Source organism: Moschus berezovskii, chromosome 13 (assembly GCF_049115385.1).
Source record: "Moschus berezovskii isolate FMDL1 chromosome 13, NW_MosBer_1.0, whole genome shotgun sequence".
Classification (NCBI taxonomy): Eukaryota; Metazoa; Chordata; class Mammalia; order Artiodactyla; family Moschidae; genus Moschus; species Moschus berezovskii.
Genome location: NC_142472.1, coordinates 23,698,277 through 23,842,455, shown reverse-complemented (window position 1 = coordinate 23,842,455; position 144,179 = coordinate 23,698,277).

Genomic DNA, 144,179 nt, shown 5'->3' with positions numbered 1-144,179 from the left:
TTCTAGCAGCATGGTTTATGATTTCCAGGAAGAAGGTTATAGCACATTATACTGGGGAAACTGATTGGTTGAGAGAATAAAAAAGACCTAAAGATTCTGCTGGAAAGTGGATGAACCTTACTGATGAACCTGACACTCCCAGAAGGAAATTATAATCTTTCAGTAGGAAAAGCATTAACTGCGATCTCAGATAATGCACATATTTTGTTTTCCAACAATATGATTACACAAATATGTACACACAAACGTGGACACAACCCTAATATGTGTAATTCAACTAGAAACATTAGCTCTTTAGTGCCCTACTCTTAAATAGGGACAGGCAAGCAAAGGCAAAAATGGCTTACAAAAATTTTCTTTAATAGAAACACAGATTCAGAAAAAAAAAATCTCTTAGAAAGGAATTTGGTAGAAATGTAGACTAATTTTCATACAAAAATTTAAAAACTCATTATCTTCAGGAAAAAAAAAATAGAGGATCCATGAATATGTAATACTACAAACAGGGAATATGCAAATAATAAGATGGAGCTCTTGAAAATTATGATAGAAATTTTTAAAAATAAATAAAGTTACTAGATAGAGTTGGTGAAATAAAGAGAAGCAAAAATTAGAAGAGCTGGTTTAAATAAATTAGAAAATCATTCCAGACATCCAACATCTCAACAGCAGGAGTTTCTGAAAGAAAACACAGTAAAACAAAAAGAAAAAAAGTGTCACAGAAGTAGCATAAAACTAAGAATTGTAAGAATTAAGGGATTTCAGCTTCCAAATAGAAATGGCTGATAGAGTAGACAGCACAAACATTCTACAAAGTGAATCCAAAAAAGAAATCTATAATTGGATTTTCCACGAACTAGACATACTGAGGGGCTTCCCTGGTGACATACTGAAGGATTCTTGCTATAAAGCACCAAAAGTGCTACAGAAGGCAAAATATTAAAATGATTAAAAAAGACTGAAAGAAAATAACGACAATAATTTCTGAAGTAAATATAAACTGTGATCTTGAATATCAGGAAGTGAGAACTGAAGACACTGCTAGTCTCTAGTGTCTACAAACATTATTTTATCTTAGAGTTTTGGTTCATGAATAGATAATGAAAGAATATTCTTGAACACACAAACAGTAAGAAGCTTCATTGTAGATCATACTGTATAAAGTTAGGACTTAGGAAAAGTTACATGGGGAAGGTGAAACAGCAAAAAAAAAAAAAAAAATTTAGAAGTGATACTTCTTGATGGTTCAGTGGGTAAAGAATCTGCCCTCAATGCAGGAGACACAGGATGCTCAGGTTCAATGCATGGGTTGTGAAGATACCTCAGTGAAGAAAATGGCAATTCACTCCAGTATTCTTGCCTGAAAAATTCCATGGACAGTGACATCTGATGGGCTACAGTCCAATGGGTCCCAAAGAGTTGCATACAACTGAGTGACTAAGCATAAATGCACTCAACTGAAAATACTGTCTCAAGTTTGGTTGCAGGCTGTGTCTGAGAACCAGTGTTGATAGAAGTTAAGACCCTACAACATGGTTTAGCAGATAAACACAGTTGGACACAACTGAGCAGAGGTCCTACACAGATCAGAAAAAAAGGAATCTTATTCTTTTAAATGATTACATTTCAAAGGAATGGCTCCCAAGTCCTTGAAAGAGTCCCTGTGTATGCTTTGCTATGCAGAGTTGCTTCAGTCCTGTCTAACTCTTTGCAACCCTATGGAATGTAGCCTGCCAGGTTCCTCTGTCCATGCGAATTCTTCAGGCAAGAATACTGGATTGGGTTGCCATTTCCTTTTCCAGGGGATCTTCCTGACCCAGGGATCCAACCCCCGTCTCTCATGTCTCTTGCATTGGCAGGAGGGTTCTTTACCTACTGCCACCTGGAAAGCAGTTGAGAAACAGTCCCAGGTTGTGCCAGAACAGGTTCGATGCATGATACAGGATGCTCGGGGCTGGTACATTGGGATGAACCAGAGGGATGGGGTGGGGAGGAAGGTGGGAGGGGGCTTCAAGATGGGGAACACATGTACACCCAGGGGGGATTCATGTCAATGTATGGCAAAACCAATACAATATTGTAATTAGCCTCCAATTGAAATAAATAAATTTAAAAAAAAGACATATACACATCTCAAAGGCATCAGGAATGGATTTACAATTGCAAGTTTCTAAAGTAAATACTCTAAGAAAAAGGAAGGGGTCCATCAGGTTCTGTCTAAAATAAACATTAAATAGTTTCAGCAGTCTTGAACTTTGCTAGGTGGAACTAAAGGAAAGTTTTGTTGCCCTATGGACATTTCTATAGGCTGGTAGAGGCCATGCTAGAGTTGGGTCAAGTCTCTTAGTGGAGATGATTGATACCATCATTGGTGTTCAGAGATCTGAACTTCCCCTATGATTTCTATTTTCTCAGCTTTAATTTCCCAGGTCAAGATAAAGGTTAAGAACCAAATAGTAACACCCTAGTTCCCAGTCGGGGCTAGTGGTAAAGAACCCGCCTGCCAATGCTAGATATTTAAGAGATGCAGGTTCAAATCCCTGGGTCAGGGAAGATTCCCTAGAGGAGTGCATGGAAACCTACCCCAATATTCTTGCCTGCAGAATCCCATGGACAGAAGCGGCTGGCAGGTTACAGTCCATGGGATCACACAGAGTCGGACCCAAGTGAAGCGACTTAGTATGCACAGTTCTAGCTTTAAGGAATTCTTCTTATCTTATAGTTGCGAGACCAGTTTTCTAAATGACAAACTCAGTTTTAAACTTTTTGGGTGGCTGGTAAAAATAAAAATTGAGTTCATAATGTTTACAGGTCTCATATCAAATATACAGATGGGATGGTTTAGGAAAGAAAAGAAGCCAATGAACTGAAAAGGAGGTGTCTATTTCAGTATTTGTAAGTATGTGAAACCAAGTCCTCCTAAGTTCTTTTGCTTCATTGATGATTAATCTCTCTATTCAAAACTTTATTCCCATTCTTTTCTTTTTCTTGTTCCCTCAGAACTGATGTCTATCAAAGAAAATGGGGGGTTAAAACCAAGTAGGACCCTGAGGGGGCTTTCTGGGTACAAAAATTCCTCTGTGTCTTCTGGTTCTTGATAGAAAAAAGCCTTTAATCTCCTAGGCCTTGGCTCCAAGTTCCAAACAGCAGACTCAAGCAGTTATTGATTAGACTCAACCATTAGTTTTTCCTGAAGTGATACAGATAACAATCTGATGTATATCTCTGAGTTGTGCTGCAGAAATTAAGAGCTCCCATCCAGTGGAGGATGGTGACTACAGACTGACCATAAGCACTGGACCCAGACTGGTTGGAACCAGAAGGTTGATGATTGAGATTCCTGAAACATCACCCTGTTATTTCACAACCAACCAATCAGAAGAAGGCCCACAAGCTGATCAGGCAGCCTATAAACCTTCTCAAACAATGCCTTTAAAAGCCCTTGCCAAGACAGATTTTGGGTCTTCTGAGCATGAGCTCTTTCCTCCTTGTTTGGCACCTACAAATAAACTTCAACTTTGTTGCAAATACCTTCACTCAAAGTTTGGCTTTCTGCTCTGTAAGCACACAGTCTCTTGCTCTGGAACAAATGTCAAACCCTCAAGTTGTATTAAGATTCCTTTTTCAGTGGAGCAGCTTTCCCTCCACATTCTGAGGAAGTGTGATAGAGTTCATGGATGGGTCATTTAATACATCTGCAGCCATACACTTATTTCTTATAAACTTGCAGTCCACTCCCCAACTCCCATTGTGGCTCTGGTACTGACCATATGACTTGGTTTGGGAAACAAGATATTAGAAAGACACAAGCAGAAGGATGAAAAAGCCCTTGCTCACTTTTACTTCTTCTGCATGTTCTTTTGCATTTATCATGAAAATATGCCTAGACTAGTTTCTTAAAGAAGAGGGACCAAGTGAGGCAGAAATGAAGAGTTTAATCAAGGCCCAATGTGAAACTGTGATTTATAATAAGAAATATATATTTGCTCTTTGTCCCATTTTTGACACAGAGCTCCTAAAACCCTTGTGATTTCCTAAGTGGTGAGAACCATACAAGCGTCTTTTGTTATAAATAAGATGACTTCTGGAAAGCACCTAAGAATGGGGGTTGGCTGCCTGGAGAGCCAACCATGTGATTATAGTGTCAGAGCTTTCAGTCCTACCCACTGACCTCTGGGGAGGGGAAAGGGTCGGAGGTTGAATCAACTGCCAGTGGTCAATGATTTGATCAATCACACCTGCATAATGAAACCTCCATTAAAAACAAAAACAAACCAAAGGACTAGGTTCAGAGAGTTTTCAGGTTGGTGAATATAGAGAAATTTCAGGAGAGTGGAGCACTTGGAAAGGGCATGGGTGCTCTGCACCCTTTCCCCATGCCTTACTCTGTGCATCTCTTCCAACTGAATGAGGCTGAGTTACATTCTTTTATGATAAACTGGCACTCTAGTATGCAAAATTAACTGAACCCAAGATGGGGGGTTTTGGAACCTCTGTTCTACAACTGATCGGTCAGAAGCATGGGAGATAACTGGAATTACTAGAGGAGTCTGAAATGGTAGGAGTTGAAGGCAGCAGTCTTAAAGGATTGGGCCCTTAACCTGTGGGATCAGATGCTATTTCCAGATGGATAGAGTCAGAACTCCAGTACTCTTGCCTGGAAAATCCCAGGTCTGAGTGGCTCAAGTTTAGGTTTAGGTTCTCGGGTACTCCACAAAGGTGTAGACTTGGTTGGGCCTGCGTTTTGTGCCTTCCCCGGTCCGAGCAGCTCAGGTGACCAGGTGTTTGGTGAGTGCGGTCACTGCGGTCACTGCGACTTATCGCCTCCCCGGTCCCTGCCACTCGGTTTTCTGGGTGTACAACCGGCGCACCTTCTCAGGTGGATATAGATTGTCCCAAACCCAAGAAGTCTTGATTGGCAACGAATCCTGCCTGCAGTTTGGTATCAGATGACTTTCTGGGGCCACGGTTGCCTCCTCCGGCTCTGGCTGCCCTCCCTGCCTGTCTTGGTGGGGGATGGGGGGTGGGCTGACTGCAGCCAGCTCGCTCTCCTCAGTCGTTTGTTCTGTGAGCGGGGCTGGCGGAGTCTTAGGTTAGGGCTTTCTTTCTGCCTTTTCGCGGGGAAGCTATCCCAGTCTGTTTTGCTATCTCCAGTTAGTTCTCTCAGATTGTTCTCACGGCATTCAGGCCCAGTCCTCTCTCTAAGCAGTTCAGCCGGCTCCTCCCTGCCCAGCTCCCACTTGCTAATGATGGATGCAGGTGTCTGCGCTGCTTCTCTACTGGGAGTTACTGTTTGGCAGGTAATCTGTGGGTTTTAATTATTTCTTTCTTTTTCCTCCTGGTTATGTGGCCCTCTGAGGTTCCAAGGCTCGCCACAGACTCACCAGTGAGAGTGTTTCCTGATGACATGATCCTCTACACAGAAAACCCTAAAGACTCTACCAGAAAACTACTAGAGCTAATCAATGAATACAGTAAAGTGGCAGGATATAAAATCAACATCCAGAAATCCCTTGCATTCCTATACACTAATAATGAGAAAATAGAAAGAGAAATTAAGGAAACTATTCCATTCACTGTTGCAATGAAAAGAATAAAATACTTAGGAATATATCTACCTAAAGAAACAAAAGACCTGTACATAGAGAACTATAAAACACTGGTGAAAGAAATCAGAGAGGACACTAATAGATGGAGAAATATACCGTGTTTGTGGATTGGAAGAATAAATATTGTGAAAATGAGTATACTACCCAAAATAATTTATACATTCAATGCAATGCCTATCAAGCTACCAACGATATTTTTCAAGAGCTAGAACAAATAATCTCACAATTTGTATGGAAGTACAAAACACCTAGAATAGCCAAAGCAATCTTGAGGAAGAAGAATGGAACTGGGGGAATCAACCTGCCGGACTTCAGGCTCTATTACAAAGCCACAGTCATCAAGACAGTGTGGTACTGGCATAAAGACAGAAATATAGATCAATGGAACAAAATAGAAAGCCCAGAGATAAATCCACGCACTTATGGACAACTTATCTTTGACAAAGGAGACAAGAATATAAAATGGAGAAAAGACAGTCTCCTTAACAAGTGGTGCTGGGAAAACTGGTCAGCCACTTGTAAAAGAATGAAACTAGAACACTTCCTAACACCATACACCAAAATAAACTCAAAATGGATTAAAGATCTAAATGTAAGACCAGAAACTATAAAACTCCTAAAGGAGAACATAGACAAAACACTCTCCGACATAAGTCACAGAAGGATCCTCCATATCCCACCTCCCAGAATATTGGAAATAAAAGCAAAAATAAACAAATGGGACCTAATTAAAATCAAAAGCTTCTGCATAGCAAAGGAAATTATAAGCAAGGTGAAAAGACAGCCTTCAGAATGGGAGAAAATAATAGCAAATGAAACAACTGATAAAAGATTAATCTCCAAAATATACAAACAGCTCCTGCAGCTCAATTCCAGACAAATTAACGACCCAATAAAAAAATGGGCCAAAGAACTAAACAGACATTTCTCCAAAGAAGACATACAAATGGCTAACAAATACATGAAAAAATGTTCAACATCCCTCATAATCAGAGAAATGCAAATCAAAACCACAATGAGATACCATTTCACGCCAGTCAGAATGGCTGCTATCCATAAGTCTACATGCAATAAATACTGGAGAGGGTGTGGAGAGAAGGGAACCCTCTTACACTGTTGGTGGGAATGCAAAGTAGTACAGCTACTATGGAGAACATTGTGGAGATTCCTTAAAAAACTGGAAATAGAACTGCCATATGATCCAGCAATCGCACTCCTGGGCATTCACACCGAGGAAACCAGAATTGAAAGAGACACATGTAGTCCAGTGTTCATTGCAGCACTGTTTATAATAGCCAGGACATGGAAGCAACCTAGATGTCCATCTGCAGACGAATGGATAAGAAAGCTTTGGTACATATACACAATGGAGTATTACTCAGCCATTAAAAAGAATACATTTGAATCAGTTCTAATGAGGTGGATGAAACTGGAGCCTATTATACAGAGTGAAGTAAGCCAGAAAGAAAAACACCAATACAGTATACTAACGCATATATATGGAATTTAGAAAGATGGTAACGATAACCCTGTATAAGAGACAGCAAAAGAGACACAGGTGTATAGAACAGACTTTGGGACCCTGTGGGAGAGGGTGAGGGTGGGATGGTTTAGGAGAATGGCATTGAAACATGTACATTATTATATGTGAAACGAATTGCCAGTTCAGGGTCGATGCATGTTACAGGATGCTCGGGGCTGGTGTGCGGGAATGACCCAGAGAGAGGTTAAGGGGAGGAGGGAGGTGGGAGTGGGGTTCAGGAAGGGGAACTCATGTACACCCAGGGTGGATTCATATCAATGTATGGCAAAACCAACCAATATAATATTGTAAAATAATTAGCCTCCAATAAAAAAAGAAAGAAAAAAAAAAAGAATATAAGAAAGACTTTATTTAGGTCTTCCCATTTTGTTTTGCATTTTGAGGAACTGAGCCTACTTGGTATACCATAAAGAGGTGATTATCTATTTTTTCTTATAAAATATTTATTTTATTTCTTCCTACATTCAAAGATTATATTTAATGAATAAAAGGCAGAAATAACTGTAGAGCTTTTTTCTTGTATTAGTTTAAAAATCAAGATTATTTAAATCCGTAAATACTAGTTATTTTCTAGGATTTACAGAGGATTTGTAAAGGTTAGTTTACATATACACAGACATATACTACAGAATATACATATGTAATATACTACTACATGGGAAAGAGTGTGCTATTAAACATCACATTCAGCTCTAAATTAATAAAGTATTCTTGTAATGAAAATTTTGTATCCTAAAATTTATTTTATAAATACCACTACCATAAAAAATCCTTTTGCGATAAACAATCACTCCTTTCTCAATCAGCCCCTCCTCTCCAGGTGCCTTACACATGCTATACAGATTAAGTTTTAAATGATTGTGATTACTTGTTTCTAATTTACACTTAAATCAAAAAATTTGAGTTAAGATATGCTCTATAGCAATGCATAAACCGCTATTTCTTAAGATTTTTCTCTGAATGTACAAAATCTGGATATAGACCTCCCATGAAATTTTGTTCTGAAAAGCAATTTGGTAACTACACCCCACTAGCCTAAGAACATATGAGGCTTCCTAAAGCACTTTTACTTCTGCTGGTTGAAAGGGAAATATATAATAAACTGTAATACAACAGGAACTGTGCTGGGCCCTGGAAGTGTAGAGATGAAATACACAAAACATTCTCCCTGTAGGATGTCACAGCCTTGGGAGGAAAGCAGACAGGCACTCACAATTATAATGGACAAAAAGGCATATTATATTTGAAAAACTCAACACGCTGTATAGGAACTCTTACCACAAAGAGAGATCTTAGTAAAGCAATTAGTCACTTGGAATTGAGAGAGAGAGAAGGCAAGGCAACGTAGAAGCTGGCTTCATTCACCAAGATGTGAACTAAATGCAGGTCCAGACTTTAAATGTGAATTTTGAGAAGGAAAATGACCTAGAACTTTGTCAAAGGATTGTTACTTCACATTATTTTTTATGTGATTAGGTTTACTCATCCACAGAGAGCACAAAGAACTATAAAGAGTGGAAAAGTAGAATTCTGTTTTCAGTATCTTAAAGTAGCTATCCCGTGTAAGTGAAATAGAGATATAACGCAAATAGTGATAAAACAATTTATAAAATTTATGTAGAAATAATACCATGTGGTGGCTTAGTGATATTATGCACACTGTTTCATGGACTCATCCAGCTAGAAGAGGGAGTACAATCATTGAATTTAACCACTTCATACATTACAGATTATTTGAGAAGCTAATAATTTGCCCACGGTCAACAAATGTGTCTTCTTGGTTTTTAGTTCTATTTGTCCACTTTCTGACTCTAATGGGAGCTCAGAGGTAAAAGAGAAGTAATCCTATCTCATCTGGAGGAAAAAAAAAAAAGGAAGCAAATATTTTTCAGAAGTCTTATTTGGCCTGTAATTTTACTGCCTTCTTCATTATGCTTCAGAGAATCTGACATAGAAGCTTTGAAAGCAGTGAGTTCTGAACACAAAAATAGAATGTCTATGGTTTTATTCATATTTAGGAGCAGCAGTTTGAAGGAAGTGAAGCTGCAGCTGTACTTTTCCACGTTACTTAGCAACTGGTATGAGTCAAGAAAAATCACTGAAACTCACAGGCACTGGTGGGAGCACGACAAATGCCATTAAAAAAAAAATCCTACGGGGTGGATCTACCTGTCGACTTTCAACATGCTATTAAGCAATAAAATAAGGGTCATTCCTACATTAATGATGTAAATTCAATTTTAAAGGCTGGCAGTGACTACATAGGGAGGCTCCCACAGGCACAGTGCCTGTCAGATAGATCCTCTGGTCAGATTTATTGAACTGAATTATGAGGCAAATATTTCTGATCTGAAAGACCGATTCACTTTACAGAAGATAAGTTTGAACGTTTGCATTGACGTATTTTGGGGAAAACTTATTAATAGTGTGTTTTATGGTTTGCCAAAGGAAAAATAGGAAATGTTTTTAGATAGCTAAAGTGTCTTAAAAATCACAGTATCTGAATATGCACAACTAAACTACAAAAGACTTTTAGGTAAGAAGAAATAAAGGCTAAAAATGATATATGATATAAAAATTCAAGAAGGTAAAAGGGGAATCATAATGTATTACTTAGTTGATATTTAGAAAAGTATTTTGCTTTCAAAAGTAAGAAATGCTTTCTGAAAATGAAGAGGAAGAAATTATTTCCAAATAGAACACTATAATATTTAAAATTTGAAAGCATCACAGATTACATGAAAAAATACATACTATGAAATAATTTTTTAAATCCTAGAAAGAATATGTTTCAGCAAATTTTGTAGGGACCCAAAATATACTGAATTTGTTTATACTGTCACACAGAGAGAGTTTACCTGAAAACATAACTTATAAAAAGTTAAAAGGTGTTATTTCAGTGATTGTGATCTACAAACATTTTATATCAATACAACTTGTCAACAACTTAAAGTAAGCTTTTTTTTCCTCCAAATGCAAAGCAGATGGGCAATTCCAAAATCAGTCTCTGAGCTATCCACACCCCTCCTTCATCACTGCCTTCACTTCACCAGATAACAAGTGTTGGCCCCATCTTTTGTTATCTGAGCTACAAAAATAGCCTTCTAGTGATAGCACTACTGCTTCTCCTAACGCCCTTCAGAAATCTCCAGAAAGAGTCAGAGTGATGTTTAGAAGACATATCATATACATATTGGGGCAGATCCACTGGAGAAGAAAATGGCAACCCACTCCAGTATTCTTGCCTGGAAAATCCCATGGACAGAGGAGCCTTGCAGGCTACAGACCACGGAGTGGCAAAGAGTTGGACATGACTGATCGACTTAGCACACACACATATACATATCATTAGATCAATCACTTCCTTTTGATTGTTTCAAATGTCCTGATAGCTCTCTAACTTCATCTCATAAACCACTTACTAAGCTTAGCTATTCAGCCTTTTTCTCAGTTTTCATTCTAGAATCCCTCAGGATCTGGCTGTAGGTTTAAAAATGCCTTTCACTATTATTTTTAATTCCTTCCAACACATGCATTCCAATTTTCCCTACAAACAGCCTCACTTTACCTCAGGGACTATATTATTTGCTGTTCTCTCTGGTATATTTCTACCCTATATCCCTGAAGATAGGGTCTCAACTCAAATATTTACTCTTTAGAGATTTCTCTATCCCTCCAAATGCTAAATAGATTCTTCTCCTAAATAGCTACTGTAAAATATGTTGTTTAGTCACTCAGTCCTGTCTGACTCTTTGCAACCCCATGGACTTTAGCCCACCAAGCTGCTCTGTTTATGGAATTCTCCAGGCAAGAACACTGGGGTAAATTGCCATTTCCTTTTCCAGGGGATCTTCCTGACCCAAGGATAGAACCCATGTCTCCTACACTGGCAGGTGGATTCTTTATCACTGAGCCACCAGGGAAGCCCACTGTATTACATATAGCACCTTTTAACTTATTTTTGAATATACTAATGTCATACTAAATTATTTATTTTTACTCATTTATTGTCCCTATGCCCCTATCAATTTGCAAGGCTCCTGAGAATAGAGTTTTCTTAGGAATGGTTCACTGTTATCAAGAATCTATGAGTTGCACATTTTCATCAATAAATATTATATGAATACATGACTAGTGATTAATACACTCATTGGTAGAGTGGAAACAGACAATAAAGCATAGGACATGATGTGAAATGAAAGAAGTAGACAAAAAAGAATATAAGAACATTTAAATGCTGGCTTTCAAACTGTAGGCACGGAATAGCTGTTCTCATGTGCAAAGGAAGCTTTAGGCCTAGGTCCTGATGACCCAGGCTCTTTTATCCATTGGGGAAAATGCAGAAACCTTGTGTTGAGATGACAGCATCCTAACATGTTGGTAACTTTTATCAGCTTATATTCATTAAGTGGCCACAGGAGAAAGAAATGAGTTTTGCTTTGTTAAGTTAAATATGTCTCCTGAATTCATAAATTTGTGGACAGACTTTGTGGAGTCAACCATCCATCTAAATTATACACAAAATGTTAAGCGTACAAGTATTTCTCTGAGAAGAGTGCTCATGGGTTTGTCAGAACTTCAAAGGGATCCTTCATCTCTTTGTTATCATCATAACCTCTTGCAAACTCACAAAATAAGCAAACTAAACAAAGGTCAGAACAAAGACAAGACACCTTTGTTTATATATGTAGAAGAATTTCACACCAAGTTAGAATGAATGACATGAAACTAAATTAAAATCCAAGTTGCATTACTAATCTTCAAAATCCTCCTAGGGTATATATTTGGTATATTTTATCTTCAGATATGCAGTTGCTACACTCTAAAGGCACAGAGTGAAGAGGAACTAAAGAACCTTTTGATGAAGGTGAAAAAGGAGAACTAAAAAGCTGGCTTAAAACTCAACATTAAAAAAAATTAAGATCATGGTATCTGGTCTCATCACTTCATGACAAATAGATGGGGGAAAAGTGGAAATAGTGACAGATTTAATTTTCTTGGGTTCCAAAATTACTGGGGATGGTGACGGCAGCCATGAAATTAAAAGACACTTCCTCCTTGGAGCAAAGTTTTTCCAGCAGTCATGTACAGATAACAGAGTTGGATCATAAAGAAGGCTGAGCACCAGAGAATTGATGCTTTTGAACTGTGTTGCTGGAGAAGACCTTTGAGAGTCCTTGGACTGCAAGGAGATAAAATGAATCAATCCTAAAGGAAATTAACCCTGAGTATTCATTGGAAGGATTGATGCTGAAGCTGAAACCAATACTCTGGTCACCTGATGTGGAGAGCAGCCTCACTGGAAAAGACCCTGATTCAAGGAAAGATGAAGACAAAAGAAGGGTGTGGAGGAGGATGAGATGGTTAGATAGCATCACCAACTCAATGGATATGAATTTGAGCAAACTCTGAGAGATTATGGAGGACAGAGAGCCTGGCATGTTGCAGGTCACGGGGTTGCGAAGATTTGGACATGGCTTAGCTACTGAAAAACAACATATTTTATCTGTTTTAGAGAGCATCTTCTGCATTTAGTCATTTTCATTTAACATTATGAAGTACTGAGGTTCTGAAACTAATTCATCTCTTTACAAAGAATTCAATAATACTACTCTAATGAAAAAAATCACAGAGGACAGGAAACCTCATGTGCCCAGTATATTCATTTATTTAGAATACTAGAGATAATAGGGGTTATGACTAAGAGCACAGTTTCCAAAACAGATCATGGATTTGAATCCTGCTTAACATACAATTAGGACCTTGAAAGAATTACTTTACAGACTTGTGCTGAAGTTTCCTCATCTGTCGAATTAGCAACGCAACATTGCTTGTTTATAATTATTGTGAGAATTTAGTATAGAGAAGCTGGAGGTGTGGCATATATCAAGTATGAGAGTTCTCATTTTGCATGGTTCTGTTATGCAAATAACATCAAAACCCCAAAACATAGTTATATTTCAGTTTCTGTGCTGTATTAAATATTTACTTAAGTACAATAATACTTAAGTATTAAGTATTTGGATTATTAATGTATATGCATTAAGTATTAATGCATTTGCATTAAGTACAATCTTTGCCACTTACTCTTCAGTACACAAATCAGTATAGAAACAACAGACGAACATCATGATCAGTGACCATCCACACGGCTTCTTTCAAAGCCTGTGGTGATTGGTCCCTGCACATCTGTTATTCAGTTCACCCACATGAAGCAAAACATTTAGTTAGGTCTCTTCTCTGGCTGAGAGAAAGCATGTGCCATTATAAAAATGAGTAATTGAAAGAGGAAATTGGACAACAAAGAGAAAACCAGCAAATAAATGAAAAGGAAAAAACACACTGAAATTAGAATCGTAATGTAAATGAAGTTTCAGGAAATAGTTATTAATATATAAGAGTAAAATGGTTGTTAAAAAAAAAAAAGGATGAAGATATCCCAGAGGAATTAGGGCTGGCAAAAACCACCATGTTAAAGAGATTCTCAGAGGCATTTCAGAACATTGAAGGCAAAAAGGATGAAATGTTGGAAACTGATCCCAACTTAGAAAGGAAAATAACAATTTGCCAAGGCAAAAAAAAAGATACTTACTCTGGGTCATATATTAAATAATGTGAAGTAAAGCTGCTCCTGATAAGTTTTTCATAAAGAACTAAAATATTGATTCTCAACTTTTCAATGTTTTAAATCACAATCAACTAAATAAATGCTAATTTTACTAATTCTACTTTCCTAAAAATATGCAACTTATAGTAAGAGAGTTTTAAGTGTTTTGACAAAAAAAATAATTTTAAAGGTCATAGAACAACTGTAATATTTCCCATGGAAGATGATTTCTTCGTATGATTTCAGCTTATATGGTAATTTTTACAGTGTGGCACTACCATCCAAAGAGCTATATTATTAAATAAAAACTAGCTACAGATAATCAATATAATTTTATATATTATATCATTATTATCTGCCTTGGCCATTTTTAAGCTTTTTTTTTTCTATTGTTGGATTTCATCTTGCTTGTGCAGATTTGCAAAAGTACTTTGTTAATTAAAGTACCTAATCTTTTTCAGTTAAAATAATTAAAAACATATTTCCTTTTCAGATGTTAGCTCATTCTTGAGCTTGAGTATGGCTTTTTTATATAGAAATTTTAATTAATGAAATTGTTTAGCCTTTCCTTTATGGCTTCTGTACTAAGTATACTAGTTAGGTAGTGATTGAAAAATTAACCTCTAAATTTCTTATTTTATTATGTATAGAGATTAATAGTTACCTCCCACAGTTATGATGAGAATTAAATGTGTATAAATGTGCTAGCCTTATAACATGCTGTCTCAAAGGAAGAATTATATATCAAAGTTATTTCTATTATTAGTAAGTATAAATGAATCTATTAGACATTGAATTAGAGCTAAAAATTCCTTAAAAGGTTCACAGACTCCTGGGAGACAGAAGAGTGACGGAGCTTTAAGAGTGGTAAGGCTTAGGGCTGAGATAAAAAGCACATGGGACTAACGGAACATCCGTGATCGTGAGCCAATCCATATGGCTGGCACCAGAAAAGTGATTCCGGAGAAGGTGGTAATCACACTTAAATGAAGTTAAAAAAAAAGACTTTTAAAAATTGTGACAATAGGATGTGCAAAGAGAAAATGTGTAAACAAAGAATGCCAAAATTTGGAACGTACATGTGGTTGAGGATGACAAAGTAAAGTATCTGAGTGTTGGAATTAATGCTCCAAATGCTCCAGTAAAGAAGTAAAATACTGCATTATACAGTGTCAGGTAAATCATTATAGGGACAACTGAAAGATATTGAACAGAGGATGATCATAAACATATTATCAATTTAGAGAAATCTACCTGGACATGAAAAGAAGACTGACTTAAGTAAAAACAAGAAACAGCAAAACTAGGATGTCAGAAGCAGTTGTAGGAATGATCAACATTAAAGATGATGGGAATCTGAATGAAGGCAGTAGTAATGGCTGTGTGGACTGGGGAGGAATTGGGGAGATAATAAGAAAGTAAACGTACAGACTTGACTGAACTCAAAGGTGAATTCCTAAGAGGAAAAATCTGATTATGGAATTTAGTAGCATCCAAATTAGATATACCAAGGGAACATTTCATGCAAAGATGGGCTTGATAAAGGACAGAAATGGTATGGACATAACAGAAGCAGAAGATATTAAGAAAATGTGGCAAGCAGACAGGAGAACTGTACAAAAAAAGAGATTCATGACCCAGATAATCACGATGGTGTAATCACTCACCTAGAGCCAGACATCCTGGAATGTGAAATGACCTTAGAAAGCATCACGATGAACAAAGCTAGTGGAGGTGATGGAATTCCAGTTGAGCTATTTCAAATCCTGAAAGACGATGTTGTGAAAGTGCTGCACTCAATATGCCAGCAGATTTGGAAAACTCAGCAGTGGCCAGAGGACTGGAAAAGGTCAGTCTTCATTCCAATCCCAAAGAAAAGCAATGCCAAAGAATGCTCAAACTACCGCACAATTGCACTCATCTCACAAGCTAGTAAACTAATGCTCAAAATTCTCCAAGCAAGGCTTCATCAATATGTGAACCATGAGCTTCCATATGTTCAAGCTGGTTTTAGAAAAGGCAGAGGAACCAGAGATCAAATTGCCAACATCCACTGGATATCGAAAAAGCAAGAGAGTTCCAGAAAAACATCTATTTCTGCTTTTCTGACTATGTCAAAGCCTTTGACCGTGTGGATCAGAATAAACTGTGGAAAATTCTGAAAGAGATGGGAATACCAGACCACCTGACCTGCCTCTTGAGAAACCCATATGCTGGTCAGGAAGCAACAGTGAGAACTGGACATGGAACAACAGACTGGTTCCAAGTAGGAAAAAGAGTACGTCAAGGCTGCATATTGTCACTATGATTATTTAACTTCTATGCAGAGTATATCATAAGGAACTCTGGGCTAAAGGAGAACAAGCTGGAATCAAGATTGCTGGGAGAAATATCAATAACCTCCGATATGCAGATGACACCACCCTTCTGATAGAAAGTGAAGAGGAACTAAAAATCCTCTTGATGAAAGTGAAAGAGGAGATTGAAAAAGTTGGCTTAAAGCTCAACAGTCAGAAAACAAAGATCATGGCATCCGGTCCCATCACTTCATGGCAAAATAGATGGGGAAACTGTGAAAACAGTGTAAGACTTTACTTTTGGGGCTCCAAAATCACTGTAGATGGTGATTGCAGCCATAAAATTAAAAGACGCTTACTCCTTGGAAGGAAAGTTATGACCAACCTAGACAGTATATTAAAAAGCAGAGATATTACTTTGCCAACAAAGGTCTGTCTAGTCAAGGTTATGGTTTTTCCAGTGGTCATGTATGGATATGAGAGTTGGACTGTGAAGAAAGCTGAGTGCCAAAGAATGGATGCTTTTGAACTGTGGTGTTGGAGAAGACTCTTGAGAGTCCCTTGGACTGCAAGGAGGTCCAACCAGTCCATCCTAAAGGAGATCAGTCCTGGGTGTTCATTGGAAGGACTGATACTAAAGCTGAAACTCCAATACTTTGGCCACCTCATGCGAAGGGTTGACTCATTGGAAAAAACTCTGATGCTGGGAGGGATTGGGGGCAGGAGGAGAAAGGGACGACAGAGGATGAGATGGCTGGATGACATCACTGACTCGATGGACTAGAGTTTGAGTGAACTCCGGGAGTTGGTGATGGACAGGGAGGCCTGGCTGCTGCGATTCATGGGGTCGCAAAGAGTCGGACACGACTGAGCTACTGAACTGAACTGAATGTTATTAAAATATATGATCCTTTTATTTTAAAAAAATATGACTTTTAAAAGTAGGTTTAGCAGTATCTCTTTTATTTCAACTATATGCCACATATTTAACTACAGATAAAGACATTTTCCTATGAAGATAACCCGGAGGAATTTTTTTTAGAAAAAGCGATGAATTGCATAACAGCTCTTTATCTCAAAAAGTTTAAGTTTCTATAACAAAGAAATTCTCAGCTCTTGAGAGCACAGTGTGACATTCTGGGGACATCTGATTCATTTGCATCTCAACGCCCTTTTAATGAGGACCCCCAGGAGAAAGTAGTGTCTGACTTTAGTACGGGGTATAGTGTAGATCTCCTTAGCAATTGTTTTGTTTCTGTCATGTATGTTGTAAATTTTACAATAGAAGTTTTTTAATTTGTAAGTCAGATCTACTTTTGTGGTTTTTCTTCAGTAACCTTTGGGTTATTATGACATTTCTCCCCTTTGTTTCAATTCTACTCTGTTCCTACATCCTTTTTTTCTTTTTCTGAAACGGCACTCCTACATTTTCATTTTATGCATCCTTTTAAGATAGCTAAAATCATTTTGGGAACAATATGTGACATGCAGAACAGATAAAAATCCTTCCCATGGCTTCATTCTTTCTGCACTGAGAAAGGTGTGTTCTATTCATCAAAGGTTGAAGAGTCCTTTCTATCCCTTCTGTACATTCTGTCAAATCCTCCCATGCAGGATTACCTTCCAATGAGTTGATGCTTTGGACATAAACTTTACAGAAAAGTACCTGAGTTACACAGTTACTACCTCGATGACTCTGAAAGCTTTATCCAGTTCCTTCCAAGAAGTATGTTTGAAAAAACGACGGATGCTTTTTGATACATGTAAAGAACAGCCACTGGAGGTTCTCACCTACTATAGAGACGTACGCCCTTCCTTCTCTATTAATCAGACTCTGGACTGCCCCCTCTCGGTTAATAAGGCTGAGGTATAAGTATGTATTAGAGCAAAAGTCTCACTGATACCACTGTTTTACATCCCCTGGGTATTGCTAAATGCTCCTCACAAAACTACTAAGAATTTCAAATTCACCATGGTATGGAATAGTCATTTAATTAAAAAAAGCATTTCTGCTTTAATAAGTTAGCTGTCTTTAAAAATCACATTCTTATTTCTGTTTTTTGGCTGCATAGGAGATAAAAGAGAGCATATTTGAAAATGTTTGAAATATAATTGATGGTGACAGAGAAAATCATATAGCTTTGAACTAGAGCGGAAAAATGACAAATCTATTACTTGGGATTTTTTTCTCCCTCTCCATCTGTAGGTATTTGGTCCTAATATGGATATAATTCACATAAAGACAGCATTGTGATACAACTATAAGGCTTAAAAGTCTGCTACTAGAAAGTGAAACATATGTTGTACATGACAAGAGAATGCAAGATACTGTCATAAAAAAATTGTGACATTTTCTTCCAATGTACTGTCTTTAGGGTAGAAGATGCTCCATTCATATTTTACCTTCTCAGGGTTTAAAAAAAAAAAAAGGTTGGAAATAAATTCTATTCTGTTCTTAGTACTAGAGCTTGCTAAACTTATTCTTTTAATAATTAAGATCAGTGAAATAAATTATTTCCACCTTTTGGCATATTACCCTCTTTACATCAAAGTGTAATTTCTCACATTTTTCTTATAAAAGATGAAATTAATGATACATGATGATATATTAATTGGTGTGACATTTAAATGAGCCCCTCTACCACAGGAAAAAAAAAAAAAAAGAAAGTAAAAAAAAACCTCTAAAAATGGGTTCTGGTAGGTCATATGGGAAACTAAACGGTCTCTCTTCACCAGAAGCATAAGTTTTCAAGGTATTTGGGTTATTTTTCTTATTTATTAGTATCTAGAGAAAGTAATGGATCTTGTAGCCACAGCTTCTCTATGTTTGTTAAACTCTGATTTTTTTCTAAAATAATGTTGAGCAAAGTAAATTAAAATAATATGCTTAAAGGCTTTTGAGATGTATGTGAGACTTCTAGAACATGATGGCTGAACTTGGTTCCATTCTCTTCTGATTCCAACTCTATGGGACTTTCTTTTTATCACACAACAAACTCTAACAATCTTTGGGCAGTTTGGTGAAGCTGAGGTATAGATACTACTGGTGAAGAATAACTTCATAAAGGCATTAGATGGGTTGGAAAAGAAATCGGACCCCGGGCTGAAGTCAAGGAATATGTGTGAATATTTCCTTAGGGTATCTGCTCATCAAAAAAAAAAAAAAAGTACAAATGGCTGTTGAGTTTATGAGTTTAGTCTTTCCTGCTTTGACACTGAGAGGATACAGGGATTTTGGAGAGCAGTGAAATTTTCTCTGGGGCCTGTGCAGACAGCTGACAGCCTACCCTTAAATGCAAGGAGCTAGAGCCAAACTCCATTGTCTTTGTAGTTGCAGGTTTTCTACAGTGAGGGGTACTGTCTTCAACAGACCCAAGTTTCCAGGAGCGCCCCCAGCCTGAATAACAGCCCACCAAAGGCCAGTACCAAAGGGAGGGTAATCAGGCAGAGAAATCAGAACATACATTCCGTGAAACTAAAATATTTAATGAGAGAAGGACTGAATAAAACAAGGCGGGTGGGAAACAGGAAAAGAAGATGAGGAGATGAGTGAGCAGAACAAAAATCCAAAACTCAAAACAGAAAACAAAAAAACACACCACCACAACTAGCAATCAGTTCAGTCCAGTTGCTCAGTTCTGTCTGACTCTTTGCGACTCCATGAACCGTAGCACGCCAGGACTCCCTGTCCATCACCAACTCCCGGAGTCCACCCAAACCCATGTCCACTGAGTCGGTGATGCCATCCAACCATCTCATCCTTTGTTGTCCCCTTCTCCTCCTGCCCTCAATCTTTCCCAGCATCAGGCTCTTTACAAGTGAGTCAGCTCTTCGCATCAAGTGGCCAAAGTATTGGAGTTTCATCTTCAGCATCAGTCCTTCCAATGAATATTCAGGACTGATTTCCTTTAGGATGGACTGGTTGGATCTCCTGGCAGTCCAAAGGACTCTCAAGAGTCTTCTCCAGCACCACAGTTCAAAAGTATCAATTCTTTGGCACCCAGCTTTCTTTATAGTCCAACTCTCACATGCATACATGACCACTGGAAAAACCATAGCCTTGACTAGATGAACCTTTGTTGACAAAGTGATATCTCTGCTTTTTAATATGCTGTCTAGGTTGGTCATAACTTTCCTTCCCAGGAGTAAGTATCTTTTAATTTCATGGCTTCAGTCACAATCAGCAGTGATTTTGGAGCCCAGAAAAACAGTCACCCACTGTTTCCCAATACTAAATAATAACAAGAGTGCTGCCCCCAATAAAAACTACTCTGGAGCTTAAAAACCTAATTTTATATCAAATTTAACTTTGAGAATTAAAGGAGACTTGGTCTCTATTGAGATCCAATTATGAGATCTAGAAGAAGCAACACAGTTTTTTTGTCAAGGACCAGTTAATAAATATTTTGGCTCTGTGATAGCTTGAAAATAGGATAAGGTTTCAGGGCTTGATAGCAAGCACAAACCTAGAGACAATTTTTCAAAGATATTTAATGTGAGAACATTCAGAGTAGCAGAAAATGAGTAAAGATGAAATAAGTAAATTTAAAAAAATGAGTAAATTGACAACAAGTAAGTAAATTGCTGACTAGATACATCCATAATATGCTCAGATAGTGTATGTTGTAATGTACACTTTACCCAAAGTAAAAGGGGGGTAGCGTTTTTAGTACAGGGGAAAGGCTCAGGAAAGAAGGAGAGGCCAGACATGAAAAAAAGAATTAAAAAAAAGATATATCAAAACTCATGTATAAGAAGAAAACCTCACCTAAACATGAATTTGTAGTTATAACATTACTGCATAATTTGTATCCAGTGTGTTAGGTTTACCTTTCAGTTCAGTTCAGTCGCTATGTCGTGTCTGACTCTCCGTGACCCCAGAAATCACAGCACGCCAGGCCTCCCTGTCCATCACCAACTCCCGGAGTTCACTCAAACTCATGTCCACAGAGTCGGTGATGCCATCCAGCCATCTCATTCTCCGTCGTCCCCTTCTCCTCCCGCCCCAACCTTTCCCAGCATCAGAGTCTTTGCCAGAGAGTCAACTCATCGCATGAGGTGGCCAAAGTATTGGAGTTTCAGCTTTAGCATCAGTCCTTCCAATGAACACCCAGGATTGATCTCTTTTAGAATGGACTGGTTGGATCTCCTTGCAGTCCAAGGGACTCTCAGGAGTCTTCTCCAGCACCACAGTTTAAAAGCATCAATTCTTCAGCAATCAGCTTTCTTCCTTGCTCTGCCCAAAATATCATTATTTACACAAATGAGTTACATGAGGAATGATGCTCTTGAATTCTAAGATTGGAAGATGGATGTTGGAGCAAGAAAGGCCTCAGGAATCACATGAGTCAGTCACCTCATGATACACTTGAGGAGATTATCATGCAATAGACTATATGGAATGTGAGGACATAGGCAATATATTAACAGGTAGTGAAAATAATTTTACTTAGGATTTCTAAAAACATTTAAAAGAAACCAGTCCCAGCAGCATTATGCCAGTTCTATTTGTACTGACATGCCAGGTTACTCAGGTTTGTCTTTTCCCTGGATCAGTGGTTAGAAATTCACAATCAAAATCAAAATGACAGGAAACAGCTCTCAAGGACACACACTTCGAAGACCTTGAAATCTTCTCTAGTTCCGAGGTAATACATTAGCTGTTGTATCTGCTGACGGTTTCTAAGGGTTCTCTTTGGGGTCCAAGTCTAGTATTTGACTTATTTTTTCTATTCTAGCAATTGTGGTTCAGTTTATCTTCTACATGAAAAAAACAAACAGAAAATACTACTCAGCATTCAGTAGGATGAGTTTGTTAATGTTTTTAATTTTAAAAATATTTAGAAAGGATTTTCACTGTTGTAGGAATAGCATGCATGTCAATTGGAACAGATTCCAGTTTCTGACGATTTTTCTAGAATTCTGGTGCCTTACATTGTCGTCTCTCTTCAAACACAATGTTAGTGGTCATGAATTTAATACAAGTACAGAAAATAAAGTAACTTAGGATGTGATTTTGAAGAATGAGGGCGTGTGTGTTTGCGTGTGTGTGTATGTGTACACTTTCACCATCTCATTTGGTTTGATTTTATTGTTTATTTTTTAAATCAGAAATATAAGACTGTTATTCAAAATGATCTCTGACCACACATTTAATAGAAATCAGGCTGTGCTACTACGATTGTTATTCCAACCTCTAGAAAGAAAAAAAAATAATAGCCTGGTGAAATCAGTTTTGCTAGAATTTTGATATCTGGGGAAGCTGTATCGATTGACATTACAGGTGTGATGGGGAAGAAGGTGGTTTAGATTAAAGTAATAACTACAGAAAAAAAGGGGTCTGGGGGAAATACAAACATATCAATGCTCTCGATATTTTTCAGAAATATTTTCTCAGTATTCCTTTGGTTTAAGATCTTTGACGTTTCTCCCAGTTTTCAAAGCTTATTTCATCCCAGGCATTCAGAATGGCAAATATTAAACTTTTTTCTTTCATAAATATGCATTTGTATTCTGAAATTTCACTCTTTTGAAGACACACTATTAAATATTCTGACGTGTTTAGGGAAAGTTCTTTTCATTGCTTCTCTGTTAATCTAGTTAATGTGATTAGCACTTTAAAACAGAATAATAGTATAAATATGTCTTCCTTGATAAGCAGGAAAAAAGGCACAAACAGCGAATGATGATTTAACCAATCTGCCTGAATTTTAATTAGAACCCTACCTCTAGTTAGCCCTTAACATTTGAGAAATTTTTAAAATATCTCGGCTACACAACTTTTTCATCACGAAATGAGGATAATAATATAACTGAAAAAACAGTGCTCCTGTAAATATAGGCTAAGACATGCAAAGATCTTGAAAATGTCCTTTCATAAAGTAAGCGTTCAATAAATGCCGTTATTGTTATTACATGGTAAAAATGTCTCTTTCTTAGAACTTTCAGGGCAAGCAGTAAAATATGAAAGACACTCTTGCTGTCACTTAATTTCACTATTTCAAATATTTATAACTCACATTCCGTTCCTATGGATCTTTATTCCAGTTGGCCAGAAACAGGCTTTAATATTTCCAGAATAAAGCCAGAGATATAAACAAGGAGAGTCAGATGAAGAGGTGAGGGCCAAGAGAGGGTTAAGGTGTGCAGTTAAAATTCACAGAGTGTACCCAGTACTTCCTTAAGTTATTAAGCTGGATGAGACTTCTCACAATCACCCACCTTATGTGTTTCAAGCAGTTTAAAATCTCTGCTGCCATCACTCTTAGGTAAAGTTTGAGGTGACCAGAGAATTAGTCTTATCCTACCACTGCAACAGAAGTATTTCCTAGAGATAAGAATTCACTCCATGTTACACAGGTGGTTGATAGCATTGTGTCCTTGACCAGCACAAAGACAGGTTAAGCATATCAAGCTGACATATTCTTTAGATACTGTAATGAACAGAACATTGTCACCCCAGAATTTGTATATTGAAGCCCTAATATATTTGGAGATAGAACCTTTAGAAAGAAAATTAAGGTTAAATGAGCTCATAATGGTGGGGCCCTGATCCGTTCTCTTAATAAGAAAAGGAGAGACCGGGGCAGGCACACACAGAGGAGAGGAGAGACATGTGAGGACAGAATGAGAAAGTGGTTATCTGCAAGCCAGGGAGACAGAGCTCAGGGGAAACCAAACCTGCCTCCAGAACTGAGAGAGAATAAATAACCGAGTTTATGTTATTACTGATGACAGTCTTATAAAACCAATACAGGTATTAAACACAATGGGAAAAGACTCTAGCGCACGGGTGTGTTACCATTGTGTAATAGTTCCTAGTGTGTTACTGTGGTAACAATAACACAAATTCACAATAACACAATTGTATCTGATAGGAAGGTATATGGGCAAATCTACAATTACCAGGACTCTTTTACATTCTATGTAATATCTCTCCAATTAATAGAGAAGAACTATCCTATGGACTTTGCCTTAACAACTAATTCACATTCTGAGTCTCTAGGAAAGAGTACAGTAAAAATACCCTCATCTCCCAGGACTAAGCTATATATCCATGAGCTTGGGGCTGTAGGCAAGTGAGACTCAAGGACTGCTTTTTCTGCTCCAGGCTTCACTATAAGTGTGGTAAAACCTGCACTGAGCTGAGACCAAATGTTGCTATCTAGTTCTAGACAAAACTAGGTTAATACCACAAAAGGGCTTGTATTTCAGCTATCTTGGTCAGACCTGAAGATTCTAGGAGAACAAAGTGATACTTACTATTACTTCCACAAAATTCTCTAGGAAGTGTAGGCTCTTCTCATACTTCCTGTGTGTGTGTAGCTGTTTTTTGAAAAATCTTGAGACCGAATGCCATCAGGTCTTTTAGTGGCTGATATGTCAGTTCCTGTTCATATTAAACCTAATAATGAAAGCCTTCTGAACTTCATACGGTATGGATCCCCTTCTGTGAATTTTCTTCTTGGTATATCTTCTTTTCAACCCTGGTTGAAGGGCCTACAAGAGTGAACGTCGACATTCTAGAAATCAGTGAACTAAGATGGACTGGAATGGGGGAATTTAACTCAGATGACTATTATATCTACTACTGTGGGCAGGAATCCCTTAGAAGAAATGGAGTAGCCATCATAGTCAACAAAAGAATCTAAAATGCAGTACTTGGATGCAATTTCAAAAAGAACAGAATGAACTCTATTCATTTCCAAGGAAAACCATTCAATACTACAGTAATCCAGGCCTATGCCCCAACCAGTAATGCTGAAGAAGCCGAAGTTAATCGGTTCTATGAAGACCTACAAGACCTTTTAGAACTAACACCCAAAAAAGATGTCCTTTTCATTATAGGGGACTGGAATGCAAAAGTAGGAAATCAAGAAACACCTGGAGTAACAGGCAAATTTGGCCTTGGAGTACAGGAAGAAGCAGGGCAAAGGTTAATACAGTTTTGCCAAGAGAATGCACTGGTCATAGAAAACACTCTCTTCCAACAACACAAGAGAGGATTCTACACATGGACATCACCAGATGGCCAACACCGAAATCAGATTGATTATATACTTTGCAGCCAAAGATGGAGAACCTCTATACAGTCAACAAAAACAAGACTGGGAGCTGACTGTGGCTCAGATCATGAACTCCTTATTACCAAATTCAGACTTAAACTGAAGAGAGTGGGGAAAACAACTAGACCATTCAGGTATGACCTAAATGAAAACCCTTATGATTATACAGTGGAAATGAGAAATCGATTTCAGTTCAGTCACTCAGTAGTGTCCGACTCTTTGAGACCCCATGAATCACAGCACTCCAGGCCTCCCTGTCCATCACCAGATCCAACCAGTCCATTCTAAAGGAGAAATCGATTTAAGGGACTATAATTTATAGACAGAGTGCCTGATAAACTATGGATGGAGGTTCATGACATTGCACAGGAGACAGGGATCAAGACCATCCCCAAGAAAAAGAAATGCAAAAAAGCAAAATGGCTGTCTGAGGAGGCCTCACAAATAGCTGTGAAAAGGAGAGAAGTGAAAAGCAAAGGAGAAAAGAAAAGATATAACCATTTGAATGTAGAGTTCCAAAGAATAGCAAGGAGGGATAAGAAAGCATTCCTTAGTGATCAATGCAAAGAAATAGAGGAAAACAACAGAATGGGAAAGACTAGAGCTCTCTTCAAGGAAATTAGAGATACCAAGGGAACTTTTCATGCAAAGATGCGCTTGATAAAGGACAGAAATGTTATGGACCTAATAGAAGCAGAAGATATTAAGAAGAGGTGGCAAGAATACACAGAAGAGGTGTACAAAATACATCTTCATGACCCAGATAGTTACAATGGTATAATCACTCAACTAGAGCCACACATCCTGGACTGTGAAGTCAAGTGGGCCTTAGGAAGAATCACAATGAACAAAGCTGGTGGAGATGATGGAATTCCATTTGAGCTGTTTCAAATCCTGAAAGATGATGCTGTGAAAGTGCTGCACTCAATATGTCAGCAAATTTGGAAAACTCAGCTGTGGCCACAGGACTGGAAAAGGTCAGTTTTCATTTCAATCCCAAAGAAAGGCAATGCCAAAGAAAGCTCAAACTTCTGCACAATTGCACTCATCTCACACGCTAGCAAACTAATGTTCAAAATTCTCCAAGCCAGGCTCCAGCAATACATGAACTGCGAACTTCCAGATGTTCAAGCTGGTTTTAGAAAAGGCAGAGGAACAAGAGATCAAATTGACAACATCCTCATGATCATTGCAAAAGCAAGAGAGTTCCAGAAAAACATCTATTTCTGCTTCATTGACTATGCCAAAGTCTTTGACTCTGTGGATCACGATAAACTGGAAAATTCTGAAAGAGATGAGAATATGAGACCACCTGACCTGCCTCTTGAGAAACCTGTATGCAGGTCAGGAAGCAACAGTCAGAACTGGACATGGAACAACAGACTGGTTCCAAATAGGAAAAGGAGTATGTCAAGGCTGTATATTGTCACCCTGCTTATTTAACTCATATGCAGAGCACATCATGAGAAATGCTGGGCTGGAAGAAGCACAAGCTGGAATCAAGATTGCCAGGAGAAATATCAATAACCTCAGATATGCAGATGACAACACCCTTATGGCAGAAAGTGAAGAAGAACTAAAGAGCCTCTTGATGAAAATAAAAGAGGAGAGTGAAAATGTTGGCTTGAAACTCAACATTTAGAAAACTAAGATCATGGCATCTGGTCCCATCACTTCATGGGAAATAGGGAAACAGTGGAAACAGTGGCTGACTTTGTTTTTTTGGGCTCCAAAATCACTACAGATGGTAATTGCAGCCATGAAATTAAAAGACGCTTACTCCTTAGAAGGGAAGTTGTGACCAACCTGGACAGCATATTAAAAAGCAGAGACATTACTTTGCCAACAAAGGTCCATCTAGTCAAGGCTATGGTTTTTCCAGTAGTCATGTATGGATGTGAGAGCTGGACTATAAAGAAAGCTGAGTGCAGAAGAACTGATGCTTTTGATCTGTGGTGAGAAGACTCCTGAGAGTCCCTTGGACTACAAGGAGATCCAACCAGTCCATCCTAAAGGAAATCAGTCCTGAATATTCACTGGAAGGATTGATGTTGAAGCTGAAACTCCAATACTTTGGCCACCTGATGAGCAGATCTGACTCATTTGAAAAGAGTCTGATGCTCAGAAAGATTGAGGGTAGGAGGAGAAGGGGTCGACAGAGGATGAGATGGTTGTATTGAATCACTGACTCAATGGACATGAGTTTGGGTAGGCTCCGGGAGTTGGTGATGGACAGCGAAGCCTGGCGTGCTGCAGTTCATGGAACGCAAAGAGTCAGACACGACTGACCAACTGAACTGAACTGAAGGTCCTGGAGATTTTGAACAATAGATCTGTGGGAATGGGACACAAAGTACCCAGATTGGTTGGAATTATAGTTCTTGGATTCCAGAAACTCAGAACATCTGTATTACCTCAAGTTCTACTAAGTCATTACTTAGCCGGACATTGATTACATCATGAATAGCAAATGTTGCAACCATCTTCTCTCAAGGAAGAATCTTGCAGTATCTCGTTCACTCTTGCCTTTAGTATGGTTATTAAATCCATTTACCTCTGCATCACTTGCTATGGAACAGGCTTCTAGAGCTTACCCCAAATCAGCTTCCTGTTCTTCCTGGGCAGGAAAAGACTGAGAATTCTAGGTAGTCCTCAATTCTCAAAACAGCATTAAGAAGCTATCAGTTTTATCTCCATTTTACACATGAAAAGACTGACATATCAACATAAGAACTTATTGACTAGTTTCTGGTCACCAGTTGGTTGGTGGAGCTGACATTTAAACATAAGCAGTATAGTTTCCAAGCCCACATCCTTAAGAACCCATCTACTGTCTACTGTCTATTTACTTTCTGTAAAAATTAATTATCAGATTTTTTCAGTCTCCTGTTGTATTCCACAAACTTGTTGATGATTTTAATGCGAAGATTATGTTGGTTAAAAACACTGTAGAGGAATGGTACAGGGTAGGCAGGTTGTGAATGGTAACAGGAGGGGAATTTATCTTTTAATGTAGGATATCATTGGAAACTCCACCTCCTTAAATATTGCTATTGGACCTATCAAACACTCAAGTAAGAAACTAATCAGACATCTGATTTAAAGGGAAATAATAACTTTAAGTATATATCTGACAAAATGACCATTTAATTGATGATCATCTTTCTTAACTCACCTTGGATAATTTCTTTACACTTAAGCACCTTATAAAATGCACTAAGGAAGGGAGTACAAGTTCAGTTAAGCAATAAGCTATTAGAGATGATCTGAGCCTGGCGTCTCCTGCTTAATATTATACTACCACTGCCTGTCAGATTTTACCTTTGGATTCCTGAATTTATGAACAGATCTTTTTCTGCACCATTTCTATTTTCAGCTCAGATGCCATGCTTTTTGAATCATGAGGAATGTTTAAAAGAGATATTTATGTCTAGCTAATCTGACACCTGACTCTTCCAGGAATTCTTACTTGTTTCAAAACCTCCTAACCAGTTTCCCTGATTCTATTCTTGATTTCCTCTGTCCATTCTCCTAACAGCATCCACAGTGATTCAAAAAATGACACAAAAGCACATAAGTAAATAAATTAGATCATGTCATTTTCCACTTAAATCCCCTTTATGGCTCTCCTTCACATTTAAAATAAAATTCTAACTCCTCACTATAGTTTCCAAAGCTCTGCATTTTCTGGTTAAAGCTACCTCACAGGAATTCAAGACACACTATAAAGCTACGTTAATCAAGATACTCTCGTATTGGGAAAAGAATGGACAAACAGATAGATGGAACAGAAAATGGAGCCTATAAATAGACCTGCGGAAATATTTCCAACTGATCTTTGACCAGAAAGCAAATGCAATTCAATGGAGAAAGGACAGTTTTTTCAATAGATGATGCTGAGTATATGTATACATGTAAAACCATAAATGTAAGCACAGGCATTACACCTTATGCTAAAAAAAAGTAGATTATAGACCTAAATGCAAAACACAAAAAACAAACAAACAAATTTCTAGAAGCTACAGGAAAAAACAAAAATGCCCTTAGATTTAGACCAGAAGTACTATGAAAAAACAAAAGAAAACTTGAACCTCATTGAAATAAAAAACTTTTGCTCTGTGAAAGACACTTTTAAGAGAATGAAAAGATAAGTCACACACTGGGAGAAAATACCTGAAAAAACACATCTGATAAAAGGACTGATGAACTATATGAAGGACTCAAAACCTAGCAGGAAGAATATAAACAACTCAATAAATTAAGCAAAATACCAAAGCAAGCATCTTGTCAAAGAAGATATATGGATAACAAAGAAGCAAATGAAAATATATTGAACATTTAAAGTCATTAAAGAACAGCAAATTAAAACAGTAATGAGATACCACTACATACCTCTTATTAATAGAATATCTAAAATACAAAACTGATAAAATGCTGGTGAAGACATGGAAGAGTGGGAACTCTCATTTTTGCTGGTGAAAATGCAAGATAGTATTCATTTTTCAGGACAGTATTGTAGTTTCTTAGAAAGTTAAACAGAACCTTAGCATACAGTCCAACAATTGTATTTTTACCTAAAGGAGCTGAAAATTTACATGCATACAAAAAGCTTTACCAAATGTGTATGGCAGCAGTTTTCATAACTGTCATAACTTCAAAGCAGCCAAGATATCTTTCAGTAGGTAAACAGATAAACTGTGACTCATCTATGCAATGGAATGCTATTCAGTATTGAAAAGACAGGGAGAAATCTCAAATGCATATTATTAAGCAAAAGAAGTCAATCTGAAAATCCTACATACTATTAATCTAACTATATGACATTCTGTTTAAGTCAATGATTCCCAGGGCTTGGATGGAGAGAGGAAGGGATGAATACTGGGTATCTGAGGGATTTTTAGGTTAGTGAAACTATTCTACATTGTAATGGTGGACGTAGGACTTAATGCATTTGCCAAGACTCATGTATCTATGCAACAGTAAGTGTGAATACTTAATACAACTATGGGCTTTAGTTAATAATAATGTATCAATATTAGTACATCAACTATAACAAATATAATACATAAATGTAAGATATTAATAATGGGGGAATTGCTCTGAAAATTGTCTATTAATTACAAATATGTATATGACTGATACATTTTTCTGTAAAGCAGAAACTAATTCAACATTCTAAAGCAACTACAGTCAAATAAAATTAATTTTAAAAAAAGGTAAAATATAATCTATATGCTGCTGCTGCTGCTGCTAAGTCGCTTCAGTCATGTCTGATGCTGTACAACACCATAGACGGCAGCCCACCAGGCTCCCCTGTCCCCGGGATTCTCCAAGCAAGAACACTGGAGTGGGTTGCCATTTCCCTCTCCAATGCATGAAAGTGGAAAGTGAAAGTGAAGTCTCTCAGTCATGTCCAACTCTTAGCAACCCCATGGACTGCAGCCTACGAGGCTCCTCTGTCCATGGGATTTTCCAGGCAAGAGTACTATATGATATATAGCTAAATAATAATATACCTGATAACTGTCATTGGAGGTCAGAGAAAGAGCCATAAAGTAACAGAGGTTATGTTACTTTAACTGAATATATGAAATATCTGTCCAGTGATAAAGGTGGGAACTGAGATTTGGATAACATCTTCAAGTTGTTTAGAATGGAGAGTGGTAAAAGAGAGAAAATAGAACATTCCATATGAGGAGGGCAAATACAGCAGAAGTTAGTGGAAAATTCTTTGAACTGTTATATAAGCTAGCAAAATGACCACTGAGGTCACTGACCCTGGTCTGAAGGTTTGTGTTCCCCCAAATTTGTATGTTGAAATCTGGTCTGATGTGATGGCGTTAGGAAGTGGGCCTTTGGGCTCTGTACTCATGAATGGAACTAGTGCTCTCATACGAGGCCTGCCACATAGCTTTCTAGCCCTTTTCACCATGTGAAGTTATAGGCAGAAGTCTGCAACCTGGAAAAGGGCCTTCACCTAACCAGGCATCTCAGACTTCCAGCCTCCAGGAATATCAGAAATAAATTTGTCCTTTATAAGCCACTCAGTCTGTGGTGTTTTGCTATAGCAGCCTAAATGGAATAAAACACCTGCCTTTTCAAAACACAACATTAGTGTTTGTCAAGATTTGCTTTCAGAAAGGAGATAAGCTTTTTGTCTCCAAAGTACTTGAAGATGGGCTGATGTATTCATTCAATTAAACACCAAAGGACAGACTACAGCCAACTGGTCCAATGGATGACTGAATCTGGTCCTGAGTTGTATCCTATCTCTGGAAACTACAGTCAACCATGTCACCATAAAGGAACCATTTGACTACCACCAGAAGGAATGAGTACCGTTAAAATAAAAGACTGACAAATTTTTCATCATGACTGCAGATATTTTTATTCCCTCTCCCACAATGTCCCAGTCACTAAAACATGACTCCCAAGGGCACAGTCTCTTAATTTGTATTCTCTGAAACAACCACACCTAGGAACTCTTTCCAATTAGTCTCCACGGTAACTTATAACCAAGTCACATAAACCTTCTCCTTATTAATAAAAGAGATGATAATACATAGGTAAAAAATATGACCACAAAATTCTCAAGCGTAAAAGTCAGAAAGTTTCTGGCAACTGGATTATTGGTCTTTTTGAACTAATTCTTGGTCTCCTTGCCCTGCAGTGGATCTAGCCTGGATTCCCTGCCTTCAATTTCCCCGCCCTGGAAATCCACACCTCTGCCCCAACTTCTCTTAGGAGACCACACAGATTTCCTTAGCAGCCCGCCCTCAGACTTCTAACATTGTTCTCCTGGGCCAGACACTGATTTGTTCATTCTTTACAGGGAGGAATATGTGAAAAACAAAACAGTTCAGTTCAGTTCAGTCGCCATGTCCTGTCAGACTCTCCGCGACGCCATGAATCACAGCACGCCAGGCCTCCCTGTCCATCACCAACTCCCGGAGTTCACTCAAACACATGTCCACAGAGTCGGTGATGCCATCCAGCCATCTCATTCTCTGTCGGCCCCTTCTCCTCCTGCCCCCAACCTTTCCCAGCATCAGAGTCTTGTCCAGTGAGTCAACTCGTCGCATGAGGTGGCCAAAGTATTGGAGTTTCAGCTTTAGCATCAGTCCTTCCAATGAACACCCAGGATTGATCTCCTTTAGAATGGACTGGTTGGATCTCCTTGCAGTCCAAGGGACTCTCAAGAGTCTTCTCCAACACCACAGTTCAAAAGCATCAATTCTTCGGCACTCAGCTTTCTTCACAGACCAACTCTCACATCCATACATGACCACGGGAAAAACCATAGCCTTGAATACACGGACCTTTGTTGGCAAAGTAATGTCTCTGCTTTTTAATATACTATCAAGGTTGGTCTTAACTTTCCTTCCAAGGAGTAAGCGTCTTTTAATTTTATGGCTGCAATCAGCATCTGCAGTGATTTTGGAGCCCCAAAAAATAAAGTTTGACAGTGTTTCCACTGTTTCCCCATCTATTTCCCATGAAGTGATGGGACCAGATGCCATGATCTTTGTTTTCTGAATGTTGAGCTTCAAGCCAACCTTTTCACTCTCCTCTTTCACTTTCATCAAGAGGCTTTTGAGTTCCTCTTTACTTTCTTCCATAAGGGTGGTGTCATCTGCATATCTGAGCTTATTGATATTTCTCCCGGCAATCTTGATTCCAGCTAGTGCTTCTTCCAGCCCAGAGTTCCTCATGATGTACTCTGCATATAAGTTAAATAAGCAAGGTGACAATATACAGCCTTGACGTACTCCTTTTCCTATTTGGAACCAGTCTGTTGTTCCATGTCCAGTTCTGACTGTTGCTTCCTGACCTGCATACAGGTTTCTCAAGAGACAGGTCAGGTGGTCTGGTATTCCCATCTCTTTCAGAATGTTCCACAGTTTATTGTGATCCACACAGGCAAAGGCTTTGGCATAGTCAATGAAGCAGAAATAGATGTTTTTCTGGAACTCTCTTGCTTTCTCCATGATCCAGTGGATGTTGGCAATTTGATTTCTAGTGCCTCTGCCTTTTCTAAAACCTGCTTGAACATCTGGGAGTTCACGGTTCACATATTGCTGAAGCCTCGCTTGGAGAATTTTGAGCATTAGTTTACTAGCTTGTGAGATGAGTGCAATTGTGCGGTAGTTTGAGCATTCTTCTGCATTGCCTTTCTTTGGGTTTGGAATGAAGACTGACTTTTTCCAGTCCTGTGGCCACTGCTGAGTTTTCCAAATTTGCTGGCATATTGAGTGTAGCAATTTCACAGCTTCATCTTTTAAGATTTGAAATAGCTCAACTGGAAAAACAAAACAGAACAATACAAAAATTAAGTGCATTTATTACCATGACATCATTTAAGCACTCATGCGCCAGACCCTGTGACTAAATGGTGATTAGTTTTTGTAATTCTCATTAAAAAAAAAAAAAACAGAAACAAAAACAAAAAAACTTCTTGAAGTGGGTATTAATATTACCTTCGCATCTCAGAGATCGAAAGAAGTACAGAAGGGTTAAATCATTTAACCAGGCCTAATTCCAGTGGTCATGTATAGATGAGAGAGTTGGACTGTGAAGAAAGCTGAGTGCCGAAGAATTGATGCTTTTAAATGATTGGGGAGAATGGAATTGTAGCATGTATATTATCATAAGTGACCAGTCCAGGTTCGACGCATAATTTTTCCTCTGTTCATTTCTTTGCATTTGTGCTTTTTTAATAAAAATACTTTTAACTGTAAAGAAAAAAAAATTATAAAAATAAATAAATAAATTTTGAGAAAGTCACAAAAAAATAAATAAAATAAAATAAAATAATTAAAAAAAAAAAAACAAAACTGTGGTGTTGGAGAAGACTCTTGAGAGTCCCTTGGACTGCAAGGAGATCCAACCAGTCCATCCTAAGGAGATCAGTCATGCCTGACTGCGTGCCACACAATGACCCCGCGTGTCCCACCTGTGCTTGCTGGGGCCTCCATGTGCCGCCAGCCCCTCGTGCGCCCTAGCTCCACGTGCGCCTCTGCGGGCCCACGTGCCACCCAGCTCTGGCTCCACCTGTGCCTGTCCTGGCCTCCACCTTTGAACTGCTGGCGGGGGCGGGGCCTTGTCTGAGCACCACCTGGGGATCCGGTTAATTGGCGGCGTAGAAGGAGGGCTAACCTCGCAGTGTTCAGAAGCTGGCGTTGGGCAGTCGCAGCCTTGATTGCTCTGCAGGAGCTGGGGCCCCTCTGAACCTCTTGGTTCTTCTCAGGACCCGGTAACCCAGTGCAGAGGCCTGCGGGTAGGTGCCACCAACCCCTCGGAGACTTGGTGGGGATGGGTAAGCGGGAAGGGGCTCCTGCTCCGGACAGGCGGGCAGTGGAGTGCGGGGCATTCCCGCAGTGAGTGCGCATTGATCTCAGACTTCTGGAATCCAGCAAAGCCGAGGCCACTTGGTTGGTGTTCACACATCATAGGCGGATGGAGTTCCTTTCTGCCTGGTGGGTTGCTCTCAGCACAGCTTATGTTACTTTAACTGATCTTCATGGTGCCTTTGTGTGCAGTGTGCCGGGCATTCGAATAAGTTTGCGCATCATTTTTGTGCCAAGTATGCGGATTTCTGAAATTTGTAGAGCTCTTTCCCCCGTCTCAGCCTTTAAACTTGGCTTCCTCCCCAACGCGACTAGAGACTCATCGTCGTTCTTGCCCAACTTGTTCTCCTTTCTGCGGGCTGGTAGGACTCTGATGGCAGGTTTTTCTCCCCAGACTTTTCCCGGGAGAGACCTAAGTTCTCTTCACAGTAACTTGACATTAAATGTTACTTGCACTTCCTCTGGATAAGCGATATTTCAATGTACTGTAGAAGTTTTTGACTTTTAATACGAACAGGATATTTGGAGAGAAGTTGGTAGATTTCATCAACCAACTAAATATTATATTTGGGGACATTTTACCTGGGAGTTTGGTTTCTTCAAATGTGCAAATTAGTGAATTGAGTCAGATGAACTGTTCTAAAAATCTTAGTTCTGGCATATCGATAACTCAGTTAAATGGGTGTGATTCATGTGACTGTTAGGGTGTCCAGATAACAGCTGACTCTTTCTTTCTTTTAGGTAAATTATGACTCTTTCTCTTTCTGAAGCTACAGTTTGGGGTTATCTAGGAACTGGGTTCGCCATCTGACAAAAGGCTTTAATTTGCAAAATACCTATCAGTAAAACTGTCTCTTTCAAGGCAAAGATGGTAGTGGCTTAGGTCAGGTAGTTGCATCCAGTCTTGCATTTGAGTTTCTAATTCTCCTTTAAATCTTCAAACTGCTAATAATAAATGGAAAGAAAACCACTTTTCATTTATGCTGATAGCAAACACCCTCTTTCAACAACACAAGAGAAGACTCTACACATGGACATCACCAGATGGTCAACACCAAAATCAGATTGATTATATTCTTTGCAGCCAAAGATGGAGAAGCTCTATACAGATAGCAAAAACAAGACCAGGAGCTGACTGTGGCTCAGAGCATGACCTCCTGATTGCCAAATTCAGACTTAAATTGGATGGAGGAGTCTGGTAGGCTGTAGTCCATGGGGTCGCTAAGGGTCGGACACGACTGAGCGACTTCACTTTCATTTTTACTTTCACACATTGGAGAAGGAAATGGCAACCCACTCCAGTGTTCTTGCCTGGAGAATCCCAGGGAAGGGGGAGCCTGGTGGGCTTCCGCCTATGGGGTCACACAGAGTCGGACACAACTGAAGTGACTTAGCAGCAGCAGCAGCGGCGAAAACCACTAGACCATTCAGATATGACCTCAATGAAATCCCTTATGATTATACAGTAGAAGTGAGAAATAGATATAAGGGACTAGATCTGATAGATAGAGTGCCTGATGAACTCTGGACGGAGGTTCGTGACATTGTACAGGAGACAGGGACCAAGACCATCCCCATGGAAAAGAAATGCAAAAAAGCAAAATGGCTGTCTGAGGAGGCCTTACAAATAGCTGTGAAAAGAAGAGAAGTGAAAAGCAAAGGAGAAAAGGAAAGGTATAAGCATCTGAATGCAGAGTTCCAAAGAACAGCCAGGAGATATAAGAAAGCCTTCCTCAGTGATCAATGCAAAGATATAGAGGTAAACAACAGAATAGGAAACACAAGAGATCTCTTCAAGAAAATTAAGATACCAAGGGAACATTTCATGCAAAGATGTGTTTGATAAAGGACAGAAATGGTATGGACCTAACAGAGGCAGAAGATATTAAGAAGAGGTGGCAAGAATACACAGAAGAACTGTACAAAAAGATCTTCATGACCAAGATAATCACAATGGTGTGATCACTCACCTAGAGCCAGACATCTTGGAATGTGAAGTCAACTGGGCCTTAGAAAGCATCACTATGAACAAACCTAGTTGAGGTGATGAAATTCCAGTTGAGCTATTTCAAATCCTGAAAGATGATGCTGTGTAAGTGCTGCACTAAATATGTCAGCAAATTTGGAAAACTCAGCAGTGGCCACAGGACTGGAAAAGGTCAGTCTTCATTCCAAACCCAAAGAAAGGCATTGCCAAAGAATGCTCAAACTACCACACAATTGCAGTCATCTCACACACTAGTAAACTGATACTCAAAATTCTCCAAGCCAAGCTTCAGCAATACATGAACCGTGAAATTCCAGATGTTCAAACTGATTTTAGAAATGGCAGCGGAACCAGAGATCAAACTGCCAACATCTGATGGATCATGCAAAAAGCAAGAGAGTTTGAGAAAAACATCTATTTCTGCTTCATTTACTATGCCAAAGCCTTTGCCTGTGTGGATCACAATAAACTGTGGAAAATTCTGAAAGAGATGGGAATACTTGACCACCTGACCTGCCTCTTGAGAAGCCTATATGCAGGTCAGGAAGCAAGAGTTAGAACTGGACATGGAACAACAGACTGGTTCCAAATAAGAAAAGGAGTATGTCAAGGTTGTATATTGTCACCCTGCTTATTTAACTTATATACAGAGTCCATCATGAGGCACGCTGGGCTGGAAGAAGCACAAGCTGGAATCAAGATTGCTGGGAGAAATATCAATAACCTCAGATATGCAGATGACACCACCCTTACGGCTGAAAGTGAAGAGAAACTAAAAAGCCTCTTGATGAAAGTGAAAGAGGTTAGTGAAAAAGTTGGCTTGAAGCTCAACATTCAGAAAATGAAGATCATGGCATCTGGTCCCATCACTTCTTGGGAAATAGATGGGGAAACAGTGTGGGACTTTATTCTTTTGGGCTCCAAAATCACTGCGGATGCTGATTGCTGCCATGAAATTAAAAAAGATGCTTACTCCTTAGAAGGAAAGTTATGACCAACCTAGATAGCATATTAAAAAGCAGAGACATTACTTTGCCAACCAAGGTCTGTCTAGTCAAGGCTATGGTTTTTCCAGTGGTCATGTATGGATGTGAGAGTTGGACTGTGAAGAAAGCTGATCGCCGAAGAATTGATGCTTTTGAACTGTGGTATTGGAGAAGACTCTTGAGAGTCCCTTGGACTGCAAGGAGATCCAACCAGTCCATTCTAAAGGAGATCAATCCTGGGTGTTCATTGGAAGGACTGATGCTAAAGCTGAAACTCCAATATTTTGGCCACCTCTTGTGAAGAGTTGACTCACTGGAAAAGACTCTAATGCTCGGAGGGATTTGGGGCGGGAGGAGAAGGGGACGACAGAGAATGAGATGGCTGGTTGGCATCACCGACTTGATGGACATGAGTTTGACTGATCTCCGGGAGTTGGTGATGGACAGGGAGGCCTGGCGTACTGTGATTCATGGGGTCGCAAAGAGTCGGACAGGACTGAGTGAGTGAACTGAACTCAAGAAAAATCTTGATACTGGCATTATTCTTCTCATGTTTGTAAACTTCCTATTAGTACTTGATGGCAGAATTCTGAATTTTACCTTGTTTTACATTGTGGAATAAGTGTAATTCGATATTTAAGAATTTTCAACTTCTTCAAAGTATAATTGCAAATAGTTGAGAAATCTTCAGGTTTTCTGAGTGAAGAAAATTGCCAGACTTCACTTAATGGAGAACATGGCACCTGTTTTCTCTTTAACTGCAGAAGTACTAAATCTGGGTTTTGGGCATTTGTGAATAGGATCCTAGATGTTGTTCCTAAGGGATTATTTTTCAGAAGTCAAATTCATGGCTCTACAAGGGAGGGGTAGAAGTGGGAATTAGTGGATTTGAACCCAAAGAAAAGACTACTCTCCCCTTCACACCAGGTAGAGTGGGCAGGGAGGGCTAACTGTAATTTCTCACTTGTTCTGCTTGCTACAGTTGGACTCGCTACCTGCTGGCACTTGTTTAGCCCTCTTCTATATTTGGCTGCTTGTCACAGTCCTAGTGACACAGTAATGAAAGCCAATGTTTCTGAGTTCCTTACTGTGTTAGTTTCCTAGGGCTGCTATAATAAGGTGCCATAAACTTGGTGTCTTAAAACAACAGATTTGTTGTCTCACAGTGTTAGCAGCAAGGAATCCATAATGGTGGAGTCAGCAGGCCGCAGCTCCCCTGAAGGCTCTAGGGGAAAATCTTTCCTTGCTTCTTCTCTCCTTCTGGTTGTTTTCAGCAGTCCTTGGTATTCCTTCCCTTGAAGATGTCATGGCAATCTTTGCCTCTGTCATTTTGTTGCCTTTTCCCTGTCTGTCTGTTCCCTTATGAGGACATCAGTACCCTTGGGTTAGGGATGAGTGTAATGACTTAACTGATTACTTCTTCAAAGATCCTATTTACAGATAACATCATATTCACAGTCACCTAGGTTAGGACTTCACCTTATTTTAGGCAGACATGCTGCTGCTGCTGCTAAGTCACTTCAGTTGTATCCAACTCTGTGTGACCCCATAAACGGAAGCCCACCAGGCTCCCCCGTCCTTGGGATTCTCCAGGCAAGAACACTGGAGTGGGTTGCCATTTCCTTCTCCAATGTGTGAAAGTGAAAAGTGAAAGTGAAGTCGCTCAGTCGTGTCCGACCCTTAGCGACCCCATGGACTGCAGCCTACCGGGCTCCTCCATCCATGGGATTTTCTAGGCAATAGTACTGGAGTGGCTTGCCATTGCCTTCTCCGAGGCAGACATGATTCAAGTCAAAACTCTTACTGCTGCTTTTCTGTGTGCTGTGTCAAGTGGCTTTGCACTTTTAATTCTTTTGCTTGTAACTCTTCTGTACCCCTGAAGGGGCCGTAAAAAACAGGGACATGGTTTATGTAAAAAAACAAAACAAAAAATCCGTGTACAGCGCAGGGAACTCAACTCAGTGTTGTGTGGTGACCTAGGGGGTGGGATGGGGGTGGGGTAGGAGGGACAGCCAAAAGGGAGTGGATATATGTTGGCTGCTGCTGCTGCTGCTAAGTCGCTTCAGTCGTGTCCAACTCTGTGCGACCCCATAGACGGCAGCCCACCAGGCTCCCCGTCCCTGGGATTCTCCAGGCAAGAACACTGGAGTGGGTTGCCATTTTCTTCTCCAATGCATGAAAGTGAAAAGTGAAAGTGAAGTCTCTCAATCATGTCCTACTCTTAGTGATCCCATGGACTGTAGCCTACCAGGCTCCTCCGTCCATGGGATTCTCCAGGCAAGAATACTGGAGTGGGGTGCCATTGCCTTCTCCGGGATATATGTATGCATATAGTTAATTCGCTTTGTTGTACAATGTTGTAAAACAATTATACCTCAATTTTTTTAAAAAGTTTAAAAAAAAAAGGTCTTCATTAACCTTCAGCCAGTGTTTCAAAGATGCTTGATGCTTTTTTTTAAAAATGTTGACAGATACAACCAAAAAATGTTATTTTGTTATTCCTTTGCACTATAACTGAATTCTTACCTGGAATCACTGTTTTAGAGAGCTCAAAGTAATCCCATATGCTCTCATTAAGCTGTTTTATTTAAACAGGGGCCAGTACTTTTGTTTATTAGCACTTAATTTTTTTTGTTAGTAGAGATTTACTCTACTTATTTTAACCATCTGCAGCCTTTACCTGTTTTCAGAGGCAATCTCAGTCTTCAGCATGAAATCTAATACTACCTAAAAGGAAAAATAAACTTTGATTTAGCAGAAACAATATTCAATAAATGTGCTGTAATCTTAATCACAGATAAGAAGGTTTTTCTACCCAGGGCACCCAGTTTTAACACCCATATCACTTTTTACTTTTGATTTCATTAGTTTCTGCTTACTATCCAATCAATGCAGTTCTTTTGTCTTGACAGTTCTGTAATGTTAAGAGAGTGAAGTCACTCAGTCATGTCTGACTCTTTGCAACCCCATGGACTGTATCCCACCAGGCTCCTCTGTCCATGGGATTTTCCAGGCATGAATACTGGAGTGGGTTGCCATTTCCTTCTCTAGGGGATCTTCCCAACCTAGGGATCGAACCCAGGTCTCCTGCATTGTAGTCAGATGCTTTACCGTCTGAGCTACCAGGGAAGCCTGGTGTAATGTTAAAATTCTTTTGGAAAAATTCTTAGAACTCTTATATCCTAATGTTTTAGGACTAAACATATGTTCTGACAGAGTTAAACCCTATGCTATGCCACATCTAGCCTCCAGTGTCCTGATAGTCTTTAGCAGACTGAATACTGTTTGGAGGTGGACAGCACCATCCTCCAGGAGGTAAAAGTAAGTAAAAGGAAAATTCATTTAGTGAGGACCATGCAGATGTGTTCTGAGAAAGGAAGAAGCATAGAAATACTTCTCTTAATAAATTAATGTTAGAATAGATTTAAACTTATAAAAGTCATGAAGTTAGTACATTATGTTTCTTTATATCTCACACCAGATTTTTACTAATGTTTTACATCAGTATGATGTGTGTGGTAAGTAATGAACACTATTGAAATATGATTATTAAAGCCCATAACTTATTTCATTTCCTTAGATTTTACCTAATGTCCGTTTTCTGTTCCAGGATCCCGTCCATTATACGGCATTACATTTAGTTGTCATGTTTCTTTAGGTTTCTCTCTGCTGGCATATTCCCATGTGTTTAATTCTACCTCCATTGATTTCTGGTCACTTTTCTGGCCACTTTGCATGTACCATCTCATTTGCTTCTCAGAATAACTGAGAAAAGTAGAATTAGTTCTGTTTTGAAACAGAGCAAGTAGGCAGTTTGTCCAAGGTTGCATTATTAGAAAATGATGAGTCTGCCGTTTGAACCCAGGCTCCTGGAACTCCAAAATCCATGCCCTTCTTCTTTATGTTTTAGCAGTTACTACTGTGTCTGCTGTATTAGCACAGATTTCCATATCTGAACGTAATTTGGTAATTTAAGTCAACCTAAGTTTTCTTAGCTTTAGCATTCTTGGCATTTTCTTTGTGGAGGGGACTAGTCTCTGCATTGTAAAATGTTTAAAAGCATCCCTTCTCTTCTCTCTTTGCACGAGATGCAGGTAACATACCTGACTTCTCACGCTCCTCCAGACACATAGTATGACAACCAAAAATGTCTCCACAAGTTCCTCTTTTTCCTATGGGGGTGTTGAGTTATGTACTGAGAATCAGTGGGATAACACTTCCCATAAAAATGCTCTAAGTCGATGGCGATGATCTGTAACACGTATTGAATAAACTAGGGCACTCTGAGGCAATTTGAGCTTCTAAAAACTGTTAAGTACATTTTAAAGAAATAATGCATGGCTCACACTTAGTGTTGTGGGAAAACGTGGGTTGTATGATTTTGTTGTAGTTTAGTCTGAAGTCTGAAGACGAAAATCAAATGATTACATTTTCATCTAGAGTTTGTTTAGTTACTCTGTATGTTTGCCTTACATTGGGGTCCATTTTTATAATGCGTGTATTGTTCTACATTTAAGGATTTTAATATAATCTCACAATTTGATATGATATGGAATTTTTTTTTTTTGCCCTTAAGTAGTTTTCACAGCAGGACCATAATCAGTGCTGACTGTGTGGATCATGGCTGATGCTAGTTATCCCCTTGTAACTTTTGAGTAAATGTAATTTATTATAGCTTGATATGTCTGCTTTATGACTGGATTTTTTAAAGGAATTATTTAGTGTGCATTCTTAGCAAAGATGATTCTCAGTAGTATCACAAATGTTATCACTTTTTAATAAAAGGATTAAACTCCTGAAACAATGTTCAACTTTTTTTGTGAGAAAGTGAAGGTGTTATGAACGTGTTAGTTGCTCAGTGGTGTCTGACTCTTTGCAACCCGACTGTAGCCCTCCAGGCTTCTCTGTCCACAGAATTCTCCAGGCAGGAATACCAGAGTGGGTAGCCCCATTCCTTTCTCCAGGGGATCTTCCTGACCCAGGGATGGAACCTGGGTCTCCTGCATTGCAGACAGATTCTTTACAATCTGAGCCACAAGGGAAGCCCTAAACTTTTTTGGTTGATCTCAAATGCATAAGAAGAACAAATCCCTTCCTGACAGCTATTTTTTCAAGCAAATAAGAGATTGCTTGAAAATGTTAACTACCTTGGATTTGTTTAGTGCCTAAGAGCACGTGAGCATGCTAGTTTAAAACAACTTCTGAGTCTTCTTGTTCAACCTTCTAAAAGCTTATATCTGACACGGTCAGATTTGTTCCTGTGTTTTGTTTCATAGTTATAGGTCTGTCCTGGTCTGTTTGGCATTCAGTGTTCATATATAAATGGAGGGTGGTAAATTTTTGATCTCTAAACTCCTTAGATTACATATATCCAAAACTGACCTTAAATAGTATTCAACCCTTGAATCGGTAATTGAAGAATCCAACCTACAAAGATTAAATCTCTTATTCAGCATTATTTAATGGGTCACTAGACTCCTTGACCAGAGGAGTGACCAAAGCACTCCATCATGGTGCTTTTAGAAAATCCTTGACCAGATGTGAATAAGGAAGCATCAAAATGTATGATGATGGTGAACTTTAAAGATTTGTCCAAGTCATATTCAGGGCTTCCTGTATCTGCCTGCAATGTGGGAGACATAGGTTCAATCCCTGGATTGGGAAGATCCCTTGGAGGAGGACATGGCAACCCACTCTAGTATTTTTGCCTGGAAAGGAGGTTGGTGGGCTACCCTATGTGGTTGCAAAGATTGAGCGACTAAGCACACATATTGTATGCAAATGAGACTTGAGGACAAGCTGAAGCTTAAATTCTGGTTGTTAGACTTCACAAAATGTTCACCATATCCTTCTCTAGTCTCTTGAATCCTGTTTAACAATAAAAATAGCCCATCCTACTGGGCTGATGGTCTGCTATACCAATATTCATTTCAACTATTATTTTAACTTAGATGAAAAATATGTAGTTTTTATTCAGCATACAGTGAATATCATTTGGCAAAGTCAGCTTAAAAAACAGGTCCACCGGATGTAGGTTTCGGGATGTTTACTTGTCAAGACCAGTGCCTATAGTGTGTTAAATAACTTGGCTGAACCTGATCTAGTTTGTATCTGAGGGTGATTAATGCTTGAGGGGAAGGTGATCATGCTGGAGATGCTGTGCTGTATCATGCCTGGAGGAATCAGGAAACAGTGTGTGGTTCACAGGTGCATATTATTCTCTTCTAACCTGTTCAGTCTTTTATATGGTCTTATTCAATCTGTGAAAAATCTTCGATTTCCCACGTTCAAGCAGCAGGCTAATATGGGCGAACTCACTCTTTACCTCTGAATTAACCTAGGAAGATTATCCTTTTCGATGTCATTGAGGCTTATATTTCCTGTCTCTTCACAACTTTTATTCTCTTCAGTTATCTTTTGATCTCAAATTAGTAAATGACTCAGCCCTACGTTTTAGAATTTGTAGGCTAACCTACTTACAGCCCAACTATTTGGATTTATGTTTTATCTTGAATCCCTGGTTCAGAAGTCTGTTTGGGATTTAAAATACAGTCTGATTTGTGCAAGTTTAACCCATGACTGAATTACTTTCCTGTATTACTTCTTACATTTCTGTACTATGTGTAGCATTTATCATAGAAATTTATTATACCCTACTTTATTTTAGGAAAAGTGACTGATAAATGTATTATGGTAATTGGCTAAAGATCTCCAAGTCTTCTTGTTTTTCCCCTGTCTAATGTCTGTGGCTCTCTTAAAGCTATCTCACTTAATCTCAGTTTCTAATGAGATATTAACACTAAAATTATTTGGTAACTGATTTTTAATGTTTAAGTGTTTTGAAAAGGTATAAATTTGCTGGCAGTGTAACTGAGGTGTTATGGACTGAATGATGGTGACCCTACAAAATTCATGTGTTGATGTCCTAGTCCCCATGTGGTTGTATTCAGAGATGGGATCTCCAAAAATGTAACTACGGTTTAATAAGGTCATAGGGTAGAACCTTGATTCACCGAATTAGTGTTCTTAGGGAAAGAGACACTGGAGAGCTCTCTCTGCTCACCAACATAAGCACGCTGTCCCCCAACCCCCGGAAATAGAAAGGCCACGTGAAGGCATATTGAGAAGGCAGACTTCTTTAAGCCAAGAAGAGAGTTTTCACCAAGAACCAAACTGGTCAGAACCTGGATCCAGCACTTGTAGCCTCCAGAACTAGAACACATTTGTATTATGTCAGCCACACAATCTTTAGTTGTTTTTGTTGTTAAGAGAGACTGACCAGAACAATGCATGAAGGCAAGTTGGCTGAACTTGGCTTTGATTTCCTCAAGGTAAGATTTAGTTACTATTTCACAGGAGTTAATTAGGATGAAAAGAGAAAGAAGAGACATCACATTGACTTAGTACTCAAATAATAATAAAAAAATGAAGATTTTGAAAAAAAAAAAAGAGTAGATATGGCATTCATTGGGCTTCCCTCATAGCTCAGTTGGTAAAGAATCTGCCTGCAATGTGGGAGATCTGGGTTTGATCCCTGGGTTGGGAAGATTCCCTGGAGAATAAAAAGGCTACCCACTATAGTATTCTGGCCTAGAGAATTCCATGGACTGTATAGACCATGGGGTCACAAGGAGTCAGACATGACTGAGCGGATTTCTCTTTCATGGCATTCATTTAAATGTCCTTTATAATCTCTAGTATTTTAGAAAGTTAAGTGTTGTTAGCACTCATTTTATTTGGACATTGTGGATGAAGGTAGTACTGCTGCTCCTGGGTTCTAGACAATGGGCATGACTTGGGCTTATTTTGAGATTCCATCAAAAGCCTGCTTCTGGTTCTTTCCAGTAGAGATTAAATCTTATTACCAGTGGTAAATCTAGTTCCAGCTTGATTTATCTAGTTAATTCTCCATAATTCAATTCTTGAAACTGCTTGCACGCTATCTTGAAGACTGGCAACATTTACTTTCCTTGTTAATACTTGTTTTTGAAATCTCTAAGTGTTTTGAAAATTAAAAACAATCTTGCTAATTGTTTTAAACTAAGAACATATTAATGAGTAAGCTGTAAATCACCCTTTTTTGCTATTGGGCATATACAAATATAATAATGGCTTTGTATGTATGTATATTAGAAATTTTTCATAATAAGTTTTAAAAATTGCTAGCAACTATGTAACAGTTATGCTATGAGTGAACAAGGTGTAGTGGTTCACTGCACTCCTTATATTTATTACAGCACAAAAGATGAATTTCCAATGATCCACTTTAAACTTATGACTAATACATTAAATGGATTTTTAATATCCTTCAGGAACTTATCGGAGAAGGCAATGGCAAGCCACTCTAGTACTCTTACCTAGAAAATCCCATGGATGGAGGAGCCTGGTAGGCTTCAGTCTGTGGGGTCGCTAAGGGTCGGACACGACTGAGCGACTTCACTTTCACTTTTCACTTTCCACTTTCACACATTGGAGAAGGAAATGGCAACCCACTCCAGTGTTCTTGCCTGGAGAATCCCAGGGACGTGGGAGCCTGGTGGGCTTCTGTCTATGGGGTCACACAGAGTCGGACACGACTGAAGTGACTTAGCAGCAGCAGCAGCAGGAACTTATGCTTTCATTTTTTACTTTTATTTTATCTGAAAAAGTAGGCAATTTTTAGCAGTTTCTCTAGTAGTTTTCAGTTCAGTTCAGTTCAGTTCAGTCGCTCAGTTGTGTTCGACTCTCCACGACCCCATGAATCACAGCACGCCAGGCCTCCCTGTCCATCACCAACTCCCGGAGTTCACTCAAACTCATGTCCACAGAGTCGGTGATTCCATCCAGCCATCTCTTTCTCTGTCGTCCCCTTCTCCTCCCGCCCCCAACCTTTCCTAGCATCAGAGTCTTTTCCAGTGATTCAACTCGTCACATGAGGTGGCCAAAGTATTGCAGTTTCAGCTTTAGCATCAGTCCTTCCAATGAACACCCAGGATCGATCTCCTTTAGAATGGACTGGTTGGATCTCCTTGCAGTCCAAGGGACTCTCAAGAGTCTTCTCCAACACCACAGTTCAAAAGCATCAATTCTTCGGCGATCAGCTTTCTTCACAGTCCAACTCTTAATTCCCCTTAATTCCTTTCTATTTTATTGTTGCATATTGTTTTCCTTTTAAGAATATTTAAGGTCAATAGTAGTTTCTCAAATTTTATGCCAAAATATGCCCCCTCCCAAAAAAATAAGGGATATGCTCAACACAAATGGCAGCCCCAAAATTAGCACCACTGACTTCAGAGGCTTGCTAAAAAGTGTAACATAAAGAGCAAGATTGGTCATGACTGACTCAGTTCCATGACTGACTCAGTTCCATTGACTTAGTAAAAACCATGAAGTTCATCTTGGTTCTCCTTTATGGTTTTTTGTTGTTGTTCAGTTTCCCAAGTTGTGTCTGACTTTTCATGACCCCGTGGACTGCAGCCCCCCGGCTTCTCTGTCCCTCACCATCTCATGGAGTTTGCCCAAGTTCATGTCCAGTGAATCAGCATTGTCATTCAACCATCTCATCCTCTGTCACTCTCTTCTCCTTCTGCCTTCAATCTTTCCCAGCATCAGGGTCTTTTCCAGTGAGTCACCTCTTCGCATCAGGTGGCCAAAGTATTGAAGCTTCAGCATCAGTCTTTCCAAAGAGTATTCAGGGTTGATTTCCTTCAACATTGACTGGTTTAATCTCCTTGCTTTCCAAGGGACTCTCGAGAGTTTTCTCAAAAAAAAAAAAAAAAAGAGTTTTCTCCAGCACCACAGTTCGAAAGCATGAATTCCTCAGTGCTATGCCTTCTTCATTGCCCAGATCTCTTAGAGTTTTACTAAATATCAATTAATACAGTGGAGAATGTGATAGGAAAACATTGGAACCTTGTTTTCTTTTTTATTTGACTAAAATCTTCATTTCTGAGCCCACTTTATCTTTGCAGTAGGTCTTAAGTTCCTATTAAGAAACAAAATGACTTATTTTCAGTTTAAAAAGTACTTAAAAGCCAGTATAATTTGTTGTTTTACTTGTTAAGTCATATCCGACTCTTTTGTGACCCCATGGATTGTAGCTCGCCAGGCTCCTCTGTCCATGGGATTATCCAGGCAAGAATACTGTAGTGGGTTGCCATTTCCTTCTCCAGGGGATCTTCTCAACCCAGGGATTGAACCTGGATCTCCTACATTGGCGGGCGGATTCTTTACCACTCTTCCACCAGGAAAGCCCCGAAGCCTACATAATAGGATGCTTAAAATATTAATATTAGTCCATTCCTGAAAATATTTTTAAATACGTATCTGAAATACATAGATATAGCTGGTTATATAGACCAGTGGTCCCCAACCTTTTTGGCACCAGAAACTGGTTTCCTGGAAGACAGTTTTTCCACAGACCAGGGCAGATGTGTGTGATACGAGCAGCAGTAAATACAGATGAAGCTTTGCTTGCTTAACTGGGTCCTAACTGGGGGTTGGGGAACCCTGATGCATATCTCGAGGACCAATCTCACTTCTACCTCTTTTGAAATTTGTAACTTTTGTTTAACCTGAGTCTGTTTTCTTTTTCTCAAATAGAGATGATACTTACCTCCTAGGGTTGCTGTGAATATGAGAATTTTTGAAAGGTCTGAATATAACTGATAACTGCTCTAAGTCCTACCTGAACTCTCCCAACACTTACCACAAACCCCAGCTCCACTCCCTGTGATTTCACTCCTCTTCTCTCACTTGCTTGTGCCACTCAGGCCTAGCTGACTCCTGTTCTAGTGGAGCACACGCCCATTCAGCCTCTGCTCTCTCTGCTGTTTCCCTAGACTTGTTCACTGCTGTATCCTGGTGCATAGAACATCATTTGCTTTATAGTAGGTAGTATATTTTTGAAATAAATTTATATTAAATCTTTTGAAAAGGCAAACTATCTTCATTTGAAGATAGTAGATTCACAAGAATATCATAGCAAGACAATTAGACTAAGAGAACAAATATATTCTCCTTCCAGGTTAGTATCTAAGATTATTTTGGAAGATATTGGCAAGACTCTTTCCTACCTTTTATGAAACACTGACTGACTTTGTTATTTTCTGAACAGTAAATTAGGCCAGGCTGTATATTGTTACCCTGCTTATTTAACTTATATACAGAGTACATCATGTGAAATGCTGGGCTTGATGAAGCACAAGCTGGAATCAAGATTGCCGGCAGAAATATCAATAACCTTAGATATGCAGATGACACCACCCTTATGGCAGAAAGTGAAGAAGAACTAAAGAGCCTCTTGATCAAAGTTAAAAAGGAGAGTGAAAAAGCTGGATTAAAACTCAACATTCAGAAAACTAAGATCCAGTCATCTGACCCCATCACTTCATGGCAAATCGATGAGGAAACAATGGAAACAGTGACAGACTTTACTTTGGGGGCTCCAAAATCACTGCAGATGGTGACTGTAGCCATGAAATTAAAAGATTCTTGCTCCTTGGAAGAAAACCTATGATCAACCTAGACAGCAAGTTACAAAGCAGAGATATTACTTTACCAACAAAGGTCTATGCAGTCAAAACTATGTTTTTCCCAGTAGTCATGTATGGATGTGAGAATTGGACTATAATGAAAAGTGAGTGCCAAAGAATTGTTGCTTTGAAGTGTGGTGTAGAAACTCTCGAGAGTCCCTTGGGCTGCAAGGAGATCAAACCAGTCAGTCCTAAAGGAAATCAGTCCTGAATATTCATTGGAAGGACTGATGCTGAAGCTGAACCTCCAATACTTTGGCCACCTAATGTGAAGAACTGACTCATTGGTAAAGACTGTGATGCTTGGAAAGATTGAAGGTGGGAGGAGAAGGGGATGACAGAGGATGAGATTGTTTAATGGCAACACCGATGTGATGGACATGAGTTTGAGTAGGCTCCCGGAGTTGGTGATGGATAGGGAAGCCTGATGTGCTGCAGTCCATGGGGTCAAAGAAATTTGGACATGACTGAGTGACTGAACTGAACGGAAACAGTAAATTAGGCCAAAATCTGAGTTCATGGGAAATATTTTATAAATACTGTTAACTTCTGTTAACTTTACTAGTTATATCCTGTGGCTCTTTTTTATTCATATATTTAACAAAGAATTAACAATCCTTGCTTCAAGTTACATTTACATTTTACCAATAGTTGATATTAAATGCCATTCTAAAGGAGATCAATCCTGGATGTTCATTGGAGGGACTGATGCTAAAGCTGAAACTCCAATACTTTGGCCACCTCATGCGACGAGTTGGCTCACTGGAAAAGACTCTGATGCTGGGAAAGGTTGGGGGCGGGAGGAGAAGGGGACGACCGAGAATTAGATGGCTGGATGGCATCACCGACTCTGTGGACATGATTTTGAGTGTACTCTGGGAGTTGGTGATGGACAGGGAGGCCTGGCGTTCTGTGATTCATGGGGTCGCGGAGAGTCGGATACGACTGAGCGACTGAACTGAACTGAACTGAACTGAACTGAACTATATAAAAGGAGCAATGTAGAGAGAGACGGTAATGTCAGTAAAGATGGGAGCCAGAATGCAATGTACTTCATGCACTGTACTAAGGGGGTTTGGACTTGATCCTACAAGTGTTGAGGCCACAGAAAGATTTTAAGCATGAAATTTTCTTCAAAAGGTCATCCCAGCAACTTCATGGAAAGACTATTGGGGAAAGTCAGAGTCTGCTGCATTATTGCAGTCTGTAGAAGATGAGGGTTGAACTAATCAACCCAATCAGACTATAAATTGGAAGATTATTCCATAATAACTTAAATCATGTTTTTATAATGAAATGTAACAAATTTTATAATTGCATAAATATTACTATAGAGAATCAAAATTTGTACTGTAAGTTACCTTAAAAATCGTCTAACCACATCTCATGCACTTGATAAAGCTGATGGTCAGAGACATGCAGTGACCTCATCAAGATAACACCTCTGGGTCATGTCAGACTTACTGTTCTATGACAGTGGATTTGTATTCACCAGATAAAGTAACAGTTTAGAAAGTTAACCATTTATTTCTTGAAACCTAGCATTTCCTTCTGAAGTGACCCAGATGGCATTTTACTAGAAATTATTTTTAATATATAATTATCTGGGAACTTGTTTCCTTCTATTCTTTTGTAACCAAAATGAGATGACAGATCTTACAGACAGCTTTGAAATAAGCAACATTTTGTTGAAAAAATGATTATCTACGACTTGAATCTGGACTGTAGCTCTGGTTGTGACCTGAGCAAGTAAATTAGTTTGATTCTCCATTCTGAATTTTAAAGAGGAGATTTTGATTTTGATGTCTTTTTCAGAAATTGAATAGCTTAAAACATTAAACCGAATTTATCATTGATACTTAACTCAGTTATACATTAAAAAGCTTTACACAGATAAGTGTGTAGATATTTTAGTTGCTTGCAGACATGAAAAGCTAGTAAATTAGATACTGTGTTTTATTTTTTTCTTTGCTTTTGTTTTTAAAATAACTTCAGTAGGGAAGATGAGTACGTTTCTGTAGCAGTTGACTTCTTGGAACACCTCTTCTACCAGATGGTATTGGACAGGAGCAGACATTTACAGAAGCAACCAGATAGAACTAACTTAGTGAGAAAACTCCTGTTTGATGCCTTAGCAAATATTAAAGTATTAGGCAATCTCTGTCAGATCACTTGACTGAAGTTCATATTGCAATTTGAGAGCTCTTAAGTAAGCTCTTACTGGATAATAGAGCTTGTCTTTTGGGGAAACAGGAAAATGTTGTTTCAACATTAATCAAAAAAATTGGATTACTCTTTTATATCATCAAATATGCAGTGTTCAAATTCTAATCTCAAATGGTCAACAGTTTTTTTTTTTTTTTTTATGAGAATTCAAATATAATCCATAAATTGCAATTGGTAAATTTGCTCTTTGAGTCCTTCTCAGGATCTATAGATCTTTACTCTCCTCTTCATTTTATTGTTGTTTGTGAAACCCATTGGTTGTGCTTGAGTTTACTACGGTGTAGATTTTACTGATTGAAAGCCCCTTTATCAAATGTTCCTCTGTGTCCTGTATCTATCGTAGATTGGTCATTAAAGGCCAAAGTCTTTTTTTTTTTTTTTAGATTGGCAATGCTTAAAATTTTATTTTATACTTCTTTGGTAAAAGTGTAAAGAAACAAGTGTTTTTACACATTATGAGGTGAGTAGAAGCATACACTTCTTTATGGAGAGCAATTTGGCAATACATTTTCACTTAGTATCTCTTCCCTTCAGTTCAGTTCAGTTGAGTTCAGTCGCTCAGTCGTGTCCGACTCTTTGCGACCCCATGAATCACAGCACACCAGGCCTCCCTGTCCATCACCAAATCCCAGAGTTCACTCAAACTCAATTTATCATAAAAAAGACTTTATCAAATGTTCCTCTGTGTCCTGTATCTCTTGTAGATTTGTCATTAAAGGCCAAAGTCTTTAATAACCTTTTAACCACATCAACAGTTATTTTGGAACTACTGCATTGTCAAAATGCATTTAGTAAATGCACTTGTACAATATACCAAATATTACAATTGCAGTAGAATTTTGCTTCTTTATTATTGTAAAGATGAACTGTTTGAAATCAAATGGTTAAAAAGAGACTATGCTTGATCTTTTTTAAACTTTGACTTTAATGAGGTGTGAAAACTTAAGTGATGCATCAGTATGCTAGTATGTCATAATCTTTCTCTATGATCTGATAACTTACACTGGCTGGTCTTTAAATGGAATGTTGAGGATTTGCATTTACAATATAATCTACACTCCTAATGAAGCAAGAAATAACTTGTTATAAAAAGTTAGAAGGACTTGTGCAACTTCTTGCATACTATAGAAAAGAGAATACAATTCTTAACAACAAGGTGAAGCATTGTTCATAATTTGACAAAGAGAAAGTCTTTCAGAAATTAACTGCTGTAACTCTTGTGAAAGAGCTGGCAGAGCAATTGTGTACTATTGACTTGAAACCTCTGTTTTGCACATAATTAAATATCATGAGTACTTCACAAAAAACCTGTGCCTTTCATGGGAAGGCAGAACTAACTGTTTAGTTATATTCATGATCCTGTAAGCAACATTCTCATAAATGTGATGAGTTCATGGAACACATTCTGGTAAAGCTAGTTTTACTAGATAAAATTGGTCATGTTTACTCTAAGAATTGCTAAAGTTTAGAACTGGACATCCAGTGATACCCTAAATGCCTTGTACTACCTCCCCTGTTTTTACTAGATCTGCCAGTCATGTTGTTGTCTGCATCCTTCTGGATTGCCTTCTAGGGGAACGTCCCCTGCTTATCCAGGTGAAGACTAGGTGACTTGTGAGCACTTCCACTGCCCTAGCTGAGTAGCTGGTGCTGAGAACCTGAGCCAAGAGTAGCCTACCTGTAGGCTAGTGAGACTGATCTAGCACAGAATTGACTTGGCCAATCAAAATATATATGGCAATAGCAACTGAATCTCTAGAGAAAGCAGTATGTAGTATAGAGAGGAGTGGAGGAGGCTTCAGCAAGAAGCAGCTATGATGAGGGAGATCCTGTGTGGTCTGGGGTGGTGACAGTAGAGGCCGAGATTTAAGGAAGTTGCCAGCTCTTCCTTCCAAGACCTATGCAGTAATTTTTGCTGTTCACTTTTTTTTCTTGAGGCAACTTGAATCTACAATCCTGGTGGCCATAGATCAAACTGTAGTGTGTCAGTGTTTTAAGATCCACCAAATGCAGATAAACCGTTCCAAATCAAGAGTATTGTCACAATGATCTCTAGACAGATGAAAGCTTTACAATGATCCCTCAGGGAAGGTAGGGGACTTTCACAGGAGGTAGAAAGTAGGGGTTAAAACTCAAATGTAGGTCTAGCCTAGATCACATTAGAATCACGTTACTTGGCATCAGATCCAGAGATCTCACATGGTAGTGTTAGAACTAGTCCCCCATTTCAGTAACTCAGTCACATCCATCTCCTTGTGACCCCATTGACTGCAGCACACTAAGCTTCCCTGTCCATCGTCAACTCCCGGAGTTTGCTTGAACTCATGTCCGTTGAGTCGGTGATGCGATCCAACCATTTCATCCTCTGTCGTCCCCTTTTCCTCCTGTCTTCAATCTTTCCCAGCATCAGGGTCTTTTCAAATGAGTCATCTCTTCTCATCAGATGGCCAAGGTATCTATCGGAGCTTCAGCTTCAGCATCAGTCCTTCCAATGAATATTCAAGACTGCTTTTCTTTAGGATTGACTGGTTTGATTTCCTTGCAGCCCAAGGGACTCTCAAGAGTCTTCCCCAACACCACAGTTCAAAAGCATCAATTCTTCGGCACTCAGATTTCCTTATGGTCCAACTCTCACATCCATACATGACTACTGTAAAAACCATAGGTTTGACTAGATGGACCTTTGTTGGCAAAGTAATGTCTCTGCTTTTAAATATGCTGTCTAGGTTTCTCATAGCTTTTCTTCCAAGGAGCAAGGGTCTTTTAATTTCATGACTGCAGTCACAATCTGCAGTGATTTTGAAACTCATGAAAATAAAATCTGTCACTGTTTTTATCGTTTTGCCATCTATTTGTCATGAACTGATGGGGCCCATGAGAGGCTCCAAAATGTTGGGTTGAGGACTGCTGATCTAGAGATATTATGGTACTTAAGTTGGACACAAAGTGACAACTTGTGAGTCTTAATTCTAGTTAGTTAATATCTTAAGGATTCTTTCTCTCCTAAAATGGATCAGCATCTGGTAACTTATTTTTTATTTTTTTAAACATATAAATACTTGATTTAATGTGCTAATTAGCAAATGGTTTGAAGGTACTTAATTGCACTCAGCCTTCAGAGTTTTAAGGATCGGTGTCTAGATGTGATCTATGTAGAAGTAATGTTTGACACTATCTTATATTCTAGTTAATTTTTAGCAAATTTTCTAGACTGGGTGTTAGGGACATTATGTCATGTAAACTTTATGTTATTAAAGCATTTTATAAGTAAACAGTTTAGAATTTTAATGCTTCAAGCACAGCAATAACCACCACATAATTTTACTATAAAATTGTTTTTATGTATGTATCAGTGTTTGTATGTGTTCTTGGGAAATGGTTGAATGGGAGGGAGAAAGAAGCAGATGACCCATGTTGCTTGATGACATGTGTATATCCATGTGTACCTGGCTTTTGTTCCCTAGTAGGTACTGAACATCAAATATCTTAAAATGTTTATAACTGTCTAGTATTTAAATAGAATATATGCTTGTATTTTTATTAGTATTGAAATTATTGCCAATTTTCTTTATCATAATCTTTTAGATACTTATAAATTGTGAACCTCTACTTCCCATAAATTTCTGGAACTAGTACTTAAACTATGGATATTTAAGACTCTTGATGTATGTTTTCTCTTGTGTTTATTAATAGTTATTTTAGAGAGTCTAATAGAATATATATTTGAATATATAAAAGGATAGTACATATAGCTCAGAGTAGACTATTCATTGTGTCTATTTATTAAATAGCCAGAAAAAAATTCTCACTTAAGAATCAATACACTCAAACTAGAGACTTTATAGAAGTACTCGTTGATAGACAATGCTCTGATTTCCCAGTTTATTTTTAAATCTAACCAAAGGATTCTAGAACTCTCTAGTAGTTTGTCATTCTTGTATATTTCTCCTTCAAAATATTTTCTTCAGTTCTTTAAATAGATTCTGAATATTTTTCAGTAAAATTTTTGTTACCTTCATTGGAGGGACTGATGCTAAAGCTGAAACTGCAATATTTTGGCCACCTCATGCGACGAGTTGACTCACTGGAAAAGACTCTGATGCTGGGAAAGGTTGGGGGCGGGAGGAGAAGGGGACGACGGAGAATGAGATGGCTGGATGGCATCACGGACTCTGTGGACATGAGTTTGAGTGAACTCCGGGTGTTGGTGATGGACAGGGAGGCCTGGCGTGCTGTGATTCATGGGGTCGCGGAGAGTCGGACACGACTGAGCGACTGAACTGAACTGAACTGAACTGAATTTCTACTGACATTAAATTGACTATTTATTGACTATTACAGTCCTTTTGCATTAGAAAATATATTGCTGCTTGTAATTTTACAAATACACTATTGCCTATCTTAATCCACTGATTCCTTTATGTTTTATGTATGTAAAATATTATCTGCAGATAATTTGCCTTTTCACCGTAGTATCCTTTTGCATAATTATTTTTAATGCTTTGATATTCTTTCTCTGTATCACTGTGTTAAATTAGAATAATAACGGAACACATTCTATTATCCTTGAAGCTAAGAGTTATGCTTCTGGTCTTTAACCTGTTTTTTAAAGGTGAATATTTGTGAATATGGATACACTTTCAACTCTCTGTGTGAATATATAATTTTCATATTGAACATGAAAACATAGTGCTTTGAAGTGATGCCAACCAGGTTTGAGACATGAAATGGTTCTAAAACTCAATTTTTCACAAAATTATCTTGGTCTCACTTTTAAATCATAGTTTCAGTTGATCATTTGGTCATACTGATAAGACAAATATATGCCAAAATAGCTCTTTTCCTTTGAGATTTAAAATCTGCACTCTGGAAGCTCTCCCTATGAATATTTGCCAAATTGCTATTTTAGTCCTTGACATTGACCACCTGTATATACCAGAATTAAAAACTTCTCAAAGTACATAAACACTGATTTTTCATCAGTAGAAGCACCAAGTCAGGCAATAATTCTTAGCTTATGCTAGTTTATGCAGCATGTAGATAAAGCTAAGTAGTTGTCTTGTGTTGAATTTATTGGTTTGAATTACAGATATATATTAACATATTGGTTTGTAGAAATCGGCATACATAGGAGACTTGCCATTATACCAGTGTTGTAGTCTATTCAGCTTCTCAATTCTGGGAGTCATTTTTGTCCTTAATGTGTATCACGGAAAAACCAGTGTTACTGCACACATGATTTTTACTGTTCAGTTCAGTTCAGTTCAGTTCAGTCGCTCAGTCGTGTCCGACTCTCCGCGACCCCATGAATCACAGCACGCCAGGCCTCCCTGTCCATCACCAACTCCCGGAGTACACTCAAACTCATGTCCACAGAGTCGGTGATGCCATCCAGCCATCTCATTCTCCGTCGTCCCCTTCTCCTCCGCCCCCAACCTTTCCCAGCATCAGAGTCTTTTCCAGTGAGTCAACTCGTCGCATGAGGTGGCCAAAGTATTGGATTTTTACTGTTAGGTGGCTTAAATAATGTGGCGGGGGGGGGGGGCTAGATTCTTCTAAAATTAGCTACAACCTAATGAACTCAGTGGGTTTCCCTGGTGGCTCAGAGGTTAAAGTGTCTGCCTCCAAGATGGGAGACCCGGGTTGGATCCCTGGGTCAGGAGGATCCCCTGCAGAAGGAAATGGTAACACACTCCAGTATTCTTGCCTGGAGAATCCCATGGATGGAGAAGCCTGGTAGGCTACAGTCTCAGTTCAGTTCAGTTCAGTTCAGTCGCTCAGTCGTGTCCGACTCTCTGCCACCCCATGAATCACAGCACGCCAGGCCTCCCTGTCCATCACCAACTCCCGGAGTACACTCAAACTCATGTCCACAGAGTCGGTGATGCCATCCAGCCATCTCATTCTCTGTCGTCCCCTTCTCCTCCTGCCCCCAACCTTTCCCAGCATCAGAGTCTTTTCCAGTGAGTCAACTCGTCGCATGAGGTGGCCAAAGTATTGCAGTTTCAGCTTTAGCATCAGTCCCTCCAATGAACATCCAGGATTGATCTCCTTTAGAATGGACTGGTTGGATCTCCTTGCAGTATAAGGGACTCTCAAGAGTCTTCTCCAACACCACAGTTCAAAAGCATCGATTCTTCGGCGATCAGCTTTCTTCACAGTCCAACTCTCACATCCATACATGACCACGGGAAAAACCATAGCCTTGACTAGATGGACCTTTGTTGGCAAAGTAATGTCTCTGCTTTTTAATAGGCTATCTAGGTTGGTCATAACTTTCCTTCCAAGGAGCAGTTCAGTTCAGTTCAGTTCATTTCAGTTGCTCAGTCGTGTCCGACTCTCCGCGACCCCATGAATCACAGCACGCCAGGCCTCCCTGTCCATCACCAATTCCCGGAGTACACTCAAACTCATGTCCACAGAGTCGGTGATGCCATCCAGCCATTTCATTCTCGGTCGTCCCCTTCTCCTCCCGCCCCCAACCTTTCCCAGCATCAGAGTCTTTTCCAGTGAGTCAACTCGTCGCATGAGGTGGCCAAAGTATTGCAGTTTCAGCTTTAGCATCAATCCCTCCAATGAACATCCAGGACTGATCTCCTTTAGAATGGACTGGTTGGATCTCCTTGCAGTATAAGGGACTCTCAAGAGTCTTCTCCAACACCACAGTTCAAAAGCATCGATTCTTTGGCGATCAGCTTTCTTCACAGTCCAACTCTCACATCCATACATGACCACGGGAAAAACCATAGCCTTGACTAGATGGACCTTTGTTGGCAAAGTAATGTCTCTGTTTTTTAATAGGCTATCTAGGTTGGTCATAACTTTCCTTCCAAGGAGCAGTTCAGTTCAGTTCAGTTCATTTCAGTTGCTCAGTCGTGTCCGACTCTCCGCGACCCCATGAATCACAGCATGCCAGGCCTCCCTGTCCATCACCAATTCCCGGAGTACACTCAAACTCATGTCCACAGAGTCGGTGATGCCATCCAGCCATTTCATTCTCGGTCGTCCCCTTCTCCTCCCGCCCCCAACCTTTCCCAGCATCAGAGTCTTTTCCAGTGAGTCAACTCGTCGCATGAGGTGGCCAAAGTATTGCAGTTTCAGCTTTAGCATCAATCCCTCCAATGAACATCCAGGACTGATCTCCTTTAGAATGGACTGGTTGGATCTCCTTGCAGTATAAGGGACTCTCAAGAGTCTTCTCCAACACCACAGTTCAAAAGCATCGATTCTTCGGCGATCAGCTTTCTTCACAGTCCAACTCTCACATCCATACATGACCACAGGAAAAACCATTGCCTTGACTAGACTGACCTTGGTTGGCAAAGTAATGTCTCGGTTTTTAATATACTATCAAGGTTGGTCATAACTTTCCTTCCAAGGAGCAAGCGTCTTTTAATTTCATGGCTGCAGTCAGCATCTGCAGTGATTTTGGAGCGCCAAAAAATAAACTCTGACGCTGTTTCCACTGTTTTTCCATCTATTTCCCATGAAGTGATGGGACCAGATGCCATGATCTTTGTTTTCTGAATGTTGAGCTTCAAGCCAACCTTTTCACTCTCCTCTTTCACTTTCATCAAGAGGCTTTTGAGTTCCTCTTCACTTTCTGCCATAAGGGTAGTGTCATCTGCATATCTGAGGTTATTGACATTTCTCCCAGCAATCTTGATTCCAGCTTGTGCTTCTTCCAGCCCAGCGTTCCTCATGATGTACTCTGCATATAAGTTAAATAAGCAAGGTGACAATATACAACCTTGACGTACACCTTTCCCTATTTGGAACCAGTCTGTTGTTCCATGTCCAGTTCTAACTGTTGCTTCCTGACCTGCATACAAGTTTCTCAAGAGGCAGGTCAAGTTGTCTGGGATTCCCATCTCTTTCAGAATGTTCCACAGTTTATTGTGATCGACACAGTCAAAGGCTTTGGCATAGTCAATGAAGCAGAAATAGATGTTAGTCTACTGGGTCGCAAAGAGTCTGATACAACTGAGCAACTTCACTCACTCACTCAATGAAATCAGTAATTGTAAAAGTGTACATAACTTTATGTATCTAGTAAGAAGAACCTGTATAATTATGTATAGAATATAACTTTTTAAACTTAATTCAAATGAAACATTACTTTTGTGGTTACTTGATACTCTTTGGTAGAAATATCAATAACATATAACTCCTTTCCACTGCTGCTGCTGCTGCTAAGTCGCTTCAGTCATGTCCGACTCTTTGGGACCCCATAGACAGCAACCCACCAGGCTCCCCCGTCCCTGGGATTCTCCAGGCAAGAGCACTGGAGGGGTTGCCATTTCCTTCTCCAATGCATGAAAGTGAAAAGGGAAAGTGAAGTCGCTCAGTTGTGTCCGACTCTTAGCGACCCCATGGACTGCAGCCTTCTAGGCTCCTCCATCATCATCTTTTCCAGGCAAGAGTACTGGAGTGGCTTGCCATTGCCTTCTCCGCTTTTCTACTAGTAACTCAATATTCTCTTGTGGTTTTTGGTGTATACTATTATAAATACTTTCCTGTAGGGTTCCTGCAACTGAGTTAGAGATAAAACATTTGCATTTGAAGCTCTGTAATAATTCAGTTTAATTGAGCTGTTTGACTTACGGAGAAAATCTAAACTTGTCTACCAAAATTTCTTCATTCAAAATCTTTATTTTAGCCTTGCTGTATATTCCACTTAGGCTGCTCCTCTTGTATCAAAACCATGGTACTTTGTCTCCAATTTATCAGAGAAATTAGAGTTATTTCTGTAAATTAGTCTCAGCAATGTTCTGGCCATAGTGTTATCATTTATCCCTTTTTACAAGTCTACCTGACATTTTATATAAACAATCTTATATATGCTTTAAAATATATGGATGTGTATATCCAGCATTTAATGTTTGCCTTTACTGTTATATATTATATAGAAATACTTTTGTTAGTATTATATATCTGTGTATACAGTTTCTTAAGAGTCATTGAATAGCATCCCACCTTTGGAGAAGGCTTTTAAATCAGTTATTTCATTTGATTAAATATTTAATAGTATTAACATGGCTTCTAAATTCCAGTAGTTGAATTTGTCACTGTCTTAACCCATCACTTCCAATATTTCAGAGCATAACTGAATTCCACTCTAAGTTAATTCCTTTGTTTCTGTTCCTTTTGTAAAAATGTCTTTAATATGAAACATTACATTTTCCTTATTCTTGTCAGCACTTTTTCAGATGCTGATACAATGAGAGCATTTATGCTTTGACTTTTCTGAGAGAATGAATTTTAAGGGAAAAAAGAAATTAGCAAAAGTGATTCTTAACACTTTTGGGAAACTGGTGATGTCATATGGTCAAAGTGACTGAAGAGAGTCTTGCAAAGACTACAAAATTTTCCTTTGCATTCATTATAACTTGCTGTATTCCCAGAAAGATAATGTATCTAATACAGGATTTTATTAGTAAGATAATGAAAAACATATTTAAAAGTGATATTTATAATATGTATATTCATAACTGTCCTGGAAATGTAAGTATTCAGGCATGAATTCAGAAATTCAAATATTAAATTAAACTATAGACACCAGGCTCCTCTGTCCATGGAATTCTCCAGGCAAGAATACTCAAGTGGATTGCCATTCCCTTCTCCAGGGGATCTTCCTGACCCAGGGATTGAACCTATGTTTCCTACTTTACAGGTGGATTCTTTACCATCTGAGCCACCAGGAAAGCCCAGTTAAATTGAAGGGAGATTATTTTCCAAAATAATTATCTCATTTCAAAGGCAGGAATTTGGATTGAAATGGCAGTAAACTGAAAACTGCTTAATATACCTGCTGCTGCTGCTGCTAAGTCGCTTTAGTCGTGTCCGACTCTGTGCAACCCAATAGACGGCAGCCGACCAGGCTCCACCGTCCCTGGGATTCTCCAGGCAAGAACACTGGAGTGGGTTGCCATTTCCTTCTCCAATGTGTGAAAGTGACACTAGATATAGTATAATTTGTATAAAAATGTTGTTTCTCATTTTTTTCTTTGAATTTCTCTCTAAAAGGTTGAGTGATTTAGGGTGTGTTTGATTTAGAACGATTTTATTAAATTCTATAATATTTGTCTACCATTCTGTGTATGTTAAATTTAAAATCAATCTAAAATCTCTTAATATACCTTCTGTTCATAACACCTGTAACAGGTTATCAAGTGGAGGCACTGTTTGTTCTTAAAAGAAAAGAACACTGGATATCAACAGGTTAATTGATGATTTCAGAATACTAAGAACAAGAATATGTATGGTTAAAGGTATTACTGTATTTCTAAACTAAATGTCTCTCAAAGCATAATTCAATCAAGAGAGATTAACACACTTCTCTTTTAGGGAAGCTTATAGGACAGCATATAATGAAATAACATATTTGAATATATATAGTAAATTATCCACTGCTGGAAATGGATTCTTCTGAACTTCCTTAATGTTTAAGGAAACTAGTCTTTTCATTCATTAATAATGTAAATCAGTGTGGACTTACAATTTCAAGTCATCTCATTTGCACTCAGATAGGTGTATCTAATTTTTTGCATCATCTAACAGATTAACACCACTCACCTGAATGTTCACTCAGTGAGAATGTTAAACAGTCTTCTACAAATTGGAGTACTTCAGAAGTGCTTTACAGATTTTCTCTGTGCTAACTGGGCACTTGAGAAGCATTTTTAGTGTTTCTCAAATTCCCTTGACTATGTGTCAATCAGACTTGAAAAATCGTTTTCTAACTCACTTTTTTTCTATTTAATGTTCCTTTTAAAAACGCTATCTTAATCCATAAATATAATAATCAATGTATATGGAAGACTGTTCTTAAAATTTTGGTTTTTGCCTTCTAAATCTTCTTGAAAACCAAGACTTAAAACATAATCTTATAAAATTCTTATTTTTTCCTTTGTCTCTTACTATATTAGTTACATTTCCTGTTACATATTTTTAAATGCTTCATTAAAGTGAAGCACAATAGTGTTCACTAGCTTTATTAAATAACTAGAATATCTAAAATTCTGCTGAATACTCTATATTCAGTAGTTTAAACTCTTAATTGTGGTTAACTTCAAAATAGTGTTTTTATTTATCCTCCATTCCAGTCTCTAAAACATAGATGGAAAACATGACTTAGAAATTAAATGACTGATCCAAATTCTTTCGCTAAAATTTGAACCAGATCTCTGGTTTACCAGTTTGTGAATACTTTATTGGTTCATGGCTTGCACGCATAACCTCTCTGAGAATCCATAGCAATAATTAATTTAAAAGTTAAACTATAGAAGAACATACCTACACACTCAAACATTTGTACCCATACTTTTTTTGTTTTCCTATTATTTAAAGTGAAAAGCATCCTTTTAAAAAGTTCATGATGAAGCATAGATAACTGGTGAATTTTTAAAAAAAAAGATGTTTAATAGTGGCACAGAGGAATATGGTCTTATGAGCTCAGGTTGCAGAAGGGAAATTACTTATTATCTAAGCACAATCAACTACATATGCAAAGAAAAGCCAAGTTCACTGTGGGGCATTTCTGGGTGTCTTGAATGTGGGTGTCCAGTTTTTATGGACTGTAGCTGTAAAGGAAGAATAAATCCTCATCTATAACTTAGTATGGATGCAGTGATTTCAGTGGTCTTTATATGGGCTTCCCAAAGGTCCGTCTAGTCAAGGCTATGATTTTTCCCTTGGTCATGTATGGATGTGAGAGTTGGACTGTGAAGAAAGCTGATTGCCGAAGAATGGCTTCTTTTGAACTGTGGTGTTGGAGAAGACTCTTGAGAGTCCCTTGGACTGCAAGGAGATCCAACCAGTCCATTCTAAAGGAGATCAGTCCTGGGTGTTCATTGGAAGGACTGATGCTAAAGCTGAAACTGCAATACTTTGGCCAGCTCATGCGACGAGTTGACTTGTTGGAAAAGACTCTGATGCTGGGAGGGATTTGGGGCGGGAGGAGAAGGGGACAACAGAGAATGAGATGGCTGGATGGTATCACCAACTTGATGGACATGAGTTTGAGTGAACTCCGGGAGTTGGTGATGGACAGGGAGGCCTGGCGTGCTGTGATTGATGGGGTCACAAAGAGTCGGACACGACTGAGCGACTGAACTGAACCGAACTGAACTGAGTGACTCAGTTGGTAAAAAATCAGCCTTCAATACAGAAGATGCAGGTTCAATCCCTGGGTTGGGAAAATCTCCTGGAGGAAATGCCAACCCACTCCAGTACTTTTGCCTAGAGAATCCTATGGACAAAGAAGCCTGGCAGGCTACAGTCACTGGGGTCTCAAGAGTAAGACACAACTTAGCAACTAAACCACCAAGAAAATATTAACTGAAAGTTCTTAGTCTAAGCCTTCACAAAAGTATTTGGAACATAACCCAGAATAGATCAAGATTATCATGATCACAGAAGATTAGTAAGGCTATGAGAAGAAATATTAGCCTTAATTAAGAAAGATTAGCTCCTTAGCTAAGGTTTGATTTTTTTCACCAGTTCCTTAGTGAGGACATCCAGCTGCCTTACTACCTAGGATTCTTTGTTCCAAAACCAGAAGATTACTCTGGCTAACTTGGGCAAAAAATTATTATTATTATTATTTTTGGTAATATATTAGCTACCCTTAGATTTTATAGGAAGTCTCAGAAACCAAACATGGGAAAAGAAAGACAAGGCAGCAAGAAATAGGTCAAGTCATGTCAGTATACCTCTCATGATTAAAGCTGCTGCTGGGTCTTCCCATCACAGGAAACTTAATCTGCGTGTAGGGAATTCAGGGAAATCAATGAATGATCAACTTAGAAGGAGGTGGTAAAATAATGCTCAAATGATGCATGAGCACATAGCAATGACATTTATACTCTAATGCTCAATAGGGACAACTCATTTCCTCTTTTCTGAGAACATTTTTATTTTTAAGAAACTAAAGATACAGTGAAGTTTCTATCTTCCTCGTCATCGTTCTAGTATAAGGGTGACTTTTATGCAAAGAAAAACCAAACTTTTCGCTATAGAGTGGAGTGAGTGAGTGAGGAGTGACTGTAGAGGTATGTGAAGGAATATGTAGTTCTATATTTTGAAAACAAAGCTTCAGTTCAGTCGCTCAGTCGTGTCTAACTCTTTGTGACCCCATGGACTGCAGCACATCAGGCTTCCCAATCACCAGCTCCCAGACTGTGCTCAAACTTATGTCCATCAAGTCGGTGATGCCATCCAACCATCTCATCCTCTGTTGTCCCCTTCTCCTCTTGCCTTCAATCTTTCCCAGCATCAGAGTCTTTTCCAGTGAGTCAGTTCTTCTTATCAGGTGACCAAAGTATTGGAGCTTCAACTTCAGCATCAGTCCATCCAATGAATATTCAGAACTGATTTCCTTCAGGATGGACTGGTTGGATCTCCTTGCATTCCAAGGGACTCTCAAGAGTCTTCCCCAACATCACAGTTCAAAAGCATCTATTTTTCAGCACTCAGCTTTCTTTATGCTTCAACTCTCACATCCATACATGACTACTGGAAAAACCGTAGCTCTGATGAGACGGACCTTTGTTGGCAAAGTAATGTCTCTGCTTTTTAATATGCTGTCTAGGTTGGTTATAGATTTTATTCCAAGGAGCAAGTGTCTTTTAATTTCATGGTTGTAGTCTTGAAAACAAAGGTACTAGTATGTAAATAAATGCAACGCTTAATTTAAAAGACATAGTCTAGTTTCAGTTCCACCTGTGCATATTCAAACCTAAGAATTTTTTAATATACTGTTATTCAAAAGATTTGGGATATTAATTGGGTTGTAAAATTTTCAAATTTTACTATAAACACATACTGCATTTACAATGAAACACCCCACAAGTCAGTGACCTAAACAGTAAGCAGTCATTACTATTCATGATTCTAAATCTCATTGTCTCTGCTAAGGTTCCTCATCTGTCTGTCATGTGTCTGCAGTCTTCTGTGTGTTGGGCAGACAGATCCCCAGCTTTGGCTGGATGCCTCTACATGTATGAGTTAGCTGACCAGTAGGCTGATCTAGGACAGCCTTGGCCTGGGACAGCTGAGCTTTCTGTCATATGGCTTCTTCACTCTTTGTGGGCTCCTCCAAGTTTGTTCATATGACAATAGCAGATTCCAAGAGTACTACTTGAGAATCTTGAAGCCACACTAGGCTCAAAACTGCCAAACTGCCTTCCCACTGAGAGGCTGAATGTAAACTTCAAACAGAGGCCAGATTATAAATAAAAATGGAATTATGACCAACAATCTGCAGCAACCAGTCCAGGAAGTCAATCCATTGTCTCTAGTAACCAGTCCAGCAAACAAAATGATTTCTCTATCAACCAAACCAGGAGGGCAAACAATAGCCCTGTAACAATCATCCCTGAGTGGCTAGGACTTGATTAGTATTGTAACTGACAACTTCCCTACTTATTGTCCCTACTTCCAACTTCAAACCAACTGGAGAAAGCTGAATTATGCACCTGTCACCAATCACATAGGATATCTCACTTTTAGTTAGCTTGCCTAAGGCTTCCTTCTCTCAACAGTCACCTATCAGGACATATCTGAAGCCACCCCCTTTTTTGCCCACTGTAAAGCTTTTCCTAAAGAGCATCTTGATGAAAGTGAAAGAGGAGAGTGAAAAAGTCTGCTTAAAGCTCAACATTCAGAAAACTAAGATCATGGCATCCAGTCCCATCACTTCATGGCAAATAGACGGGGAAACAGTGGCTATCTTTATTTTTGGGGGCTCCAAAATCACTGAAGATGGTGATTGCAACCATGAAGTTAAAAGACACTTACTCCTTGGAAAGAAAGTTATGACCAACCTAAACAGCATATTAAAAAGCAGAGACATTACTTTGTCAACAAAGGTCCGTCTAGTCAGCTATGGTTTTTCTGGTGGTCATGTATGGATGTGAGAGTTGTACTATAAAGAAAGCTGAGTGCAGAAGAATTGATACTTTTGAACTGTGGTGTTGGAGAAGACTCTTGAGAGTCCCTTGGACTGCAAGAAGATCCAACCAGTCCATTCTAAAGGAGATCAGTCCTGGGTGTTCATTGGAAGGACTGATGCTGAAGCTGAAACTCCAATACTTTGGCCACCTGATGTGAAGAGCTGACTCATTTGAAAAGACTCTGATGCTGGGAAAGATTGAGGGAAGGGGGAGAAGGGGATGACAGAGGATGAGATGGTTGGATGGCATCACTGACTCAATGGACATGAGTTTGGGTAAACTCCAGAAGTTAATGATGGACAGTGAGGCCTGGCGTGCTCTGATTCATGGGGTTGCAAAGAGTTGGACACGACTGAACTGAACTGAACTGAGAGCTTTTCCACTGTTGTTCATTGTAAGCATCAGTGGCTGACTCCCTTGCTATAGCAAACTCTGATTAAATATCTTTTGCTTGTTCTCATTTAGATGGTCTTCATTTGTTTTTCACAGCATCTTTTTTTTTTGTTTTTTTCCTCTTTGGCCAAAGTTGTAAGATCATCCAGATTCAAGTAGTGGAGAAAGAGGTTCTACCTCTTGATGGAAGGAGCTATATTTCAGAAAAAAAAAAAAATGGGTATATGGAGGGTGTATTTTTGCAGTGAATCTACCATGCCTACCTCTGTGGATAATATATCTTTCTAATAATACTGAACTTCTGATGTTCTGTTTAAATCTACCAATGAAAGGAAGACAAAGTAAATAGCTGCTTGTAATTTTAATATCTTAAGAATTTCACTTTAAAGACTCAGTAAATTTTATGATGACCCCCTCTTTTTCCTGAATAGGTCTCTTATGTTGACTGATTTTGAGAAAATGATTCTCTGCAAAACTCAATCTGAACTGCACTTAAAGCAGCAAAAGGCATGCATTAAGTAGTACAGGATATTAATGCTTACTCAAGAGGTTTTGTTCCACTTAAACTTCAATTCAGAGCCTTCTACTACATTCCCCAATAGACTGCCCTTTTCTGTTTGTTAACACAGGTTTTCATACCATTGAATTGACAGCATCTTATAATGAACTTTGATTCTGAGTTTTGGAAAAAAAATTAATAACAAGTACTAAAGCCTTCACTGAGCAATTTTCTTACTGGGTAACATGCAGCACTTACCGCCAGAACCAGGGAGACAATTTTCTGACTGATTTGAAAAGCTATGAGAAAGAAAAAATCTGAAGAAACAGCACATCTGCACAGATTCTTCCTTAATTGTCTGTGTACAGTTACACTTCAATGAAATAACTGTGACTCTCTCAAAATTCTATGCCTCAGTGGAGACGTTAGTCCATTTCTCTCTGGCAAAGGCTGTTTGTCCAAATTCACCAAAAAGCTTTGTTTTATATATAGGCCACCATCGATGTACTCACAGAAGACTCCTACAGTTTCTGATAATTTGGTTAAAATAGTAATTGACAGTAGACACTTCATGCATGCATAAAGTATTTTTTCCTCTGGGGGAGGATCAGAGAATTTAAAACTTAATCCTTCTGTAAGCCAAAGGTAAATGAAACACACAGTTGTTGAAATTAAAGTCTAGATTCCAAGACTTGAGTTTAGTGTGTTGTAAACTTCACATTTGAGTATATTATGAAGAAAAGAGGCAATTACCTTAACCTCTTATCTCTGTATTAAGCAAATATCCCTATGACTTATGAAATTTCAGCATATTAAAAGCTGAAAGATCTTACAAATTTTGAAATATTTCTATATCAAAGGTAAAGTGTTATTTTTAAGAAACAGAATATATGGAAAATAAACTACAAATGCTATTTAAACATCCCCTGAAACAACAGTCAAGATAAGAGAACAGATAAGAGAACTATCTCTTTGTGGCTTTGATTTCCATTTTCCTGATGAGTGATGTAGATCCTCTTCTTGTGGTTCTGTTGACCACCTGTGTATCTTTGGAAAAACATCTACTCAATTCCTCTGCCCATTTTGACAATCACCTTTTTTTTTTTCATGTGTTTTACTAGTTCTTTGTGTATTTGGTATATTTGGCTCTATTATTTGCAAATGTTATTTCCCATTCAGTAGGCTAACTTTTTGTTTTACTGATAGTTTCCTTCACTGCACAAAAGCTTTTTAGTTAGCAGTCTCATTTATTTTTTGCTTTTGTTTCCCTTGTTGGAAGAGATAGATTGAAAAAATATTACTAAGACTGGGGTCAGTGTTTTCTAAAAATTCTATGACTTTGGGTATTACATTTAATTCTTTACCACATTTTGAGTTTCTTTTTGTACTTGGTATGAGATAGTGGTCTGATTTGAGTCTTCTGCACATAGCCATCCAGTTATCCTAATACCAATTACTGTAGTGGTTGTCTTTTCTATATCATATATTTTGGTCATCTTTGCTGTGGATTGATTGACCATACAAGTGTGAGTTTACTTCTGGGCTCTCTGCTTCATTGCTCTGTGTGTCTGTTTTTATGCTAGTCAATACTGTTTTGATTATCATAGCTTTTGTAGTCTTGATTGAAATCAGGAAGCCTGATACATCTAGCTTTAAGATTGCTTTGGCTATTTGGGGTCTTTTGTGATTCTGTTCAAATTTTAGGATTTTTATGGATTGTCTCTTTGTCTTGCAACTTTACTGAGTTTGTTTATTCTAACCATTTTTGGGCAAGGTCTTTTAGGGCTTTCTGTATATAATGTCATTTATTGAAATGAGTCCTTTATAAAAAATACATTTAACATTTTTATCATAACCATTGTGAATATTTTACTTCTTAAATGTACTCATCTACTAAATTGGATAAACATTTATAAATCTGAAGAAACTACACATATCCAGCTCGCTTTAACTTCTGTGAAACTTTGGAGTACGAATCAGTGTATGGCCCAGACCTGGGTCTTACAGATAAAAGATTCTTTAATGTTTTTTCCTGTTTTCTCCTCAAGTTAGACCACATACCTATTTTCAAAGAAAAGCAGTTTCAGGTCTCACTATGCTCAAAGGCCTGTGTTCTGTAGTGTACATGAGCACAAGATATTGGAAGGAGGTGGCCAGCCTCCAATAAACTGGTGAACTGCTCCTTATCCATAGATGGGATGTTCTCATGTTTGGACAGTTATATTTGGGAACTACAGAATTTTACATAGAGTATTAAAATTATTGACAGCCTACTGCTTTTTGATTTATACAGAAAAGAAAAATAGTGTCTGGAATTGTCACTCACACCAACAATGAGTTCTGTTCTCCAGCTGAAATGTTTTACATGCTTCAAAATGTACATGTGTCAAGCCCTGGAATTCTTGGATGCCTGTGTCCTGGAAGTATTTGATGAGGACCAGGGTGTAGTCCTTATCAGTCTTCCATAAAGTACTTGTGATTCACAGAAAGTGACAGAGTTGTATGCTATAAAATGCCTAGTCTCTTCTCTGTTCACAGCAGTGTTTGATAGTCATTTTCCCAATATCCATAAAATTCATCTCATTATAGTGTCTAGAATACTTTCTGAGGCCTGAGTATTAAAAAAAAAAATCAACTTAAACTTCACTGGGCGTTTCATTCAAGAGAGGGAGAGGACTTTGAGGTAGACCACTGAATTCAAATCCAAATCCCACAGTTGTTGCCTTGGGCAAATCATCTAATTTTTCTCATTGGTGAAATGGTGATTACAATGTTGTAATGACTGTTGTGTGTCTTGACAGTAGCACAGATGAAAATTCCCTGCACAGTTTCAGTTCAGTTCAGTTCAGTCGCTCAGTCGTGTCCGACTCTCCGCGACCCCATGAATCACAGCACGCCAGGCCATCACCAACTCCCAGAGTTCACTCAAACTCATGTCCACAGAGCACAGTTTAGGACATTAATAAACAGTAGTTTCTGGGAACCTATTGTAGAAGTAGGCAATAATCTAGTAAAGAAAAAAATCAGCAAGACAACTTTAAGGTGAAAGATCCTGAAAGAATTGTAGCAGTGAAAAATTGGCCATTATCTTGCAACCTCATGCTCCTCTTGGATTTAGCCCTTGCAGGTCCCATTGCCTGGGAATATTTTCCCTGATATTGTTGCATAGTACTTCCTTTATTTGGACTTCCCTGGTAGCTTAGTAGTAAGCAATCTGCCTGCAATGCAGAAGATGCAGATTCAGTCCCTGGGCTGGGAAGATCCCTTGGAGAAAGAAATGGCTAACCACTCCAGTATTCTTGCCTGGTGAATCCTATAGACAGAGGAGCCTGGCAGGCTACAGTCTAGAGGGTTGCAGAAGAGTCAGACACAACTTAGAAACTATAAACAGCAACACTTGTTTTATTCAGGTATCTGCTCAAATATCACGTCAAAGAAGCTCCTCCATCGTTCTTATTTCCCTTAATCTGCTCTATTTTTTTTTTCTCACTATAGGATATTATCTTGAATGTTTACATCAACTACAGAATGTGAATCTTTGAACACAGGCACCATGTTTCTAAATTGGAAATATTGTAATTATCCCCATGACCTCTTTTGACTCATACACTAGGCCTCACCTCACTCTAATACTAAGTTTTTGCTTTAAACTTATAATTGCAGTTTTCAGATCAGAGTATTTAAAAATCAATTCCTTGCATACATGGCAGTATACATACCTTTTTTAAATTACCTTAACTAAAAATCATTGCTATACATTGATGTATTCTTCCACCACTTTTGTGTCCAAATGTTCCTGTTGTTCTAGCAAATAGAATTTTTTTTAACTTGGTTAAAATATCAAGAGTCTAACTGGACTTTGGAGGAAAAAGAGTGAAATGGAGGCATATATTAACAATAGAGCATTTTACTGGGATGACTTTTCCACCAGTCTTTTCTGATAATCCTTCATTGAAGGTTATCATTTTGTGCAAACCCATCAATTATTTCATATTTTCTCTATTACAAATACTCAGGTGCATGTCTTACCTCCCAGTGGACCTATAAACTACTTGAAGGCAAAATCAAAGATTGTTATTGCTTTTTTCTAATTAGTTTCATGCACTGTGCTGTTTACAGAATAGCTATTCAAAATGTGCTGAATAAATGAATGAACAAGTAAGCATATTTTAATAAGTAAAGATAGTTATCTGATATAACATTGGCTTAAATACTGCCTGCACAACTTATTACCCCTGTGATTTTAAGCAAGTTACTTTAAGTTCCTGTGTCTTAGGTTATTTTTATAAAGGAGCAGAAATATTTTGTTGAGAGAATTGTTTTGAGGCCTAAATAAAGATGCCGCCAACAAATATGTAATAAGTATTGGTTCATTTTTCTCTCTAGGCTCAAGGTCTAGTCTCTGGAAAATTGTTCCCTAGCCACTGTCTTCCTAACAGTATTGGAAGTGGACAAAGGAATTATGCCTTCCCTGTGGACTGTATTTCATTGACTGTCCAAGGATGATCAGAGGCCGAAGAGCCATTTTAAGTCTTTAACCATCAGAGTGGCTTTTTTTCTCTTTTTTATTTTTAATTGAAGGATAATTGCAATATTGTGTTGGTTTCTGCCATACATCAGCATGGGTCAGTCATAGATATACATATGTCCCCTCCTTCATGAGATTCCCTTCCATCTCCTACCCATCCCACCCTTCTAGGTTGTCACAGAACCCTGGTTTGAGTTCCCTGAGTCATGCAGCAAATTTCACTGGCTATTTTACATATGTTAGTACATATGTTTCCATGCTAGTCTCTCCATTCTAAAAAAGTCAGGTTTATTGTTGCTTTTTGGCTGCTTATGTATCTAAAACCTGCTATATTGATTATTTTATGGCAATCAGCTCTATGGCTCAATAGCTGTTAACATTTGTAAGACATGTTTGCAAAACATTTATATGTATATTTGATTTCTCAGCTGCTTTTCCTCTCTTGTTTCTCTGAATGTATGGTTCTCATGGTTTTTGCCCTATAGAGTCCTTTTCCCTCTTAATAATCTTTGGAAATTATTAAGGTGCTATTTGAGTTACGTCCATTCTAAAGGAGATCAATCCTAGGTGTTCATTGGAAAGACTGATGCTAAAGCTGAAACTCCAATACTTTGGCCACCTCATGTGATGAGTTGACTCACCTGAAGAGTCTGATGCTAGGAGGGATTGGGGGTGGGAGGAAATGGGGACGACAGAGAATGAGATGGCTGGATGGCATCACTGACTCGATGGACATGAGTTTGAGTGAACTCCGAGAGTTGGTGATGGACAGAGAGGCCTGGCGTGCTGTGATTCATGGGGTCGCAAGGAGTTGGACACGACTGAGTGACTGAACTGACTGACTGACTGATCTATATTATTTAGAAACTAAGAATGGTAAATATTACTAGTTATTTTAAATTAGTTTAAAAACATTGTCAATTGCATATTAACTTTTTTAGAATATAACTATCTTCTAAAATAACAAATAGTTTGTTTTGCAAGAGTCTCTAACACCAGGCATAAGGGAGCACAGCTGGGTTTTCATGTTTGCTTCTACCATAGACTCTTGTAACATGCTGTATTTTTAAACTTAAAAACATTATTTTTTACAGTAGTTCTTTATTGGTTATATGTTTTAAGTATAACAACGTTCATGTTGGTCCCGACCTCCCAATCTATCCCTGTGCCCCCATCCTTCCCCCGCCCCTGGTAGCTGTAAGTTCCTCCTGTCTCAAAGTGTAAAGAAGATTCAGCCTCACTCAACACGTAATTGAAAGAGGGAGGAGTATGCATGATTGTTGCTATTGTTGTTCAGTCACTAAGTTGTGTCCAACCCTTTGCAACCCCATGGACTGCAGCCCACCAGGCTTCCCTGTTCTTAACCATCTCCCAGGTTTTGCTCAGACTCATGTGCATTGAGTCAGTGATGCCATCCAACTATCTCATCCTCTCTTGCCTCCTTCTCCTCCTGCCCTGAATCTCCCAGAATCAGGGTCTTTTCCAGTGAGTCAGCTCTTTACATCAGGTGGCCAAAGTGATTGTTGAATTATACTGAAAAGGGGTAGTTTCTTAACATTTAGATGCAATGTGAAATTTTAACTGCATAAATAATCTGTTTGAATTATTTTAAAATCCATTAGTTTATCTTGCTTTGTGAATGGATCTTTTTGCCCGTAATTTTATAACATCATATATTGGTCATTTGGAAAGTTCACAGAGTTAAGCAGTTCTTTTCAGTGTCAACATATTTTATTACACAACATCAAAGAATATTTATTTATCAATTAATCAATAAACATTTATTATCACTGGTATCAGCCTTTATAAGCTTTTAAATGTTACATCAGGCATATGATAGGAAATACAAGTTTTGAGTAAAAGCTTGAATTATATCATTGGCAATAGGTACTCAATTATTTCCTGATAATAAGCTGATAGTTTGCCCATCAAATATGTATTTAAGTATAAACTGCAATATAAACCTTAAGATAGAGTGACATCCTTGAGTGGAATATAGAAACAAAAACATTACCAGGTTGATTGAAATTCTAATGAGAGCTTCACTTCCTAAGAAGTAACAAGGTACTCTCTAGGAACTTTGACTAAGGCTCACTCCATACAAGTTAATAATTCTGAAAGTGCTGTGTTTGTATACTGGTATTGATTGAATGGATAATTAAAAGAATAGAAAGATGGTAGGAACCAGGTTTCTCATTATTGAAGGGGAAAGTTACAGATAAGAAAGGGGAGAAATCAAATGTCACTGGATTAGAGGAAGACACATCCATGTGAACTCATATTTGACACAGACTAGATACAGATGGATATGGATAAACAATTATGTTTCTATATATGGGTTAATGTAAATACTGTCAAATCGAGAAATAGAATAATTAAAACCACCAAATCAAGGTAGATTTTAGTGAGAATTTATTACATGTGAGTATATGCATATAACAACAGTTGGCAGACTGGGGGTTCTCAAACCAACAGTAGAACGAGACTCAGAGGTATAAGACAGCTTATTTAGTAAAAATGCAGAGACTCTATATACTTTATAATGATTGATTACAGGATTAGTTTGCCTAGTGATCAGTGATTGGTTAAAAGTGGTTGCCTCATGCCAATTTGGGGTAACAGGTTAGACTTCATTTATGATTTTCAGAGGCACTTGTCATAAGTGGCCCAAGTTCATTTTTCCCTGTTTTCCAGAATAGGGTGAATTAAGTTTTACTTATATGGCTCAAATGGTATTTTCCGCTCAGGAAGTTTTCATGGCTGGTCTCCATTTTGTATTTTACTTTGTGCATATTATATATATATATATATATCCCTGGAGGAGGGCATGGCAACCCACTCCAGTATACAATGTACGTATATATAGTTACAGAATTAATTTTCTAGTTCTGTTCATAGAAAGACTTAGCATAAAAAATGTCCCAGTGGCAGTGCACACAATCTAAATCTGGATCTTGGTTTCTAATACCATCCTTGGAGAAATGGATGATACTACATGATACTAGTATCTTCCATTATATGGAATATATGAGATGAACTTTAAGCATCTTGTTGTCCCAGAAAGTAAAATGCCAGAAACAACTCCATCAAACAATGATGGATTAATGTCAAGTGGAAATAGGAAACAACTGAAAGAGTTTCCTGGCGGCTAAAACTGGAAAAAAAATGAGAGAGAAAATGTGCTATTAGATCATGACTTGAAGAATGTAATGGACTTAATGAGTTCATATTGATATAAACAACTGAACATAGGAAATAGGGGAGAAGTGAAAAATTTTTGTATAAAAGAATTTCACAGAATTTATATAGATACTCTCCCTTAAGGAATGGGAAACTAACTCTTCATCCCAAAAGAGTGACCTGTGATTAGTGACTTGCATTCAGGAATTACAGTAAAGAAAGGAAGGTGGAGACATTATGGTGCAAAAACCTGGCAACACTCACTCAGCCAGATGGTCGTGGCTAACATCAGTGGTAAGTCATATTAACAGTTAATCTTATGTAATGATGATGGTTCTTAGCTTCTGGGGTCATCCTCCAAAACCCCGTAGTTGCCTTCTTACTGTCAGCTTAATATATACCATGAATATTTTGCAACATATTATGTTGTTATTTTACAATATATCCTGTTATGAAAAAAAAAATCACAAACTCAAATTGAGGTATATTCTGCAGAATATCTCATCTGTAATCCTTAAAAATTTCCACCCTTATGGCAGAAAGTGAAGAACTAAAGAGCCTCTTGATGAAAGTGAAAGAGGAGAGTGAAAAAGTTGGCTTAAAGCTCAACATTCAGAATACTAAGATCATGGCATCCGGACCCATCACTTCATGGCAAATAGATGGGGAAACAGTGGAAACAGTGGCTGACTATATTTTTCTGGGCTCCAAAATCACTGCAGATGCTGATTGCAGCCATGAAATTAAAAGACGCTTACTCTTTGGAAGAAAAGTTATGACCAAACTAGATAGCATATTAAAAAGCAGAGATATTACTTTGTCAACAAAGGTCTGTCTAGTCAAGGTTATGGTTTTTCCAGTGGTCATGTATGGATGTGAGAGTTGGACTATAAAGAAAGCTGAGCACCAAAGAATTGATGCTTTTGAACTGTGGTGTTGGAGAAGACTCTTGAGAGTCCCTTGGACTGCAAGGAGATCCAACTGGTCCATCCTAAGGGAGATTAGTCCTGGGTGTTCATTGGTAGGACTGATGTTGAAGCTGAAACTCCAATACTTTGGCCACCTGATGCAAAGAGCTGACTCATTTGAAAAGACCCTGATGCTGGGAAAGATTGAGGGCAGGAGGAGAAGGTGATGACAGAGGATGAGATGGTTGGATGTCATCACCGACTCAATGGACATGGGTTTGGGTGGACTCCGGGAGTTGGTGATGGACAGGGAGGACTGGCGTGCTGTGGTTCATGGGGTCGCAAAGAGTCAGACACGACTGAGCAACTGAACTGAACTGAATCCTTAAAATCGTCAAAGTCATCATAAAAGGGAAACTTTCTGAGAAACATCATAGCTCACGGGAGCCTAAGACAGGGTGATTTAATGCAATTTTATGTCCTGAATATGACTTTGAAACAGGAAAAAAAGGAATATAACAGAATAAATAACCAATGCCTAATAAATAGTACCCACACACACACACATCAAAAAAATACTAAAAATTTCCATAAGTAGTATGGCTCCCTTAGAGGTGAGAGAAGTTCACATATCCTTAGATCTATTTCTTTGATGGGACCATGTAGTTTATATCACTGAGGTCTTAAAACTCTTCAACTGTGATCTTTCCTGAGATAGCTTCACTAGGGTTAATTATTACTTTTTAGTCGTCTTTGTTTTGTTGTTATTCCTATTGGTAAAATCACGTTAAATTTATGCATCTTCATTTCTCTTAATGTACTTTTATTTTTTAAAAAGAGGTGATTAGCTGTGTCTATCTAATAAGGCTTTTTGACATACCAGGATTGTAGAACTGCCAAAAAACAGAAGCTAGAATTTGAAATTCTAGAGTTATTGTTAAAAAATAAGCACTGTAGTGTTTAAAGCACTTTTGTGAATCAGCTAAGTTGGCAAAGAGAATTATGTCTAGTCTTATGATCTACTTTTTGGCTGTCTTATGGCTTTTCGTAGTTGTGATTCTCAGGCTCCATTGATATATTTTTCCACTTTGTCATTAAAAAAAACAAAACAAAAATGGTTAACAGTAGCTTTTCTTTTTTTTTTTTTCTTTTTTATTGGAGGCTAATTATTTTGCAATATTATATTGATTGGTTTTGCCATACATTGACATGAATCTGCCCCGGGTGTACATGAGTTCCCCTTCCTGAACCCCCCCCCACCTCCCTCTGGGTCATCCCCACACACCAGCCCCGAGCATCCTATAACATGCATCGACCCTGAACTGGCAATTCGTTTCACATATGATAATATACATGTTTCAATGCCATTCTCCCAAATCATCCCACTCTCACCCTCTCCCACAGAGTCCCAAAGACTGTTCTATACATCTGTGTCTCTTTTGCTGTCTCGTATACAGGGTTATCATTTCCATCTTTCTAAATTCCATATATATGCGTTAGTATACTGTATTGGTGTTTTTCTTTCCGGCTTACTTCACTCTGTATAATAGGCTCTAGTTTCATCCACCTCATTTGAACTGATTCAAATGCATTCTTTTTAATGGCTGAGTAATACTCCACTGTGTATATGTACCAAAGCTTTCTTATCCTTTCGTCTGCAGATGGACATCTAGGTTGCTTCCCTGTCCTGGCTATTATAAACAGTGCTGCGATGAACACTGGAGTACATGTGTCTCTTTCAATTCTGGTTTCCTCAGTGTGTATGCCCAGGAGTGCGATAGCTGGATCATATGACAGTTCTATTTCCAGTTTTTTAAGGAATCTCCACACTGTTCTCCATAGTGGCTGTATTAGTTTGCATTCCCACCAACAGTGTAAGAGGGTTCCCTTCTCTCCACACCCTCTCCAGCATTTATTGCATGTAGACTTTTGGATAGCAGCCATTCTGACTGGTGTGAAATGGTATCTCACTGTGGTTTTGATTTGCATTTCTCTGATTATGAGGGATGTTGAGCATCTTTTCATGTGTTTGCTAGCCATCTTTATGTCTTCTTTGGAGAAATGTCTGTTTAGTTCTTTGGCCCATTTTTTGATTGGGTCATTTATTTTTTTGGAATTGAGCTGTAGGAGCTGCTTGTGTATTTTGGAGATTAATCTTTGTCAGTTGTTTCATTTGCTATTATTTTCTCCCATTCTGAAGGCTGTCTTTTCACCTTGCTTATAGTTTCCTTTGCTGTGCAGAAGCTTTTGATTTTAATTATGTCCCATTTGTTTATTTTTGCTTTTATTTCCAATATTCTGGGAGGTGGGTCATGGAGGATCCTGCTGTGATTTATGTTGGAGAGTGTTTTGCCTATGTTCTCCTCTAGGAGTTTTAGTTTCTGGTCTTACATTTAGATCTTTAATCCATTTTGAGTTTATTTTTGTGTATGGTGTTAGGAAGTGTTCTAGTTTCATTCTTTTACAAGTGGCTGACCAGTTTTCCCAGCACCACTTGTTAAAGATACTGTCTTTTCTCCATTTTATATTGTCTCCTTTGTCAAAAATAAGTTGTTCTTAAGTGCGTGGATTTATCTCTGGGCTTTCTATTTTGTTTCATTGATTTATATTTCTGTCTTTATGCCAGTACCATACCGTCTTGATGACTGTGTCTTTGTAGTAGACAGAAGCTTTTCAAATAATTTTTAAATTATCAGATTCTTACATTTTATTCTTTGGCAGTTTATCATTCAGGAAAAATATATTAAAATATGCTGAAAGCAAAGGCAATGAAAACTAAAGTTTCTTAATATGAAAAAAATAAGATTAATATCAGTTATGTATCTTATTCAGGGCTATATTATCTAGCTGATGAACCATTCTTTGGCTCAAATTTTGCCCAGATATATACCTTATCATAATGCTGTGCTACCAAAATGAGTAGGGAAATGACATCCTTAAACTCCAGTATATTTTTATTCCTTTTACACTACCTTTTGAATAACTTATCCTTCAAACCACATTACCAACCTATTTACTTTTTCTCTGTATTACAGTGTTAGGGGTGACAGCTTATTTCTTATTTTTATCCCATACTCCATAGTAATAGAAACATTTTCATTGAGTGTAATGTTTTTGTCATTTCACAAGCACCTCTATAGCCTACATAGAATAAATATGTACAGCTTAGCCAGTTATATAAATGGCAATTTTGATAAATGTCATACAATGATGCTTAATTTAGAAATCTGTTTTTTCTGGTCAGATGGAGAGTTCTAATCCATCTTGCTTCCTCCCACTTCCAATGAATAGCTTATTGCGTAATGTAAACAGAGTTCAAGGACTCATATTTTTACATAGAATACAGAGGTTAAAACACAATAGTCAATAATATAAAAATGGCAAAGTATATTTAAGTTTTTGTAGCTTAAAATTGTACTTTGGGTGTGTTTTTGGTGTTAATGAAGAGGCACAATTTCCACAATTTTGAATTGCATTTAAAATCTGTGTAAGATTCTGAAATACTGAAATTGAACAAGTCTTGCTATCTCCTTCCCTTTCTTATGGACTGCTGAAACCTCATTAGGGCCAGGCCCTTTTAGAATATGAGGAGTGTTGCACAGGTCTAGTTACACAGACTAGTGGCTACATCCACTCCTAGCTTTCTGGAGGAGGCATTGATTAGCAATTTCAAGCTGGCTGGAAGAATTCTGTGGCGGGGTCGGTGGTGGTTGTGGTGTAGATGTAGATAAATTTAAGCATAGGATCTGGAGCAGAGATCAAGTCTGGAGATATTCCCCGTTCCTTGGGTGTAGGGGGGAAGGAGGGGCGTCAAACTGGGAATTTTCTTGCAAGACGAGCTAGCCTTACTGAGTCCTAAGAAGCCCCGGGGTAGTGTCTGTCTCCTGCCGCTGCTTAGCACTCATCTCTGTTAGGCTTCATGGCAGAGGGGCTGTCAAGTTAGTGACTGGTGCTCCATCTAACTAATGGACTGCTGGGCTTTTTAGCCACTAGAGGTTGCCTTTGTTCAAGGTGCTTTTAAACTGGACCTGCACTCTTTTGAGCAAGCAAAAGAAGAAAGTTTCCAAGGTAACTTGACAAAAGCAAATAGGAAAAGTATGTCAACCAAAGAAATTGGTCCCAATAAATATGTGAATATAATACATATAGTTCAGTTCAGTGGTGAAAGGACATAATAGTTTATAAACACTGGAACCTACTGAACATCCATTTGAAAAGAAAGAGATTTAACAACTTAAATAACAGAACATAACAGTTCATATTTCTTAGAGTTAGATGGTAAAATTGAAAAACAGAAATCTAGGGAAAAAATACATAGGAGAATACTTATATAACAAGGCTGGAAGTGAATTTTTTAAAAAAGCTAGTGCATCAGATGCTTGAAAAAAAATAGGTAAACTTATTATGTAAAAGTTTAATGTTTTGGGAAGTGAAATAAAAATCAATATCTAGATGGCAGGACAAAAATATTTAAAATTTAATTGAGTTTATATCCATAATATAAGTAAAATTTTTGTAAACTGATGTTAGAAAAAATGGCAAATGTCTATGACCAAATTCACATTAACTTGTAAATGAAGTATAAATTAAAGTTTTCCCCCAAATTGATATTATACTGTTCCACAGTTAACTGTTTGTTAAAAAAAAACACACAAACACACACAAAAACCCTTTCCTTTCCTTACCTTCAGTTCAGTTCAGTTCAGTCGCTCAGTCGTGTCCGACTCTTTGCGACCCCATGAATCGCAGCACACCAGGCCTCCCTGTCCATCACCAACTCCCCGAGTTCACTCAAACTCATGTCCATCGAGTCGGTGATGCCATCCAGCCATCTCATCCTCTGTCTTCCTCTTCTCCTCCTGCCCCCAATCCCTCCCAGCATCAGGGTCTTTTCCAGTGAGTCAACTCTTCACATGAGGTGGCCAATGTATTGGAGTTTCAGCTTTAGCATCAGTCCTTCCAATGAACACCCAGGACTGGTCTCCTTTAGGATGGACTGGTTGGATCTCCTTGCAGTCCAAGGGACTCGCAAGAGTCTTCTCATCCAGCACCACAGTTCACTTTAGTGCCTCTCTAAAATATATGGTTATATATATGAGTCTATTTCTTGACTGCTGTTCTGGTCTTCTGATCTAGGTTTCTTTGTTTATGCCATCATCACACTGTTTTGATAAGTAGATTTGGAGTTTTGTTGTTATAAGGTAAAAGCCATAAACCTTGATATATGTTTGAAATTGGTTGACTATACTAGCTCACAATTTTCAAAACAAATTTTACATTTATTCAGTTTAGAAACTTGTAGTCTTTATTTAGATCTTTCATTTCTCTCAGAATGTTTTCTGATTTTTAAGTGTACAGGTCTTGCATATATTTATCCTTCTATAGTATCTTTAATTTTTAGATTTTAGTTTGCTTTCTAGGTGTTCAGTGCTGTTTGATGGCATGAGCATATGAGAAATGTACACATTTGCACATAGCCCCCTTGTGTCACATTGCCCTTCTAAACTCAGCAGTGTAGTAGCTTTTACTGTGATTTGTGTTAAAGACTTTTTTCAGTTAAAAGAAAAAATTCCTATTATTACAGCTTTCATTTCTTGTTGCCCTGCTGTCTAGGGCGTGCAAAATAACGTTGAATAGGTGTTGAGAGTGGTCATCTTTTCCTTGACCTCAGAGTGAAAGCAGATAAAAGCATTTAAATTTTCAACAGTGAGTATAATATGATACAGGTTTTGTGTATGTCCTTTTCAGATTAAATTCCCTCCTACACCAAGTTCACTAGTTTTTACATTCTTTTAAATAATGAACGAGTGTTGAAGTTGTCGATATTTTTCTCCAAATATTGAGACGATCATGATCTTGTCAATACTGTTGTTTACATTGATTGCTTAACCCAGCTAATTCAGAGTTCCTTTCTGGAGTAAATCCACCTTGGTTTATTTTTATATATTGTTGGATTTTATCTAAAATTAAGATTTGTTGCATCAAATTGATAATGAATATGGGCCAATAGTTGTGTCTTTTGTTTTCTTAATCAGCATGTGCTGGCCTCAAAAAAATTATATGGAAAGTGTCCTCCTCCAAGAGTTTTTGAAGAATTGGCATAATTTCTTTCTTAAATCTTTGTTAAATTTTACTAGTGAAGTAGTCAACTGGACTTTCATTCTTTTATTATGAGGAAGTTTCTAATTTTTCAGATGCAGAATATAGATTTTGTCTCAAGTAAGCACTAGTAGTTCTTATGAAGAATCCATTTCATCTAAACTGTCAAACACAATAAAATAGAGTACTCCATATTATTCCCTTTGTTATTCTTTTAATATCTGTAGTAGTAGTCAGTAGGATTTTCAGTTTTTCATTCTTAATGTTGGTATTTTGTGACTTAGTTATCTTCTCTGTGTCTCACCTGTGACCCTGCCCTTTAGCCTTGCTAGGAATTTTTTTTTTTTTACTGGTTGTTCCTCTAAAGAAGACATAGCTTTGGGTTAATTGAATTTTTAAGTCTATTTTTTTCCATTTACTATTTTTTTGATTTGTTTCATTTAACTTCATTTTTTTTCTCCTGCTTTATGTGTTTTTAAATTCATTATTTATATATCTATACATGTATGTTCATATTTGTTGTCCCTTATTATGAAATCTTCCTCTATTTCTGACAATGTTTTTTCTCCAGAAGTTTATATATGTTCTTGTATTACTTTTGATAGTGTTTGCATGGTATGGTCATTCATCCTCTTGTTTTATAACCCATCTGTATCTTATTCATAATGAAAGTGGGTTCTTATTTAAAAAAAAAAAGTGTATACTCTAATCTTTTTCATCCAGTCTAACATTTTTATTTTACTTGGAGTGTTTAAAATCATTTACTAGTACTTTCAGATTTAAACCCACCACCTTTTATATTTTGTCCCATCTGATTTTTTAAAAAACTTGTTTTCTTTTGAAATAAAACTTCTGGGTATTCTGTTTTATCTTTATTATTCATTTATTAACTGTGTGTCTTTCATATTCTAAGACATTGTTTCTAAACCTGGTATGATTTTGCACCATGGTACATTCGTCAATGTCTGGAGATATTTTCTTTTGTTCTATTTGGAGGAGATGTGTGTGTGCACTGATGGAATTTTAGAAAATATAGCTGGTTTCTAACCACTAAACATTCTACAATACACAAGAGTCTCCCACAGCAAAGAATTGTTTAGTCACTAAGTCATGTCTGATTCTGCAACCACATGGACTCTGTCCATGGGATTTCTCAGGCAAGAATATTGGAATGGGTTTCCATTTCCTTCTCCAGGGATCTTCCCTACTCAGGGATTGAACATGCTCACCTTCACTGACAGGCAGTTTCTTTAGCACTGAGCCACCAGGGAAGCCCCCGGCAAAGAATTATCTAACCCCAACGTCAGTAGTGCTGAGACTGAGGAACTGTTTGTTAAGATATATATATAACATGCCATTAGTTTTTGTAGCAATTCTTTTGGACTGTAAGACTTTTAAATAAGCATATTTCTGTTTCTTCCCTCCCATCATGCATACTATTCAATGTATTTTACTTTTGCATGTATTACAGTCCTTACAAAGTGTTGACCAACTGTTTTAACCAACTGTTCTAGAGGGAATAAAAACGAGAAAACTTTTACTTACCCACTAACTGCCTAGAACTCTTCATTCTTTTGTGTAGATACTATTTCCTTGATAGTATCATTTCACTTTACTCTGGAATATCTCTTGCCAGTAAATTTTCTCATTCTGAGAGAAGTTTTGTCTTGCCTTTATTTTATATACTTTCAGTGAACAGACTTGAGTATCTTTCTTTAATATTTTCAAATCTAGATTTTTCTCAGTCTTGAAATGGTTACCAACCAAGTTGGCTATTACTGTTGTCATTGTTCCTTTCTATTTTTTCTGAGTATTAAGGTTTTCTCTTTATTTTACTCAGCAGTTTTATTATGATGTGCTTTGGTATGATTTTCTTTGTTATGCTTGAGATTCATTAAATGTCTTTCATCTGTAAGCTCAGTTTTCATCAAATTTAGACAGTTCTGAGATGCTGGAGAAGACTCTTGAGAGTCCCTTGGACTGCAAGGAGATCCAACCAGTCCATTCTAAAGGAGATCAATCCTGGATGTTCATTGGAAGGACTGATGCTAAAACTGAAACTCCAATACTTTGGCCACCTCATGCGATGAGTTGGCTCACTGGAAAAGACTCTGATGCTGGGAAAGGTTGGGGGCGGGAGGAGAAGGGGACGACAGAAAATGAGATGGCTGGATGGCATCACCGACTCTGTGGACATGAGTTTGAGTGAACTCTGGGAATTGATGATGGACAGGGATGCCTGGCATGCTGTGATTCATGGGGTCGCGGAGAGTCGGACACAACTGAGCGACTGAACTGAACTGAACTGAGATTCTTCATTGGGCTCCCCAGGTGGCGCTAGTGGTAAAGAACCCACCTGTCAATGAGGGAGATTTAGAGATGCGAGTTCAATCCCTGGGTCTGAAAGATCCCCTGGAGATGGGCGTGGCAATCCACTCTGGCGTTCTTACCTGGAGAATCCTATAAACAGAGGAACCTGGTTGACTACAGTCCATAGGGTCACAAAGAGATGGACATGACTGAAGCAACTTAGCATGCACGCACAAGATTCTTCAATATTTTTTCTCTTCACCCCTGTATTTCTGCCCAGGGTTGTAATTCTGATTATATGTCTAAGGGTACTAGGTTTTGTCCCCCAGGTTCCTAAGGCTCTGTTTTTTTTTTTTTTTTTTAATGATCTCTGTGTACTTCATTTTTGGATAGTGTATGTTCTGTCTTCAAGTTCACTGATGTTATCTTCAGCAGTACATAATCTACTATATCTTCCAATGTAGCAAAAATTTAGATATTTTAATATTTTATTATCAGTATATAATTATTAATATGACAGAACACCAGTTTATTATCAGTAAGTTGTTGTTTATAGTAAGTTATTTAAAATCAGCTTGCTTGTCAGTTCTGATAAAGGCAGGTATAGACCTGCCCACTCTCTCATGCTCATAGAATACCACTACTGAAACACAGTCATACTGTGGATTCTCTCTGGTGCCCTCTGTATTAAGCAGTCTCTAAATTGTGGCTAGTGAGAATGTAAATAGGCCTGGGTTGACTTCACAACTTTTTAGTGGAATGCTTGCCGTTGTTTTTTTCTTTAGTTTTCTTTTTTATTTTTATTGGAGGCTAATTATTTTACAATATTATATTGGTTGGTTTTGCCATACATTGACATGAATCCTCCCCGGGTGTACATGAGTTCCCCCTCCCAAACACCCCTCCCACCTCCCTCCTCCCCTTATCCTCCCTCTGGGTCATCCCCGCACACCAGCCCTGAGCATCCTATAACATGCATCGACCCTGAACTGGCAATTCGTTTCACATATGATAATATACACGTTTCAATGCCATTCTCCCAAATCATCCCACCCTCACCCTCTCCCACAGAGTCCCAAAGACTGTTCTACACATCTGTGTCTCTTTTGCTGTCTCGTATACAGGGTTATCATTTCCATCTTTCTAAATTCCATATATATGCTTTAGTGTACTATATTGGTGTTTTTCTTTCTGGCTTACTTCACTCTGTTTAATAGGCTCTAGTTTCATCCACCTCATTAGAACTGATTCAAATGCATTCTTTTTAATGGCTGAGTAATACTCCATTGTGTATATGTACCAAAGCTTTCTTATCCATTCGTCTGCAGATGGACATCTAGGTTGCTTCCATGTCCTGGCTATTATAAACAGTGCTGCAATGAACATTGGAGTACATGTGTCTCTTTCAATTCTGGTTTCCTCGGTGTGTATGCCCAGGAGTGCGAATGCTGGATCATATGGCAAGTTTTGCCCTATACATGTCCATATCAGTACTCTGCCAGAGACCCAAGAGGAAGGTATTCTATGCAGTCTTAGAAATACTTTTCTCTATGTAGCTCCCTTAACTTCGATATTCTGCTGTGAGACCTATAGCCACCTTAGCCTTTCTGAACCCTAATATCTGTCCTTTCAACTCTGCAAGCATGTTGGATCATGGTTTTACACAGCCTTTGCTGAGGCTTGGAGTCTCTTTCCATAATCTGCGATAATTGTCAGAGTTACCTTTTAACCGTAGTTATCACAGTCTTGTAACACCTTTTGTCCGGTATCAGAAAACAACTTTTTCATGTAGTTTGTTCAGGTTTTCTGTATGTGGTAGAATTACAGTTTGAGTGAAGCTGTGACAAGCAGCTGTGTTAATTTAAAGTAAACTGGAATATTTTCTGAGCATTTAAAGAAATAACTGTTTTGTATACTTCTGGATCTTTTATTAAAATTTGGTTCTCAATGTTTTATTAAAATGGGATTTATTCTCTTTGATTAAATATGAAGGTCATGACCCTCAATTTGTCTGCCCTCTGCCACAATCACACAACTCCCCATACTCACTCCCATGTATATGACACATGCACAGTGCAGACACAGTCAATTAAGCGACCTCTATGGGAGGTCAGCAGTGACATTTCTCTTTCTTTATCATTTGAGTTAGAGATAGCATTTGATGGTGGTAATTATTCCTTGACTTTCATTTTTCTTTTAGAATACCACCGTCTCTTAATTTCTTCTTTTATCCATTGTGTCTACTCAGATTTCATTCCTGTTTCATCATTTTTCCTCAGAGTTGTGCTCTGGGGTTTAATATTGGCCCTGTGATTTTCTCTGTGCCTTGGTGATCTTATCCAATTCCATGTACCATTTATAAGCCAACAACTACAGAATTTATCTCCAGTCAAACCTTTTATCTGAATTCACACAGCTAAATATTTGCTAAACATTTCTACTTAAATTTCCACTAAATATCTAGGTTATAGCATATGAAATTGAACTTTTCTTTTACCCAAAACTGGCTCCACTTTCACTCCCTCCTATCTAAGTTGATACCTTCCACCTGCTTTTCCTTAGTTCTTTACACCTTTGATTTGTTTTTCAGTCGTTAAGTCATGTCCAGCTCTTTGTGATCCCATGCCAGGCTCCTTTATCCTCCACTATCTCCCAGAATTTGCTCAGATTCATGTCCATTTAGTTGGTGATGCTGTCTAACCATCTCATCCTTTGCCACCCCTTCATCAGGGTCTTTTCCAATGAGTCAGCTCTTTGTATCAGGTAGCCAAAGTATTGAAGCTTCAGCTTTGACATCAGTCCTTCCAATGAATATTCAGGGCTGATTTCCTTTAGGATTGACTGGTTTGATCTCCGTGCAGCCCAATGGACTCTCAAGAGTCTTCTCTAGCACCACAATTCAAAAGCATCAATTCTTCAGTGCTCAGCCTTCTTTATAGTCCAACTGTCACATCCATACACAACTACTGGAAAAACTGACTTTTACTAAATGGACCTTTTACCAACAAAGTGGTGTCTCTGCTTTTTAATATGCTGTCTAGTTGTGTCGTAACTTTCCTTCCAAGAAGCAAGTGGCTTCTTTATTTAACTTTTTTATTTTTTAATTAATTAATTAATTTTAATTGGAGGCTAATTACTTTACAATATTGTAGTGGTTCATGGCTGCAGTCATTATCTGCAGTGATTTTGAAGCCCAAGAAAATGAAATCTGTCACTGAATTCACTTTTTCCCCCCTCTATTAGCCATGAAGTGATGGGATCCTATGCCATGATCTTCATTTTGGTAATGTTGAGTTTCAAGCCAGCTTTTTCACTCTCCTCTTTCACCGTCATCAAGAGACTCTTTAGTTCCTCTTCATTTCTGCCATTAGAGTGGTATTATCTGCATATCTGAAGTTGTTAATATTTCTCTTGACAGTCTTGATTTTGGGTTGTGATTCACCCAGCCCAACACTTTGCATGATGTAATCTGTGTATATATCAAAGATGTTATGGATATTTATTTATAATAACTTTTGATACAAATGTATAAAATGTCATGAATTATGTTTTGAAGGTGTTGCCTTCAAACTTTATCCAGAGTCCAGTTACTTCTCCCTGCCCCTATTGCTGCTACTAGATACTGCACAACCACCATAATCTATTATACAATATATATTAAATAAGTATATAAATTCTAAGCATAGGTACTTGAGTAATATTTGCTGAATGTGTATTATAAATTTTATACTGATACAATCTATAATTGGGTGTTATTATATTAGTCACAGTTTCATTGCAAGAGAAAATTAAACTCTTAAATAACTATGATGACAAAAGTGATGATTATTTTGGAAATATTTTCATGTATTCTAGAAGTACGTAAACAAGGAAGTGACAAACCAGGAGAAAGACCATCTTTTCCATCGTTATAGTGTATTCTGCCTTATACTTTGTTGGCATGTTACTATAACTTGATCCCCTAGCTCCTGATGTAGATAATCACTCAGGTTCAAAATGCTTACTATCTGTTAAATTCAATATGTGATTGTGCAAGACCTATAAGAAACATTTCCAGTTGGGATATTCACGTTTATTATACTCACTGGTTTAGGTTCCTTCCATAAGGTCACAGAATATAAAGGTGAATCTTTCAGGCCTAATCATGGTATGATAGTTCTAAGAATGTTTTAAAGGTTTATAGAGATTTGCAGGGAATTTTAATAAGTCATTTTACACAGTGTATTTGTAAGAACTAAAGCAAACTCCTTACACTTTTGATGCTCGTGATTGCACATATTGTCATTTTGAACTATCACTTCACATAAAACTATCTTTAGAAAAATTACTATCATAGCCCAGTAGTGATAGGTTATGCTTGCCTCATGGAATGATTTGATTAGTTTTCCAGCTTTTATTTAAGTTATGGAATAGTATGTATTAGTTTTTTTTAAATAAGATTTAGTTACGTTTTTAACTCACTCCAGCTAACTTAAGTGATTAATTAAATGCATATAATATGTCTATATAGATGCACATATAATCTGTTAGTTTTGCTTCAGATAATTTTAAATTACCTTATGGATTTAATAATATAAATTCACAATATTAGTGAGAGACTCCCTGCACCCCTTCATGAAATTGATAGAGTGAGGGCTTACTAAGTAAATAAGCTCACAGAATTAATTGAACAATTATAATATGCATAAATTCAGAAAAGTATAATGTATTCTCAAATATCAGTTAATAAAATTGACTCAATGCACACAGTTTTAGCCCAGTTGTGGTAAAATATTTATGATAATAAATACAGTTTAGTACCCAAATAAAACACCTATGTATATTGTAAAAATAGACATCTTGATATCCATATTGAAGAATATCTTAAGTAATATTTTTAAAGATCTTTACAGATACATCAATGAGCTTAGAAAAGGAGAAAATAATCCAAAGAGGTAACAATATGCTTAAACTGGTAGGCAACTTACAGATATTAATACAATCTGTATATTTGCATAATATTTATAACATACTATCAATAAAAACCAATAATTATGAGTAAATGTATTTTATTTCAATCAAAAAAGTTAAAAAGTCACATCCTTTCTAAAAACAAGAATAAATTTTATCAGCTTTCCTACTTCATTCATTCCTGTGCTGTCACCTATAAAATAGTAGTATTTTGTCCAGCGGTTTATGTATTAACTATTTGTTAATGTCCATTCCCTTTAACATATTCCCCTGTTTTAATTTCTCAAACATTTCCTGAATAATTGATCAGAGTAACATTTTTTCTCATGGTATCTGGTCCTATCACTTCATGGCAAGTAGATGGGGAAAAATGAAAGACTTTATTCTTTTGGGCTCCAAAATCACTGCAAATGGTGACTGCCACCATGAAATTAAAAGATGCTCCTTGGAAGAAAAGCTATGACCAGCCTAGAGATCATATTAAAAAGCAGAGACATTTGCCAACAAAAAGCCCTGTCTAGTCAAAGCTGTGCTTTTTCCAGTAGTCATGTATGGATGTGAGAGTTGGACCATAAAGAAAGCTGAGTGCTGAAGAATTGATGCATTTGAGCTGTGGTGTTGGAGACGACTCTTGAGAGACTGCAAGGAGATCAAGCCAGTCCATCCTGAAGGAAGTCAGTCCTGAATATTCATTGGAAGGACTGATGCTGAAGCTGAAACCAATAATCTGGCCACCTGATGCAAAGGTGGGAGGAGAAGGGGACAACAGAGGATGAGACGGTTGGATGGCATCACCGACACCATAGACATGAGTTTGGATAAACTCCGGGAGTTGATGATGGACAGGGAGGCCTGGCGTGCTGCAGTCCATGGGGTCAAAAAGAGTCAGACACGACTGAGCGACTGAACTGAATCTTTTGCTATTGATTTTTTGCATATTCTAATGTCTATACTGTAGAAGGAAATGGCAACCCACTCCAGTATTCTTGCCTAGAGAATCCTGTGGACAGAGGCGCCTGGTGGGCTGCTGTCCATAGGGTTGCACAGAGTCGGACACGACTGAAGTGACTTAGCATGCATGCATGTATTGGAGAAGGAAATGGCAACCCACTCCAGTGTTCTTGCCTGGAGAATCCCAGGGGCGGAGGAGCCTGGTGGGCTGCCGTCCATGGGCTCACACAGAGTTGGACACGACTGAAACGACTTAGCAGCAGCAGCAATGTCTATACATTTTGTTTGAAGGTTTCTATACTCACTTCTTTTCCAATACAGGCATTTCAGCCTCGACGTTTTCTCCAGTTTGTGTGCTCATTTAACTGGCTGCTTGCTGCTTCTTTCCTGGATCATTCATTAGCAGCCTAATGAACTCTGTCTTCCCCTCACCATCAGTGTCCCCATTAGAGTTTTCAGCACCGTGGTTTGACCACTTTCACCAGAAATTTGATCATTGTTATTGATAGCTCATTTTCTCTTAGCATCTTCATATCAGATATCATTAAGCTCTATTCCTTCAAATATGTACCTTTCATATGTATCTGAATCTTGTGTGCAGGTCCACTAGAGTTTGAGTCCCAAGGATAGTATTTTAGGTGCTGAAATAGCAACTTAAATGAATTTTCCATTTCTCATCTTGCTCTTACACATGCTGTTCTTCATCCAGTAACCACAGAGTACCTTTAAAAAGAAAAATCTTATCATAGTTTTATGATTTAGCATTTTGTTTAGGAAAAAAAGCAAACTTATGGTCTACGTGTCCTTTTGTGTTCTCTGTCTCTCACTAATTCCTGCAACCTTATCTTGAATCTCTGTCCTCAGGTTTCTTTTCTTTCTGAAACCAATGTCTTTTCTATCTCCAGTACTTCTCAGTTTGTTTTCTTTCAAGAAACCTTAACCTTCTTTACATTCTTAAACTTACAAATTTAGTGTCCTTTATCATAGAAAATTTCTCCAATAACTAAAGTGCCTCCAAATTGTACTTAATGTCACTGTACTCTGTCTTTTTTCGCCAGTGGATCTATTTTAATCTGTAATTAGTTCTTACTTTATTTAGGTAGCTTTCAATTTTATCCACTAAACTAAGACCTAGAGAGTCCAGAACTACATATGTTCATCTTATTCTTTGCTGTGTCCTCAGTGCCAATTATATAATCATTAATATTTTGAATATATTTCTAAATAGGTATCATCTGATGACTAAATTCTTTTTTTAAATTTATTTATTTTAATTGGAGACTAATTACTTTATATTATTGTATTGGTTTTGCCATACATTGACATGAATCTGCTCCAGGTGTACATGTGTTCCCCAACTTGAACCCCCCTCCCACCTCCCTCCCCATCAAAATACATTATCTGTGAGTTTTGGCCAATTTCGGGTATTTTTGCCTTCAGGAAAAACATCATGGAAAATAGAACCAGTTTCTAACTACCTAAAGAAAACTAAAGTTAGAAACTTATTTCAACTTTTCCATGTTAAGTAATTACCTACACATATTTGATTGACTAGTTGCCTTCTTTCAAAAAAATAGTACGATCTGTAACGAAATATACAATGATAAGAGCAATGTGAATCTGTACTAGTTGATTTATTCTTTTTTATCATCTCTCTGCATAACATTTTAGAGAGACTTAAGCCTCATAGTTCAAAATCAGTTGGAGAGATTCTTAAGTAAAGAGTTCTGATTAGCAAGGATTGGTTTGCTTTATTTTTGGAAAACATCCTTCTGCCCATGAAGATGAAGTGAAATAATTGCAAGTCTTATCTAGAGCCAAAAGTTTGGAGTGAGGAAGGAGCAGTTGCCCAAACAGATTCTTGGGCAAAGGAGGAAGAAAGACATTGTTCAATCAGAACCTTTTCATTATAAAATATTATGCATTATCCCTTCCAAGTGCTGAGGCTATTCAGAATAGGAAATGAAATATATCTACCCAAACAGCAGTGTTGTTATCTGCATTTCAACAGAGATTTGCCAAAATCTCTTATTACATTTTTACAGAAAGATGAAGGAATAATAGCTAGAAAATAATTAGATGTATTCATACCTGGCAGGGACTCCTAATTAAAAATAGTTAATAAAGATTTCTAGTGAAGTGTCAGAGGGCTCTACCTTTGGCTCTTAAGCCTTCCTTTAAGTATGAATGATAACCTTACTAGGTATTCTTGGCTGTAGATTTGTTATTGTGTTAAATAAATCTTGCCACTCCATTCTGGCCTGCAGAATTTCTTCTACAAATTTAGCTGATAGTCTCATGGGAGTTCTCTTGAAATTAACTTGTTTTTCTCTTGCTTCTCTTAAAATTCTCAATATTACCAGTTTAATAATGATGTGTCTTTGTTTGGACCTGTTTAGGTGATCTTGTTTGGGACTCTGCTTCTTGGACCTGAATGTGTTTTCTTTTCCAAATTAGGGAATTTTTCAGCTATTATTTCTTGAAATAATTTTTTCTGTTCTTTGTTTTGTCTCCTTCTAAGATACCTATCAGTTCAGTTCAGCTCAGTTGCTTAGTCATGTCTGACACTTTGCAACCCTATGGACTGCACAACGCCAGGCTTCCCTGTCCATCACCAACTCCCAGAGCTTGTTGAAACTCATGTCCATCGAGTCAGTGACACCATCCAACCATCTCATCCTCTGTCGTCCCCTTCTCCTCTTCCCTTCAGTCTTTCCCAGCATCAGGGTCTTTTCCAAGGTGTCAATTTTCGTATCAGGTGGCCAAAAATTTGGAGTTTCAGCATCAGTCCTTCCAATGAACACCCACGACTGATCTCCTTTAGGATGGACTGGTTGGATCTCCTTGCAGTCCAAGGGCCTTGCAAGAGTCTCCTCCAACACCACAGTTCAAAAGCATCAATTTTTCGGCACTCAGCTTTCTTTACAGTCCAACTCTCATCCATACATGACTACTGGATGAACCACAGCTTTGACTAGATGGACCTTTGTTGGCAAAGTAATGTCTCTGATTTTTACTATGCTGTCTAGGTTGGTCATAGCTTTTCTTCCAAGGAGCAAGTGTCTTTTAATTTCATGACTGCAGTCATCACCTGTAGTGATTTTGGAGCCCAAGAAAATAAAGTCTATCACTGTTTCCATTGTTTTTTCATCAATTTGCCATGAAGTGATGGAAGTGGATGCCATAATCTTAGTGTTTTGAATGTTGAGTATTAAGCCAGTTTTTTCACTGCCATCTTTCACTTTCATCAAGAGGCTTTTTAGTTCCTCTTCACTTTCTGCCATAAGGGTGTTATCATCTGCATCTCTGAGGTTATTGATATTTCTCCCGGCAATCTTGATTCCAGCTTGTGCTGTATCCTGCCCAAAGTTTATCATGATGTACTCTGCATATAAGTTAAACAAGCAGGGTGACAATATACAATCTTGATATACTCCTTTCCCGATTTGAAACCAGTCTGTTGTTCTATGTCTGGTTCTAATTGTTGCTCCTTGACCTGCATACAGATATCTCAGGAGATATCTATCATATTAATATCAATATGCTTGATGTTCCAGAAGTCTCAGACTATACCCACTTGTAATGTTTATTTTCAGCTTAGGTGATTTCTTCTACTTTGTCTCAGAGGTCTTTAATTAGAATAATTGAATTTTAGTGTTTGACATGAAATTACTAAGAGATACTTTTACAATAGACTCCAGTGTCTTTAAAATATCTTCAATCGTTAAATGATCAGATCACTTTAATGAAAGCCAAAAGTGAATACTTATTCCAAAGTAGGTACTTTTTATTATTTTTTGGTATTTTTTAATATAAATTTTCAGCCTAATTTGCATTTTTCTCTTCAGTATGAAAATTGGAGACCAATTGTAGAATAAGTAGCAGGGATTTTTTGTTTTTTGGTTTTAAGAAAAACCAGAGATATGCCAGGAATTTTTAAATATATATGTTTATCCATGAAATAGGTAAATTTTGTGCAACATATTACACGCAGGCTGCTGATGAACTAAACTTTACTCAAAGGTGGGTAAGATAACTGTCATGAGTTCCAGACGTTTGTCTATAACAACCCAAGTTCTCATTCTAGAAATGGGAGGTTTCAGGGATATGTGAGAGTCCTGGGCTTCCCAGGTGGCTCAGTGTGCAAAAAATCCTAACCCAGTGTAGGAGACACATGTTTGATCTGTGGGTCGGGAAGATCCCCTGGAGGAGGAAATGGCAACTCACTCCAGTATTCTTGCCTGGAGAATCCCATGGACAGAGGAGCCTGGTAGACTACAGTTCATGGGGTTACGAAGAGGTGGACATGGCTGAGGCAACTGAGCACATCATATTTGAAAATCTCCTTTGTGGCAAAGGCCATAGTGTTACCAAACCAAGTTCATTTCCCAGACAAGCAGTAAAGCCAATTGCTGGGACTCTGAGTGTTGCAGCAGAGAGAGAGTTTATTCACAAAGGCAGCCAAGTGAGGAGATGAGGGGTGAACAAGTCTCTGATTCCACCCTGCAAAAGTGGGAAGCTTAGGATTTTATGGGTGACGAGAATAAGGTGGTCATAGGTGAGAAGACAGAAAGAAGACTGGAGGCAGGGAAAAGGTGAGGTGATCCATGTTCTGTGCAGTTGTATCTGGGATACATCCTGCTTGGGATGCATGTTCAGAAATGGTGGCACTTCACTGTGAGGGTGGAGTTTTTGGCCCTCCAGTGTCAAAAGGTCACTCATTTGACACTTGTGCAAGCCTAGTTCTGTGGTCCCAACTAGTCCTGTCCAGCACAAATTGGACAAGAGCAGATTTCAAGCTTCCGGAAAAAGAACTTAAGCCCTGTCTTTCCATTACCATAGTTAAACCATACCTCAGATGTTATTTTTACTACCTGTAAAGTTTGGAGGAGATTCAGTTTACAAAATAATAAACATGAGCTTGCTCAGTGAAGACAGGCTATAAGCGGAGGGTTTTCTAGCAGGCTGTTCCTTTATCTGCTGGTCTGTAAAAGAAACTCAAAAGATTTGTTAGTCATCAATTTCTGTTAACCTTTTGGAAAACTGTTTCAGGTTATTTATTTATTTTTAACCCTATTGAGGATGTTTTCAATAAGTTTTCAGCACCATTTTAACTGTCACTTTAAGTGGGAAAGAATACTGTACATTTCAGGTGGAACGAGATGTAACAGCATCACTAAAAGAGTTTTTATATAATAATTAGGACAGTGAAGAGTTGGTGAGTATTCCACAGGGGTACCTTGATAGTCAGCAGCATTTAAGTGCTAATTTTGTGGAAGTTGTACTATATATTCTTCATACTCAGTTCTCTGCAATTCTATGGCTAATCCTAGTATATGCTGGAAAAAACGCAAATGAAACAAAGAAATGATTAATGTATAGATCATTTCAGCTAGACATACAGTTCCTCATTGATTAAAGCTTTGATGTCACCATCCAGAAACGGGTTAACTCATCACTGAAAATTATCTACCCTAAGTTATCTCTTCTTGATTTTCAACCATCCATCTTCAGTTGACCTTTTCTTAAGTCCCTTGGTTCTAATAAACTGTGGCACAACACTGGCTCTAAGTGAAGCTATCGAGAATCCTGGCTCATTCCAGTTACCAGCTGAGTGATCTTGGATAAGTAACTTAATATCACTCATTTCAATTAGTGAAACTGAGGAAATAGTGGGTTCATAATCTCAGGATTGTTGTGAAAACAAGTAAGATATATCTGTATGTAAAGACCACAGTGCCTGAATTCTTTAAAACATAGTATTCCAAAGAGATTAATCTAGCATCTGTGTAACCTGGTAAACTAATATCTGTTAATTTAGACTTATGAATGTTGTCAGGATACATATGTATAGCATACTTTTTTAGTAGCATATTGTTACCTAATTCAGAATTATCACAAAGTGATAACTTCAAGTGTTTGAGTGCCAAGTGTCACAGCAGATACCACATATGCCATGTTTTGGAGTGTCTGAGGGGTTGCTTTCAGTATATTCGAAAGCAATACGTTACCTTTGGAATTTCAACGTAGCTTGTGATAATACTAGTTATAAGTACAATTAGCTAGGTTTATTTTACAGTCCTAAAATCAGTTTTGAAATCATTCCAGTTGGTTCATGGTATAAATTCCACTACATTTTGACTTGGGCTGTCTGAATATACTCTTTATAAATGTTATATAAATCAATATACATATTTTAATATATATATAATTGGAAATATGCTGCCATATTTCTCTAGTTTCTTGTTGTATAAATCAAAAACAATTCAGCAGAAATGAACACTAAGACAAAAATACAGTGCTGTTCATTACCTCAGTAAAACATCTTTTCCTGGTTTCTTAAGTCTGCAAAAATAGCTTGATCCTACCATTGACAGCCACTTAACCTGTAACTTATCTTCAGGAATACTGCATCACTCTTCATTACCAAATACGCTGCTGCTTTAATATAGAACTTGCCAGACTGGTAGATAATGAGTTAACAGATTGGTTCCAAATAGGAAAAGGAGTACATCAAGGCTGTATATAGTCACCTTGCTTATTTAACTTATATGCAGAGTACATCATGAGGAACGCAGGGCTGGAAGAAGCACAAGCTGGAATCAAGATTGCTGGGAGAAATATCAATAACCTCAGATATGCAGATGACACCACCCTTATGACAGAAAGTGAAGAGGAATTCAAAAGCCTCTTGATGAAAGTGAAAGAGGAGAGTGAAAAAGTTGGCTTAAAGCTCAACATTCAAAAAACTAAGATCATGGCATTAGTCCCATCACTTGATGGGAAATACATAGGGAAACAGTGGAAACAGTGTCAGACTTTATTTTTTTGGGCTCCAAAATCACTGCAGATGGTTAATGCAGCCATGAAATTAAAAGACACTTACTCCTTGGAAGGAAAGTTATGACCAACCTAGATAGCATATTAAAAAGCAGAGATGTTACTATGCCAACAAAGGTCTGTCTAGTCAAGGCTATGGTTTTTCCTGTGGTCATGTATGGATGTGATAGTTGGACTGTGAAGAAAGCTGATCACTGAAGAATTGATGGTTTTGAACTGTGGTGTTGGAGAAGACTCTTGAGAGTCCCTTGGACTGCAAGGAGATCCAACCAGTCCATTCTAAAGGAGATCAATCCTGGGTGTTCATTGGAAGGACTGAATCTAAAGCTGAAACTCCAATACTTTGGCCACCTCATGCGACGAGTTGACTCACTGGAAAAGACTCTAATGCTGGGAGGGATTGGGGGCAGGAGGAGAAGGTGACAACAGAGGATGAGATGGTTGGATGGCATCACCGACTCCTTGGATGTGAGTTTGAGTGAACTCTGAGAGTTGGTGATGGACAGGGAGGCCTGGCGTGCTATGATTCATGGGGTCGCAAAGAGTTGGACACGACTGAGCGACTGAACGGAAATGATGGATCATATTTCTACTATAGTCTCTATAGTAATTCCTATGCAAAATTTAAAAATAAAATCTTTCGATATTTTTGAAATTTTGAACAATAGGTGATGTTCCCACTTTACAAATTGATACAATAATCAGAGAAAATATAATTGAGTTCACCTTAATGAGGGTCAGAGAGTTTTTGGAAAAGGGTCTTTCTGATGTTAACGTCCTCCCTTTCTTACCACTTTCCTACAGCCTGATGATGCTTCAAATGGTACAATCATCAATGCTTCATATTTGGAAATTGCATCCCTAAAAACGTAAATGTATAAAGCCCCATTTAAATGGAGCCCCTAATGATTGTGGGCTCCCCAGTTGGTGCTAGTGTAATGAACCCTCCTACCAATGCAGGAGACAATAGACTTGGTTTCGATCCCTGGGTTGGTTAGATCCCCTGGAGGGTGGCATGGTTATGCACTCAAATATTCTTGCTAGAAGAATCTCATGGACAGAGGAACTTGGCAGGTTTATAGTCCATAGGGTTGCAAAGAGTCCAACATGACTGAAGCGACCTGTCATGCATGTACCATGTTTGTACCAGAACTCCTGTGGAATATTATTTTACCATCCTATAAACTATTACTCCAAAATACTACCAAATATTATTGATGTTATATATGTTTCACTTCATGTTACACATGATCTGCTACAGTCATATATGTTCATGACTAACTCTCATTGTAGAAAATGGGTACCCTGTGTTTACATGTATTAAATCATGGGGGCAACTAAAATAACCTTGAACATAGCTAGTGTGTGATTAATTTTTTATTGCATTTTAAAATTTTGGTTCCTTCTGTTTCATAGCCAGAACTTTTAGACTTCATACTTTCCCATTCCATATTTGGGCTAGCCATTATTGGATTTAATGAAAAGCAAAATAGGATAGCTCTAGAATATACATTTTTGTAAAAAATTATGTCTTCTATTCATGAAAATATATTGTGATGAGTAGTTATCCTAGAAGTTTCATGAACTCCAAAATCAGGATATTTATTTAAACATTAACTATTCCCTGTGTTTCCAAGGACAACTAGTAAGCATCAGCAGTTACTTGAGCATGTTGTCTTTCACAGAGATTAGAATTGATTCAAGGCCATTGCTTGGAAAAATAGAAAACAGATATTCAGCATAAACAGAATGAGTTTCCAGAGGGTTTTTATCTGTATTTTCCTAATTTTATGATTCTACCTTATCTAAAACAAAAGAAAGTCCTCTTAAGTTTGTCATATTTTAGTGTTTCAGGGAATAAATAAATCTGTAGCTTATCTTCTGACCCTCTAATAGTTTTTTTTTGAGACAATGACATATCATCAGTTTCAGGTATAAAACAGTGATTTAATATTGGTATATTTTGTGAAATGATCACCACGGTAAATCCAGATACATCCATCACTATAGTTACACAAATTTTCTTCCTATGATGAGAGCTTTTAAGATTTACTCATAACAACTTGCAAATATGCAATATATTATTAGTTATAGTTACCATGCTGTACATTATACCCCCATGGCTTTACTTTATACCTGGAAATAAAGTCTATATCTATTTACCTTCCTCACCCATTTTCCCACCTTCCACCCCTCACCACACCCTCTGGCAACCAACAATCTGTCGCCTGTAAACCTGGTTTTTGTTTTTATGTTTTGAATTCCACATATAAGTAAGGTATTTTTTTTTTAATGTCTGACTTATTTCTCTTAGCATAGTGCCTTCAGGGTCCATCTGTGTTTTCACACATGGCAGATTTTTCAGTCTTTTTTATGAACATAATTTTCCATTGTATATATACTATATTTTCTCTGTTTACTAATGGACATTTGGGTTTGTTTCCATATCTTGGCTATTGTAAAGCTGCAGTGAACATGGGGGTGCAGAAGTCTTTTTGAGTTACTGTTTTCATTCCTTTGATTAAATATCTACAAGCGGAATTAGTGAATCATATAGTAGTTATATTTTTGACTCTTTGAGGAACCTCTGTGCTATGATTCCTGGTGACTTCACCAACTCACATTCCTCCCAAGAGTGCACAAGGGTGTTCCCTTTCCTCTACATTCTCACCAACATTTTCTATCCCTTGCTTTTTAATAATAGCCATTCAGAGAAGTGTGACATGATATCTTGTGATTTTTGTCTTGTGCTTCCCTGATTAGTGATCCAGAGAATCTTTCATGTGTCTGTTGACCATCTGTATAACTTTGGGCATATGTATTCAGATCCTCAAAAAATCAATACCAAGATGGCAGAGTAGAAGTAGAGGCACTCATCTTCTCTTGTGAGAAAATCGCAACTAGCTGCTGAACAGCCAGAGAATTTTGGAACCCACCAAAGAAAGATACCCACATCCACGGAAAAAAGAGAAGCCACAACAAGATGGTAGGAGGGGCACGATCAGTTAAAATTAGGCCTCATACCTGCCACAGACTCTGGGAAGGCACAAACAAAACCTATGTGCACCAGAACCCAGGGAAAGGAGCAGTGACCCCTACAAGAAACCGAGCCAGACCTGACTGTGAATGAATGAGGGCCTCCTATGGAAGCGTGAGTCAGCAGTGGTCTGCCACGGAGACAGGGGCACTGGGAGCAGCAGTCCTGGGAGGCCCAGTGTGTGGCTAAGCCCTCTTGGAGGAGGTCTCCATCAGCCCTACCACAGAGCTGCCAGGTGCGTGATCCACAAACTGGAGAATAATTATACCAAAGAAGTTCTTTCACTGTTAAGGTTCTAGTTCCCGCAACAGACCTCTGCCCATTTTTAATCAGATTGCTTGGATTTTTGTGTGTGATTTGTTATATTAGTCCTTCATGCATTTTGGATATTAACCCATTATTAGATATCATTTGCAAACATTTTCTCCGATTCAGTTGATTGCCATTATATGATTTTCTTTTTTGTGCAGAAACTTCTTATTTGGCATTTATTTATTTATTTATTTTGCTTTTGTTGCCTTTGCATTTGGGGTCAGATCCATCCTTTGTGTTTCTAGAAGTGGCTCACTGCAAAGAATCATCTTCTCCGTATGACTTAGATAAGATTCATGGATGCTCTCCTGTATGTTTATGAAATGACCTTCAATTTGTATTCTCTGCCTCATAACTATTTAGCAAAACTGCTTGTCCTCACTGATCAGTAGGAATAGAATGCTTGTCAGCCAAGTTTGGTTAATATTCTCTTCTTCTTCTCGGATCCTGAGCTTCAGCTCATTTACTTAGCATGAGCCAAAAAACAACCCTTCTGAAAATTGCCTGGCCTTAGGGGAAAACATTCTCTGATTTGAGGGATTACCCTTTCATCTCACTTCTCCACACTGAGTTTTTTCTAGCTTTGTTTACTGCTTTCTTTTGATGATTTGGAACCATGGCGCTGGAGAAGACTCTTGAGAGTCCCTTCAACTGTGAGAGATCAAACCAGTCATTTGATCTTCATTTTTGGCCATGTAGTGAGGCCATTTTTTTCAGTCATCTAATTTACATTTCCTAATGGAAATCAACCATGAATATTCATTGGAGGGAATATTGCTGAAGCTACAATGCTTTTGCCACCTGATGGGAATAGCTGACTCCTGGTAAAAGATTCTGATGCAGGGAAAGATTGAATATGGAGGAGATGGAGGAGAAAGGGTTGACAGAGAATGAGATGGTTGGATGGCATCATCAACACAATAGACAGGAGTTTGAGCAAACTCCGCAAGATAGTGAAGGACAGAGAAGCCTGGCGTGCTTCTGTCCATAGGGTCACAAAGAGCAGGACACGACTTAGCGACTGAACAATGACAACCACAGAAACTCTTGAAAAATATCACCATTTAATTGGGCATCTCTATGTCAGTTAACTTTACTTAAGGAGACTGATTGATTTCCGCAATAATTGAAGGCTTTGTCTCACCACAAGGGCAGAGGGGTTTATTATGAAATTATTTTCAATTAATGGAATCATACATAATTTTATTTTATCATAACTTTTGATTTAGAATAGTGATATAATTGTGCTTTTAGGATCTCTTTAAATACATATTAGGTAATGTGATATTTTTCTGTAAATATTTTTCAGCTTTTCTAAATATATTTCTTGGTTTATAGATTTTTGTATATCCTAAATACCAGTTCTTTATTTCAAGACGTAGCAAATGTATTCTGTATTACTTGGCCTATATCATCTTTTAATATAATTCTTAATTTTGAAGTAGTCAAATCTAACAAAATCCCCACATCTTTTGTACATTTTAGGGATTTTAGAAGAATTTCACTGTGATGCAAAGATGCTTTTCAGTTTTGCCTATTAGGCTACAATACATCCTTTTGTATTTAAGTCTATAAATTTCAAGCTCACTTGTATTATGTGGGAAAACTCAGGATCTTCATTTGTGACCATGTAGTGAGACCATTTTCTCCAGTCAACTAATTTATATTTCTTATCATGCTAATTATAAGTTTCTGTTTATATATTATGTTTTAAACTTCCTATTTCATTAGAAAGAGATATTTTAGGAATATTTGAGAAATAATAGTGATTATTTCTATCTAATCCAAAACTATAGTGTTCACATAGCATCATCTTTTAGAATGTCACAATACGTAGTTTTTCCAAATCTCCTTTCCTTGCCGCCTTTTTGAAAGTTCAGGTATTCTTTGACTTTACTGTATAGATTTTCAACATTAAGTTTCTCACATTACCAAATTATAGTGTCATGCAGGTTAACTTATTAATTCAGTGAGAACTACAAAAAGAATATAATACATTAATCAGAAGTAAGAAAACCTTAATTTTCCTTTTATGATCTGATTTTAGCTTATAATAGATTATTTAAAATTTTCCCTTTAATTTCTATTGCATTGTTTTTCTTTCCAAAAAAATAGTATTTCATTCTCGCAATAAATTAAACATTACAATATTTCTCTAAAACAAACTTCTACATCAGTATTCATGGATCTCTTTTATAACAATTTAAAAATACTTTTGTGGAATTTGTCATGTTACAGAACAGCAGTGTTTATCAAAATAAATATGAAATTAAAGAAAAATATAAGAATAACTTATACTATCCCTGAAAGTCACTTTTAATATTTAAATTTCATTTCCATCATTTTTCGTCTGCATATTTTCCAGTGATTTAGAAGGTGCATTACTTATATCTTTCCTGAGTTTTACAACTTTAAAACTTTCAAATTCTGTAATCTGTATTTTTCTAATTATCAAGACAAAGATAGCATCTTTTCAAGTTTCGCATGCTTAAATTATAAAAAGTACTGTTTCTGAAGTGACTAGATATATGAGTATTTACATTCTTCATATTTTCCGAGGTACAGTTCTGATAAACAAGATGAACAGCCTCAGATTAGGTTGAAAGGAAATAGTTAATGTATTATAAATATGCAAAGTCACCTATCTGGTGCACAGTTTATCATTGTTTTTATTAAATTAATGTGGAAAGTGGAAACTATTAAGAAAAGCTTATTTTTTCTCTTCCTTGTACCCATAAAAGCATTGCATTCAAACCAGTGCAAATCCTCTCATATGGATAACAGATTATCTGATTATGTTATTTGCAGTGGATCAAATAGCATTAAGAAAAGACAGTTTGTCTCTATGATTTTAGTAGGCAAATTATATTTATTCATGTATGTGTGTATATATATATATATATATATATGAAAATTGATAGGGGAGAATTATGAGAGATTTGTTGCCAATCTCAGTCAGCAAAGTTTTTTCTATCTGCCCACAAAATAAATTGATCTATTTGCTATGTTAGTGTAATGGAAATCTTACAGAGTACTGTTTTCTCACTTTTCTTTATTTTGTAATATGTTTAAAGTTTTTATTCAACTATTTATGCATTGAAAGTGCAATCTGGAGAAATAATGCCAGCCACCTCAATGGAGTTGTTATTTAATTTAATATGAGCATCTTATGTTTGACACACTTTTTGAAACTAACCTGTGGTGTCCAAGAAATCAATGGAACCAAATTAAAATCTTCAAGCACAAAAACTGCTTTATTAATTCTCCTTTACTAATATTGCAAGCAATAAAGTTTTCAAGTATTTTCTTCTCCAGCTCTCATTTTCCCATTTCTATGCTATAACAAAAGAAAGTCTGAGAGAGACATCATGGAAACGTGCATAGGAACTCTAATAATTATGTAGTATTTTATCAGGTTAAGTGTTACTTATTTAAGGCCTATTGTGTTGTGGGTTGAATTGCACCCCCCCCATAAAAAAAAAAAAGTCATGGTTTGGAAGTCCTAATTCCCACTACCTAGTAATGTGATCTTATTTAGAAATAAAGTCATTACAGATACCATTAAGAAGGGGTCATGCTAGAGTCGAGTGGGGCCCTAATCTACTGTGACTGGTGTCCTTATATTGGAATGAACACACATGGGGAGAATATCAGATGAAGATTGGAGTTATAATGCCACAAGCTAAGGAACGACCACAAACTAGGAGGGGGGACTAGAACTAACGCCTTCACAGGTGGCATGGCTGTGAGGATGCCGTGAGTTTTGAAATTTAAGTCTCTGAAGAATCGATGCTTTTGAACTGTGGTGTTGGAGAAGACTCTTGAGAGTCCCTTGCACTGCAAGGAGATCCAACCAGTCCATTCTAAAGGAGATCAATCCTGGGTGTTCATTGGAAGGACTGATGCTAAAGCTGAAACTGCAATACTTTGGCCACCTCATGCGACGAGTTGACTCACTGGAAAAGACTCTGATGCTGGGAAAGGTTGGGGGCGGGAGGAGAAGGGGACGACCAAGAATGAGATGGCTGGATGGCATCACTGACTCTGTGGACATGAGTTTGAGTGAACTCCGGGAATTGGTGATGGACAGGGAGGCCTGGCTTGCTGTGATTCATGGGGTCGCGGAGAGTTGGACACGACTGAGCGACTGAATTGAACTGAACTGAACTGAACTGTGAGACAATAAATTTCTGTTGTCTTAGCCACCAAGTTTGTCATGCTTTTTTACCTGAACCCTAGCAAATTAATACAGATTTTGGTACTAGAGATTAGGGAAGTGGTCCCCATGTTTTTGGCCCCAGGGACTAGTTTCATGGAAGATGTTCTTTCCACTGACTTGGGCACTGGGGGGCGGAGGAGGGTGGTTTCAGGATGATTCAAGCACTTTACATTTATTGTGCACTTTATTTCTACCACCTAAGATCATACGGCACTAGATCCCAGAGGCTGGGGACCTCAGGATTAGGGAACTGTTCTAACAAATATCTAAATGCTGGTTTTGGATTTGGGTAATGGGTAGAGGCTAGAAGAATTTTAAGGTACGTGACAGAAAAATCTTAAATTTCCTTGAAGAGACGGATGCTAGAAATAGGAATGTCAGAGATGCCTCTGTTAAGGTCTCAGACAAGAATGAGAAATGTTACTGGAAATGTTCTTTATTAAAGTGGAAGAGAGCTTGGCTAAATTGTTTTCTCCTATTTGATGCAAAGTGTAACTTACGGTGAACTGGTTTCTCATTACTGCTTACAGTCAAATAAGTGAGGAAAGAATAACAATGGAATTGTTAAACAAAGAAGAAACAGAACTTGAAGATTTGGAAAATTCTCTGCCTATACATACTGCAAAAGTGAGAAAGCATGCTTTGGAGAGATAGGCAAGGGTGTAGTTTGAGGATGTCCTGAAGACAGTAGGCTTTTGACACATGGATCCATTCAGCCATCTCAGGAGAGACACTGTTGGCTTAGAATGAAGGAAATAACCTGTAGGATGACATGTAAGAGCAGTGTGGGACCTTTGGGATTTTTGACCCATGAAATGGGCTCTTCCTTGTGGCTCAGCTGGTAGAGAATCTGCCTGCAATGTGGGAGATCTGGGTTAGATCCCTGGGTTGGGAGGATCCCCTAGAAAAGGGAAAGGCTCCCCACTCCAGTATTCTGGCCTGGAGAATTCCATGGACTGTAATAGTCCATGGGGTCACACAGAATTGGACATGACTGAGCGATGGAGTTGGGCACGGCTGAGTGACTTTCACTTTCACTTTCGGGCTCTGCTTCTGTGAATTGGTGTTAACCTTTAAGAAAAGGAGGAATGATGCAAAGGAAACTCCTCCTTGGTTACCAAAAGTGGGGCTTCCTGGTTGGCTCCAGTGAACAGAGCCAGGACTGACAGGATGTGAACAAACTAATTACAGTAGTTTATAAATTCTCATTATCTCATGGTACTCCTTTTTAAGAAATACCATTCAGGGTATTTTTTATTCAGAGTACTGGGTGCCTTTGTATTAGATATAGGTTAGGAGGAAATGTTTTGGTCTCTTGTGCAGGTACTTCCTCTATCAGCAGATGGAAAATAGCTTTTCAAAATCTAGAGCTAGGATTATTCTAAACAGCAGTAGGAGAAAAGAGTTAATAGTTAATCTTGAGATGACTCAAGTTAATATACTGAACAAAAGGATGTTGAGTGTATGGACAGTGACAGTGTAGAGCTAGAAATATTCTCTATCAAGACTATTTTTAAGATTGGGGTGAAATGAAGATTTTAAGCATTGAATGCAACAACAAACTTAATTGGGAACAGAAGTTTGGGAACATAAATTTTGCTTAAACCTGAGAGAGGAAATGCTTCCATTGGGAAGCCTGTGTTTGTCAAACTTATTTTTGTCTGAGGTATGCAGAAGAAATGCACACTATAAATTAAAATGCTGGGTAACTTTCAACTGAGTATTAAACCTCATTTTAATGTGACATTCAAAGCTCATACAGCACGAATTAGAAAGGAGATAGCACAGATGACTATTCAAAAAATAAATGTAAAATATATTTAAAATATCTGACATTGCTGTGTGTTGTTACATCATTGTGTAACTTTAAAATCAAAACTCAAGAGCAATGCTTTGGTTTGCTGGATAAACCAAAAAAAAAAAAAAAAACCACACACACACATTTTTCTTCTAGTCTAAAATATAATAAATAGCAAAAGTTTGTTCCAATTAAACGTGTAGAAAAGACTACACTAAATATATAGCATTATCCAATGCAGTATTAGTCTATGAACTAAATTTTGGATTGAAGATCCATGAGGAGTCAAGGAACGTTCTATGGTATAAAACTTAGAATAAAATCTTGCAGTGTACTGAGGAATTCCTCAGGACTCATCACTAAATTTTCACAGAGCATCATGAATTTATCTAGCTAATAGGGTATGTCTGAATATTTTAGCAACTCTTTTGGGAGGCAGTTTCTAAGGATTGTGGATCAGTGTAACTTTAATACTAGAATGAAGCTTAGTCTTTTCTTCTGAAGGACTTTTATGAAATTTAAAGGGACCATCATCTGACAAATACACAGCTTTACAGTACTCTGTCTATATTACTCACATTCTTATCACAGAAAGTTAACCCTTCAAAGTTGCTAGACAGTATTCAGTTCAGTTCAGTTCAGTTCAGTCGCTCAGTCGTGTCCGACTCTCCGCGACCCCATGAATCACAGCACACCAGGCCTCCCTGTCCATCATGCCACATGTTTCTCAGGCAAAGATTTTGTAAAATGCTAACGTGATTTAGCTAATTTACCAAAGGTCTTGGGAGCTTTTATTCATTCTGCCTCTGTTGTGAGGGTACTAATCAGATGTGTCTTATTTCAGTAGGTTTAACTGCAATAAATTACTACTTCAAAATTAATCTTTTGTCTTGGTTTCATCCTTGTTTTCTTTTTAAATTGTACTGTTACTTTCCAATTTTAGGAATGTCATTCTAAGTAAGGCACTAGCCTAAATAGAATACATACTATTTGTCAATAAGTAAGAGAAATATACATATGTTAAAAAGTTAAACAAAGAAATTATTGTCCTATATATTTGGATAATTGCTTGCATAAATAATCTTTGACAGCTTACTGGTGGAAAATAATCGTGATTTTAATGCTTTTAATTTGAGTCATTAACAGTAAAATACCAAAAGTATATGTCCTAATATTTTTAAAGGGTTTCAAACTTTTATGGAGATGATAAAAATGCTTCAACAAAAGTCTATTTTCCTATTAATGTGTAAACATTATCTATCACTATAGATATCTCACATAGTCTTGCATTTTAAAGATGCCCTATACTTCATGATTGTTGCTGACATAAAGACTTAACTATGATGTTCTATGTTGCAGTTGAACCAACTTCTTCTTGTTAAAGAAAATTTGAGATATCATTTGCATCTATTAATAATTATTCTGGTTTTGTGGGTCTGTTAAGAACATTAGTTTTCATTAGTAATACAGCCAGATTTCCAAAGTTACTTAAAGACTTAAAATTTTCAATTCATGAATGTTTCACAACTAAAATAATCATTCATTGACATACTCTATCTTTCAGTATCAAATGTAACCTTTTATTTAAAACATTGTTACTGTTTTCAAATAGTTTTGGAATTTTAAGCTAAAATGACAATCTCCAGGATTCCTAGGTATGAACTGAACTATTTGACCACTGGGAAAAAATCAAATTAATCAATTTTATCATGTATATGACAGTTTTTAGTGATTAATAGCATTTTTATTAAATTATTAACTACCTTCAGTTCAGTTCAGTTCACTCAATCGTGTCCGACTCTTTGCGACCCCATGAATCACAGCACGCCAGGCCTCCCTGTCCATCACCAACTCCCGGAGTTCACTCAAACTCATGTCCATCGAGTCGGTGATGCCATCCAGCCATCTCATTCTCTGTCGTCCCCTTCTCCTCCCACCCCCAACCTTTCCCAGCATCAGACTCTTTCCCAGTGAGTCAACTCGTTGCATGAGGTGGCCAAAGTATTGGAGTTTCAGCTTTAGCATCAGTCCTTCCAATGAACACCCAGGATTGATCTCCTTTAGAATGGACTGGTTGGACCTTAGCAGTCTCATTTTGCTATTATCTTCATGACAGAGTTAAATTTGGCTAAACTTTTCTGCAAAGAACCAGATAGTAAATATTTAAGTTTTTTGGACACATCATCTGTCATACTATCAACTTTGCTGCTGTGAGAAAGAAGCCACAGAGAGTACACAGATAACTGAATGTGGCTGAGATGCAGTAAACCTTTATTTACTAAAATTCAACCTGGTTTGACCATGTGGGGCCATTTGCTGTTGCCTGACTGATAGTATTTTAAGTGTGCAATATATATTCTCAGCTTCCTGATATCTGTATTACTTTTATTCAATATGTCTAAAACTGAGATCCTTTTTTTTTGTCCTTTTTCTCTGCTTTTACCATCATCATAGTCCCAGTACAATAGAAACCATTTAAGTAAATTTATCTTTTTTTCTCAAGCATACTCATTCAATAAAGCATATTGAACATTACTTCAACTCCAAATCATAGCTTCATTTTTCTTTTGAACCCTCTCTAATCAGGGTTCTGTCTACCCATTCTACAAATTGCTTTCATTCTGGTCAACAGTACTCACTGAATTCATAAATCCTGTGGTCATTTTCAGGTCTCCTTAGACTTGATCATTTGGTATTTGATGGAGTACCCTGCTCATTCATTCATTCCTTCCTTCTTTTTTTTTTATTTTTATTTTTTTTGTTTTTTGTTTTTTTATTTTTTATTTTACAATATTATATTGGTTGGTTTTGCCATACATTGACATGAATTCGCCCCGGGTTTACATGAAGCACTTTCTTCCTTCAACTTTCAGCATCTTGAACTTTGGTTTTATCCCAGTATTACTAGCTGCTCTTCTTGACCTCTTTGTCCCTCGTTTCCCTGACTTATTAATGTTGGAATTTCCCCAGAGCCAAGATATTCTGCATTCAATGAAAGTCTGTATTTTTTTTCTTTCATAGTATGGAATGTTTAACTGCTGTCTTTCCCTTTTTGTGTAATATCTGACTGCTTAAATGTTTTCAATGACACTGAAAATTAATTTTTTGTGAAAATAGGGGATTTTGATAAAAGGAAATAATTTATTACATATTTAATAAGAGATTTCAGTATTATAAAATAGAAAAGTTGCTTTCACAATAGGTAGCAGTAAAACTTTAAGTTGAGCTTTTGAAGCTATTCTGCTAATTGCCAATTTTAAGATTTTTAATGTTAATCACATAGTTGGTGAAAATATACAATCTTATTTAAATCCAATAAATGACTTTGACAGTTATCCATTTTTCCAGAAAAAAGTTGTGATTACATCAGTGTTATGATTGTTTTTTTAAATATGGCAGGGTCTATAGGTGAAATTTTGAAAATCACATATTTAATGGTGTGCCACATAATTTATAAAAGATGACTGTCAAATTATTTCATATATGTTGAAATCCATTCCATATATGTTAAATCCATTCCCTATATGTTAAATCCATATATGTTAAATCCATTCCCTACCCTTGTATCTGGGAAGAGCCTGCTTTTAGACTAATAGAATGGGGCAGAAGTGAAACTCTCAGATATGGACTTCAACCTTAAAATTAACACCTGGAAAATCCCATGGATGGAGGAGCCTGGTAGGCTGCAGTCCATGGGGTCGCTGAGGGTCGGACACGACTGAGTGCCTTAACTTCCACTTTTCACTTTCACACATTGGAGAAGGAGATGGCAGCCCACTCCAGTGTTCTTGCCTGGAGAATCCTAGGGACGGGGGAGCCTGGTGGGCTGCCATGTATGGGGTCGCACAGAGTCGGACACGACTGAAGCAACTTAGCAGCAGTATCCACTTACTCTCTTAGAATCCTGAGGCACCATGGTGAAGAGGTCCAGCAACATCCTGCTGGAGAAACCACCGGGAGAGCGAGTTGTCTGGGCCTCAACTGGCACCTCAGCGCTGGATATCTGATGGAAGCCTTTTCAGGTTCTTTGATCCTGTTCGAGCCTCTGGAGGACTGCAGACCAATGAGACACCGTAAACAGTGAACCAGAACAACCAGTTAGCTGAGCCCAGACTGTAGAATAATAAGTAAATATTGTATAGACTATGATATTTTTGACAGGCTGTGATGGAGCAATAGATAAGATGATAGAATTGATGATATCTGATACAAATTAGTGCCTTTTCTAGAGTACTTCTGAGTCTTTAATATATCAAATAGCATGTTGATTCCTTAGAATGAGATGTTCACAGCAAATTCTCTGGTCAGTGTGAAACAAGCTCTCTAGTGTGTTAAAAACATTAAGTATTTTCTGAATATTTCTAAAGTTTTAAAGCAGTACTGGTAGAAATATGAGTCAGATATATTTAAACAATCACTAATAGTCATATTTTAAAGCTAAAAGTGGGTAAAATTTATCTTAGAATATAACTTAACCAAATATATTAAAATTTTAAGAAGTAATCAAGAAACTCAGAGATATTTTGCATGTTCTTGCCTCATTTTAACTTAGGACCTTTGAAGAGGTGATTATATCCTGGTTATGTGAAGTGCCGTCCCATTCTGAGGTACTGGAAATTACAGCTTCAATAGGAGAATTTCAGAGAGACACAGCTCAGCCCATGATATTCCTTTAAACAGGAGTCATCCTGATATCTCCCACTTTAATCCATCACCTCATAGAGCATTCTTTCTTTGCTTTTAATTAACCTCCCACTGCAAAAGCAATAAATGTAGCCCTCTGAGATTGACTCAGTTGTTCAATTCCTGGTACATGTATAAGAATATTAGAATTGTCAACCTATATCTCTGTGTGAAACACTTTATTAAGTATGTTTATGTACAGTATCTTTTGCTTTAAGCCTCACAGACTCCGTACATTTCTGAAGTTACTTAGATCAGCGTCTTTCCCCCATTCTCTTCAGAGAGGCTATTTCATCACTTGTACCCTTAGATTCTTACAGTTTGAGTTTCACTGTCACTTCCCCTGATTTCCTGAATATCCTTTAAAATTTGCATGCATTAAAAATTACTCTCTATGCTGTGAAGTTCTGAGTTTTGACTTAAGCAGTAGTGTCATATTTCCATCACGGTAGCATATGGAATTGTTTTCACTATCCTAAAAATTTCCTTGTGTCTCACATATTAGACCTTTCCTAAACCTCTGGAAATCACTTTTTCTCATTGCTGTTGCTATAATTTTACATTTTCCAGAAAGCCAGATAAATGGAATAATATTATGTAATATTTCCAAGATGGTTTATTTCTCTTGGAATATGCATTTAAGAACCACCCCTGATTTTGCATCGCTTGATAGCTCATTTGCTTTTATCAATAAATAGTTTTCCACTGGTCTTAGGGCTCTAGTACAGTTATTCAGTGTGATTCTTGTTTGGTGCTTTTAATCCTTTTTTTGTATGCTTAACTCAGTTGAACTGGAGGAGAGTTATGAATCAGGACAGTCTTATTGACTCCAGCTCTGAGTTTTATAGGTGATATACTAGTACAGAACAAACTGGCTTCTTTATACAGAAAATGCTTTTAGGAAACACAGACTGCATTGAATAGCTAATTGAACAATGTTATACTAGAAAAAGAATAGTTAATAAAATCTTGACCCTCATTGCCTTGCACTTAGGTTTAGTATTTTAGCTCACTTTATCATAGTCCTATACAATATTCAAGAACATTGTGATCCAGTGTAATTTTTTGCTTCCTTTTCATCTCCTCCTTTCTAAAAGCAGGTGTCAGGTCCTCTCCAGCTATGTTGTCCTTCAGTCTCTTTGTTGCTCCGAAACACCCAGAGCTCTCTCATTTTCTCCTCTATTATATCTCTCAGCACAGTCTTATTTTTTTAAATGTCACTAAGATTGCAAAGAACTGACTCTTTGAAAAAGAACCTGATGCTGGGAAAGATTGAAAGCGGGAGGAGAAGGGGACGACAGAGGATAAGATGTTTGAATGGCATCACCGACTAGAGGGACATGAGTTTGAGCAAGCTCTGGGAGTTGGTGAAGGACAGGGAAGCCTTGTGTGTTGCAGTCCATGGAATCGCAAAGAGTCAGACACGACTGAGCGACTGAACTGAAGATTGTTAATATCAGAAGTTGGAGAAGAGAGATACCATAAAGTGTAGTTTTTTTGAAAATTCCTTAGAGTTGGCAATATTATTTGGGCCTTTAAGAGTGATTAATTTTGTGGTAAACAAATTGGATAGGAGGTGGATATTGTCAATAACATTCCAAATTAGGATAGAGATACACATAGTACTAATTATATGCTCACGTTGAGAGTAAAAAAATCAACTTTCATGTATAGGAACTTTGCATCAGAAATGAAAAGGTTTGTGAGTTAAATGATGCTGATATCAGTTGCAATAGCGAAGTATAACAATTGGGTGACTACTGAACTGAGAGAGAGAGAGAGCGGGGCCTCCCTCAGATCCTCAAATAGTAAATCCAGTCTCCATAATCAGCTAAACAGAACCTTATCTCAGTCTGTTTTGAAAAGGATCATTTGTTTCTAGCACTTATAGCTTGTTATATGTGAAAGTTCTGTATTCACCTCTTGTTAGCCTTTCCAAATTTTGACAATTTAAGACTTAATTTTCTAATCAATGAGGAAGAACACAGGGTGCGTCTGGAAAGCTGGCCGCCTGCTCGCCCGTTACTCACTGCACATTAGTGGGGAACCTGGTGCTAAACCATTTGTAGACGACCTACTTCTGGGTCAGGGTTTCATACATAGCAAAGCAACTCCCTTGCTGTGATCTATTGAAAGTCAGCCCTCGACACAAGGGTTTGTAGAGAAATAAAAAATTTTTAAAAAGTTATAAATCTGAAATAAACAAATACATTATTTAAGAAAAAAAAGAACAAAAAAATTTTAAAAAAGGTAAAAAAGAGAAAGAATGAAACTCTGAGAACAGAGCCAATGAGTGTTTTACAGTTGACTTTCTATTTGGTTGTGTGTTGCTTCCAGTGTTTATAAGTCCTCTTCCATTCTGAATCGGTGGCAGACAGCTGGGTCTACTTTGGGGCACAAGCATTATACTGAACGACCACATGTAATGCTATGTTGTGTTAAGTACCCAGAGTATTTGAGACATAAGAATGATGATGATAATGATTATTTTTATGTAAATGCCTTAGCATTACATTTGCATATAATAATCTCTCTTTTATTCTCATCTAATTATAGACCTTTGATCAACTGGTCTCTGGCAGTGAAAATTATCTTCTGTAATTGGCCCCAAATTCACACCGCCTACATATGTTGCCTTTTTATCTCCTCTCACACTGTTGGCTTCATATATTTTGTCAGGGTTCTTTGTCATGGAAAAACAAATATTTTAAAATAGGTAAAGAATCATTTGAATATATCAGCAGAGTGGCCAAATTTTACATATCTATATTTATGAAGATTCATTCAGAATGAAATACTGCAAGTTGTTGTTAAAGGTTATGCTATATGTATTAGAATTCTCCAGAGAAAAAGAACCAATAGGTGGGGGCCTGTGTGGATATATAGATGTATCAAAATATTTATACAAACATGAATTTATGAATATGAATACATATGGAGATTTAGTATAAGGAATTGGCTCATTTTTGAAAGTTGACAAGTCCCAAGATCTTACAGGTTAAGTCTGCAAGTTGGAGACTGTACACTGTAAACTTATACAGTGCTATATGTAAGTCATATCTATAAAACTGGAAGGAAAAGGAGAAGAGAAGAGGGGTATCGAGATGATTAGAGTTCCCACACATCTTTACAAACGAAACCCCTGGATTAAATACACAGTAAAATTAATTACAGCAAGGGGAAAATTAGTTTATCATTCTCTTTGGCTTTGCGGGAATATCTCTTACACTTTATTTTCAGTGGGACATTATCCTATTTACTTTTCAGACAGTAACTTTAAATAAGATTCAGATCTTTTTTTACTAGTCTTATGTTTAAGAAAAGCTATTTTTTCTCATTGTAATCAGAAAGAAGAACATACATCAGGGTGACTCCAAAATTACCTCATAATTACTGAAATCTGCTCACTGTCTTCACTTTCTTTCAGTTCAAACTTCTTTCCAGTTCTCTCATTTTTTAGGCCTTCTTTATGTGAATTTTCATCCAGAAGTTTGTCCTCAAACTCAAGCTTTGTATAAGAGTGAAGATTTCATTAGCTGTTTCCATGAGTTTGTATATCCCAGATAACCCCTGTACTGCCACATCATTTAAAGGTTCTTTTGTAGCTGTAACTTAATTGGAGCTCACAGGCGCATCACACTTTCATTTTTCTGCAGAATTCAGACTGGCCACTTGTTTGCCAGTTGACAGTTAGGATGTTTTACAACTCTCAGGGACTATGGAAGTTTTTTTGTGTTTCCTGTTTCTTCTCTTACCGTTGCTACTACCATATAGGTGTTGTGTGTGTTTGGATTTCTTCCTCATATATTAGAGTCTTCGCTACATAAGTGGAAATCTTGTCCTTTAAGTTTGTTTTATATGTTGTATTTAAGTTTTTGTTAACCTTTTATCCCAGTTGCTGTTTGTTCTGTGGAAGTGTATGGGAAGACAAAATCTACAGAATTACTCATCATAGAATCTTAAGATTTTTTAATTTGTATGAAATGGATTAATGTTTACTGGCTGAATTTTGCATGGCAGGAATTATGGTATGTAATCAACACAGAAACTTATTATCCTCTTATGATAATAGACAGTAGCGATTATGGTGTTTGGTTATGATAGGAAACAATGCACATAAGACAGACGCAAATTCAGACTGGGGTGTATGTGTGCACACTTGTAAGAGGCATTACTCAAGGAGGTAGTATCTTAACCAGATTCTAAAGGAAGGAAATATTTAAATTAATGGTATAGAAAGATACTTGTGCAAAAGCCTTAAGAGTAAAATTACATCTTATGGTAATTATAGTTCAATGTGATGGATGTATGCCAGCTAAACTGTTTATATTTATCTGGAGAGAAATGAAAGGCTACTTGAAAATGTTTAGCAGGAGTGTGATATAATATTTTAAAACTATGATTTATCTTTAAACATGGCAATCTGAATATAAAGCTTTTATTGAATCTGTTGTGGGGATAATAGGTAAGTGGTTTGTGTATGCGCATGCTAAGTTACTTCAGTCGTGTCTGACTCTTTGAAACACTGTGGATTCTAGCCTGCCATACTCTTCTGACCTTGGGTTTCTCTAGGCAAGAATACTGGAGTGGGTTGCCATGCCCTCTTCCAGGGGATCTTCCCATCCCAGGAATTGAACCAGCTTCTCTTATGTCTCCTGCATTGACAGGCAGGTTCATTCCTAGTGCCACATGGGACACCCAGGCCTGTGGTTTACTCAAATGTGTTTAATACTCTAAATTAAGCATGACCCTAACCAAGATGCTTTGGCATTAAAAGAAAAATACTCCAAGAAAATTCCCCTGTAAGATCTCTCCATCAGCCAAAGGTAATGTAAATAGCATGAGCAAAGTTAAAATAGAAATAAAGTTCATTGATTGTAATGATCAAACAGTCCTTAATGCAGTAGCAGACACAAAAATTAAGCACATACTAAACACTTACATTTTAATTCCTATCTTAGAACTTTTGCCGATGGGTGCATTACAGAAAATATCTCTACAGAATTTTGATGCTTTTTCTAAAATATTAAGGCATTATTTTTAATGTACCTATACATCACTTGTATATTTTGACTTCTTTCATTTACCATTTTATTTATAAAGATTGTTTTGGATCTATAAGCAACTTTTTTTTCTACAAACTAGATTCATAGGAAATTATTTTTATTCCTTTTATTTTATCTACTAAGCTTAATGTGAAACTAAGTCCTATAAATCTTATTTACTATACATTCTTGTTATCACTTGGTTAATTTCACCCTTGCCATACTGACTGTCACCTTAGTTTAGACCTTAGCATCATTTTATGTTATGGTCCCTACCCATATTTTCAGTTCTCTTCTGCTAATAATACCTTTCATCCAATGTCTATCTCCCAACTTCTAGTCCAAAAAGATGACTTTCAATAGCCATTATAAAGTGAGTTATTTTGACTTCCCTGGTGGTCCATTGGCTAAGACTCCATACTCCTAATACACGGACCCGGGTTCGTTCTCCAGTCAGAGAACTAGATTCCACATGCTGCAACTGAGACCCAGAAGAGCCAAATAAATACTTTTTTAAAATGGGTTTTTTTCCTCTCAAGTGTTTTGCTTCCAAGAGGAAAAGATAGCAGATATTACAAAACAGTATTACACTCATTCTGTTTAAGTAACTGAAAAAGAGTAAAGAGTATTGTACTGAAAATCAAATCCTGTAGAATTTTAACTTCTGGTATAACCAGTTGTGTTTAATTTCACTGAGCTTCTGATTTTATTTGAAAAATAAATAGCATTTTCAAGGTTACTTTGTTTAAAACAGTGAATGTGAGACTGAAAACTTGATTACAGAACCCAGAGACAAACTCAAAATGTATTCCAATTCAACTGCACTGAACCCAACAAAATTTAGTTTTCCTAACCATGGATAAGCTGATCATATATAGGGCTCTTCTGCAAGAACGCTTTATTTCTGGTTTTCATCATATTAGGAATTTTAGGATAGACCAAACAGAGGTTAATTCTGGCTTTTCAGTTGTAAAACTCTATGACCTTGACAAAACTGTTATGTCTATAACCTGGTTTCCTAGTATACAGTAATTGTGATACCAAAACTTATCATGAAAGAAGAAATATAAATTGTTTAACAATTTCCTAGCATACTACTTGGCTTATATTTTTGAAGATAATTAAATTTTGTCTTTGCAGTTTCCTTAAAATTTTAAACAAGAACTCATATTCTTCCAGTTCTAAAATAAGGGCATATAGTCAGTTGATCAGTTCCCTATTTTAACACACATAAAAATTAATGCTAAGAAAAATTATGACTAGACAGTTTTGGGCTTCGAGTTGAGGAAATGTGGCATGAGTGCAAGTTAACTGAGGAATAAAGTAACCAGGTTCCCTCCTCCTCTTCTTCTTATCTTAGTTCATAGTAACTTTATTGTCAATATTTTATGGTGTCAGTATCTGTGTTCTCAGACAGCATGTGTGTATCTTCAGAATATAAAGTGTCTTTGATCTCCCTACAAAACACACTCACAAACATACACATATTTCTCCTGGGAGAATTTGACATTTGATTGCACATCCTGAAAGTAGAGGTGGTAACTTGAATGAAAAAGTTGGAAAGAGGTTGTGTATGGAAGGTATCTCATTTATATTTGAGTCTGATTATTGTTAAAGTCTTTTAAATTTTGGAAATAGTACTATAAAGAGGAAAAATATTGTGGTTTAAACATTTGCAATCAATGTAGAGGTATAAAATATGTCAAAAATGGGCTGGCAAGGAAATAGCAGCTGCTTGTTAAAAAGACAATTTATCCTTTGATCTAAACAATTACCTACATGAAAATATGCCAAACCTTATCAACACACCCTTTTTTTACTTCCTATGACAGCTGCTCATGCCAGTTGGGTCAATGTCAGGAGAAAAATCAGTCTCCGTGAAATGATTAATTCCTCACAAATCCAGTCTTGTTGCCCGTTTGACTGATTGTTGAAGAGTCATCTTTCATATACTTAGAATCCAGAAAAAGCAAAACAAACAACAAACCACCACTAGAATCTCCAAATTCAATGGGCAAGTCAAACATTCACAAAAGAAATATTATGTACACCGAGAAACTACTGTATACCTTCTTCCATGGTTTTTTTAATGCCCCTGGTTTAGAGTTAGTCTAGTAAGATTCTCTTTCCCCTGAGTTAGGCTATTAAAATGAGGCCATTGCATAGGAAGTCTGGGAAAAGAGCAGAAGGAGTGATTCTGCAACTTTGGAAAGATCCTTGTCACAAATATTCTCACAAGGAATGTTAACATTCCGGTTCCAGTTCAGTCACTCAGTCGTGTCTGACTCTTTGAAACCCCATGAACCACAGCATGCCAGGCCTCTCTATACACCACCAACTCCCGGAGTTCACCCAAATCCATGTCCATTGAGTCGGTAATGCCATCCAACCATCTCATCCTCTGTCGTCCCCTTCTCTTCCTGCCCTCCATCTTTCCCAGCATCAGGGTCTTTTCAAATGAGTCAGCTCTTCGTGTCAGGTGGCCAAAGTATTGGAGTTTCAGCTTTAGCATTAGTCCTTCTAATGAATATTCAGGACTAATTTCACTTAGAATGGACTGGTTGGATCCCCTTGCAGTCCAAGGGACTCTCAAGAGTCTTCTCCAACACCACAGTTCAAAAGCATCAATTCTTCGGTGCTCAGCATTTTTTATAGTCCAACTCTCACATCCATACATGACTACTGGAAAAACCATAGCCTTGACTAGACGTACCTTTGTTGACAAAGTAATGTCTCTGCTTTTCAATATGCTGTCTAGGTTGGTCATAGATTTTTTTCCAAGGAGTAAGCGTCTTTTAATTTCGTGGCTGCAGTCACCATCTGCACTGATTTTGGAGCCCAGAAAAATAAAGTCAGACACTGTTTCCACTGTTTCCCCATCTATTTGCCATGAAATGAAGGGACCGGATGCCATGATCTTAGTTTTCTGAATGTTGAGCTTTAAGCCAGCTTTTTCACTCTCCTTTTTCAGTTTCATCAAGAGGCTCTTTAGTTCTTCTTTGCTTTCTGCCATCAGGGTGGTGTTATCTGCATATCTGAGGTTATTACTATTTCTCCCACAATCTTGATTCCAGCTTGTGTTTCCTCCAGCCCAGCATTTCTCATGATGTCCTCTGCATATAAGTTAAATAAGCAGGGTGACAATATACAGACTTGACGTACTTCTCTTCCTATTTGGAACCAGTCTGTTGTTCCACGTCCAGTCCTAACTGTTGCTTCCTGACCTGCATTCAAGTTTCTCAAGAGGCAGGTCAGGTGGTCTGGTATTCCCATCTCTTTCAGAATTTCCCACAGTTTATTGTGATCCACACAGTCAAAGGCTTTGGCATAGTCAATAAAGCAGAAATAGACGTTTTTCTGGAACTCTCTTGTTTTTTTTGATGATCCAGCAGATGTTGGCAATTTGATCTTAGGTTCCTCTGCCTTTTCTAAAACCAGCTTGAACATCTGGAAGTTCACGGTTCACGTATTTTTGAAGCCTGACTTGGAGAATTTTAAGCATGACTTTACTAGCACGTGAGATGAGTGCAACTGTGCGGCAGTTAGAACATTCTTTGGCATTGCCTTTCTTTGGGATTGGAATGAAAACTGACCTTTTCCAGTCCTGTTGCCACTGCTGAGTTTTCCAAATTTGCTGACATATTGAGTGCAACACACTCACAGCATCATCTTTTAGGATTTGAAATAGCTCAACTGGAATTCCATTACCTCTACTAGCTTTGTTCTTAGTGATGCTTTCTAAGGCCACTTGACTTCACATTCCAGGATGGGGCCACCCAAGATGGACAGGTCATGGTGGAGAGGTCTGACAGAATGTGGTCCACTGGAGAAGGGAATGGCAAAGCACTTCAGTATTCTTGCCTTGAAAATCCCATGAACAATATGAAAAAGCAAAAAGATAGGACACTGAAAGATGAACTCCCCAAGTCGGTAGGTGCCAAATATGCTACTGGAGATCAGTTGAGAAATAACTCCAAAAAGAATGGAGGGATGGAACCAAAGCAAAAACAAACGGAGGTTCGTGACATTGTGCAGGAGACAGGAATCAAGACTATCCCCAAGAAAAACAAATGCAAAAAAGCAAAATGGTTGTCTGAGGAGGACTTACAAATAGCTGTGAAAAGAAGGGACGGGAAAAGCAAAGGAGAAAAGGAAAGTTACACCCATTTGAATGTAGAGTTCCAAAGAATAGCAAGGAGAGTTAAGAAAGCCTTCCTCAGTGATCAGTGCAAAGAAATAGAGGAAAACAATAGAATGGGAAATGTTAGCATCAGGTGGTTTGTATTCAGTTTATAGTTTGACAAAGTTACATAAAATTTTGAATCAGTATTTCGGCCTTCCACAACGAAATTATATGCAGCTTAAGACTTTTAGTGGGTGGAGTCTTTGATATATTTGGGTGGCAGTACATACTAAGATATAATATCAATTGCTAAATATATGGAGAAGGCAATGGCACCCCACTCCAGTACTCTTGCCTAGAAAATCCCATGGATGGAGGAACCTGGTAGGCTGCAGTTCATGGGGTCGCTAGGAGTCAGACATGACTGAGCGACTTCACTTTCATTTTCACTTTCACACATTGGAGAAGGAAATGGCAACCCACTCCAGTGTTCTTGCCTGGAGAATACCAGAGACGGGAGAGCCTGGTGGGCTGCTGTCTATGGGGTTGCACAGAGTCGGACATGACTGAAGTGACTTAGCAGCAGCAGCAGCAGCAGCTAAATATATATTCAAGTTTAGGTTAGAAAATAAGTTTGAAATGCATAATGAATCGGAGAAGGCAATGGCAAGCCACTCCAGTACTCTTGCCTAGAAAATCCCATGGATAGAGGAGCCTGGTAGGCTACAGTCCCTGGGGTCGCTAAGGGTCGGACACGACTGAGCGACTTCACTTTCACTTTTCACTTTCACACATTGGAGAAGGAAATGGCAACCCACTCCAGTGTTCTTGCCTGGAGAATCCCAGGAATGGGGGAGCCTGGTGGGCTTCCGTCTATGGGGTCACACAGAGTCGGACACGACTGAAGTGACTTAGCAGCAGCAGCAGCATAATGGATACTTGTACTTTTTCCCTTTATTTTGCCTGTTAATCAAGACCCTAACAAATACCTTAATACCTTTTCTCAATCATAGCTGAGAAGATAATGGCTGAGATGACATCAGCTGTGAGATAAAGGCTTTATTAGAGCACATATCAGAGCTTCCTTAGGTCAGGGAACTTGTATATTGTGGGAAAAAAATAATTTTAAGGAAACCAAAAATAAAATGAAGGTGTATATTAATTTGAGAAATGGAAAGAATAGTGGGTCAACAAAAACAGAAAGTAATTTTATTAAAGTTAATAAAGTTGTTGTGTGTCATTTTTCTATACATTTATTATATCTCCATGGTGGAGTAGAAGGACAAAACTACTCATAATGTCTTCTTTATGGTTACCTTTATTACAGGAACTCTTAACAGAGGTGTTTGGTTTCTTATGTAGTGATAGGTAAATCTCAGTGCTAAAATATATATAATATATTAGTTTATAATAAATAAATGATATATTCCATATTTATGCTAATATATATTTTAGCACTGAGATTTATATATATGTACAAATAAATATGTAATATATATATATATTTTTTTTTCTACTGGAGGCAGTACTAACACCTAAAAAAAAATCACTATAGTTAGTTGAATATCTTGTTTATATAATCTCCTAGTTACAGTGATATATTCATAAAGCGGTTAAGATTTTTAAATTTTCTAAACTGCAAAAATAGAAGAGTAATATCGGCACCCTCTGTCTTATATTGATCATTTGGAAATCAGATATAATAGCATATTAAATTATGTGGAAATTTTTTTCTAAATCTTTTAGTTTAAAATCTCATTTTCAGTTTTTGCTTTAGTTTCTTATGTTTTTGTTGTCCTATCTGAAAAATTGTTGCCAAGATGATGTCATGGAGTGTTTTCAGTTTTCTTCTATGAGGTTTATGGTTTGGGACTTACATTTAGCCTTTAATCCATTCTGATTTAATTTTGAGTGGTATAGGATAGGAGTTAAATTTCATTTTTTGCATATTAATATTCAGTTTTCCCAGAGCCATTTATTGAAAAGACTATCTGTTTTTTTTCCTTTGACCGTCACATCATTGCTGGATTCTAAATTTTCTCTTGACCAGGTCATTAAAGGTATTTTATTTAATGATTTAGTCAGCTTTTGGCAGTAGTAAAATGTACTCAATTAAGTATGTACTTGAAAAATTTTAACAATTGTATGTACCCCTGTAATCATCACCACAATTGAAATTTCTAACACTAAAATATTTCTGTGTACCTCACTAAAAATGACCCCTTGGTATATTTTGAAGTTGTTCTCTTCCTAGAGGTAATTGTTTTCTGATTAATTTTTTTTCTGAGTGCTATCTACTCTGATTTCACAACTTTGTATATTTCTATTCTAAGTTTTGAATTTCTGAATTTCAGTATCCTGTCATCTTTCATTTCTTATTTAATTAATTAAATTAATTAATGTTAAAATATTGTCTTATTAGTGTTCTCACCTTTGTGGTTGGATTTTGGGAAGTGTTTTTATTTCACTAATTAGTATTGATTAGCTCCTTCTGTTTCTCTCTTATTATATCTTTTTATGGATGATGCCTGCCATTTTGAAAAGACTATCTTTGCCCTATTGTATATTCTTGTCTCCCTTGTCAAGTATTAACTAGATGTATATGTGGTGGGTTAATTTATGGGCTATCTATTCTGTTCCATTGGTCAGTGTCTTTTTATGTTGGTACTATACTGCTTTACCATGTGCCTTATGGCTTGAAATCAAGTTTTATATACTTGACAGTTACCTAAAGAATATGTTTTAAATGTTCTCACCACACACAAATAACATTAAAAATTGATTCTAGCATTACTTTGACTATCTGGGTCTTCTGTGGTTCCATATAAATTTTAGGATAGTGTTTCTATTCCTATAAAAATTCCATTGGAATTTTGATAGGGATGACATTGAATGGCTTTGGATAGCATGGACATTTTTAACAATAACCTTCCAATCCGTGAACCTGGGATATGTTTCCATTTATTTGTATCTTCTATAGTTTATTTCATCAGTGACTGGTAGCTTTCAGTGTACAGATCTTTCACCTCCTTGATTACATTTATTCCTAGGTATTTTTTCTTTTATGCTGCTGTACATCAAATTAAAAAGCTTCTATATGTCAAAGGAAACAATAAAATGAAAAGGCAGCCTATAGAATGGAAGAAAATGTTTGCAAACCATATTTCACAGGAGTTAATATCTAAAAATATATAAGGAAATATTGTAGCTCAATATCAAAGAAAAAGTAATTTAAAAATAGGCCAACAGTCTCAATGGGCATTTTTCCAAATCAGGCATGTAAATGGAAAACAGCTGCATGAAATGTCACCTCATGTCCATTAGAATGGCTATTTTATATATATATATTATATATATTTATAATATATATTATATAATATGACTTCCCTGGTGGCTCAGATGGTAAAGCGTCTGCCTACAATGTGGGAGACCTGGGTTCAATCCCTGGGTCAGGGAAGATCTCCTGGAGAAGGAAATGGCAACCCACTCCAGTATTCTTGCCTGGAAAATCCCATGGATGGAAGAGCCTGGTAGGCTAGAGTCCATGGGGTCACAAAGAGTCAGACATGACTTAGTGACTTCACTTTATGAACTTTTAATATATATTATATTGTTTTTATATATGGACATATATATGTTATATATATATATATATATATATATATAATATGAGATATAGCAAGTGTTGGTGAAGATGTGGAGAAAAGGGAACTCTGCTACACTCTTGCTGAGAGGGTAAATTGGTGTGGCCACTGTGGAATATAGTATGGAGGTTCCTCAAAATATTAGAAATAAAATACCATGTAGTCCAGCAATTTCTCTTCTGGATATATATTCTAAAGGAATAAAATCACTTTTTTGAGGGAATATCTGCACCTTCAGGTTCACTGTGACATTATCCACTATATGTGGGAACAGTCTGAGTGTCCACTGACAGGTGAATGTTCAAAGAAAATATATACTATCACAAACATGACAGGATATCTGTCATTCAGCCATAAAAGAATGAAACCCTGCCATTTGCATGGGTGGACCTGGTGGGTGAAATAACTCAGAAAGGCATATAGTGTATGATGTTTCTTAGATGTTAAAACTATAAAAAAAAAAATCTCCTGGAAAAATATAATATAGCGGTGGTTACCAGGACCTAAGGGCTGAAGGAAATAGATATTGGTCAAAGGGTACAAATTTTGTTACAGGATGAGTAAAGTTTTGGGGCTCTAACATGTAGCATGGTGGCCATAGTTAATGATACTCTATTATATACTTGAAAGCTACCTAAAGAGTAGATCCTACATGTTCTTAGCACATTTTAAAAAAATTGTAATATGAGTTGAATGGTGTGTTAATATTATAGTGACGATCACTTCACAGTAGATACATGTATCAAATCATCATGTTGTACACCTTAAACCTGTGATGGTGGTGGTTTAGTCACTAAGTCATGTCTGACTCTTGCAGCCCCATGAACAATAGCCTGCCAGGCTCCTCTGTCAATGGAATTCTCCAGGCAAGAGCACTGGAGTGGGTTGCCATTTCTTTTTCCACGGGATCTTCCCAACCCAGGAATCAAACCTGGGTCTCCTACATTGCAGATTCTTTACAAACTGAGCTGCGAGGGAAGCCCTGCCTCCTTAAACCTGTACAACATTATATATCAATGTGTCTTAATAAAATTGGAATATCTATACAACTATATGTCATTTATATAGAATATTTTAGGAGAAATATTTCTGAAATTTGTACCTGCCTTTATTTCTTTAGGTCTTTTCTTAAGAGCTTCAATGTGTAATTTTAAGAGCTTTACTGATCAAGAAGTCTTCTCTCTCTTGTTCTTCACCCCTTTGTAAGCAAAACAATATTCAGTTCAGTTCAGTTCAGTTCAGTCGCTCAGTCGTGTCCGACTCTCTGCGACCCCATGAATCACAGCATGCCAGGCCTCCCTGTCCATCACCAACTCCCGGAGTACACTCAAACTCATGTCCACAGAGTCGGTGATGCCATCCAGCCATCTCATTCTCCGTCGTCCCCTTCTCCTCCCGCCCCCAACCTTTCCCAGCATCAGAGTCTTTTCCAGTGAGTCAACTCGTCGCATGAGGTGGCCAAAGTATTGCAGTTTCAGCTTTAGCATCAGTCCCTCCAATGAACATCCAGGATTGATCTCCTTTAGAATGGACTGGTTGGATCTCCTTGCAGTATAAGGGACTCTCAAGAGTCTTCTCCAACACCACAGTTCAAAAGCATCGATTCTTCGGCGATCAGCCTTCTTCACAGTCCAACTCTCACATCCATACATGACCACAGGAAAAACCATTGCCTTGACTAGACGGACCTTGGTTGGCAAAGTAATGTCTCTGCTTTTTAATATACTATCAAGGTTGGTCATAACTTTCCTTCCAAGGAGCAAGCGTCTTTTAATTTCATGGCTGCAATCAGCATCTGCAGTGATTTTGGAGCCCAAAAAAACAAAGTCTGACACTGTTTCCACTGTTTTTCCATCTATTTCCCATGAAGTGATGGGACCAGATGCCATGATCTTTGTTTTCTGAATGTTGAGCTTCAAGCCAACCTTTTCACTCTCCTCTTTCACTTTCATCAATAGGCTTTTGAGTTCCTCTTCACTTTCTGCCATAAGGGTAGTGTCATCTGCATATCTGAGATTATTGATATTTCTCCCAGCAATCTTGATTCCAGCTTGTGCTTCTTCCAGCCCAGCGTTGCTCATGATGTACTCTGCATATAAGTTAAATAAGCAAGGTGACAATACACAACCTTGACGTACACCTTTTCCTATTTGGAACCAGTCTGTTGTTCCATGTCCAGTTCTAACTGTTGCTTCCTGACCTGCATACAGGTTTCTCAAGAGGCAGGTCAGGTGGTCTGGGATTCCCATCTCTTTCAGAATGTTCCACAGTTTATTGTGATCCACACAATCAAAGGCCTTGGCATAGTCAATGAAGCAGAAATAGATGTTTTTCTGAAACTCTCTTGCTTTCTCCATGATCCAGCGGATGTTGGCAATTTGATCTCTGGTGCCTCTGCCTTTTCTAAAACCTGCTTGAACATCTGGGAGTTCACGGTTTACGTACTGCTGAAGCCTGGCTTGGAGAATTTTGAGCATGACTTTACTAGCGTGTGAGATGAGTGCAATTGTCCGGTAGTTTGAGCATTCTTTGGTATTGCCTTTCTTTGGGATTGGAATGAAGACTGACCTCTTCCAGTCCTGTGGCCACTGCTGAGTTTTCCAAATCTGCTGGCATATTGAGTGCAGCACTTTCACAGCATCATCTTTCAAGACTTGAAATAGCTCAACTGGAATTCCATCCCCTCCACTAGCTTTGTTAGTAGTGATGCTTTCTAAGGCCCACTTGACTTCACATTCCAAGATGTCTGGCTCTAGGTCAGTGATCACATTATCCTGACTATCTTGGTCGTGAAGATCTTTTTTGTACAGTTCTTCTGTGTATTCCTGCCACCTCTTCTTAATATCTTCTGCTTCTGTTAGGTCCATACCATTTCTGTCCTTTATCGAGCCCATCTTTGCATGAAATGTTCCCTTGGAATCTCTAATTTTCTTGAAGATGTCTCTTGTTTTTCCTATTCTGTTGTTTTCCTCTATTTCTTTGCATTGATGACTGAGGAAGTCTTTCTTATCTCTCCTTGCTATTCTTTGGAACTCTGCATTCAGATGCTTATATCTTTCCTTTTCTCCCTTGCTTTTCACCTCTCTTCTTTTCACAGCTATTTGTAAGGCCTCCTCAGACAGCCATTTCGCTCTTTTGCATTTCTTTTCCATGGGGATGGTCTTGGTCCCTGTCTCCTGTACAATGTCACGAACCTCCGTCCAGAGTTCATCAGGCACTCTATCAATCAGATCTAGTCCCTTAAATCTATTTCTCACTTCCACTGTATAATCATAAGGGATTTGATTGAGGTCATATCTGAATGGTCTAGTGGTTTTCCCTACTTTCTTCAATTTAAGTCTGAACTTCGCAATAAGGAGTTCATGATCTGAGCCACAGTCAGCTCCTGGTCTTGTTTTCGCTAACTGTATACAGCTTCTCCATCTTTGGTTGCAAAGAATATAATCAATCTGATTTCGGTGTTGACCATCTGGTGATGTCCATGTGTAGAGTCTTCTCTTGTGTTGTTGGAAGAGGGTGTTTGCTATGACCAGTGCATTCTCTTGACAAAACTCTATTAGCCTTAGCCCTGCTTCATTCCGTGCTCCAAGGCCAAATTTGCCAGTTACTCCAGGTGTTTCTTGACTTCCTACTTTTGCATTCCAGTCCCCTATAATGAAAAGGACATCTTTTTGGGGTGTTAGTTCTAAAAGGTCTTGTAGGTCTTCATAGAACCGATTAACTTCGGCTTCTTCAGCATTACTGGTTGGGGCATAGGCCTGGATTACTGTAATATTGAATGGTTTGCCTTGGAAACGAACAGAAATCATTCTGTCATTATTAAGATTGCATCCAAGTACTGCATTTCGGACTCTTTTGTTGACTATGATGGCTACTCCATTTCTTCTAAGGGATTCCTGTCCACAGTAGTTGATATAATGGTCATCCGAGTTAAATTCACCCATTCCAGTCCATTTTAATTCACTGATTCCTAGAATGTCGACGTTCACTCTTGCCATCTCCTGTTTGACCACTTCCAATTTGCCTTGATTCATGGACCTAACATTCCAGGTTCCTATGCAATATTACTCTTTACAGCACTGGACCTTGCTTCTATCACTGGTCACATCCACAGCTGGGTATTGGTTTTGCTTTTGCTCCATCCCTTTATTCCTTCTATAGTTATTTCTCCACTGAGCTCCAGTAGCATACTGGGCACCTACTGACCTGGGGAATTCCTCATTCAGTATCCTTTCATTTTGCCCTTTGTTACTGTTCATGGGGTTCTCAAGGCAAGTATACTGAAGTGGTTTGCCATTCCCTTCTCCAGTGGACCACATTCAGCTGTGGTCCATGTAATCAGATCGGCTAGTTTCCTGTGATTATGATTTCAGTTTGTCTGCCCTCTGGTGCCCCCTAGCAATACCTACCATCTTATATGGGTTTCTCTTACCTTGGCCGTGGACAATCTCTTCACAGCCGCTCCAGCAAAGTGCAGCCGCTGTACCTTACCTTGGGTGACGGGGTATCTCCTCAAGGCCGCCCCTCCTGACCTTGAACGCGGAGTAGCTCCTCTCGGCCCTCCTGTGCCCGCGCAGCCACCGCCTGTTGGACGTGGGGTAGCTCCTCTCGGCCGCCGGCCCTGGCCTCAGGCGTGGGGTAGCTCCTCACGGCCGCACCTCTTTGCCTGGTTCGTTGCGCCGGGGCCGGCGTCTCTCGCGAGGCTTCTCTGGTGGCTCAGACGGTTAAGCATCTGCCTGCAATGCTGGAGACCCAGGTTCGATCCCTGGGTCAGGAAGATGCCCTGGAGAAGGAAATGGCAACCCACTCCAGTACTCTTGCCTGGAAAATCCTATGGACAGAGGAGCCTGGTGGGCTATAATCCATGGGGTCACAAGGAGTCGGACACAAAACAATATTACTGTTACTTAATGATGAGGACTGACAGTTTTCTGCCATGCAAATGTGGCACAGTACCTGGTTTTGTATAGTAGTGAGCTAATAGTTTGATATTAGTAGTGGTTTAAAAATTAAAGCAATAATATTTCATGTGCTATGAAAAGTATATGGAACTCAAATTTTGTCCATAAATAAAATTTAATTGGAACACAACCATGTTCATTCACTGATATTCTTCTGTGACTGCTTTCCTATTATAGCAGCAGAGTTTAATGGTTATAACAGAGACTCCATTGTCAGTTTTCCTTGCTCAGTTCAGTTCAGTTCAATTCAGTCGCTCAGTTGTGTCCGACTCTTTGCGACCCCATGACTCACAGCACGCCAGGCCTCCCTGTCCATCACCAACTCCCGGAGTTCACTCAAACTCATGTCCATCGAGTCGGTGATGCCATCCAGCTATTTCATTCTCTGTCGTCCCTGTCTTCTCCCACCCCCAATCCCTCCCAGCATCAGACTCTTTTCCAGTGAGTCAACTAGTTGCATGAGGTGGCCAAAGTATTGCAGTTTCAGCTTTAGCATTAGTCCTTCCAATGAACACCCAGGATTGATCTCCTTTAGAATGGACTGGTTGGATCTCCTTGCAGTCCAAGGGACTCTCACCCTATAAATTGCAGTGAAGCAGTTATATCCGCACAGCATTTTGAGTGTCATATTTATCACTCTACTCTGGTTTTTCTTTATTACTCATACATGCTTATCATGTGATAACAAGAAAAAAGTGGACTTTGAATGTTCTACTTTCAAAGTGCAGTTGAATGACAGTTATTCTGTTCAATCAGCACACAATTCACCATATTTTGCAATGACACTGTAGTAGTCTTAAAAAAAATAAAATGTGCATCTACATTATCAAAATAAAGGTTCAACACAGTATTCCCAGCTCACAAGAAGAAAAAGAAAAATTAGGACATTTAAAGTGAAGTATCTCATTATGAAAGAATTTCTTTACATTAAAAAAAATGAATCTGTAACCAGTTTTCTGAATAGGCAAATAATAAGAGCCATTTATTGCTAGTGAATTATAACTGAATTATATTATTGCAGCAACTGAAGAAATGTGTTCAAAAAATTTAGACTGTGAGCTTTGTGGAGAGAATTATTGCCATGAGAGCTGAGGATGTTAAAACCAATATTCATAGTCAGTTTAAAAGGGCAAATATCTTTATTGGTTTTTCTTGGGTTATCAAGTTGATGCTAAGTTGAAAGTAAAGAAACTTTTTAAACAGTCTATGTGGAACAATTCAAAATAAATAGTTTCCAAGTACATGAGAATGTACTGGAATCTGCTCTGTTAGGATGATGGTGGTAAAAATATGTATGAAGCAGGAAAATGATTAACATTATATTATAATTGTAGTAGTAGGATCATTGGGGAAATAAAACCTGAGTGAGAAATAAAAAGCAAAGTCTCCTTGCATGTTGCGAGGAGCAGTAGGTCAAATTCTAGAATTCTCTTTGCATGTGAAATTTTTAGAGAGGGCTCATACTTGAAATTCTTACATCTGCTTACTTTTTCCATAAGGAAGAAGAACATGGACATAAACAGAACCAGTGTGTTTTCTTTCTAAAACTTTCCTCAAGGCAGAAGGGTAATAAGTTGTTACGAGGCTAGCTCACAGGACTTTTATTTATTTTATTTTTTTATTATGGTCAACTTCCCATTGACACTTGGGAAATCAGGAAGTCTTATTTTGCTCTTTTTCCTGGTAATGGGAGGTTTGAACTTGACAGAAGAAAGACCTTCTTTCAGAAGTTATTCAAACAGTAAATGTAATTTTATTGTGCCTTTGGAACTCAACATAACATTTTGACAGTCAAAAAAATATGGATTGAAAAATTGAAAAGATATGATTCAGATATTCTTGAGTATTGACTTATTCTGTTCATAACATCAGTATTTTTGCAACCAAGCTGTATTAAAACTAATTTTTATAGGTGACTTTCTACGAGGTTTAGGAGATGAACTTTTGACAAATGGTAAGGATCCTGTTACTCTACCACTGATATTTTCAAAGTTGTAATTCTTAAAGCTATTCAATTCTGAAATCATTTAAAACTTACCAAGAAAGTGAGGGAGCTCATTGTATTATGAACTTATCTGGGAATTGCAGTTTTGCTATTATGAAAAAATGAAAATATGTACTCCCTATTCCATCGATTAACTCAACCCTGAAGTAGAGAAGTGGTGCTAATTTCTCAACTTCATCAGATAGTTTCATGAATTTTAAGTTGTATAGTTGATATGCCCAAAATTACCTTCATATAATATTTTTAGCAGCTCCAATCTAGGCTACCAAACACTAAAGTCTTTTTTTTTTTTTAATTGTGGTTTGCCACAATACATTTATATTGCCACTGTAAATTCAGAAACAGAAGATGTGTTGATGGTTTATAAAGCATATTGTAATTCTACCAAGTAACAGATCAGACAACCAATGTTTAATGTAAACAACAGGGTCTATGACAAGTTTCAGGCTACTATTCTGTAGGATTTTTAAATTTTGCATTATATATATTTTCCAGCTAGTATATTAAATTTTGAATACAAAACAAGACAGATATTCAAGGGCATTTAGCTATTTCTTTTTAGAGACTGCCATGGTATTAGAAACTATTAAAAGTGAAAAAAATTAAATTTTACCATAAAATTACTTTAGTTGTCAGTATTAACAAAGTCATAATACTGAAGATAAAGATCGACTGAGTGAATTAAAACTGTTTTAATTAAAGAACACAAAGCTGAGTAAGGTTTTAATGATATTTATAAATATCCATTTGTTAACATAGGGGCAGTGCATTAGTAAAACATTCCTATGTGCTGGGAAATCTGTGTCAAAACATGCATGAGGGACCTGCTTACTGACAAGTTTTATATATTATTCAGTTCTCGATTTTTGTTCTTGAAGATAAAAATTTATTAAAATGTCTTAATAACCAAAGCTTTCAATTTTTAGAACAGATGTTTACATGCATGCTTCACTGCATAGTGAATAATATGACAAATGCAATTACCTTTCAAAATGCTGAAATGCTTGCTTTGCAGAAATATGAGCATATAAGAATTATCCACCATTACAAATTATTGTCTGATCTGCGTGTAATGCATATGTATTTTTTCACATCACCTGCAGCAGTGTCCTTCTCATAAATTCAGTTGTATTAGTAGCATCTACTTTTATACCACTGACTACCTAGGAGCCTTGTATTCAGCTTATTACTAATCTCTGAGAATGTTCATGCTGTTAAGAACAGAACAGCTGTGAAAGATTTAAAAACTTCAGTTTCCTAATTTCAGAGGAGGGAGAAATTCTATAAACTTTAGTAGAGCAATTTATCATTGTGATGTAAAGTTTAGACATTTTGAACATTTTTTGTGATGCTTACCATGTGTGTGTAAAATAATGACAGTGTGTTGATAATTGGTTTCTCTGTTAATAACATGAATAAGTTTTTATACTATATAATTCCTTGAAATATTTGTATGTTATAGCCTAGGAAAGGTAACCTAGGAGTAGAATTGTATACTTTGATGGATTTTCCTTTGATACAGATTTTTCAGCCTTTATCACATCTTTCATTGATACTAATAATTATAAATGAATTCTGATTGGTGAGTGGTAAGGTCTTCATTGAATGAATCTTCTTCCTTGGATTATTTTTATATTTAAGTTTATCTCTAATTAATTGATTTCTAAATATGATGATTTTCTGAGCTAAAATTTTGTTCTAATATTGGAGTATAATCAAACCAGTACCATAATGTTTTGATTACTGCAGCTTTTTGAATTATAATTTTGCATTGTAAATTTTGCATTTTGCATTGTAAATCCCATATTGCTGCTGCTGCTGCTAAGTCGCTTCAGTTGTGTCTGACTCTGTGCGACCCCAGAGACAGTAGCCCACCAGGCATATTAGCTTTGATAATTCTTTATTTTTTCCTATTTGTTTCTTAAACTGGATAATGTCCATTGACCTGTCTTCAGGTTCACTGATTCTTTCTTTAGTTGTTCACATCTGTTGCTGAGCCTCATTTGTGAATTATTTTCACTTATCATAATTTTCAAATCTGTGATTTGTTTGGATGACTTTTTCATCATATTTTATTTTTTATAGAGATGATATCCTTAAGCTCTTTAAGCATATTTAAATAAGCCAATCCCTTAGTATTTTGAATACTTTTATTTTTTTTTCCCATTCTGTATTTATTTATTTATTTATTTTTAGGTAATTAATTTATTTTTTTATTGGAGGCAAATTATTTTACAATATTATATTGGTTGGTTTTGCCATACATTGATATGAATTTGCCCCTGGTTTACATAAGTTCCCCCTCCTGAACCCCCCTCCCACCTCCCTCCTCCCTTTATCCTCCCTCTGGGTCATCCCCGCATGCCAGCCCCGAGCATCCTATAACATGCATTGACCCTGAACTAGTGATTCGTTTCACATATGACAACATACGTGTTTCAATGCCATTCTCCCAAATCATCCCACCCTTGCCCTCTCCCATAGAGTCCCAAAGACTGTTCTATACATCTGTGTCTCTTTTGCTGTCTCGTATACAGGGTTATCATTTGCATCTTTCTAAATTCCATATATATGTGTTAGTATACTGTATTGGTGTTTTTCTTTCTGGCTTACTTCACTCTGTATAATAGGCTCCAGTTTCATCCACCTCATTAGAACTGATTCAAATGTATTCTTTTTAATGGCTGAATAATACTCCATTGTGTATATGTACCAAAGCTTTCTTATCCATTCGTCTGCAGATGGACATCTAGGTTGCTTCCATGTCCTGGCTATTATAAACAGTGCTGCAATGAACATTGGAGTACACGTGTCTCTTTCAATTCTGGTTTCCTCGGTGTGTATGCCCAGGAGTGCGATTGCTGGATCATATGGCAGTTCTATTTCCAATTTTTTGAAGAATCTCCACACTGTTCTCCATAGTGGCTGTACTAGTTTGCATTCCCACCAACAGTGTAAGAGGGTTCCTTTCTCTCCACATCCTCTCCAGCATTTATTGCATGTAGACTTTTGGATAGCAGCCATTCTGACTGGTGTGAAATGGTATCTCATTGTGGTTTTGATTTGCATCTCTCTGATTATGATTATGAATACTTTTAAAATGTAGTTTAAAGTCTTTGATTTATAAGTCTATCTTTTGGGCTTCCTCCTGGATGTTTTGTATTCAGTACATTTTTCTCTTATGTATGGGTTATATTTCCTTGTTTATTTTCATGATTTATATATTGAGTGACAAGTGGACATTTCAAATAATTTCCAGTAAATATAAACTCTTTAACTTAGATATCCTCCTTTCTCTAGGGCTCTCCAGGGTTGCTGTTTTTTGTTGTAACTGTTGTAGTTTGTTTGGTAGGTAATTTCTCTTAACTAATTTAGTAAAATATGTATCTTTGATATGTGTGGCCACTAACAACTATGCTTGGTTAGTTTCATGATCAGTTAATGATTGAACAGATGTTTCCTTGACATCTAGAACAGTAAACTACCTGTCTCTGTGGTCTGACTGAGTTGAAGGCATGCTTTTAATAATCAGCTTCCCACTTTAACTCTCTGCTGTTGTCTTTACTTCCTGATTTCACAGAAACTAAAAGTCAGAGGTGTAAGCTTAAGACCTTCCCAGGTCTTTTGTGAGCATGTGTACAGCCCAAAGCATGTGTTTGTTCATAGTGATTTCTACGAATGTGTTAATTTCCAAGCCCTTTTATGGGCATCTCAGTGCTTAGCTGCTTCTTTTGGTTACTCTGTCTTTTGCCCCAACTTTTACCTTCACATCAGGAAACTGTGATGTCATATTATGTGTTAAGTGCTCTTTGTAGAGAAGCTTTCAACACTGGGCAATTTCTATCAGGTATAAAAATGATAAACCTTAAGAAAAAATGTCTTTTGAGTGGATTCTTCCAGGAAACCATCAGGCGGGTCAAAAAGAACTCTCTTTGTCAATATATCTTTGAGAGAGCTCAAGTTCCTGTCTTCTCTCTCCAGTGCTAGAAAAGTAAGTTGTTACTTTTCAAGGCTGCCACAGAGCTAGAGAATGAAGAACAGAACTTCAGTAGGTAAAACTATGACAAAACTCAATATTTTCCCAAGATTCAACCCTATTTTTGTTGAATAAATTTATTTATGCAAGCTTTTGATTAATTTTCAATTATGAAAAATGGATGCTGCCAACTTTTCCAAGGTCTTTCATTGCTTTTCTGGAGGGCCACAATTTTTGAAGTTCTTATTCCAAATTACCAGACTTACTGAATCAGAACATCTCTGGAAAAAGTATCTTAGTTGATTAAGATACAAAATCTGCATTTGAATTAAAGATCAGCATTTGAGTAATGACTTCTAATAATTATTCTCAGATTATGAGTGTCAGATATAAGAATCGAAAACTGAAAGCACACTTGATAAAATTTTCTTCCCAAAGGTAAAATTTGATATGTAGCAAAGCATACAGAAATAGTTTAATGTAATCTTTTATGTTCATATTGAACTTAAGTATGTAGCTATGCTATTTTGTGTTTTGGAGGCAGAAGAAAAAGACATCTGCCAGCTTCAAAGGATGACATTTTAATGATATTTTTGTAATCATGAAGAATTCATATAGGCCAGCATTGAAGAAATCACCTTCAGAAAAGAAATCAAAGCTTTGAAAACTTTATTAGCTTTGAAAGAGACATTAGAGGACAGTGGGACAGTGGAAGCTGTGGCACTTTGGGATCAGATTAGAAGCATAACTTCAGTCTGAGTAAAAAAGCAATTGTGTGAAGTCAGCTTTGAGAAAAGCCTACAATGAAGTCAACAGGAGCTCTTTTGTGAGCTAAGAGTACACAGCAAAATCAAATGTTTTTAATTGATTTTTATTTTTGTTAATGTCGTCTCAGTATCACTTGCAAAACTTGTCAATTCTAGGTTTCATTCAATTGCCAGAAACATTTAGATACACTGGGACAACCCACAGCAAAATGGAAATGAGAATAAAATTAAGCTAAATTACATCTGAAACTAGTGTTATATAATGAAAGTTCACCTCAATGGTTTTAAAGCCAAAGGAAACTCTCTTAGAAAAATCCACCTCAGTCATGTTGATGTTTAACTTGCCAAGCGAAAAAAAAAAAAGGTGAAATGTAAAGTATGTAGTATGTTTTTCCCTCAAAGTTGCTATGATTTACAGACCCCGTGTTTACTCTTCAGGGAAGTCTGAATATTATATTCACACAGTTCTCCTGAATCACTGGACACATCTTTATCTAGTCCGTTGATAAAATTAGTTACAGGATGAGCATACTTTCAGCTTTAGACCTTCCCTGTATGTCTGACCCTCAGACAGGGTCTCATGCCATCCTACTGCCTCTCACCCAAAGGCACACTGCTGTGTCTTACTAGTCGATGCTTGCTTGCCTGCTTGTTGTCCCAGCTGGGCCTTTCTCCATGCTCCTACTCCTCACTTAAGGTAGGAGATCTCTTATGGGCTTAGGCCCAGAACAGTTTTACAAAGTACTTTTCTTCCTTTTAACCTTCCCTCAGCTACAGCGTGCCTTACCCTTGCCCAGAGAAGTGAAAAGATTTGTTGCTTATAATGTTTGAAAAAATAAATGAAGATTATACTTCATTAGTTAAGTGTTAAGTAACTTTTGGTTCCTCTGTACATAACACGAAGAGAGAACAAACCATTCTTTATAGTTTGTCTTCTTGCTTTTTGAAGTATAGTTGCTGCATGCATGCATGGTAAGTTGCTTCAGTCGTGTCTGACTCTGTGTGACCCTATGGACTGTAGCCCACCATGTTCCTCTGTCCATGAAATTCTCCTGGCAAGAATGCTGGAGTGGGCTGCCACTCTCTCTTCCAGGGGATCTTCCCAACTCAGGGATCAAACCTATATCTCTTATGTCTCCTGCATCAGCAGGCAGTTTCATTACCGATAGCACCACCTGGGAAGCCTACAGTTGCTGACCATAGGTGAATATATAAGTATTATTTTATCGGTTTTCTTTAAATAATTATTTAGAATGTAGGTATTTCAGTTTACTAGCTAGTCACCAAAGACACAAAAATTACTTCACTAGTTCAAGTGGATGAAACACAAGCTGGAATCAAAATTGCTAAGAGAAATATCAATAACCTCAGATACATGGCTGACACCACCCTTATGGCAGAAAGTGAAGAAGAACTAAAGAGCCTCTTGATGAAAGTGAAAGAGGAGAATGAAAGAGTTGTGTTAAAACTCAACATTCAGAAAACTAAGATCATGGCATCCAGTCCCATCACTTCATGGCAAAGAAATGGGGAAACAGAGGAAACAGTGACAAACTTTATTTTTGGGGGCTGAAAAATCACTGCAGATGGTGACTGTAGCCATGAAATTAAAATATGTTTGCTCCTTGGAAGAAAAGTTATGACCAACCTGCTGCTGCTGCTAAGCTGCTTCAGTTGTGTCTGACTCTGTGTGACCCCAGAGACGGCAGCCCACCAGGCTCCCCTGTCCCTGGGATTCTCCAGGCAAGAACACTGGAGTGGGTTGCCATTTTAGATAGCATATTAAAAAGCAGAGACATTACTTTGCCAACAAAGGTCTGTCTAGTCAAAGCTATGGTTTTTCCAGTAGTCATGTATGGATGTGAGAGTTGGACTATAAAGAAGCTGAGTGCTGAAGAATTGATACTTTTGAACTGTGGTGTTGGAGAAGATTCCTGAGAGTCCCTTGGACTGCAAGGAGATCCAACCAGTCCATCCTAAAGGAGATCAGTCCTGGATTTTCATTGGAAGGACTGATGCTGAAGCCGAAACTCCAGTACTTTGGCCACTTAATGTAAAGAACTGACTCATTGGAAAAGACCCTGACTCTGGGAAAGATTGAAGGGAGTAGGAGAAGGGTACGACAGAGGATGAGAAGGTTGGATGCCATCAGCGATTCTATGGACATGAGTTTGAGCAAACTCTGGGAGTTGGTGATGGACAGGGAAGCATGGCGTACTGCATTCCATGGAGTCTCAAAGAGTCAGACATGACTGAGCAACTGAACTGAGTTCTGGAATTAACCATCTAAGATTTCTTTTTAAATTGACTTTCTTAATCTTTTTGTTTTCATCAATTTATGTGTCTATCTTCATTTAATTACTACATGTCAAACATATTGCTGTACTTAGAAACTTAAATGAACTATTTAGTATCTGGTGGCTATGTGATAGAAAACAAAACTGCCTGAAATGCAGATGTGGATTTAATCTGTGGATCGGGAAGATCTCTGGAGGAGGAAATGGCAACCCACTTCAGTATTCTTGCCCATGAAATCCCATGGACAGAGAAGCCTGGTGGGCTACAGTCTATGGAGTCACAAAAGAGTCAGACATGACTGATTATCTGTATTTGAGATCCATATGTTCTGTAATCTGTATCTATTCTAGTAATTATTTTTATGTCTTTTCTGGAGATATATATTTACAAGATCTTCAACACCACCGATTATATTTTTTAAGTGTTGGTCCTATACTTTTTCTAATGGAAATTTTATCACTGTTTCACTTTTAAGCTCCACAAATGATTTCACTCTCTTATTTTTGTCTGATAATGAATTATATTTTATCTTTCAATATTTTCACCTCAGATTTCATGCATCTTAATATATGATTGATATCTTTTATTGTTAGTATATAGGAATGCTACAGATTTCTCTGTATTTATTTTGTATCCTGAAACTTTACTGAACTTGTTGATGAGCTGTATGAATTTCTGGTAGCATTTTTAAGATTTTCTATGTATAATATCATGTCATCTGTTAAGAGTGCCAGTTTTACTTTTCCAATTTGGATTTTTTTTTTTTCTTCTCTAATTGCTGTGGCTAAGATAGGCAGCCAGTAACTCATATATATTTTGGTGATCTCCTATACATTTTAGAGAAAGTTTTGCTTCTTAAATTCTTATTATTTTATTCGTATAAGAATACAAGATATATTCTTATAAGAATTCTTATAAGAATTATATTCGTATATTTTATAGGCAAGATAATTTTCTTTCCATTGGGGGAGAGAAAGAAAAAAGATCAAACTGAGCTTAGTTTTTGCTAAAACACTCTCCAATTGGTTTCCATTATAATCATCCTCCAAAATCCTGAGGAGGAAGTATGGCTGATGTAAACTTTGAGAGCCAGTTCAATTATCAGTCAGAGCAAATTGGCAGGCAGCCAGAGCCCTAGGCAGTCATTTAGATGAATTTCCTGCTCATATAATTTATTCTCACTGTTTGGTGAAGATACTATGCTAGAGGCCATGTTTTCTGTGAACCAGTTTTAGTTTGGACCAATTACTCTCTTCTCTCTTGGTCCTTTAAAAGCATCATGCTTTGTTTGGAAGAAGCCTCATCAGCAAGCAGTTGTCCAGTGGCATGCTTTTTTGCTTGAGGGTGCTAATGTGAAAAATTAGAAGTTTCATAACATTATGAAAATCATTGAATCACAGCTGTGAAAGACATACCATTGAGAATTCTTCTAGTTCTTTGTATATCATATTTCCAGATATATATTTGGGCTTCAGTGTCTCTCTGATGCTACACAGCACTCTTGAGGTGGGGGAGGTTTGTAAGTATGTGCCACTTGTCTCCCTAAAACTAGTTCTTTCTGAACTGCACTAACTTTCTGCAGAGATGCAGACGTTAACATCCTTCAGACACTGTACTGGTCATTTCAGTATCAAATACCTGCCTTTAATTTACCATTGTGCTCATAAAAATCACTTTCTCAGCTTAAAGATTTTATACTTTTTGGTCTTTTTGACACATCTTCTATCAATCTCTGTCATCTCTTCTTCCAGCAATTCTGGATATTTCTTCCCATCTTGCATCAATCTTTTTTGACTTCTTTCATTGCAATATAGTGTCCCTCACACTTTTTCTGAATCCCTGTTTTTAGTCTCTCCACATTCTTTCTGGGATCATATTATGTAAGCATGATTGAAATACTGTACACAGAACATAAAAACACACATGTATACACACACACTCTCAAATGATGCCTTTAGACTATCTATCTCTTCTAAGCTCCATTGCTTTACACTTATTCCTCCCTGCAAAAGCATTGTTTGAATCTTCAGTTGATACTTTGAATGTCATGTCTGCCAAGTTTTTCCTAATAATTCAGCATTTCTTTATTTTTGCCTTGAGTAGCATCACTTTCATAAATGAAACTGAACCATTAAGTCATAGAACAATAATTCTATGTCCTTTCTATTTATGTGATGACCAAATAAAACCAATTTCCTGATTGTCTATCACTGTGTGTGTGTGTGTGTGTATGTGTGTGTGTGTGTGTGTATGAGTTTTGTTAATGCTGTGACTAGTATCTTAGAAATTTGGGCTTACAATTTTTTAAACCATGCTGCAGAAATTATAACCTGCATGACTTCCTTCTTTATCACACATTTCAGCCCCTATAAATTTTTCATGAGTTCCAATTTTGTTAAATACAAAATAAATGCAAATACATTTAAAAAAATACAGATGCCTCCACTTAAAGAAGTATTTCAAACAGGAATACATATTTAGTGCAGATACACAGATACCATTATAGCAAGTATGTTGAAACATTTTTCTCCATTTATTTCCAGATTTCCTTATTGAAAGCTTATTGTGTAATGCTTTTACAACTTAAATTTTCTCATTATATATTTTGTAACATTTATTTTCCAAAAATAAAATTTTTGGTTAAAAAAAAAAAGGTCCTTGTCCTTTAATACTCTTTTGCTTGAAGCTAATTACAACTGTCAAGTTTCTTAGTATTATCTGTGTGCTTATGTTTTCTTCATTGGTTTCTGAGATCCCTAAAACCAAAAAATTGTATTTTATACATACTTTCACACTCAACATATATTATAGTGGCTGGTAATTAGAATGTATTCAAGAAACCTTTGTGGAAAGAAAAACCGAGTGGTATACCAGCAGCATGAATCTAAAAAATGTCATTAAGCATTATGATGCTGCCTGATCATTTAGTTTTTTCTTAACTATCACAATATTTATTAGTCTAAGTATCTTATTAAGACTAATACTCATAGTAAATAGAATGATTTAAGGGCCTATATCTTAATAATGGGAGAAGCAAAGATAACCTGCTTTAGGGGAGTGTCCCTTGGTTTATTTATTTTGTTTTTAATAAGATTTCAGAGGGAAGAAAAAGTTACATTTGATTTGCCACTGACTTGTTAATCAGCTTGCAAAAATTTGAAGTTTCTGAACATTGCTGTAATAGTCACCTTATACCATTTATGTTAAAACAATATATATAACATTGATTCTGTGAACAAGCAACCTGTTGAGTAACTTTAGAAGATAATCTTAGAATCTAATACTTGTGATTCTGAAATGTAAAGGTTGACTTTTAGTAATTATAAATCAGTGCTAGATAAGATTATGTATAGTTACTTGATTCTACTGTAAAATCTATTGTCTTCTGATCCCACTTGCTCTAATTTTTCAATTTATGATTAAAATTTGAATTAACATAAAAATTCAATGGGAAAGGTAAAATTTAATGTTTGATATTTCAAGTATGTTACATTCAATTTACTTTTAAATTGAAGCAAAGAAATAGGGAAATAAAACAGTTACTGTGAGTACTCACTAGGTTCATTTTAAAACAGGAAAACTGAGGTTATGTGAAAGTAAAATATCAATGACCTTTCACAGGAAAAGAGTAACAAGATTAACTTAGTTAAAATCATTGAAAAACAGCTGGACAACTGAGTGTGGAAAATGGTGATCCTAATGAAATCAGCACATTAGGATTGTTAGATTTAATTAGAGGGATTTGCTGTCAAGCGTAGACATTGTAGTCACATGTCTACTACCCTGTAGAGTCCAAATAATCTTATAACGTTGTGGTATAAAATACATGATGGAATAGAGAAATTATCTGTCTCCTTGGATTGAAAATAATTCTAAAAGTACATTTAATATCACCTTGGCTTCCCTGGTGGCTCAGATGGTAAAGCGTCTACCTGCAATATGGGAAACCCAGGTTGGATCCTTGGGTCGGGAAGATCCCTGGAGAAGGAAATGGCAACACACTCCAATACTCTTGCCTGGAAAATCCCATGGATGGAAGAGCCTGGAGGGCTACAGTCCATGGGGTTTCAAAGAGTTGGACATGACTGAGTGACTTCACTTTCACTTTGGGACTTCCCTGGTGGCTCAGACAATATAGAATCTGCCTGCCAAGCAGCAGACAAGTGTTCCATCCATGGGTTGGAAAGAACCTCTGGAGAAGGAAATGACTGCTCACTCCAATATTCTTGCCCAGAGAATTCCATGGACAAAGAAGCCTGAGGAATACAATCCTTGGGGTTGCAAAGAGTTGGACATGACTAATATCACCTTAGGTTTCTCATATCAAAAAGAATGCAGTCCCTTATTTTAGAAAAGTTTTACATTACATATTGAGTACACTGAGAATTCTCTAGAGTCTATAATTTGTAAAGTGGAAAAATCACAGAATGAAATCTGGGTACCACTTCAGGGTCGGGATGAAGAGACAAATAAGTTAAATATTAACAAGAGGCAGAAGTGATGTACTATGGGATGACATAAGTAGATGAAATTAGCAGCAATATTTCAAGTCAGCTTGGATTAATTTAGGCGGATGTTTGATTCCTGACTTTAGACACAAAGCAAAATAAAACAAAAATAGAATTCTTGTTAGTCACAACTAAACATGGCCAATCACAAAAATCTGAGAACATAAGGTTTTCAGTACCTTAAAGTTGTTGAATGGGCTGCTAATTAATAATACGTACATTTTCAGATATAGAAAACTGAAGTGCTTTTGTACTTCTTAATGAGAGAGCAAGTGTGTTTTAAAATCAGCATAGAGACAAATGCAAAATCTATATGAATAGATATAAGTAATAAGGGAAATGATATACAGGCCTTCAACAAATGGTCTTCAATGAACTGTGTTGCATGTAGTCAGGAAATAAGGAATTTGAGCTTTTCAGTTTGCTTTAGCATTAGATACATTGGTCATTGAAACTAGGTATTTTATTTAACCATGTCAATGAGTAAAATGTATTTCTGTGTAAAAGCAATAAAATAGAAAAAACTTAAACTGCTATGGAATGTATGCTTGCTTTTGCTTCCTGAGCTCTGGTCAATAGTCCCGCAGTTTTTGCCAACAAAGCCATTGTTTAAAGTATGATGAAACTGAGTAATAAGTTATTCTATGAGTGACAGAGGGAGAGTTTGGATTCTTTTATGGATTATTGCCTTTTAAAATGAGAGAAACCTGGAAAGAGACAGCGATTAATTGAGATGTGCATTTAAGAAATAGGTATGTTTATTTTTATTCAGTTATGATTACATTTACTCATAACCAAATGAGGAAGAGACCAGGTTTAAATGATTCTGATTAGAACTGTGAACTTAAAATGCTATTATAAAGTGATGCTGTATTTAAATGAAGGAAGTTTGCATTCACACATAATAAATGTAAATCAGCTCTTTGAATATATAGGATTTTATGAGGTCTCTCGTTTTCTCTGAGTCTTTAGCATACTAGTGTATGATTATAATTTTTCTTTATTGTCAAGAAAACCTTGACACTCATTAAAGGTCCTTATACCTGAAATTTACTGAGAATCAGTTATCTTAGATTAGGTTATGTTTTTTGTAGTATAGAAATGAATGACAAGAGTTAATATCACACTAGATTCAAAAAACTTGTAAAGAGAATTTTCAGTCATAGACATCTTTTTAAAAAACTGTTTACAAAAAAGTACATATATATAAAGAGAAATCAATAATATTATCAGTGCCCATTTACCCATCACTAATTTCAACTACCTTTAATTCACGTTCAACTTTATTTCATCTGTATAGCCAACACCACTTCCTTACCTTATGTATTGCTGGATGGCTTTGAGGTTGATCCCAAATATCATGTGACTTACTAAGTTTATGTTTCATAATATATTCTAACTGGTTAAATTGCAGTTCAAAATATAGTTGATGTCTTATGTATTATAATCTGTTAATAAGTCTAAATTATTTTTTTAAAAATTGAGGATTCAATCTTTATCTTTCCTCATTGTTTTTGTAGTTTATTTGTTGAAGAAATTTAAGTCCCTTTTCCTTGTAGAGTTCCTCACAGTCTACATTTTGCTGATTGCATTTATGTTAATGTAATTTTATATTCTTTGTTTTCTATAAATTGTTAGTAATTTTAAGAATTTGCTTTAAATATAGTTGCAAGAATATGTCACAGGTAAAGCTGGGCATTCTCATGAAGAAAGTGCAAGCCTCTGTCTCCATTTTCTTGATGTTTCTAGTTTCTAATATTAATCACCTGACCAGTTTATTCGCAGTATGTAATTTATGATATTCTAATTATCTTCTGTAATATTTGGTGTTCCTTTATAAAAAGTTTCCTTCATTGTGTATAATTTAGTTACCTTGTGAAAAAATGCACGCTAAATACTTAATTTTTCCCTATACGATTGTTGGTTTTCAGAATGAGTTGATATCCTTTTAATAGAGTCCTTAAAAATTGATCAGTGTGTTGTTGTCTGTCTGTATCTTTATTGCATTCAT